This window comes from Phyllobates terribilis, unplaced genomic scaffold (genome assembly GCF_046119375.1).
Source record: "Phyllobates terribilis strain yellow unplaced genomic scaffold, ASM4611937v1 Scaffold_1__5_contigs__length_1240528914, whole genome shotgun sequence".
NCBI lineage: Eukaryota > Metazoa > Chordata > Amphibia > Anura > Dendrobatidae > Phyllobates > Phyllobates terribilis.
The window spans coordinates 454,137,040-454,281,218 of record NW_027362761.1 but is presented as its reverse complement, the minus strand read 5'-3'; positions in this window follow the sequence as shown (position 1 = coordinate 454,281,218).

The following is a 144,179-nucleotide window of genomic DNA, read 5'->3' as shown; positions in this document are numbered from 1 at the left end:
TCACAAAAGGCACGAACTGAGGTCCCCTATCAGAAACAATGTCAGTAGGAACACCATGGAGTCTGACAATTTCCTTGACAAAGGCCTTAGCGAGTGTCTTAGTGCAGGGCAGTTTGATGAAGGGAACCAAGTGACACATCTTGCTAAAACGGTCCACGACCACCCAGATGACCGTGAAACCCTCAGAGGAGGGAAGGTCAGTAATAAAGTCCATAGCCAGATGTGTCCAAGGTGCACTAGGAACCTCCAGAGGGCAAAGCAACCCCGCAGCAGGAGTATGAGAAGACTTAGATCTAGCACACACAGTACATTGACGCACCCACTTAATGACTTCCTTCTGCCATCCAGGCCACCAAAAACTGCGACCCACAAGTCTCTTGGTCTCAGAAATTCCTGGATGACCTGCCAACCGAGACTCATGACACTCAACAAACAAATCTCTCCTAAAGGTCCTAGGCACAAACAACCTCCCATGGGGAGTGTTAGATGGGGCATTCTCCTGTGCTTTAAGAATCTCTGTAACGGGTCTGGGAGGCGGAACCTCTGAGCAACTATACAAGGGGGCGGTCCTTGTAAGGAAGCGGGTGGCTCCCAGGGAAGACGGGCAGGTAGTCACGGCAAGTGACAGGGACAGTCTCTGGGTAGAAGGGCAGGTAGTCACGGCAAGTGACAGGGACAGTCTCTGGGTAGAAGGATGGGTACTCACGGCAAGTGACAGGGACAGTTTCTGGGTAGAAGGGCAGGTAGTCACGGCAAGTGACAGGGACAGTCTCTGGGTAGAAGGACGGGTACTCACGGCAAGTGACAGGGACAGTCTCTGGGTAGAAGGACAGCAGGCAGATGACTGGTGAGCGCTCCCAGGTGAGCGGGCGAGAGTCTCTGGACAGGCAGGTGGTCACGGCTAGTGACGGCAGAGCCTCCAGGTAGGCTAGCAGGCAGGTAGCAGGTGAGCGCTCCTAGGTGAGCTGGCGAGAGTCTCTGGACAGGCAGGTGGTCACGGCAAGTGACGGCGGAGCCTCCAGGTAGGCTAGCAGGCAGGTAGCAGATGAGCGCTCCCAGGTGAGCAGACAAGAGTCTCTGGACAGGCAGGTGGTCACGGCAAGTGACGGCAGAGCCTCCAGGTAGGCTAGCAGGCAGGTAGCAGATGAGCGCTCCCAGGTGAGCAGACAAGAGTCTCTGGACAGGCAGGTGGTCACGGCAAGTGACGGAGGAGCCTCCAGGTAGGCTAGCAGGCAGGTAGCAGATGAGCGCTCCCAGGTGAGCGGGCAGGCTGGTCCATAGGCAGACTGACAGGTGTCGGAAGGCAGACCGTTGGACCGCAGGCTTGCAAGCAGGTAAACGGATATCTGGCAGGTATCAAGCAGGAATCTGGCAGGTGACTGGCAGGCAACAGGCAGGAATCTGGCAGATGACTAGCAGGTAACTGGAAATGGGACCTGAGGGCTGAAGCAGAGTGAAGGCTTTGCAACAACATTGCTCGGGCACCTCCATTTTGGAGGAGGTGCCTTATATATGGTGAAGTCCTCCGGCCATTGGCCGGGGACTCCTTAGGACGGCGCGAGCGGCCCCTTTAAGAGAGGGGGAGCGTGCGCGCGCGCGCCCTAAGCACCGTGGCCGGGAAACAGCACGCGCTGCCAGCAGAGCGGGAGGAAGACGCCGGGCACAGAGCGGAGAGGTGAGGGGAACAGCATCCCTGCCTAGCAGGAGGCAGGGACGCCGACGCTACAATCTCATCTTCCAAAACGGAGTCCAATGCAGCAATCACAACACCTTCTTGTAAAATGCTCTCCTCCTCCTCAGCACCGACCATGGGAGAAAAGCTGCGAGACAACGCATCAGCTTTAACATTCTTGGTACCCGGGATGTAAGTAACGGAAAAATTAAACCGCGAAAAAAAAAGTGCCCACCTAGCCTGACGGGCATTCAAGCGCTTGGCAGCCTCAAGATAGATCAGATTTTTATGATCAGTGAAAACCTTCCAAGAGATGACGCCAGTGTTCAAATGCGAGTTTAACAGCAATTCCCGATTACCAATATCGTAATTAAGTTCAGTCTCAGAAAAAATTTTTTGAAAAAAAGGCACAGGGATGTACTCCATCCTTGTTTTCCTGAGACAACACCACACCGACCCCCACAGAAGAAGCATCAACCTCAAAAACGGCTTAGTCACATCAGGCTGCATAAGGATGGGGGCAGAGCTGAACCTCTCCTTTAGAAACACAAACGCTTCAATGGCCTCAGTAGTCCACTGAACCGTATTAGCACCTTTCCTGGTGAGATAGGTCAGTGGTTTAACAATAATAGAAAAATTTTTAATGAATTTTCTGTAATATTTGGCGAAACCCAAAAACCTCTGTATCGATTTCAAACCAATAGGCCTAGGCCATTCCTGCACAGCTTGAACTTTCACCGGGTCCATCTCAAAGCCCTCGCTGGAGATAATGTAGCCCAAAAAACTAATTCTCTGTACAGCGAACTTACATTTCTCTAGCTTAGCAAAAAGCGAATTGTCAATTAATAACTGTAATACCTCACGTACGCTCCGCCAATGAGACTCCAGATCAGGCGAATAAATCAAAATGTCATCCAAATACATAACCACATTTTTGCCGATCAAAGGTCTAAGGATGTCATTAATAAGATTCTGAAAAAATGCTGGTGCATTGGTAAGACCAAAAGGCATAACCAGATTCTCAAAATGACCCACAGGAGTCTTAAAAGCAGTCTTCCATTCATCACCCTCCTTCATGCGCAACAAATTGTATGCCCCCCGGAGATCAATTTTAGAGAACCACTTGGCCTCCACTAACTGGTTAAACAAATCAGGAATCAATGGCAGTGGGTAGGGATTACGTACAGTAATTTTATTAATCTCGCGAAAGTCCAGACAAGGACGTAAACCGCCGTCCTTTTTTTAAAAAAAAAAATCCAACAGCCACAGGTGACTTAGAGGGTCTGATATGACCGGCGGCCAAGCTCGTCTGTGTGTATTCCTCCAAAGCCTTTCTCTCAGGAATAGTAAAATTAAATAAACGACTTTTAGGAAGAGTCGCTCCAGGGACAAATTCAATGGTACAATCATAGTCTCTATGGGGAGGCAAAATTTGCGACTCCTCCTCAGAAAAAACTTTCCAAAAATCCTGAATAGGTACAGGTAATTCCCCTTTATCCACAGCAGCAATGCGCCCGTTACAACACTTGTCATAACACTTAGGGCTCCAGGACTTAATTTCATTAGTAGACCAATCGAGTACAGGATTGTGCAATTTTAACTAGAGATGAGCGTTGTTCGACTCGAACTGTTCGCCAATCTCAAATTCGAGCTGTTTTGGGCGGTGTTCGAGACGTTCGGCGAACACGAACGATTTGAGAAAAATTCGGCTGTTCGAGGTTATGTTCGATAACTGTTCGTGCACCAAAATCATAACTGGATTTTTTCTCAGTAATGATGAAAATTAATGTTAATACGCAGTTTGAGTGTACAGCGGGGTGGGGGGAGGGGCAGGGGATGGATCTCTGCAGGAATAATGAAGATCTCCATTTTTTTTTCTCTTTCCCGCATTTACAGTGGGGAGGTGCAATCTGTCAGCCTATCAGCAGCGCACACACGGAGCGAAGTGCTTTTTTTCACACAAGCAAGGGCATGTGTCATTGGCAGTGTATGTCACATGTCCTTGCCCTATAAGACCAAGCCATTTTCCCCGTCGCCACCATTTTCTCACTGCAGCAGCTGCGTGTTAGACGGCACCGCTGTTGCTGTGTGCGCTATACCTTGTTAATTTCAAGCCAATTTTCGCACAAATCTACAGATAGCTTGGGAGTAGGGAATAGTTGTGATTGCAGTCCTTTTAAGGACTAGGTTACAGCATTTCCTACGACTTTTATCAGGCAGGTCTGTGCTCTTAAATAGATAGATTGTGGGAGTAAAGACTAATTGTAATTGCAGTCCTTTTCAGGACTAGGTTACATCAGTTCCTATCAGTTTTTGCCAGGCAGGTCTGTGCCAGTGCTGCGCAAGTTTTTTTCACAGCATTTGGCTGAATCTAGCAAAGCTAATCCTTTTTGGCCTATTGCAGAGTGTGTTAGTCAGTGGAGTAGCCTATCTGTGTTGCAAGATATACCACCTGTGTATAGAATACCAATTTTTTTACTGCACCTAGTGAAGTAAAATCTTTTGGGCATAGCATCATTCTATTAGTCCATCTATACTGACCTCCATCAGGTTGCAAATTGAATATAATTTTTTTCTGCATCTAGCTCTGAAAGAATATTTGGGCTTCTAGCAGTGTGTGGGACTTGTTCTATTAGTCCATCTATACTGACCTCCATCAGGTTGCAAACTGAATATAATTTTTTTCTGCATCTAGCTCTGAAAAAATATTTGGCCTTCTAGCAGTGTGTGGGACTTTCTCTATTAGTCCATCTACACTGACCTCCATCAGGTTGCAAATTAAAAATAATTTTTTGTCTGCATCTATCTCTGAAAAAATATTTGGCCTTCTAGCAGTGTGTGGGACTTTCTCTATTAGTCCATCTATACTGACCTCCATCAGGTTGCAAATTAAAAATAATTTATATCTGCATCTAGCTCTGAAAAAATATTTGGTCTTCTAGCAGTGTGTGGGACTTTCTCTATTAGTCCATCTATACTGACCTCCATCAGGTTGCAAATTAAAAATAATTTTTTGTCTGCATCTAGCTCTGAAAAAAGATTTGGCCTTCTGGCAGTGTGTGGGACTTTCTCTATTAGTCCATCTATACTGACCTCCATCAGGTTGCAAACTGAATATATTTTTTTTCTGCATCTACCTCTGAAAAAATATTTGGGCTTCTAGCTGTGTGTAGGACTTGTTCTATTAGTCCATCTATACTGACCTCCATCAGGTTGCAAACCGAATACAATTTTTTTCTGCATCTACCTCTGAAAAAATATTTGGGCTTCTAGCTGTGTGTGGGACTTGTTCTATTAGTCCATCTATACTGACCTCCATCAGGTTGCAAATTGAATATAATTTTTTTCTGCATCTAACCCAGCCAATAGTTTTGGTCTAATACCACAGTTTGGCCACTCCGCTCTGCTCGGTTCCCATCCATTGTTTTTTTGTGCAAACAACTCCAGAGTTGTGAATTAGTTAACCACCAAAATGAGTGGAAAAAAGCCTGCTGCTGGTGGAAAGGGGAATAGGCGTGTTGGGAAGGGGAAAAAAGGTTGTGTCCGTGGGGTAGGTGTTAAAGCAACAGTAACATCTGCAGAAGAAAGACCATCTTCCAGCCAAACTAAAATGTCTACTTCTTTTAGCGGACAATGTGATAAGATCCCTTTCTTACGGCCACGCCAATCGCTACAAATTCCAGATGAGGCACAAAAACAGCAGGTGCTTCAACGGATATCAAGTGCTCCTTTAAGTGGGCTCTCCTCCACATCAACTTCAACATCACAAATACTCCAGTCCTCAAAGGTGTCACCCCAATCGCACTTGCTTCCTCACAGCTCCCAAATCTCCAGCTGCCCGTCTGAGTATGAGGTAGAACAGATGGTTGAGTCTGCAGAGCTGTTTACTCATACTATAGCCTGGGAATCAGAGGTCAACTCCAGCGCTTCTGTGAATCCAGACGAGGAAATGATCTGCACTGATGCCCAGAATCTTTATGAGTCGGATCCAGGACCAGACGCAGAAGGTTCTGACCATAATGTAGACCCTCATTCCCAAACTGTAACTCCTGTTGGTGGAGACAATGAGGAAGACGATGATGAGACTCAAATACCTGATTGGAGCGACAACTTTAGTTTTTTGTCAGGGCAGGAACAGGTTGGCTCTGAGGACGACGGGTGTGATAACGCACAGGGTGATGATGATGAGGTTGGAGATCCCACTTACTGTCAACCCACAGTCAGCCAAGAGATGAGGTCAGCAGAGGAGGTGGAGGAAGATGCTAGTGACGACGAGGTCAGCTTGCGCCTTCCTGGACAGAGACGTAGTACTGGAAGCACGTCAACAACTGCATCCTCAAACACAACTCTGCCTCTCACCACAAGTCGTGGTGGCTCTTCAAGTCACATGGGTGCTAAGCCTTGCATAGCCTGGGCATTTTTTCAGATCGATAAAGATGACCCAACTCGTGTTATCTGTAACATTTGTCAGCAAAAGCTAAGTAGAGGCCAAAAAATACATAGTTTGAGTACTTCATGCATGAACCGGCACATGGACATGAAGCATAAGTTGCAGTGGGAAGCTCAGTGTGCTACAATGCGGCCTAGCCGGCCGGGCCAACCACCATCTGCCATATCTTGTCCATCCGCGGCCTCTTAATCCTCTGTGACTGGGGGGACAGCAGTCACACCTGTTTTGGGGCGCAGACCTGCCACCTCTTTACCCGCAACAGCCAGCGTGATTGGCAGGTCATCATTTTCTTTGGAGGTGGTAACACCAGCTGGTGTTGAGCGCTGTCCGACATCGATAGCACCACCTTTGGATCAAGGCAACCTAACATGTCCGCCTGCATCTTCCTCACAGACCGGCAGTTTGCCGGGGACACCCTTATCAACCCCGTCTAAGCACAATAGCCAGCCCTCGGTCCCTCAGATGTGGACAAGTAAAAGACCATTTCCTCCTAGCCATGAGAAAGCTAAGAGGTTGAATTTCACCATCTGCAAGCTCTTGGCTACAGAAATGCTGCCTTTCCGCCTGGTGGACAGAGAGGATTTTCGAGACCTTATGTCCGTCGCAGTGCCCCAGTACCAGATGCCCAGTCGGCACTACTTCTCAAAGAAAGGTGTGCCTGCGCTCCACCAGCATGTCGCACACAACATCACCGCTTCTTTGAGAAACTCTGTGTGTGACAGGGTGCATTTCACCACAGACACTTGGACGAGTAGGCATGGACAGGGGCGTTACATGTCGCTGACTGGGCACTGGGTAACTATGGTGACAGCAGGACAAGGGGCTGCTGTCCAAGTCTTGCCGTCCCCACGAGTTGTGCGTCAATCCTCTTTATGTCAAAGTTCCTCCACTGCTTCTGCCTCCTCAACCTCCTCTCGGTATTCCACCTGCACCCAAAGCCTGTCTGGTCATGCCACAAGCTTTCTAACTGCGCAGAAGGGATCCTGCACACCTCCTTACTATGCTGGCAGTAGGGCTCAACGTCATCAGACGGTTTTTACTTTGAAATGTCTGGGAAATGTGAGTCACACAGCTGAGGAGTTGTGGTCAGCTCTGGAGAACCAATTTCATGAATGGTTGTCTCCACTGGACCTGAAACCAGGGAAGGCCGTGTGCGACAATGCTGCAAACCTGGGTGCGGCCCTTCGCCGGGGCAATGTCACACACGTGCCTTGTATGGCTCACGTGTTGAACCTGGTTGTCCAGCAATTTTTAGCCCACTATCCCAGACTAGATGGCCTTCTGCCGAGGGCACGGTCGCTGTGTGCTCACTTCCGCCGTTCGCATCCCACAGCTCAGCGACTTACATCTCTACAGAAGTCGTTGGGCCTGCCACTTCACCGGCTAAAATGCGATGTGCCTACCCGGTGGAATTCAACTCTGCACATGTTGCAGCGACTGTGGCAGCACCGACAAGCCCTGGTGCAATACGTTCTGACGTATAGCCTGGGCCAACGAGATCCAGAGGTGGGGCAAATCACTCTGGAGGAGTGGTCTCAGATCAGGGACCTATGCACCCTTCTGCACTGTTTTGAAATGGCGACGAAGATGTTTAGTGCTGACGATGCCATTATCAGCATGACTATTCCGGTGATTTACATGCTGGAGCACATGTTAAACAGAATTCGGAGTCAGGTGGTGGTACAAGAGGAGGTGGAGGAAGTAGAGGAGGAGGAGTTGTATTCGGAAGGGCTAACATCTGCAAGGTCCAGACGGTCGGCAGCACCAAGGCGGCAGGCATGTGAGGGTGGGGGAGATGGTTTTACCAGGGCGCATGGTAGCAGCCAAACTAGTGAGGAAGGTGCAGGAGCCCAGGAAGGAGTGGAGGACGAACTGATGGAAGACTCATCAGATGAGGGAGACCTTGATCACATTTCTGTTGTGCGAGGTTGGGGGGAGAGGACAGAGGAAGGAAGCATGATTGTTACCTCGCCACCAACACAACAGGGACTTGGTGCTCCTGGATGCGCAACACACATGAGTGCCTTCTTGCTGCACTACCTGCAACATGACCCTCGAATTGTGAGAATTAGAAATAATCCTGACTACTGGGTTGCTACACTGTTAGATCCCCGGTACAAAAGTAAATTTGCAGAAATTATTCCTGCCATAGAAAGGGATGCACGCATGCAGGAGTATCAGCAGAGACTGTTGCAGAATCTTACATGTGCTTTTCCACAAAACACCAGTGGTGCACGTAGTGAATCTCACAGTTCCAACTTGCCAACCGTGGGACCGTCAAGTGTTCAGCACTCAAACCGTAATAGAACCACAGTATCTGCTGGTAACATCAATTTTGCGGAATCATTTCACCACTTTTTTAGCCCATCCTTTGCAAGGCCACAGGAGACAAGAAGTCTGACACATAGTCAACGCCTAGAGACGATGGTACAGGAGTATCTCCAAGTAAACATTGAAGCCATGACTGTGTCACTGGACCCTTGCTCTTTTTGGGCTTCCAATCTGGATAAATGGCCGGAGCTAGCCACTTACGCCTTGGAGATCTTGTCATGCCCCGCAGCCAGCGTTCTGTCTGAACGTGTGTTCAGCGCTGCTGGTGGTGTGCTGAAAGATAAGCGCACGCGGCTCTCCACTGATAATGTAGACAGACTCACGTTCATAAAGATGAACAAATCATGGATCCGAAATGACTTTTCTACCCCTGTGTCATCCTGGGGAGAGTAAAAGCTTGATGATTGGTTAAAATCACCCTACCAACCGTTTTAAGCTTTCAAATTACTAATCATGTTTATCTGTATCTTGGCTGGAAAATAATTTGGGCTTTGTAGCAGTGTGCAGCACTGATTCTATTAGGCCATCTATAATAAGCTCCACCAGATTTAAAATTACTAATCTTGTTTATCTGTATCTTGACTGGAAAATAATTTGGGCTTTGTAGCAGTGTGCAGCACTGATCCTATTAGGCCATCTATACTAAACTCCACCAGATTTAAAATTAATAATAATTTTTAGCTGCATCTAGCCCGGAAAATAATTTTGGGGCTCCGAGATGCGCAAGACACATAAGTGCCTTCTTGCTGCACTACCTGCAACATGACCCTCATATTGTCAGAATTCGAAGTAATCATGACTACTGGGTTGCCACACTCTTAGATCCCCCAAACTTTTCGATCAACCTTTTCATTTTAATAAAGACCAAAAAAATGGTCATTTTTGAAATTATAAGCATTAGCAGGTTATTAGAAACTGAAATCAAACAGTTTTCAACTCAAAACTTTATTCTAGGTGATTTTACATTTTCACATAGGACCCCTTGTTTGAAAGGAGCTTCTGAACTCTCTCGTCCATTGAATTTGTCAGGTTTTGGATGGTTTCTGCTTCAATTGTTTTGCATGAGGACAGAATACCCTCCCAGAGCTGTTGCTTAGATGTGAACTGCCTCCCGCCATCATAGACACTCCTTTTGATGATGCTCCAGAGGTTCTGAATGGGGTAGAGGTCAGGGGAGCATGGGGGTCACACCATAAGTTTGTCCCCTTTTATGCCCATATCAGCCAGATATGCAGATGTTTTATGTGCAGCATGAGATGGTGCATTATCATGCAAAAAAATGATCTTGCTGTGAAATACACGGTTCTTCTTCTTGAACCATGGCAGGAAGTGCTGTTTGAGAAAATCCACATACATTATGGAGTTCATCTTTAGCGCCTTCAGGGATCCTAAAGGGGCCGACAATCTCTCTCCCCATGATTCCAGCCCAAAACATTACTCCACCTCCTCCTTGTTGGCGCTGTAGCCGTGTTTGCGTGGGGTGTCCATCAACCAGCCATCCTCCACTCCATCCATCTGGACCATCGAGCGCTGCACGGCACTCATCCGTGAACAAAACAGTTTTGAAATCAGTCTTCATGTAATGTTTGGCCCACTGGAGCCGTTTCTGCTTGTGTGAAGTGGATAGAGGAGGTCGACAGGATGGCGTATGCACAGCTGCAAACCTCTGAAGGACCCTGCATCTTGTTGTTCGAGGGACGTTGGAGGCACCAGCAGCTTCAAAAACTTGTCTGCTGCTATGACAAGACTTTTTTGCCGCTGCTCTTTTAACCTGACGTAATTGTCTGTAGGAAAGAGTCCTCAATTTGCCCTTATCAGCACGCACACGTGTGTACTGTGAATCAGCTACATACTTCTTGATTGCCAAGACACTTCATCCTGATCATCGCACAATGTTGATTGTAGTCATGCCTTGACCTAAACACTCCACAATTTGTTGCTTCTCAGCAGCCGACACATCCTTTTTCTTTCCCATTTTGGCAGAAAATGTAGGCTGCTTAATAATGTGAGACAGCCTTCTTAAGTAGTCTTGCCTTTCATTGGACACACCAGCCAAACTAATTAGCACAGGTGTCTGCAATTGCTTACAGTGATATAAAGAGCCCTGACACACATCACCATCAATGAGTTTAACTGACAAACAAACAAATTCTTCCCTTATCACTCCTAAACACTTTTTGCATAATAATTTGGAACACAGTGTACATGTGCTTTTCCACAAAACACCAGTGGTTCACGTAGTGAATCTTACAGTTCTAACTTGCCAACCGTGGTCTGTATGGAGTTGTTCAATAAAGGGCCCAAAATTAAGATAACATAGATGGGAGAGGTCTCTATGAATAGGATTTCCTAAGTATTTGATACCCTGTGAGGGCCAGGCAAAGGGAAAGTTGGACTGGATGGAATCCTATATGGATTTGGGGAGGGAGACATCGAGGGCCTCAGACTTCGCTGCATTGATTTTAAAATTTGACCATGTAACAAAGTGATCTATTTCAGCCATAACAGCATGGATGGATATATGTGATTGAGTGATATATACTAGGACATCATCAGCAAATAGAGAGCACTTGTACTCGGTGCCTCCCACCTCAATCCACCTAATATTGGGGTTATGGCGAATTGATGAGAGCAGGTGCTCCGTCACTAGGATGTATAAGAGAGGGGACAGAGGACATCCCTGCCTTGTCCCATTGGTGATTGTGAAAGGTGATGAAAATGTTCTGATGCACCCCCTGGGCCTTGGGTCACCCAGAGCCGGACCCTTTTTGGTGGATGCTGGTGGTTGTAGTCTTCGTGGCGGCGACCCGGTTCCGTGGCTCAGGGTGGTCAAACCAGTGGCGGAACTATTTATGTGGTTTTGATGTTTAAATGTCCGACTACGCCACCCGTGGATTGCGGTCAGAGTGAACCGCCGCTGCAGGGCAGACCGCTGAGGCTGGTGTTGTGGGTGCAGCAGAGCGTAGCATAACTCCCCACAGGAGGAGTATAGCCTCAGGGCAGTGTATGCGGAGAATGGGGGTGATGGTGCAGGGCAGCAGCAGTAACGACACGGAGTCAGTGATGCAGTCCAGGGCCTTTACTCACAGTTCTTATTATCCAGACCACGTCTGCAGGTAACGGCTGCCCACGTCGTACTGTGCTCACCAGGTGAGGGGCTCAGACAACTCCCAGATAACTTTGGAGCGCTTCACAGGACCCCCTTTGTGTGTCCTTTGTCTGGCCTTTCTTACCAACCCTTCTGTCCGGCTGCCTCGGGCCTCCTCTTGGTAAACTTGGCGCCAGTTTCCCTGACCCTATGTGGTGCCTTCCTAGCGGGTGTAGCGAGGGGCTGCGCCACATAAAATGTCACAGCCTCCGGTTTCTAGCTGAGGGTCGTTTCCTGCCTCCACTAGTTTCGGGGACCGGTCTCCCCCTTTGGCCTGACCCCTCCACGCAGGTGGATTCGGGCGTGCGTTGGCGACTCGCCCGTCCGCACCCCTGGGATCCCTTCATTCCTCGCTCCTAGAGCCTTCTCCGCTCCTCTTCCTTCCTTCTCCCTCTTCCAGGCCTGGGCCTCTGTTACTAGGCCCGCCTCCGGAGCAGAGCTCATGCAGAGCCCCTGCTCCCTGACACTTCTGCTCAGACTTCTCTGCACTGAACTAAGATGGTGTCCACTTTTTATACTCCCTTCTCAATGCACCCAGGAACTGCTTCCTCCCTGCTCCTGCACTAAAGGGTTCCCCTTCTTCAGTGTTCCCTACCCCCTATCCAGCCAGGGACAGGGACTGTCATGCCCATCTCAGAGGCATATTGGTCGCCCTGCCCCACGGCAATGTGGTGTAATGCATGCAGGTGTCGGGTCCTGATCCACACTCCATCCTTACCTGAGAGTGAGATATCACACCTCTGGGTGAGGTGCAATACCTCTGTAGCAACCGAGCCCTCAGGGTGCTACAGTTCCATTTATCTTCAGCCTAGGTGACGTATTGTGATACAGGGCCGTGATTTGGGCTATAAAAGGGTCCCCTAGACCCCTACCCCAAGCTTTTTAAGAGAATCATATATGGCGTGCCAGGAGACTCTATGGAATGCTTTCTCAGCATCCAACGAGAGTATCTAATTACAAATTTTTAACTGCATCTAGCCCAGGAAATACTTTGTGCCTAGTAGCAGTGTCTGCTAGTCAGCGGATTATCCCAGCTGTTAAGCAAGCTACACCACCTGTAGTTTGGACACTTAATTTTTTTAAAGGAAATGCTTCGGGACCACGGGATACTCAGTGAAGAGCATCAGGAGACACCCCAAGGCATAGGGGCTGGGACTGGCAGTAGGATGCCTTGCGGTGGACAGCTGAGCTCGATCCTTATAAAAGCTTTTTAACTGCAGCAGCTTTAGTGGACGCTACTGGAGCTGGAATTACGCGGCTGCTGGCATGAGACTTGCCCTCCAATAGATCCTTGTAAATGGATTTAAAGTGTATTTATTCAAATTAGAGAGACAATTTAAATTAAAAAGCTTAGAGCTGCCTCCACCACAGGGGGGCTCGCTCGACCCACCAGCGGACAGGCACCAGTATTGGGAGAGGGGGGCTGGCCGTCAGGGTTCACCGCGGCTCTGGCACAAACCCGGCGACACGGAGGTGGCACGGGCAGGAGCGGACTGAACGTGTCGGCTTCTCACTTTTTGGATTTTAGAAGGGCATGACATGCCTATATCTGTGTCTCCCCCTCCTTTTACTCCTCCACCTCTTTTCTTTTCGCATGACTATATGTACTTGTCACTTTTCCATGTGTTAGTTGTGTCTTCTGAGCAGTTTGTCAGCTTTTGGACACCTTTGAAGGTGTTTTCTATGTGTTTCTATGTGTTTTTGTTTGCCTGCCATTGGTTTTAACGGTGTTCGAAGGTGTTCGACGAACAGTTCGACGAACAGTTCGGCGAACACACGGGTGTTCGACGAACCGAACCGAACTCGAACACTACGGGGGTAGCTCAACACTAATTTTAACCAGGGTAACCCCAAAATTACTGGAGAAGGCAAATTATTTAATACTACCAAATCCAAATTTTCTTGGTGAATACCATTAATAGTGAGGGGAAATTCATAAACCTTGTGAGTAACACATTTCAAGGGAGAGCTATCGACAGAAACCACGGCAATAGGGGATGACAAAGGTTTGGGTTTTAATTTAAGTTTTTCCAAGAATCCCCCATCAATCACATTCAGAGCAGAACCACAATCCACAAATACCCAAAATTCAATTAATTCTTCCTGAGCTGCAGCAGTAGCAGAAAGAAATTCCCCCTTAGTGTTTAAACAGGCTATACGGGCGTAACTGACCTTTTTTTTTTCTTTGTTCATACGAAGCACACAGTTCTTAATGAAATGGTCAGATTTTCCGCAATAAAAGCACAAACCTTCAGAAAACCTGCGGTCTTTTTCCTGAGAGCGGGGTTACATCGCCCCAATCTCCATCGGGTCTCCAATGTCAGTACAGACCCTCTCAAGACTAGGAGCTGACATGGCAAAGGATTTACTCTCATTAACCCTTGCACGCAGTCTCCTGTCCACCCGTATAGCTAATTGCATTGCCTCCTGCAAGTTTCCAGGTGTAGGATAAGCAATAAGCAGATCCTTAACCCTTTCACCTAGCCCAGCAAGAAAAAAACTTTTCAGAGCTGAATCGTTCCACCCCACCTGAGCAGACCACCGACGGAAGTGAGCACATTAATTTTCCACATTACCTGATCCCTGTCTCAAAAGTCTCAATTCCGTCTCAGCTGATGAGACGCGATCAGGATCATCATACAAAACCCCAAAGCAGAAAAAAAGCTATCCACTGATCTAAAGCACGGATCAGTAGGTTGGAGAGAAAAGGCCCATCCCTGAGGTTCTTTGCGCAAAAGTGACATTATGAACCTTATGCGCTGTGATTCATCACCAGAGGATCTGGGTCTCAAATGAAAATACAATAAACAAGCATTTTTAAAGGAAAAAAAATCTTGTTGTTCACCAAAAAATAAATCAGGCAATCGTACCTTTGGCTCCACAAAATGCGCTCCAGAACAGCTACTCACGTGTTGTTGGAGCTCGGCCACCTCCAGAGAGAGTCCCTGCAGGCGTTGAGCCAAATCCTGAACCGACACCATGATGGAAACTGGAGGTCTTTCCTTAGAGATATTTTTGGGCTGGACTTACTGTTATGATAGGCTGCAAGCACTAAGGAAAGACAGGAGATCTGTCCCTACAATAGAACTAAGCTAGATCCCTACGATGTAACGGGGAACCTGATCCTGCTATCAGACCCGCTAAAGTCCTCAGCTAGTCTGAACGAAGACCTATAGATGTGAGGGAGGGATCCCTACAAGAACTAGGGACTGGGATAAAGATGGACACCTCCTAGCAGAAATTGTAGCAGTAAAAAGACAAACAAACAACATAGAACATAAAGGTCAAAACACCTAGCTAAACTGACTGAGAAAGGTTACAAAGCACCTGGCTAGCTTAAGAGTAGAAATTACAATGAAGACCAGCATGGCCAGAAGGGTGGAGCAGGATTAAATAGGCAAAAAGGTCATGTGACCAGCAAAATAGAAAAAACCTAACAGGAGAGTTCTAACACTCCTGACCTGAATATCATTGAGCCACTCTGGGGAGATCTCAAGCGCGCAGTTCATGCTAGACAGCCCAGGAATTTACAGGAACTAGAGACTTTCTGCCGAGAAGAATGGGCAGCTTTACCATCTTTGAAAATAAAGAACCTCATCCACTACTACCACAAAAGACTTCAAGCGGTCATTGATGTTAGAGGGGGTAATACACGGTATTAAGAACTGGGGTATGTGAACTTTTGATCAGGGTCAATTGGATGTTTTTGGTTGTCATTAAGTTTTAAAAAGAGAAAACACAGTAGTTTGACAATAAATGACTTCACCCAACCAATAACCATGAGTGGAGAAAAAGTTTTTTGGCTATCATTCATATTCTCTGAAACAAGGCTAAAAAAGGAAAAATTCTGCCAGGGTATGTAAACTTTTGAGCACAATGGTATCTATTACTGAATTTAGCTGATTTCTGAACACATAGAAGAGTTACAAAATCTGTCGATATGAGCTGATGGATTCTAAGACCACATTTACACTGGTTAACTGTGACCTATAAACAAGACATACCGATCATTGGTTGTTTAATAGCTTGTTTAGACAGGAGAACCGCATTTCCAGATGCACAGAATGAGAGTCAATACAATCATTCTATGCACATAGAGCGTTATGTACACAGGGCAATGCGCTGCCGAGAACAATGATTTTTTGCTTAAAAATTATTTCACCGAACAAGTTTAGACAGTCCGATAATCATGAAACAATTCTACCCCAGTTATCTGCCCGTGAAAATAGGTCCTCTGTTAAAGGGGTTTTCCTACCCCCATCTCAATCTTTTTTTATGCTAACCTATGCTGTATTGTAATGAGAAAGACCCCCACAATTTGTTTTGCTTTGTTTTATTTTGTTTTCACTTCCAGATTTTTGGTTCATTTTGGTTGTTTACATGCTCCTTTTCCTGCTAAAGCAGCTTCCCATGAATTTTCCTTATCAAACCCATGATGCTTTGCACTGACCCTCATATTATCCTGCACACCTCTCTGCCCACCCACTCCGCTCGCCATCACCAGGACTCTGCGCCCTCACTCTTCATCTACTACTTTAGTTCTGGAACAGAGAAGCCATCATTCTTGACCTTCTCATATTTAGCAGTGCAGCATGATTCATATACATTTGCCTATTACACCCATTAAGCTACTAAAGGTTTTACACGTCCCCCTATATTATCCTCTATTATATTAGCTGATCTGCTCCCTCTCTGCCTGACCATCCCCCTGCATGTCTACTATCCTCATGTATATTAGGGGTGGGCCATTTATATGGATACACCTAAATAAAATGGGAATGGTTGGTGATATCAACTTCCTGTTTGTGGCACATTAGTATATGGGAGGGGGAAAACTTTTCTAGATGGGTGGTGACCATGGCAGCCATTTTAAAGTTGGTCATTTTGGATCCAACTTTATTTTTTTTAATGGGAAGAGGGTCATGTGGCACATCAAACTTATTGAGAATTTCATAAGAAAAACAATGGTGTGCTTGGTTTTCACATAACTTTATTCTTTCATGAGTTATTTACAAGTTTCTCTTTGTTTACAACCATTTACATGGCAGAGGTTAATACGTGAGGAGCAGATAGAAATTGTGCTGATGTCTGGTGAACGCAGTACCCGGGTCATTGCAGCAGATTTCAATACAAGACACCCTATGAGACAACCCATTTCCCATGCTACAGTTGCCAAAATGTGGACGCAAGAAAACTGTCAGTAATGCAGAAACATGAGTGGCTGTCCTAGCTTCATTCAGCAAGAGCCCACAGCACTCACCGCATGTCACTGTAGAGTGGCATCAGTCGAAGATCCCTTCGGCGGATATTAGCTACTCACAAATAGCACCCTTACAAAATCCAGCTGCTGCAGCATCTCAACGAGGATGACCCAGATCGGCGCACTGAATTTGCAGAATGGGTAAAGCAAAAATTCGAACAGGACCCTCAGTTTACACAGAACATTATGTTCAGTGATGAGGGAAACTTTTTTGTGAATGGTGAAGTTAGCAAACAAAACCACCGCTATTGGTCTGACACTAACCAACAGTGGATAGATCCCTCCAAGACTGTTGGAATGCAAAAATTGATGGTATGGGGAACAAAGATAGTGGGGCCATTCTTCATCAATGGAAACCTCAATGCCACTGGATTTCTGAAATTGCTACATGATCATGTGTTGCCCTCTTTATGCACTGAAGATGGCACGTTCCCTGAGTTTTTCCAAGATGGGGCACCACCACATTATGGGTGTCAGGTCCAAGCATTCCTACATGAACAGTTTCCTGGAAAGTGGATTGGTCGTCGTGGGCCATTTGAATGGCCACCAAGGTCTCCCGATCTGACCTCCTTAGACTTTTATCTCTGGGGTCATCTGAAGGCAATTGTCTATGCTGTGAAGATACGAGATGTGCAGCATCTGAAACAACGAATACTGGAAGCCTGTGCTAGCATTTCTTCTGCAGTGTTGCTATCAGTGTGTCAAGAATGGGAGAAGAGGGTTGCATTGACAATCCAACACAATGGGCAGCACTTTGAACACATTTTATAAGTGGTCATAAACTTTTAAATAACTCATGAAAGAATAAAGTTACGTTAAAACCAAGCACACTATTGTTTTTCTTATGAAATTCTCAATAAGTTTGATGTGTCACATGACACTCTTCCCATTGAAAACAATAAGGTTGGATCCAAAATGGCCAACTTCAAAATGGCCGCCATGGTCACCACCCATCTGGAAAAGTTTTCCCCCTCCCATATACTAATGTTCCACAAACAGGAAGTTGATATCACCAACCATTCCCATTTTATTTAGGTGTATCCATATAAATGGCCCACCCTGTACAACTCTTATCCCCATATATTATAATACTGCTCCTATCCCCATGTATTATAGTACTGTTCCTATCCCCATTTATTATAGTACTGTTCCTATCTCCATGTATTATAGCACTGCTCCTATCTCCAAGTATTATAATACCCCTCCTATCCCCCTGTATGGGGATGGTTCACTCTGACATGCAGTGTATTTTAAGTGAAACAAATCAAATAAAGCACGCTCCCGTCAAGATGAAAAAAACAAATGGATCCAATAAGTGCAGATAAAAAAATATACTGTATTTTTTGGACCATAAGACGCACTTTTTTTCCCCTCGGGGAAAAAAAGTGCGTCTTATGGTCCAAAAAACACAGTATATGTTTTTATGTAATACTTTTTTTTTATCCACACTTATTGGATCCATTTGCTTTTTTCATCTTGACGGGAGCACGCTTTATTTGATTTGTTTCATTTAAAATGCACTACAGGTCAGAGTGAACCATCCCCCTGGGTCACCCACAACCTTCTTGAACCCTCTGATTCACTTCTCCTCCTCGCCATCAGGAAAATCACCCTGATCTAGAAGCCAATTCTTAGTGGATATATATTATTATTCACTTCAGCTTCCTATTACCTGCATGCCCATGTAGACAGCTTAGGAGGGATAATAATAATAATAATAATTTTTATTTTTATAGCGCCAACATTTTCTGCAGCACTTTACAAATTTTAGGAGGGACTTATACAGACAATACAGAATAAGCATATCTCATATCGAAAGGAGTGAGGGCCCTGCTCGCAAGCTTACAGTCTATGAGGAAATGGGGGAGACACAAAAGGTAGAATGTACATATATTGTATAATGAAAAACCAAAGACAACCAAAATACCCAAGTAACTGGAAGTAAATGGGTAAATCGCACAGTGCAAAAATAATGATAAATAATAAAGGGTATTTAGTTAACATAATTTTAATCAAAATAATGTAAAAGCTATCCCGCCACGTCACGGCAACCCTTATGGGACAGTCCTAACTCTAATATTAAAACCTTACCATTTGTCAAGTGACGTACATATGGATAAGGGCAGAGAGACTGACCCCCTTGTAGAAGCATAGACCTCAGGCAGAATGAACCTTTCAGCTCAGACAAAGGGCGGCCACACCCTTATATGTGCTAAAGCACACTGAACTACAAAGAAAAAATCTAGAAGTCTGAACTGAAACATAGATTGATGTGCATGCAAAATGTAAGCGCATGTTCACACAAGGCCACTAGACAAAGAAAAAACAAAGACAAGCAAAATACCCAAGTAACTGGAAGTAAATGGGTAAATTGCACAGTGCAAAAATAATGATAAATAATAAAGGGTATTTAGTTAGGACTATCCCATAAGGGTTGCCGTGACATTGCGGGATAGCTGTTAGGCGTCGGTCTGGTGCTGGATTTGAAATGGGTCCAGAAACTTCTGTGGTCTCCCATTTTGGTCCAGCCAGGGCTGATGCTGCTCAGCATCACCATCAGCCTCAATGCCTAGCTGGTCCGCGAGCAGTGTTTATCTCCCAGGTAGTTGTGCCTAGCAATGTTAAGCCTGGGTTGCAGAGGGAGACAGGGCTTGTGGGATCTAAGTCCAGGATTTGCCGTACTGAGCATGTCCGTGACCTGGCGGATCATGATTGGTGGGTTGGCACCCACCTGACCCGGTGACCTGGCACCGCCTGATTGGTCCACGGGTAACGTCACCAATGGTGCGTCGGTGGGCAGGGCTTAGTTTTTAAAAGGACCGCCCACAAACATGGCCACGCGCTCTGATCATTTGAGCAAGTGATGCCGTTGTGTGGACAACTCTGTTCCACTTGCTCCCTAGCTGTTCACTCGGTGACCTGCCGATGCCAGAGTTCGCTCGGCTAATTAGCACAGGTCGCTTAGGCAGGTTAGCTCCATAGAGGCAGGTTAGGTCTATAGAGGGAGGTAGCTTCGTCTAGCAGCCTGGCTCAGCCAAAGGGGTCGTCTATCACTCCGAGCAGCCTGCAGACGTCCTGTGCACGGCTAACGCCTGTCCGTCACGTGGAGTTGAATCCTTCAGTCCGGTAGCATGCCGGCTGGGAGCACGTGTACCCGTTGGCATAGTCAGACACGCATCCTAGCGCCGCCACTGTAGTCCCTGTGCTGTAACAGGACTACAGATAGTTTTTCTCTGCCTATCTCTCGTGCAGCTAACGGAGATATAGCGTTCTGCTATACCCGATTCTGTGTGGAGAAACACGGAAGGGTTTAATATTTAAGTTGGTTACTTTACTTTCCACCCGGAAAGTGTTCGGCAGCAGTCCTCTAGGCTGCATCGCGGACCCCGGGGTCGGTTGCGTTCCATTTTAATAAAGTTGTCTGCAACCGCCCTCCTAACAATAGCTTTTACATTATTTTGATCAAAATTATTTTAACTAAATACCCTTTATTATTTATCATTATTTTTGCACTGTGCGATTTACCCATTTACTTCCAGTTACTTGGGTATTTTACTTGTCTTTGGTTTTTCTTTGTCTAGTGGCCTTGTGTGAACATGCATTTACATTTTGCATGCACATCAATTTATGATTCAGTTCAGACTTCTAGGTTTTTTCCATATATTGTATAATGCAGACTTGATATACTAAATAGGATAAATAATACATGGACTGGTCGCCTGCCAGTATGTGTACAGTCCTGACCGAGGCTATTATGTGCATGGTTGGTATGAACCTGAAATTGAAGATTTTAATATAGGGGAAAACTGGGATGGACAACTGGGACGGACAGATAGTGTGTGGAGGCGATACACCAGTCTAAAGAAATGGGTTTTTAAGGTTCGCTTGAAACCGTGGGTATTGGGAATTAATCGAACTGTCCTAGGTAGTGCATTCCAAAGAATTGGCGCAGCATGCGAGAAATCTTTGAGACGGGAGTGGGAAGTTCGGATTATGGAGGATTTTAGTTTTAAGTCACTGGCAGAACGGAGGGCACGTGTAGGGTGGTAGACTGAGACAAGGGAGGAGATGTAGGGGGGTACTGAAGCATGGAGCGCTTTGTGGGTAAGCGTGATAAGTTTAAATTGAACTCTTTATTGGATGGGTAACCAATGCAATGACTGGCACAGGGAAGAGGCATCAGTGTAGCGGTTGGCGAGGAATATGATCCTGGCTGCTGCGTTAAGGACGGATTGGAGAGGGGAGAGTTTAGTAAGAGGGAGCCCGATAAGTAGAGAGTTGCAGTAGTCCAGACGAGAATGAATAAGAGCTACAGTAAAAGTTTTTGCCGAGTTAAAGGGGACAAAAGTTCTGATTCTTGAGATGTTTTTGAGGTGTAGATGACATGAATGAGCGAGTGATTTGATGTGAGGAGTGAAGGAATGATCTGAATCAAAAATGACCCCAAGACAGTGGGCTTGTTGCTGGGGAGTAATGGTTGAGCCACAAACGGAAATGGCAATATCGGGCACAGGTAGGTTAGTGGAGGGAGGAAATATGAGTAGTTCAGTTTTTGACAGATTCAGTTTTAGACAGAGGGAGGACATAATGTTAGACACAGTAGAAAGACAATCACTAGTCTTTTGTAGTAATGCAGGGGTGATGTCCGGAGCAGGGGTGTATAATTGGGTGTCATCAGCATAGAGATGGTACTGAAAATCAAATCTGCTGATTGCTTGTCCAATGGGAGCGGTGTATAAGGAGAAAAGAAGTGGGCCTAGGACTGATCCTTGAGGAACCCCGACTGTAAGGGGAAGGAGAGAGGCGGAGGAGACAGCGAAAGACACAGAGAAGGAGCGGTCAGAGAGATAGAAGGAGAACAAGGAGAGAACAGCATCCTTGAGGCCAATAGTGCAGAGCATAGTGAGGAGGAGCTGGTGATCCACAGTGTCGAATACTGCAGAGAGATCCAGGAGAATCAGCAGGGAGTAGTGACCATTAGATTTAGCTGTTAGTAGATCATTAGAGACTTTAGTGAGGGCAGTTTCAGTAGAATGTAAAGAGCGGAAACCAGATTGTAAAGGGTCAAGAAGAGAGTTGTCTGAGAGATAGCGAATTAGACGGGAATGGACCAGGCGTTCCAGGAGTTTATAGATAAAGGGAATATTGGAAACAGGTCTGTAGTTGGCCATGCAGTTCTGGTCAAGGGATGGTTTTTTAAGTAATGGATGTATGCTGGCATGTTTAAAAGAAGAGGGAAAGATACCAGATGAGAGGGAGAGGTTGAAAATTTTAGTTAGGTGAGTGGTGACAGCTGGAGAAAGGGACTGAAGGAGATGTGAGGGAATAGGGTCACTGGTGCAGGTGGCAGGGCGAGAAGATGCAAGGAGCCTGATCACTTCATCTTCCGTGACTGGTTCGAAGTCAGAAAGTGAGCAAGATACAATGTGGCGGGGGAGAGCATGCATAACGTTTGGGGATTGGTCAATTTTTTCTTTGAAATAATTGGCCAGATCGTCAGTGCTGAGGTCGGTGATCAGGGCCTGTGCTGTTTGATTGAGGATAGAATGAAATGTGTCAAGGAGTTGTTTAGGATTATTGGAAAGTGAGATTATGAGGTTGTTAAAGTAGGTTTGTTTGGAGAGGTGAAGCGCAGAGTTATATGTTTTCAGCATAAATTTATAATGGAAGATATCTTCGGGCAGATTAGATTTTCTCCACAGCCTTTCAGCGCACCTGGAGCACCGCTGGAGAAGACGTGTTTGAGGTGTGTGCCAGGGTTGTCGCCGTCTATGCCGAATTGTTCTTTGTGTAGGAGGTGCGGCTTCAACCAGGGCGCATAGCATTATTTCATTATAATGCTTCAATGCAACGTCAGGACATGAGAGGGAGGAGATTGAGGCCAATAATGATTGCAACTTTTTCATAAATTTCTGGGTGTTAATGGTGCGTATATTTCTATAAGTGTGGAAAGTGGGGGTGTCTTGAGTAGAGTCACAGTTCTTGACAGAGAATGAAAGAAGATTATGGTCAGAGAGTGGAAGGGGAAATAGGTAAAGTCATGTACTGAGCAAAGCCGGGAGAAGATCAGGTCCAATGTGTTCCCGTCTTCATGTGTAGGAGAATTAGCAAGCTGTGAAAGGCCGAAGGAGGAGTTTAGTGATAAAAGGTGAGTGGCAGATGGGGAAAGAGAATCGCCAATTGGGATGTTAAAATCTCCCATGATTATCGTGGGAATGTCGCAGGATAGAAAATTTGGAAGCCAGGCAGCAAAGTGATCCAGAAACTGACGGGAGGGACCTGGAGGGTGATAGACAACGGCCACTCGCAGGGAGAAGGGCTGGTAGAGTCTGACTGTGTGGGCCTCAAAAGAAGGGAAGATAAGGGAGGGTACTGGGGGGATAACCTGAAAAGTACATTTTGTTGAAAGAAGCAGACCAACACCTCCACCTGATCTGTTGTCATGTCTCAGAGTATGAGAGAAGTGTAGGCCATATGAGAGAGCTGCAGTGGCGGTGGTGTCTGACTGCTGGATCCAGGTTTCAGTGAGAGCCAGAAGGTTGAGGGAATTAGAGAGGAAAAAGTCATGGATGTAAGAGAGTTTATTACATGCTGAGCGCGCATTCCAAAGGGCACAATTGAATGAGACAGAAGATATGCAGGGAATATTGATAAGATTAGCAGGGTTACTGAATGTAACAGGGAAAAGGTTAGTGTTATTACTGGAGGGTCCCGGATTAGGAGAAATATCACTTGCGACTAAGAGAAGGAAGATACAGAGAGTGAGCAGATGGTTGAGTGATTTGTGAGAGCGTTTCCTGTGTTGTATGGTGGGAATGAATGGATCTGTGGTATAACATTGTGAAGAGAGCATGACAGCTGTACATAGGAGAAGAGAGGAGTGAGGGGTTAATATGGATGAAGTGTGCAGAATTTGTGGGAGAACGGTGAATGTGGATTATTGTAGCAACCAGAACGTAAATGGCACAAATACAAATGGTGAATACTGTTTGCAAAACAGATGACCTGGAAGCAAGTTTGTTTAATTGTCTTGCATGTCTTACCTGTCTCCTGACAAAATAGGTAATGAATAACATTTACCACATGTCTGCTTTACATCAGCGTCATTTTTGAAACATATTTTTTGTTAGGAAGCTAGAAAGGTTAAAAGTTTATCAGAAATTTCTAATTTTTCCAACAAAATTTACAAAACCAATATTTTTAGGACCATATCTGTTATGCACACGCCCGGGCTAAGCGGCGTGTGCGTGTGATTGGTAGTGATTCCACTGGACCGTGCCGGAGAGTGAATGCCTGGAGGGGCGTGACTAGGTATTCACCCGATCCGACCAGGGTCGCACGACGGCATACGACGCCAGTGCACCAAGGAGGAACCGAGCAGAGGGACCAGGTGCTACTCCAGGACAGACCCCGGACACGGCTGTTGACCCACACAGGGGAATACAGGAACAGGCTGGTAGGCTGGCACACAGACTGGTGGGTATAGGCAGGCACGACTGGTATGCAGGCAGGCGGGTATGCAGGCAGGGGGGTAAAGGCAAGCACAGCTAGAGTGCAGACAGGGAGGCACTAGCAGGTAGGAACACAGGCGGGATAGGACCCAGTACACACCGGGACTCAGGAACAATACAGGCAGAGGGTTACAGGCAAGCACAGCTAGAGTGCAGACAAGGCTGAGCAGGGAGGACAGGGCTCTGTTCACACGGAACAGACAGGAAGGGAAAGACAGAGCCAGATACTCACACAGTACTTGCAGAGACAACAAGCAGGAGTTAGGTACGAGTTCAGACTCTGCAGAAAAAGGAAGGGAACGGACATAGAGGCAAAACAGGTAAAGGACAGGAGAGAGTTCAGACTGGAACTGAGTGTACGGAGGAGACCGACACTGAAGAGGGATACAGGAGCGGGTCTGGGAATACGGCCCCCAGAGAGGCGGAACGAACAGGCAAGGAGCGTGTTCAGACAGGACAGACCAGACACAGGAGCGGGTCTAGGAAATCAGCCACTAGAAGGCGAGAGGAACAGGCTAGGAGCGTGTTCAGACAGGTCAGACAAGATACAGGAACGGGTCTAGGTAATCGGCCCCTAGAAGGCAGGAGGAACAGGCTAGGAGCGTGTTCAGACAGGACAAACAAGAGAACACAGAAAGAACTCAGTTCAGACACGGGAACTAATACCGAAAAGCAGGAGACATACAGGACTCAGTTCAGACACGGGAGCTGATACCGCAAAGCAGGAGACATACAGGACTCAGTTCAGACACGGGAGCTGATACCGCAAAGCAGAAGACATACAGGACTCAGTTCAGACAGGCCTGGAAATACAGCCTCCAGGAAAGGCAGACAAGGAAACAAAGAACGGGACCTGGCACCTTCAGAGTGCAAGCACACACTGAAGGAAACACTATGCTCAGGCAGGGAAAGAAGGGAGCTGCTGAGCTATATACCAAGTGACAGACAGCAATAGGCTGAGGACGCACAAGGGGTGTGACCCACAGCAGGTACAAAAGGCAGGAAGTGATCGGGCGCCGCCCTTAAGCAGCAGAAACAGACACAAACAGACAGCATGGAGGGAAGCCAGAGAGACATTCTGGACAGGAGATCAAGTGCGCCCTCTTGCACAGTGGGAGATGGACCACCATGCAAGGACGCCGCCAGGTATGTTACAATATCACATTTGAAGTGACTTTGAGGGACCTATATGACAGAAAATATCCAAAAATGACACAATTTTAAAAACTGCACCCCTCAAACTGCTCAAAACCAGATTCAAGAAGTTTATTAAACCTTTAGGTGAAACAGGAATTAAAGCAATATGGAAGAAAAAAATGAAAATTTTACTTTTTCCCACAAAAATGTTGCTTTAACCCCAAATTTTGCATTTTCACAATGGTAACAGGAGAAAATAGACAGTACAATTTGTTGTGCAATTTCTCCTGAGTATGGCTTAGAAGGGAAGAAGCACCAAAATTAGCTGCAATAGATAGCGGACGCCATGTCGTGTTTGCAGAGCCCCTGATATGTCTAAACGATGGAAAGTCCCCCAAAAGTGACTCAATTTTCTAAACTACACCCCTCAAAGAACTTATCTAGATATGTAGTGAGCACCTTGAACCCGCGGGTGCTTCACAGAATTTTATAATGTTGAACCGTGAAAATAAAAATAAAAATTTTTCCCACAAAAATGTTGCTTTAACCCCAAATTTTTCATTTTCACAAGGGCAAAAGGAGAAAATAGAGAACAGAATTTGTTGTGCAATTATTCCTGACTATGTCAACAACCCAAATGTGGTGAAAAACTACTGTTTGGGCACACAGCAGGGCTCGGAAAGGAAGGAGCGCCAGTTGAATTCTGGAGCACATGTTTGACAGGAATAGATTACGGATGACTTGTCACATTTGAAGATCCCCTGCCATGCCAAAACAGCAGAAAACCCCCCATAAGTGACCCCATTTTTAAAACTACACCTCTTGAGGAATTCGTCTACGGGTATAGTGAGCATTTTTAACCTTCAGGTGATTCACAAAATTGTATAACATTGGGCTGGATCAATGGAAAATTACCATTTTTTTCACTAAAATGTTGCTTTGGCCCTAAGTTTTTAATTCTCAAAAAAGATGATAGGAGAGAATGAACTGTTCAATTTCTTACGCAATTTCTCCTAAGTACGCCAATACCCCATATGTGGTCGAAAACTACTTTTGAGGCACAGTGCAAAGCCCAGAAGGGAAGAAGAGCCATATTGTAGTTCAGATTTTGCTGGACTATTTTGAGGGTGTCATGTCACATTGGCAGAGCCCCAGAAGTGCCTGAACAGCAGAATCCTCCATAAGTCACCCCATTTTACAAACTACACCCCCCAAGGAATTCATCTAGGGGTACAGCGAACATGTTGACAACAGATGTGACTCACAGAATTTTATACCATTGTGTTCTAAATTTTTATAAGGGCTAATATGAAAAAGTGGACCTCACAGTTTGTTGTGAAATTTCTTCTGAGTGCACCAATACTCTTCATGTAATCGGGAAATTCTTTTCAGGTACAGTGCAAAGCTCAGAAGGGAAGGAGTGCCATATTATAGTGCAGATTTTTCTGTTTTTGTTTGCAGGTGCCATTACCCACTACAAGTTCCCCTGAGGTGCCAAAACAGCAGAAACCCCCCATAAGGGATCCCATTATACAAACTACACCTCTCAATGAATTCATACAATCATACAATTTCTGCGGAAAATGAAAATACCCCATGTGTAGCTGTACAGTACTGCTTAGCCACACAGCGAGACTCGGGAGGGACAAAGCGCTATTTGACTCTTGGAGCACAGATTCTCCTAGAATAATTTACAGACTTCATATACAGAGCCTCTAAGTACCAGAAGAGCAGAATCCCCCCTCTAATGACCCCATTTTGGAAATTACACCCCTCTTAAAATGTATCTACAGATGTAGTAATGATTTTGACTCCATTGATGTATGCCAGAAACAAGCAACTGTGAATGTTGGTAAGTGAAAATTGAAAATCTGTCATTGTAGTGCCAGTACATTGCAGTGCCCGGTACATTCTAGTGCCCAATACATTATGCCCTGCTCACGCTTCTGGAGACATTCACCCGTAAATTAATCACTACACTAATGACAAACATGTGGACGATAAATGTGTTTTACGCACACTGGGGCTCAAAAGGGAGGGGGGCATTTGGATTTGGGAAAGAAATGTACGACTAGATCATAGGCCAGCCAGAGTCCACAATGTGAGGGCCGGTTTTAGACAAAGGGGCCCTGGGCAAAAGTTTAAAGTGGAGCCCCAGATGCTAACATATTGCAACATCACAAAGAAACATTTTGGTTGTATTTATATGTGCTTCAGGACATTCAGGACGTAAAATGAGCATGATCGACAATATTCAGGTAGTTGTTTACTGGACTCATTACACCGGCTGCATAATAATGATAGGCACAGAATGATCACTAATAGATCAATCTGTCCCCATACAGCATCCTATTATCAGCAGCACATCTGCAGTTTACACCTGGTGATATGCTGCTGATATTTGTTCCGGCATAAACAATGCAATCACCTGATGAATGAGCAGCATTTCACTTATTCGTTGGGCGATTGCTGACATGTTTACACCCTTGAACTCTTATCTGCACTGCTGGGATTTATAAATGCGGATGCTAAACACACAGTATGTGACACAAACATTGTATGCTACACACACTCATTTGTATATAGATTTAGAACACACATGTATACACCGATCACATACACACATATATGTACACAAAGAGCAGATACATGCATCCACAGAGCACATACATACAGAATTATGCATGCATGGAGCACATACAGACACACTGTATGCATACAGTTACATGCACACACTCAGCACATACAGTACATACAGAGACATGCATGCACATACATGCAGAGACATGCATGCACATACATACAGACACATGCACATACTTATAGTACATATATATACAGTACAGACCAAAAGTTTGGACACACCTCATTTAGAGATTTTTCTGTATTTTCATGACTTTGAAAATTGTACATTCACACTGAAGGCATCAAAACTATGAATTAACACATGTGGAATTATATACTTAACAAAAAAGTGTGAAACAACTGAAAATATGTCTTATATTCTTGGTTCTTCAAAGTAGCCACCTTTTGCTTTGATGACTGCTTTGCACACTCTTGGCATTCTCTTGATGAGCTTCAAGAGGTAGTCACCGGAAATGGTTTTCACTTCACAGGTGTGCCCTGTCAGGTTTAATAAGTGGGATTTCTTGCCTTATAAATGGGGTTGGGACCATCAGTTGTGTTGTGCAGAAGTCAGGTGGATACACAGCTGATAGTCCTATTGAATAGACTGTTAGAATTTGTATTATGGTAAGAAAAAAGCAGCTAAGTAAAGAAAAACGAGTGGCCATCATTACTTTAAGAAATGAAGGTCAGTCAGTCCGAAAAATTGGGCAAACTTTGAAAGTGTCCCCAAGTGCAGTTGCAAAAACCATCAAGCGCTACAAAGAAACTGGCTCACATGAGGACCACCCCAGGATAGGAAGACCAAGAGTCACCTCTGCTTCTGAGGATAAGTTTATCCAAGTCACCAGCCTCAGAAATCGCAGGTTAACAGGAGCTCAGATTAGAGACCAGGTCAATGCCACACAGAGTTCTAGCAGCAGACACATCTCTGCAACAACTGTTAAGAGGAGACTTTGTGCAGCAGGCCTTCATGGTAAAAATAGCTGCTAGGAAACCACTGCTAAGGACAGGCAACAAGCAGAAGAGACTTGTTTGGGCTAAAGAACACAAGGAATGGACATTAGTCCAGTGGAAATCTGTGCTTTGGTCTGATTAGTCCAAATTTGACATCTTTGGTTCCAACCACCATGTCTTTGTGCGACGCAGAAAAGGTGAACGGATGGACTCTACATGCCTGGTTCCCACCGTGAAGCATGGAGGAGGAGGAGTGATGGTTGGGGGTGCTTTGCTGGTGACACTGTTGGGGATTTATTCAAAATTGAAGGCATACTGAACCAGCATGGCTACCACAGCATCTTGCAGCGGCATGCTATTCCATCCGGTTTCCATTTAGTTGGACCATCATTTATTTTTCAACAGGACAATGACCCCAAACACACCTCCAGGCTGTGTAAGGGCTATTTGACCAAGAAGGAGAGTGATTGGGTGCTACGCCAGATGACCTTGCCTCCACAGTCACCAGACCTGAACCCAATCAAGATGGTTTGGGGTGAGCTGGACCTCAGAGGGCCCTTTTCCTTCACTCTGCGGTCCAGCTCACCCCAAACCATCTCGATTGGGTTCAGGTCTAGTGACTGTGGAGGCCAGGTCATCTGGCGTAGCACCCCATCACTCTCCTTTTTGGTCAAATAGCCCTTACACAGCCTGGAGGTGTGTTTGGGGTCATTGTCCTGTTGAAAAATAAATGATGGTCCAACTAAACGGAAACCGGATGGAATAGCATGCCGCTGCAAGTTGCTGTGGTAGCCATGCTTGGTTCAGTATGCCTTCAATTTTGAATAAATCCCCAACAGTGTCACCAGCAAAGCACCCCCAACCATCACACCTCCTCCTCCATGCTTCACGGTGGGAACCAGGCATGTAGAGTCCATCCGTTCACCTTTTCTGCGTCGCACAAAGACATGGTGGTTGGAACCAAAGATGTCAAATTTGGACTAATCAGACCAAAGCACAGATTTCCACTGGACTAATGTCCATTCCTTGTGTTCTTTAGCTGAAACAAGTCTCTTCTGCTTGTTGCCTGTCCTTAGCAGTGGTTTCCTAGCAGCTATTTTTACCATGAAGGCCTGCTGCACAAAGTCTCCTCTTAACAGTTGTTGTAGAGATGTGTCTGCTGCTAGAACTCTGTGTGGCATTGACCTGGTCTCTAATCTGAGCTGCTGTTAACCTGCGATTTCTGAGGCTGGTGACTCGGATAAACTTATCCTCAGAAGCTGAGGTGACTCTTGGTCTTCCTTTCCTGGGGCGTTCCTCGTGTGAGCCAGTTTCTTTGTAGCGCTTAATGGTTTTTGCAACCGCACTTGGGGAAACTTTCAAAGTTTGCCCAATTTTTCGGACTGACTGACCTTCATTTCTTAAAGTAATGATGGCCACTCGTTTTTCTTTACTTAACTGCTTTTTTCTTGCCATAATACAAATTCTAACAGTCTATTCAGTAGGACTATCAGCTGTGTATCCACCTGACTTCTGCACAACACAACTGATGGTCCCAACCCCATTTATAAGGCAAGAAATCCCACTTATTTAACCTGACAGGGCACACCTATGAAGTGAAAACCATTTCTGGTGACTACCTCTTGAAGCTCATTAAGAGAGTGCCAAGAGTGTGCAAAGCAGTCATCAAAGCAAAAGGTGGCTACTTTGAAGAACCAAGAATATAAGACATATTTTCAGTTGTTTCACACTTTTTTGTTAAGTATATAATTCCACATGTGTTAATTCATAGTTTTGATGCCTTCAGTGTGAATGCACAATTTCCAAAGTCATGAAAATACAGAAAAATCTCTAAATGAGAAGGTGTGTCCAAACTTTTGGTCTGTACTGCATATATATATATATATATATATATATATATATATATATGCAGGGTGGTCCAAAAGTAGGTGGACAGAAAATAATAACATTTATTTTGATTTATATATAAAATTATATTTACTAACACAAGCATAACATTGACAATTAAATTTTATTCTGAACAATAATACAAAAGCCCATAAATTTTATCAACGCAGGTGCTCAAACTGTTTTCCATTACAATTTGCACAGCTTTGAAGTCTGCCTCTTATGCTTCGACAAACTTTTTTGCACAAGTCTCTTTGGGTATTACGGTAATTTCTTGAAATGCATCTCTTATGTAATTTTTCAAATCACTGACACTTTTTGGTTTTCGACTATAAACTTTGTCCTTGAGTACTCCCCAAAAGAAAAAATCCATTTATGTCAAGTCTGGTGAATGTGCCGGCCAATCAAGTGGGCCTCTTCGGCCAATCCATTTATTAGGAAGTGTTTCATCAAGATACTCGTGGACTACTCTTGAATAATGTGGAGGGGCCCCATCTTGTTGGAAATAAAGGTCATTTGAATTAGGCTGTTGCTGTAACTGGGGAACAACTTGATTCATTAGAATTTCGAGATACTTATCTCCTGTGACTGTTCCATCAAAAAGTATTGGTCCTAAAACACCAAAACTTGAAATACCACCCCAAACATTGACACCAGGCTCATTTAGTTGTTGCTGTAATGTTAAATGCATGTTCTCATTATACAAGTAAATACAATTATTAGTGTTGAGCAAGCACTAAAATGCTTGGGTGCTCTAAGCTCGGGCCGAGCTCGCCGTGATACTCGGGTGCTCGACCTGAGCAACGAGCCCCTATGTTAGTCTATGGGAGACCCGAGCATTTTTGCGGCGGCACACCCGGCAGTCTGTAGAAAGCCTAAAAAGTGCCCAAAACGATAGTGACAGTGCTCAAAAGACATGGGGACAGCATGGGCATCGCCCCAGTAAGCATTTCTGACCCCCAGGTCACTGCTGTCAACAGCGTGGTCAGAGGTATTAAGCCACTTTTATGGGCTCACAATCAATAAAACGTTCAAAAACTAAACTGAAACGGTTTTCCTGTGAAATATGTTAAGGAACTTCCTTTCCAGGGTAAAGACTTGTGTATAAGGTAAAATAAATAACCAAAAACAAAAATAGTCCTTCACACCTTGGGCTATGTTCACAGGTAGCATTTTTTATGCGTTTTTGCACTTTTGTATTGCTTTCAACCATGACAAATGCATTCACCGGGAAATGTCATTTTAACATTTTACAATCTTGTCTGGCCATGTGCTGTGTGACACATGCATACAGTGCTGAAAAGACATGGGAACAGCATGGGGAAGACCCTTGGAAGCATCTCTGACACCCAGGTCACTGCCTAAAAGTGTGCCCATCAGAAGTGATCCTTGCTGCATCAGAAGATGCAGACTTGCAACTATCCCCAAGCAAGTCCTTGTCCCAGGGCAGTGTTCAATTGTACCTCCCCCATTCCTTGCAATGCAAGCGCAAGTATGCAGCCTGCTACCCACCCACCCCAAGGCTGCAATACCATACTGCTAGCTTGCTTGCACTTCAAATTGGGCCTTTTAGGCATGTGGAGGCGGAATTTGGCCACCACGTCATGGCTGCGTCAGCTGCCTGGTATCCATACTCAGTCCCCAGCCTCCCGGTGGCCACGTGTCCATGCTCGGTCCCGAGCCGCCTGGGGGCTGCTGGGTGTCCATAGATGGTCCCCAGCCGCCCCGCGGCCGGATGTCCACACATGGTCCCCAGCCACCTAGGGGCGGCCGGGTGTCCATAAACGGTCCCCAGCCACCCCTATTTCTCCTGTCAACTTCCCCCCACACACTTTTCTTAGCCCGGACTGCTTTAGGGCAGCATTGGTCGAGCCCACCAGAGAACCAGACTCCTCCGGTGGTCCCTGGCTTCTCCATCAGGGGAGTTTAGAGTGCCAAGGTGAGGAGCATGATGATGATAGAAGTTAGCATCTGCTTTGTTTTCTTGGAATGCAAGCGTAAGTGTGCTGCCTGCCACCCACCCACCCCCAGGCTGCAATACCATACTGCTAGCTTGCATGCACTTCAAATTGGGCCTTTTAGGCATGTGGAGGCGGAATCTGGCCACCACGTCATGGCTGCGTCGGCCGCCTGGTTTCCATACTCACTCCCCAGCTGCCCGGCAGCCGGGTGTCCACGCTCGGTCCCCAGCCGCCTGGGGGCGGCCGGGTGTCCATAAACGGTCCCCAGCCGCCCTTATTTGAAGGACAGCCTAACTACAAACACGTGGACAAGTGAATGTGGCAAGGGATGGTCCATCTCACGCCTTCACACTGGGTTAATATTGTGAAAGCTGGGACACAGTTGGACACTGGGATGCTACACATCCTCCAGACATAGAGGATTGCAGGTCCTGGGTCAATCAGGCTTCAACACAATGTTCAAAAGGTAGACAGCAGCAGTGGTCGGCCTCCTACACAACGAGTAAACTATTCATGATCATGAGGCCATCCATTTCCTTAGCTTTCTGTTCCTTGGAATGCAAGCGCATGTATGTAGTAGCGGCTAGGCCTGAGGTCATCAGCATTTTGGCTCATATCCTACCTCCAGGATTGCTGGATGTTTTGCTGCTACTATCCCAGTTCTATGACTCCCGTTAAAACAAAGCTTCAGGTGATGAATGATGGATGAGGTGGTGGCAAAGGAGAAAGAGCAGGAGGAACAGGGACCATTCACATCAATATCAGGCCAGTCAACCACACATGTCTTGTAGGATATGTTTCTGTACCAAAAGGAGCGGTTCGGCTATACAGTTATAGGGCATACAGTGAGTGCAATGCCTACCAAAAATTTTGAGGCACTCCAATGCCCCTTGGAAGTGACATGGAGGTCAGAGGGCCTTAACTAAACCTTTTTTTCCATTTATAGCAACTGGGTCTCCTGTGCACTGTTGGCCTAAGCAGCGAATGGAAGGCATTCCAAAAATTATGAGGAACTGCAATGGCCCTTGAAACAGACGTGGATTACAGCATACTAAAAAACTTCTACCCATTATTGGGGAGTGGGTCTCCCTTAGTGTTCGCCTATGCAGTGAAAAGCAAAAGCTGACTAAAATTAGGAGGAAATGCAATGCCCATTGGAAGAGTCATGGAGGTTAGAGTTAATTAAAAACAACATTTCAATGCCCTTTGGAAGAGCTGTGGAGTTCAGAATGGGTTAACAAGACAGTTTTAATGCCACTTGGAAGAAACAAGGAGGTCACAGTAGCTTAAGAAGACAGTTTTAATGCCCCTTGGAAGAGACGTGGAGGTCGCAGTAGCTTAACAAGACAGTTTTAATGCCCCTTGGAAGAGACGTGGAGGGCGTAGTAGCTTAACAAGATGGTTTTAATGCCCCTTGGAAGAGACGTGGAGGTTGCAGTAGCTTAACAAGATGGTTTTAATGCCCCTTGGAAGAGACGTGGAGGTTGCAGAAGCTTAACTAGACGGTTTTAATGTCCCTTGGAAGAGACGTGGAGGTCGCAGTAGCTCAACAAGAACGTTTTAATGCCCCTTGGAAAAGTGGTGGAGGTCACAGTAGCTTAACAAGACGGTTTTAATGCCCCTTGGAAAAGTGGTGGAGTTCGCAGTAGCTTAACAAGATGGTTTTAATGCCCCATGGAGGTTACGTGGAGGTCGCAGTAGCTTAACAAGACGGTTTAAATGCCCCTTGGAAGAGATGTGGAGGTCACAGTAGCTTAACAAGACAGTTTTAATGCCCCTTGGAAGAATGGTGGAGGTCGCAGTAGCTTAACAAGATGGTTTTAATACCCCTTGGAAGAGACGTGGAGGTGGCAGTAGCTTAGCAAGACGGTTTTAATGCCCCTTGGAAGAGTCGTGGAGGTCACTGTAGCTTAACAAGATGGTTTTAATGCCCCTTGGAGAAGTCATGGAGGTCGCAGTAGCTTAACAAGACGGTTTTAATGCCCCTTGGAAGAATGGTGGAGGTCGCAGTAGCTTAACAAGAAGTTTTTAATGCCCCTTGGAAGAGGCGTGGAGGTCACAGTAGCTTAGCAAGATGGTTTTAATGCCTCTTGGAAGAGACGTGGAGGTCGCAGTAGCTTAACAAGATGGTTTTAATGCCCCTTGGAAAAGTGGTGGAGGTCGCAGTAGCTTAACAAGACGGTTTTAATACCCCTTGGAAAAGTGGTGGAGGTCGCAGTAGCTTAAGAAGACAGTTTTAATGACCCTTGGAAGAGACGTGGAGGTCGCAGTAGCTTAACAAGATGGTTTTAATGCCCCTTGGAAGAGACGTGGAGGTCGCAGTAGCTTAAAAAGATGGTTTTAATGCCCCTTAGAAGAGACGTGGAGGTTGCAGTAGCTTAACAAGACGGTTTTAATGCCCCTTTGACGAGACGTGGAGGTTGCAGTAGCTAAACAAGACCGTTTTAATGCCCCTTGGAAAAGACGTGGAGGTCGCAGTAGCTTAACAAGACGGTTTTAATTCCCCTTGGAAGAGACGTGGAGGTCGCAGTAGCTTAACAAGATGGTTTTAATGCCACTTGGAAGAGAAGTGGCGGTCGCAATAGCTTAACAAGATGGTTTTAATGCCCCTTGGAGAAGTGGTGGAGGTCGCAGTAGCTTAACAAGACGGTTTTAATGCCCCTTGGAAGAGTGGTGGAGGTCACAGTAGCTTAACAAGACAGTTTTAATGCCCCTTGGAAGAATGGTGGAGGTTGCAGTAGCTTAACAAGATGGTATTAATGCCCCTTGGAAGAAACGTGGAGGTTGCAGTAGCTTAACAAGACGGTTTTAATGCCCCTTGGAAAAGTGGTGGAGGTCGCAGTAGCTTAACAAGATGGTTTTAATGCCCCTTGGAAGAGACGTGGAGGTCGCAGTAGCTTAACAAGACGGTTTTAATGTCCCTTGGAAGAGACGTGGAGGTCGCAGTAGCTTAACAAGACGGTTTTAATGCCCCTTGGAAGAGAAGTGGAGGTCGCAATAGCTTAACAAGACGGTTTTAATGCCCCTTGGAGAAGTGGTGGAGGTCGCAGTAGCTTAACAAGATGGTTTTAATGCCCCTGGTAAAAATGGTGGAGGTCGCAGTAGCTTAGCAAGATGGTTTTAATGACCTCCAAGGCGTACAGAGCGAGTTCATTACAAGTGTCCAGCTTGGATACCCAATAATTAAAAGGCACAGAGGAATCACGGAGGACGCTGGTACGGTCAGCAAGGTACTCCCTCACCATCTTTTGAAACTTTCCACTCCTTGTGAGAGTACCCCGCGCCTCAGGGCCTGTAAGCTGGGCGGGTCTCACAAAACTATCCCAGAATGTTGACAGCGTTCCCCTGCCTCAGCTGCATTGGAGTTGCGTCTCTCTCACCTGTACGCCTTGGTTTGTCAACGAACTGTGACCTCTGCCGCTAGCGTGTTCAGATGGGAATTTTTTTAACAGTTCTACAGCAAGGGCCTTCTGGTACTGCCCCATTTTTGTAGACCTCTCCACCTCAGAAATAAAAGAGTGAAAGTTCTCCTTGTAGAGGGGGGTCTAAAAGTGTCACCAACCAGTAATGACTGTCACCCAACATTTTTACAACGCGATGGTCACGGTTAAGGCAGCGTAACATAAAGTCAGCCATGCGTGCCAGACTGGTAACGGGCAAGACTTCCGTGTCCTCACCAAGATGACGACTGACCATGCTCTCCTCCTCCTCCTCCTCCCCCCTGTCCTCAGGCCACCCACGCTGAACTGAGGGTGTGACAGTTGTACAGGTACTACCGTCTACAGCGCATGATACCAGCTCCTGTTCTTCCTCCTCCTCCTCCTCCTCTTCCTCATTGTCCCCCAATGCACGTTGGGATGAGATGAGGCTGGGCTGTGTGTAATCGCCCGCTACGGCTTCTTGATCCATCTCATCATACTCTGGCTGCAATGCCTCCTCTTTAATTCTCTGCAGAGAACGTTGCAAAAGACAGACAAGTGGGGTGCTGACGCTAATGATGGCGTCATCGCCATTCACCATCTTGGTGGACTCCTCAAAGTTTGTCAAGATGGTACATATGTTGTTAAAATAAATAACATTTATTGAATAGATATAATAAAATACATGGCAAAATAAAATAAGGGAAAGGATAACACAGAAAGGAGGTTACTGGGTAGGACAATACTTGATATATGATAAATACATGATATGTTCAGTTTCTATACATCAGGTAAAGCAATATATATAGACAACCAGTGTTTTAAATAGGGTCCACAGTAAGGTGCATATTGCCAGAGATGGACCAAAATAATAGTAATGTGCTACATTATAAATAAATCAATAAGGCGTACAGAAACAGAAGATGCATAAGTAATGAAGTATGTACTAACCCAGACAGCCAGATCCGACGCGCGTTTCGCCAAGGGGGGGGCTTTGACGAGGCAGAAAGCTGCCATCCAGCCTGTCATCCCGCAGACACTGAGAAGCGCAGGCTTGCTTGCGCTCCTCAGTGTCTGGCTGTGACGGCATCCAGATGAGCCAACAATGAACTCAGCTCACCTCATGCACGTCACTGACAGCGTGGGAGAATTCTCCTGCGCATGCGGTGAGCGTGAGAGAATTCTCCTGCTGAAGCGCTGAGCGCAGGAGAATTTTCCCACGCTGTCAGTGACGTGCGCGAGGTGAGCTGAGTTCATTGGACATGACCTCGGCTCATCTGGATGCCGTCACAGCCTGACACTGAGGAGCGCAAGCATGCCTGCGCTTCTCAGTGTCTGCGGCATGGCAAGCTGGATGGCAGCTTTCTGCTGCGGTCCAGCCTGTCATCTCGATGTAGCAGAGCTGAAGCTGTCGTGGGAACCATGGAAAGGTAAGGATGATGTTGCTTTATTATTTTACTTTTATTGCAGGAGATCGTTGGCTTCAGCTGGAATGGGTGTGATGGTAAGTATGGTTTAATTTAGAACAATAAAGAATTGTGTCTTTATTTCAATTAAAGGACTTTATTCTGGGTGTTTGTGTTTTTTTTTAACTTTGACTATGGGGTTAGTAATGGGGGTGTCTTATAGACGCCTCTCCATTACTAACCTGGGCTTGATGTCAGCTGGCATTATAAGCTGACATCAACCCCAGCCCTATTACCCCACTGCCACCGCTACAGGGCAGTGGGAAGAGCGAGGCTAAGTGCCAGAATTGGCGCATCCTATGGATGCGCCATTTCTGGGGCGGCTGATGGCTGGTGTTTCTAGCCTGGGAGGGGGCCAATATTCATGGTACCCTTCCTGGGCTATTAATATCAGCCCCCAGCTATCTGCCTAGCCTTTGCTAGCTACTAAAATAGGGGGGACCCCACGTCATTTTTTGGGGGGGTCCTCCATTTTAATAGCTAGTAAAGGCTAGGTATTCAGCTGGAGGCTGATATTAGTAGCCTGGGAAGCTCCGTGGGTATTACGCCCTTCCCAGGCTTCAAACATCTGCCCCAGCCATCTGCTTAACCTCTGCTAGAGACTAAAATGAGGGGGAACCCCATGCCAATATTTTTTTAAATAAATCCTTTATTTTAACACTAAATGACAAGTACAGTAATCAACACTATCACTGTACTTCATATATATGTGACTGAAATGTTTCTATCTATCTAATCTATGTGTGATGCTCTATTCTTTTTGTTGTAAATTGTAGGGTACCGCTGCTGAATTGCCGGCCGGCTTTTTTAAAGAGACGGTGCATGAAAACACTATTATTTTTTTTAATAAATCCTTTACACTAAATGACAAGTACAGTAAGCTGAGCGCTGCCATACAGCTTGTCATCCTTCAGAGACACTGCAGAGCGCAGGCATTTTGGGAACTTCCGATTCTGGTATTCGATATTCTAAAAGTATCGGAACTCAGTATCGGAACTCCGATACCGCGAATATCGGTCGATACCCGATATTTCAGTATCGGAAAGCTCAAAACTACTTATGAGTTTCAGCACAGCCTGTTGCCGCTTGGCTGAGGCAGTACTGCAGTGCTTCCAGCTTGTAACTGATGTGATGATATCTGAGATGGAGGCTGAACATGAGGAGGAGGAGGAGGATGAGGTGCAGGAGCTGTATACTGTGGGGGCAACTCTGACTGACATAGGGCCCGCAATCCTCGGTGTGGGGAGGATGTGTTCCGTCCCAAGGTCCAACTGGGTTCCGGCTTCCACTATGTTTACCCAGTGTGCCGTCAGGGAGATGTACCGTCCCTGGCCACAAGCACTTGTCCACGTGTCCGTTGTCAGGTGGACTCTCCCAGTAACTGCGTTGTTGAGGGCACAGCAGATGTTTTGGGACACGTGCTTGTGTAGTGCGGGGATGGCACACCGGGCAAAATAGTGTCGGCTGGGGACCGAGTACCGAGGGACGGCCACCGCCATAAGGTTGCGGAAGGATTCCGTCTCCACCAGCCTAAAAGGCAGCATTTCCAACGCAACCAGTCGTGAAATGTGCGAATTTAGGACTGTGGCCTGTGGGGCGTTGGCTGCGAATTTGCGCTTTCGTTCAAAGGTCTGGGATATGGACAATTGAACGCTGCGGTGGGACGTGTACGTGGACGTTGATGCTGTTTCTTGAGAAACTGCCATAACAAGTGAAGACTGAGAGGAGGGGGCATCTTTGCATGCAGTATGGACAGGGGATTGCCTTGCTCGCACAACAGGGGGTTCTATTACACGCACAACAGTGGAAGAAGCAGTGGTGACACCCGCTGACACTGGTCATGGACCCTGGGGTTCGCCCCACAAAGTCGGGTGCTTTGCTGCCATGTGCCTGATCACGCTGGTGGTGGTCAGGCTGGTAGTTTTGTCACCCCTGCTGATGCTGGCATGGCAGGTGGTACAAATGGCCCTTTTGGGGTTATCAGCAGAGTCTTTAAAAAAATTCCAGACTCTGGAAGGCCTACCTGTTGTACTGGCAACGTCCCTCATGTTGGTGTCACGGGGAACTGTTGCCCGCCTTCTGTGTGCGGCCACCACACTGCTTCTTCCTGCCTGTTGGGGTACTCTGCCTCCCTCCCCCTGTGTGCTGCTGGCCTCACTCTGCGTGTCCTCCTGCCACGTTGGGTCAGTTACTAGATCATCCACCACCTCCTCTTCTTCCACTTGAGCATCACGATCCTCCTCCTCACTTCGTGGCAATTGTGTCTCGTCATCGTCCACCTTTTGTGACAAATTGCCAGCGTCGACTTCCTCTGGCCGTGGCTGTTCAAATATTTGGGCATCGCTACATGGGATCTCCTCTTCCACCACTTCAAGCGGAGCAGGCGAGGGGCACAAATATGGAAATGGACCAATGAACAGCTCTTCAGAGTGTCCAAATGTGGGATCAGTTGCTGTCTGACGACACTCGGCATGGTGGGAGCAAGGAGCATCAGGGTGAGGAGGAGTATGTGGTCAAGACTCACGGCTACTAAAACTTGAAGACAGACCGGAGGTGGTGGTGCCCAGGTAACTGGAAGTATTATCTGCTATCCAATTAATAACCTGTTCACACTGATCAGTTCGCAATACTGGTGTTGTAGTGTGCTTCCCTAGTAATTCGGTCAAGAAGTGGGAGCGAGAAGATGTGGCTGTTGGTTGTGGCACATTTTCACCTTGGCCACGGCCCCGTCCTCTACATGCACCATCATCAGAACGTCCAGTTCCACGTCCCTTGCCACGCTCCTTGTCCATTGTTAATTAAGTAAAATAGATTACACTCCCACTATCAATGGAAAAAGGGTAATAAAAAGGAGATTAGAACCGTGGAAGAGGAAAACCACAGTTCTAATTCTCTGGCCTACACCAGAATCTTTTAAACAGATATATTTATGACTGAACAGACAGGGAGACACTATTTTATTTTATTTTACGTAAAACAGGCAAAAAGCAGGATAATACAGAGATTTGAACCGTGGAACTGCAAAACCACAGTTCTAATTTACTGGCGTATACCAGACATTTTTTTAATAGATACATTTGGGGCTGAACAGTCAGCGACAGACTCAAACTGTTTTTTTATGTAAAAAAGGCCCAAAAGTGGATAATACAGTGATTTGAACAGTGGACCTGCAAAACCACAGTTATATTTTTCTGGCCTACAACAGAATCTTTCAAACATATATATTTGTGTCTGAACAATCAGGGAGACACTATTACTGTTTTTCTTTAGGGAAAAAATACCAAAAGCTGGATAATACAGAGACTTGAACGGTCGAACTGCAAAACCACAGTTATATTTTTCTGGCCTACACCAGAATCTTTCAAACAGATATATTTGTGTCTGAACAATCAGGGATACACTATTACTGTTTTTCTTTACGGAAAAAATACCAAAAGCTGGATAGTACAGAGATTTGAACCATGGAACTGCAAAACCACAGTTATATTTTACTGGCCTACACCAGACTCTTTTAAACAGATATATTGGTGTCTGACCAGTCAGGGAGACACTGTTACGGTTTTTTTTACGGCAAAAAATGCCAAAAACAGGATAATACAGAGATTTGACCCGTGGAACTGCAAACCACAGTTATATTTTTCTGACCTACACCAGAATCTTTCAAACAGATATATTTGTGTCTGAACAATCAGGGAGACACTATTACTGTTTTTCTTTATGGAAAATATATCAAAAGCTGGATGATACAGAGATTTGAAACGTGGAACTGCAAAACCACAGTTATATTTTTCTGGCCTACACGAGAATCTTTCAAACAGATATATTTGTGTCTGAACAATCAGGGATACACTATTACTGTTTTTCTTTACGGAAAAAATACCAAAAGCTGGATAGTACAGAGATTTGAACCATGGAACTGAAAAACCACAGTTATGTTTTACTGGCCTACACCAGACTCTTTTAAACAGATATATTGGTGTCTGACCAGTCAGGGAGACACTGTTACGGTTTTTTTTTACGGCAAAAAATGCCAAAAACAGGATAATACAGAGATTTGACCCGTGGAACTGCAAAACCACAGTTATATTTTTCTGGCCTACACCAGAATCTTTCAAACAGATATATTTGTGTCTGAACAATCAGGGAGACACTATTACTGTTTTTCTTTATGGAAAATATACCAAAAGCTGGATGATACAGAGATTTGAAACGTGGAACTGCAAAACCACAGTTATATTTTTCTGGCCTACACGAGAATCTTTCAAACAGATATATTTGTGTCTGAACAATCAGGGAGACACTATTACTGTTTTTCTTTATGGAAAAAATACCAAAAGCTGGATAATACAGAGATTTGAAACGTGGAACTGCAAAACCACAGTTATATTTTTCAGGCCTACACCAGAATCTTTCAAACAGATATATTTGTGTCTGAACAATCAAGGAGACACTATTACTGTTTTTCTTTACGGAAAAAATACCAAAAGCTGGATAATACAGAGATTTGAAACGTGGAACTGCAAAACCACAGTTATATTTTTCTGGCCTACACCAGAATCTTTCAAACAGATATATTTGTGTCTGAACAATCAGGGAGACACTATTACTGTTTTTCTTTAGGGAAAAAATACCAAAAGCTGGATAATACAGAGATTTGAACCGTAGAACTGCAGAACCACAGTTATATTTTTCTGGCCTACACCAGACTCTTTTAAACAGATATATTGGTGTCTGACCAGTCAAGGAGACACTATTACGGGTTTTTTTTTACGGCAAAAAATGCCAAAAACAGGATAATACAGAGATTTGACTCGTTGAACTGCAAAACCACAGTTATATTTTTCTGGCCTACACCAGACTCTTTTAAACAGATATATTGGTGTCTGACCAGTCAAGGAGACACTACTACGGGTTTTTTTTACGGCAAAAAATGTCAAAAACAGGATAATACAGAGATTTGACCCGTGGAACTGCAAAACCACAGTTATATTTTTCTGGCCTACACCAGAATCTTTCAAACTGATATATTTGTGTCTGAGCAATTACTGAGACACTATTACTGTTTTTCTTTGCGGAAAATATACCAAAAGCTGGATAATACAGAGATTTGAACCGTGGAATTGCAAAACCACAGTTATATTTTTCTGGCCTACACGAGAATCTTTCAAACCGATATATTTGTGTCTGAGCAATTAGGGAGACACTATTACTGTTTTTCTTTACGGAAAATATACCAAAAGCTGGATAATACAGAGATTTGAACCATGGAACTGCAAAACCACTGTTATATTTTTCTGGCCTACACCAGAATCTTTCAAACAGATATATTTGTGTCTGAACAATCAGGGAGACACTATTACAGTTTTTTTTCTACTGCAAAAAATGCCAAAAACAGGATAATACAGAGATTTCACCGGTGGAACTGCAAAATTTATACATACCTGTATGGCCCATGGTAGAGGTCTGAATGCAGAGAAATGTAGTTTTATCTACATGGTTTTTCACAGGCTTGGCGTCCCCCGGAAGCCAAGCTATCTCCGCCCATCTGCTTATTATTCCACCAATTTCCCATCTCTGTCCACATTTGCCATATTTCCCCCCCTCCCCGCACGTCACAGGGCCCTGTGACGTGAGCTTTCTTCCCTCACCTCCCAGCACATGTGCAAAGCGCGGCTCACAGTGAGCGTGCTTTGTTTCCTCCCGGGAAACAAAGCACGCCTACACCAGACTCTTTTAAACAGATATATTGGTGTCTGAACAGTCACAGACACACTCAATTTTTTGTGAGGCCTACACCAGACTCTTTTAAACAGATATATTGGTGTCTGAACAGTCACAGACACACTCAATTTTTTTGGGAGGGGGGAAAAAATACCAAAAGGTTAATAAGACACGTATTTGGACAGTCTGACTGAGGAAAAAAAAATACAGGATTTAGATGAAAAAAAAAAAAAAATTCCTGGCCCCTGAGACCGGGGTGATAAGTCTAGCAATTTGACCAACAGGAGCACACAGGACTGTAATGCAGCGTTTGCTGGTATAACCACTGCGTCTACTATACAGCCTGCCTGCCTGCATGCCTGCCTGATATCTGGGATGGATATTAGTCCTGAGAAGGACTGTTTGTTTGATTTGGCAGGCTTTACAGACCCTACACTAACTATTTCAGAGTATAAATCTCTCCCTAGCTCAGCAGCACTGACCCTACACTGTCTGATCCAGGGCGACTGTGCACAAGATGGCGGCGCCCGGTTTTAAATACTCGAGGTGACGCTGTGCGGCCAGTCAATCACTGTAATGCCCACAAACAATATGGCTGCGGCATTACAGTGACTGGCTGGCAATTCCTGCATGTTCATTGGCTCTGTAAAGAGCGCCAAACGTGCAGGGCGGAGACAAGAGCTCCCGCCCGAGTAACCCAGAAATGCTCGATGCTCGCCGAACATCCCGAGTAGTGAGATGCTCAGGCGAGTACCGAGCAGTGTCGAGCATGCTCGCTCAACACTAACAATTATGTCTGTTAGTATGGCCGGATAATTTGAAAGAAGCTTCATCACTCCTCATAATGTTATCTAAAATTACTGGATTTTCTTCAATTTCGTTAAGCATAATCTCACTAAATTGCGGCCGCCTGTCTGGATCATCCTCCAATAAACCATGAATTAGACGTGGACGATAACCTTTCCACCCAATAGATTTCAGGATTCGCATGATAGAAGCTCGTGAAATTCCCAATTCCAAAGAAGCTCTTCTGGTGGACTTTTTTGGACTCTGAACAAATGTTTGAGCAACAAGTTGTTTATTATCTTCTGTACAGACTGTTTTGGGTCGACCAGTTTTTGGAGCATTAAGGATTGAGCAAGTGGCATTGAATTTGTCACGAATGCGGTAAATGGTTTGTCTCTTTGGGGCTTGAGTACCAAATGTTTCAACCCAATTTGCTCTAACGGTTTCAGCATTTTGAGATTTCCAATACTCTGTTAAAATCCATTTTCTTTGATCTATATTTAAATTATTTGCCATTATGTGTTATCTGAATTATCTGAAAAGAAAACAGATTTGGGGGAGATCTATCTGTGAAACTGGCTCAGTTGCCATTAGCAACCAATCAGATTCCACCTTTAATTTTCCAAAGAGTCTTTGAGGAATGAAAAGTGGAATCTGATTGGTTGCTAAGGGTAACTGAGCCAGTTTCACTTTACACCATGTTTGATAAATCTCCCCCTTCATAACTTTATTACACTTTCTGTCCACCTACTTTTGGACCACCCTGTATAAATATACACACAATAGAATACTTACCAGTCCCCTCTTCTTCAGTTCTTCTAAACTCCCGCATGTTACAGGACCAGTGGTGACATCACTAACATATGAACAGTCACCTGATCATGATGTCACAAAGGTCCGGAAGTCCCTCAGAGTACAAGACCTGTGGTGACATCACGGTCACATGACTGTGATGTCACGGAATGTCCTTAAGCTGGGGGCCATGGGCAAATTTCCAGTTTGGCTATCCCTAATGCCAGCCCTTCACAGTGTCTCCATCTGCCTCATTATAGGGAATCTCTATTGGGGGTTCCATCTGAATCATGTATTTCAGAGATTTGCACGGAAACCCCGGTGTGAGCGCTCAGTGTAGAGCACAGGATAAATGTGTGCCGAGCCTTACTGTGATCTTTGGGAGGCAGAATGAACAAATCAGATCAAGAATTTGTTCTATTATTTTTTACGCCGTTCCTCATGCGGTATAAGTGATTAGACTACTTTATTCATCCAGTCGATACCAGATTTATATTGATTTTTATTTTAATTGTAAAATGCTGCAGAATATGTTGGCGTTATATAAATACAATTATTATTATTATTTATGTTTGGCTGCGATCACTCACTAAATAACGCTTTGTTTTGCTAAAACAAGTTTTTTCATGGCCATGATTTGAGAGCTATAATTTTTCTATATTTCTGCCAACAGAGTCATGTGAGGTCTTGTTTTTTGCAAGATGTGTTCACGTTTTTAATGGTGCCATTTTCTGGTACATAACATTTGTTAATCGCTTTCTATTCTGATTTTTGGGAGGCAGACTGAACAAAAACCAGCAATTCAGGAATAGTCACTGTTGACTCTCCGGCGCCTGCACAATAGAGCACTGTGGCACTGTGCTCAGCCAAACGGGCCCAGGAGGAAACAAAGCACGCTCCCTGTGCACATGTGCTGGGAGGTGAGGGAAGAAAGCTCATGTCACAGGGCCCTGTGACGTGCGAAGAGGGGGGGAAATATGGTAAACGTGGACAGAGACGGGGAATTGGTGGAATAATAAGCAGATGGGCGGGGATAGCTTGGCTTCCGGGGGACGCCAAGCCTGTGAAAAACCATGTAGATAAAACTACATTTCTCTGCATTCAGATCTCTACCATGGGCCATACAGGTATGTATAAATTTATTTTTCTACACCCTGTATGTCCATAGTAGAGGTCTGATAACTCCAAACTGGCGACAGATTCTCTTTAAAAGTATAATTTTTTAAGTTTTTTTTTTCTTTTCTTAACATTATTCGCATTCCCCCTTGATAAAAGACTATAGAAAAAAATACTATACTGGTAGGTACATGCCCAAATTGCAAAAAGCGGCAAAAGCCCATAGTATTGTTGCGGTGTGTACAGTTGGTAAATTGGACTAGAAAAAAGGGTATGCAAAATGATTCATGTGTATTTTCTTTTTTTTACAAAATCTAATTTTATAACAGCATTCCCTCCCATGCAAAAAGACCACAGCAAAATTTTTTACATGGGTAGGTACATGTTTGAAATGTAACATACAGCAATAGCACACAGTATTTTTTTCGCATGAACAGTTGCCAAATTAGACAGATCAAATAGTTTGTGCAAAAAGTTAAACATGTTGTTTAATGGTGTTTTTTGGCAAAATTCAACCCCACTTTCCCAAAAGGATATACCAAGTAATTCTAGGTAGATACATGAACCAAAATCGAGCATCTGCAACTAGGCACACTCTTTGACAGTAGACAGACAGTTGCATTTAAATGTCTGGATTATTGGGTTTTTTCTTTCGTATTTTTTAAAAAAGAAATATTCATCCTCCTTCACAAAAAAGGGGATATTTAGCTGATGCAATAACCACCAATGTGTAAAATGGCATTTTTTGGCAATTTGCTCCAATCGAAATGCAAATTGTTTGACTTTGCCGAGACCTATGAATTTCAGGAAATTCGAGACAAAGTCTATTCAAATCATTTAGCTCATCTCTATTATTTGTTTTCTTCTTTTCAATAAAAAAAATCAAACATTTCCGCTCTTGAGATGGTGTTTTCTTGGAATTTGTGTTGTACTTACTATTATTTATTGTTAGTGTTTCCTTATTAATGATCATAAAAATATTTTAAACATCGTATTTTCAGCCGCTTCTGGACACTTTGTCAGACACCTGCAGGACTGATCAGAATTTGTTTTTGAATATAGTCAGCCTATGTGCAAAATTCTCAGCTTCATAGGTCACCTTTCTAGGAGAATAAAAGAGAATGGAGTATTAAAACAGCTTGAACGTACTCTGGTTAATCAGTAATTGCATGTTGCATACAGTTTTTTGTGATCAGAAGGAAATCTCTGAACTATATACTATTGTTGGCCCAATATAAGCTAAACTCCCTATTTTACCTTACTTTACTCCTCTAAGTAATTTAACTTGATCTTTTTAAAATTACAGGTCTTTCAAGAACTGCCAACAAACCTTCCATTAACGGGAGGAAAAGGATTACAGTGCTCACGTAGGTCAAAGAAGAACGCCATCATATGCAGCAAAGGATTATTTTAACACGTAAGTGTAGATTAAAGTAAGTCTTTTAACATGTTAACTATTTATATTTTACTTCAGTGACAGCATCTAATCTCTAGTTCAATTGTGAGCAGTTAGTTACAGACAAAAGTTAATTCTAGGCGTGGTCACAGGCTATCGAAAAAGGAAAAAGGTTGTTCAGGAGTTTATAGCTCATGCACATGTCAGAGTTGGGTATATGGAACCTTTATGATGACAGATGGTATAATCACAACACTACAGTTGTAGCCAATCCATAAAAATCCAACCCTTGCTTCAGTGTATTACAGAGATGTTCCTTATTTTAGGCTATGTTCCCACGAGGAGTACCTGGTGAGTTTTTGATGTTGCAGATTTTTTACAGCTTTTTGCACCTATTAGTTAAATTAAGTTACTTGTTTTTTTTTCACTGACTTTTTGAGTGCGTTTTTTTTTACTTGCATTCTCATCAAATTTTTGACACTTCACTTTTTGTCTCTTTTTGGTATGTCATGTTTGAAATACAGTAAATCTGCTCTCTTTTTGATACATCCCTGATATTTGGCTTTGACACAAGTTTATTGATACAGTCATGTGCAGATTACATTCATTTTTAGTGCATTTTCACAGCAGGATATTAATATCCCTTATTGAATGTCTCTTATTATGCTCTGGGGTCTTTCCAGACCACAAAGCTAATAAATGTAAGATGAAAAAACAAACGTATACTTACCACACCGCTCACCTGTCATGCTCCTCTGCTGCTCATTGCTGACGTCTGGTCCTCAGAAATGACGCTTCTGGTCAGTTCACTCTAGGTCAGACTTATAGCCGCAACCAGGCCTCGGACATCTTGGTCATGGATGTGCACGCTCAGTGATTTCTGAGGCCTGTTGGACACAAGTGAACAGGCCAGAGCTCTATCATTAGAAAGAATAAGCCTGAGGACCGGATGAGGCCAGTCTAGTGTGAGCAGGCAGGGATATGTAGCTCATGATGGGAAGATAAGGAGAGGGAGCTCTCAGAACTGGGCTGCAGGCAACAAGCAGGGGAGGAACCAGACAGCTGAGCAGTGCACTGAGTATAACTTTTTTTTTTTACTTTTTCTGACCATTTATTGTACAGCAAAATGGCAGACTATCCATCCATCATTTTGCTGAATGAAGCGAATTTACAAAAATCTGTATTTCAAAAATACAGATTTTTTTGGTATATTTGAATACAATTCAATTCCACTCTAAATAAATACATACATTTCTAGCCAGTGAATATCAGTATAAAATTAAAAAGCTATTAAATAATGTAGTAAGCTATGCTATTTCAAACAACACTATGAAGTAAAAAAAAGTATGCATTTAACCAATGTGGTAATAACCTAAGGGTGACAGACGCCATGTATGGCCTTCATCACAACATCCATTAAAGCTCGACTGATAAAACTGTCCATGTAAGGACAGTGACCACTGAAGCATCTATAGACCCATCCCCAGTCAATAGTTCTTACTGATAGTGGTTTAACTCTGTGTGGGGTAGTTAGGAAACAGTTGCTTCCACACGTTGATCTTATTTCTAGCAATGGGATGCACTTCAGCTCTTGGTACTACAGATGAGTGGATCGATCCAAGGGCTATCTATCAGTGGTTAGCACTGCAGCCTTGCAGCACTGAGGTCTTGGGTACAAATCCCACCAAGGACAACATCTGCAAGGAGTTTGTATGTTCTCCCCGTGTTTGTGTGGGTTTCCTGCGGGTTCTCTAGTTTCCTCCCACACTCCAAAGGCATACTGATAGGGAATATAGATTGTGAGCCCCAATGGGGACCGTGCTTATAATGTCTGTGAAGCGCTGTGGAATTAATGGCGCTATATAAGTGAGTAAAATAAAAAAATAAAGTCAAGTTCGATTTCACATGGAATTAACCATTTTGATATTCTATTTGTTGTTTGCAAAAAAACCCGTCAGACATCATTTCCCACACTGCTGAAGCACCAGAGAATTGGCTAACATCATTTTGCTTTGACATGTGGTCTAACAACATTTTGTGTTGACACGTGGACCATCCCATACTGTAGCTATGACATCTTATGGATTATCATAAAAAAGAAAATTTGTCTGCAGAATCCAGAGTAAATGAAAAATATATTTTTATTTAATATCCATTAAAATTCAAAGGACATTGTGGCAATACATATTTGTTGACGCATTTCAACCGTAAGGTCTTAATTAGTGTTGAGCGAAAATGCTCGACACTGCTCGGTACTCGCCCGAGCATCACGCTACTCGGGATGTACAGCGAGCACCAAGCATTTCCGGGTTACTCGGGCGGGAGCTCGGGTCTCCGCCCTACATGTTTGGTGCTCTTTACAGAGCCAATGAACATGCAGGGATTGCCAGCCAGTCACTGTAATGCCGCAGTCATGTTGGTTGTGGGCATTACAGTGATTGACTGGCCGCACAGCGTCACCTCGAGTATTTAAAACCGGGCGCCGCCATCTTGGACACAGTCGCTCCGGATCAGACAGTGTAGGGACAGCGCTGCTGATTTAGGGAGAGATATAAACTGCGAAATAGTTAGTGTAGGGTCTGTAAAGGCTGCCGGATCAAACAAACAGTCCTTCTCAGGACTAATATCCATCCCAGATATCAGGCAGGCAGGCTGTATAGGAGACGCAGTGGTTATACCAGCAAACGCTGCATTACAGTCCTGTGTGCTGCTCCTGTTGCTGAAATTGCTGGACTTAGCTCCAGGTCTCAGGGGACAGGAAAAATCCTTTTTTTTTTCATCTAATTCCTCTTTTTTTTTTCCTCCTTCACACTGTACAAATACCCGTCTTATTAACCTTTTGGTGCCCCCCCCCCCAAAAAAAAGCGTGTCTCTGATTTTTCAGACACAAATATATCTGTTGAAAATAGTCAGGTGTAGGCTAGAGAAACAGAAGTGTTGTTTTGCACTTCCACGGTTCAAACCTCTGTATTATCCACTTTTGGGCCATTTGGTATCTAAAAAAACACAGTTTGATTGTGTCGCTCACTGTTCAGCCGCAATTATATCTATTTTAAAAAGTCTGGTATACCCCAGTAAACAATAACTGTGGTTTTGCCATCCCACGGTAAAAAATCTCTATTATTCAGGTTTTGGTATATTTTCCGTAAAGAAAAACAGTAGTGTCTCCTGACTGTTGTGACACAAAAATATATCTGTTGAAAATAGTCTGCTGTAGGCCCGACAAATCCCAGTGTGGTTTTGCAGTTCAACGGGTCAAATCTCTGTACTATCCAGTTTTGGGCCTTTGGTATCAAAAAAAACACAGTTTGAGTGTGTCGCTCACTGTTCAGCCGCAATTATATCTATTTAAAAAAGTCTGGTATACCCCAGTAAACAATAACTGTGGTTTTGCCATCCCACGGTAAAAAATCTCTATTATTCAGATTTTGGTATATTTTCCGTAAAGAACAACAGTAGTGTCTCCTGACTGCTGTGACACAAAAATATATCTGTTGAAAATAGTCTGGTGTAGGCCCGACAAATCCCAGTGTGGTTTTGCAGTTCAACGGGTCAAATCTCTGTACTATCCACTTTTGGGCCATTTGGTATCTAAAAAAACACAGTTTGATTGTGTCGCTCACTGTTCAGCCGCAATTATATCTATTTTAAAAAGTCTGGTATACCCCAGTAAACAATAACTGTGGTTTTGCCATCCCACGGTAAAAAATCTCTATTATTCAGGTTTTGGTATATTTTCCGTAAAGAAAAACAGTAGTGTCTCCTGACTGTTGTGACACAAAAATATATCTGTTGAAAATAGTCTGGTGTAGGCCCGACAAATCCCAGTGTGGTTTTGCAGTTCAACGGGTCAAATCTCTGTACTATCCAGTTTTGGGCCTTTGGTATCTAGAAAAACACAGTTTGAGTGTGTCGCTCACTGTTCAGCCGCAATTATATCTATTTTAAAAAGTCTGGTATACCCCAGTAAACAATAACTGTGGTTTTGCCATCCCACAGTAAAAAATCTCTATTATTCAGGTTTTGGTATATTTTCCGCAAAGAAAAACAGTAGTGTCTCCTGACTGTTGTGACACAAAAATATATCTGTTGAAAATAGTCTGGTGTAGGCCCGACAAATCCCAGTGTGGTTTTTCAGTTCAACGGGTCAAATCTCTGTACTATCCAGTTTTGGGCCTTTGGTATCTAAAAAAACACAGTTTGAGTGTGTCGCTCACTGTTCAGCCGCAATTATATCTATTTTAAAAAGTCTGGTATACCCCAGTAAACAATAACTGTGGTTTTGCCATCCCACGGTAAAAAAATCTCTATTATTCAGGTTTTGGTATATTTTCCGTAAAGAAAAACAGTAGTGTCTCCTGACTGTTGTCACACTAAAATATATCTGTTGAAAATAGTCTGGTGTAGGCCCGACATATCCCAGTGTGGTTTTGCAGTTCAACGGGTGAAATCTCTGTACTATCCAGTTTTGGGCCTTTGGTATCTAAAAAAACACAGTTTGAGTGTGTCGCTCACTGTTCAGCCGCAATTATATCTATTTAAAAAAGTCTGGTATACCCCAGTAAACAATAACTGTGGTTTTGCCATCCCACGGTAAAAAATCTCTATTATTCAGGTTTTGGTATTTTTACGTAAAGAAAAACAGTAATAGTTTCTCCCTGATTGTTCAGATTGTTTAAAAGAGTTGGGTGTAGGCCAGAGAAATAGAACTGTGGTTTTCCTCTTGCACGGTTCTAATCTACTTTCTATTACCCTTTTTCCATTGATAGTGCAAGTGTAAGCTATTTTACTTCCTTTACAATGGGGAAGGCGCATGGCAAGGGATGTGGAAGTGGACGTTCTGATGATGGTTCGTGCAGAGGACGGGACCGTGGCCAAGGTGAAAATGTGCCACAACCAACAGCCACATCTTCTCGCTCCCACTTCTTGACCGAATTACTAGGGAAGCACAGAACAACACCAGTATTGAGAACTGATCAGTGTGAACAGGTTATTAATTGGATAGCAGATAATACTTCCAGTTACCTGGGCACCACCACCTCCGGTCTGTCTTCCACACGGTCAACTCTTAGTAGCCGTGAGTCTCGACCGCATACTCCTCCTCACCCTGATGCTCCTTCCTTCCACCATGCCGAGTGTCGTCAGACAGCAATTGATCCCACACTTGGACACTCTGAAGAGCTGTTCACTGGTCCATTTCCAGATTTGTGCCCCTCGCCTGATACGCTTGAAGTGGTGGAAGAGGAGATCCCATGTAGCGATGCCCAAATATTTGAACAGCCACGGCCACAGGAAGTCGACGCTGGCAATTTGTCACAAGAGGTGGACGATGACGAGACACAATTGCCAGCAAGTGAGGAGGAGCATCGTGGTGCGCAAGTGGAAGAGGAGGAGGTGGTGGATGATCTAGTAACTGACCCAACGTGGCAGGAGGACATGCAGAGTGAGGCCAGCAGCACACAGGGGGAGGGAGGCAGAGTACCCCAACAGGCAGGAAGAAGCAGTGTGGTGGCCGCAGACAGAAGGCGGGCAACCGTTCCCCGTAACACCAACACGAGGGACGTTGCCAGTACAAGCGGTAGGTCTTCCAGAGTCTGGAATTTTTTTAAAGACTCTGCTGATAACCCCAAAAAGGCCATATGTTCCACCTGCCATGCCAGTATCAGCAGGGGTGACAAAACTACCAGCCTGACCACCACCAGCATGATCAGGCACATGGCAGCAAAGCACCCGACTTTGTGGGGCGAAACCCAGGGTCCACGACCAGTGTCAGCGGGTGTCACCACTGCTTCTTCCACTGTTGTGCGTGCAATAGAACCCCCTGTTGTGTGTGCAAGGCAATCCCCTGTCCATACTGCATGTAAAGATGCCCCCTCCTCTCAGTCTTCACTTGTTATGGCAGTTTCTCAAGAAACAGCATCAACGTCCACGTCCCACCACAGCGTTCAATTGTCCATATCCCAGACCTTTGAACGAAAGCGGAAATTCGCAGCAAACACCCCACAGGCCACAGTCCTAAATTCGCACATTTCACGACTGCTTGCGTTGGAAATGCTGCCTTTTAGGCTGGTGGAGACGGAATCCTTCCGCAATCTTATGGTGGTGGCCGTCCCTCGGTACTCGGTCCCCAGCCGACACTATTTTGCCCCGTGTGCCATCCCCGCATTACACAAGCACGTGTCCCAAAGCATCTGCCGTGCCCTCAACAACGCAGTTACTGGGAGAGTCCACCTGACAACGGACACGTGGACAAGTGCTTGTGGCCAGGGATGGTACATCTCTCTGACGGCACACTGGGTAAACATAGTGGAAGCCGGGACCCAGTCGGACCTTGGGACGGAACGCGTCCTCCCCACACCGAGGATTGCGGGCCCTATGTCAGTCATAGTTGCCCCCACAGTGTATAGCTCCTGCGCATCATCCTCCTCCTCCTCCTCATGTTCAGCCTCCATCTCAGATATCATCACATCAGTTACAAGCTGGAAGCACTGCAGTACTGCCTCTGCCAAGCGGCAACAGGCTGTGCTGAAACTCATAAGCTTAGGTGATAAACATCACACTGCTTGTGAGTTGTGGACAGCTGTGAAAGAGCAGGCAGATCTGTGGCTGAGACCGCTGAACCTACATCCCGGCATGGTCGTGTGTGACAATGGCCGTAACCTGGTGGCGGCTCTGAGGCGAGGTGAGATCACACATGTACCATGCCTGGCTCATGTGCTTAACCTCGTGGTTCAGCGGTTTCTTAAATCGTACCCCGAGTTGCCAGATCTGCTCATGAAAGTACGCCGCCTGTCAGCTCATTTTCGCAAGTCGGCTACAGCTTCCGCCGCCCTTGCTGTGTTGCAGCAGCGTTTGCAGCTTCTGGTACACCGACTGGTGTGTGATGTCCCCACACGTTGGAACTCTACCCCCCACATGTTGCAAAGGATTTGTGAGCAGAAGAGAGCAGTTGGGGAGTACCAGATGCAACAAGGCCGTCGATATTCAGGTCAGACTCCACGCATAAGACCTCAGGAGTGGACCTGGATGTCTGACATATGTACCATCCTGACAAACTTTGAGGAGGCCACCAAGATGGTGAGTGACGATGACGCCATCATTAGGGTCAGCATCCCACTTGTCTGTCTTTTGCAACGCTCTCTGCAGAGAATTAAAGAGGAGGCATTGCAGCCAGAGTATGATGAGATGGATCAAGAAGCCGTAGTGGGCGATTACACACAGCCCAGCCTCATCTCATCCCAATGTGCATTGGGGGACAAAGAGGGAGAGGTGAAAGAGGATGAGGAGGAGGAAGAACAGGAGCTGCTATCATGCGCTGTAGATGGTAGTACCTGTACAAGTGTCATACCGTCGGTTCAGCGTGCTTGGCCTGAGGACAGGGGGGAGGAGGAGGAGGAGGAGAGCATGGTCAGTCGTCATCTTGGTGAGGACACGGAAATCTTACCCGTTACCAGTCTGGCACGCATGGCTGACTTTATGTTACGCTGCCTTAACCGTGACCCTCGCGTTGTTAAAATGTTGGGTGACAGTCATTACTGGTTGGTGACACTTTTAGACCCCTGCTACAAGGAGAACTTTCACTCTCTTATTCCCGAGGTGGAGAGGTCTACAAAAATGGGGCAGTACCAGAAGGCCCTTGCTGCAGAACTCTTAAAAAAATTCCCATCTGAACACGCTAGCGGCAGAGGTCACAGTTCGTTGCCCAACCAAGGCGTACAGGCGAGAGAGATGCAACTCCAATCCAGCAGAGGCAGGCGAACACTGTCAACGTTCTGGGACAGATTTCTGACACCCGCCCAGCTTACAGGCCCTGAGGCGTGGGGTACTCTCACAAGGAGTGGAAAGTTTCAAAAGATGGTGAGGGAGTACCTTGCCGACCGTACCAGCGTCCTCCGTGATTCCTCTGTGCCTTTTAATTATTGGGTATCCAAGCTGGACACTTGGAATGAACTCGCTCTGTACGCCTTGGGGGTCCTGGCCTGCCCTGCCGCTAGCGTGTTATCGGAGCGTGTTTTTAGTGCCGCTGGGGGAATTATAACTGATAAGCGCACTCGCCTGTCAACTGACAATGCTGACAAGCTGACCCTTATCAAAATGAACAAGGGCTGGATTGGGCCAGACTACTCATCACCACTAAATGACAGCAGAGTAACATAAAGTCAAATCCACTGTGTTATTTTGGGAGGTGTATTCACATGCACCGCTTCAAACCCACACATGGGTATATGCTTCCTCATTTTGGCTGTTTTATGTTCTTCTCCTTATCCTCAGCCTCCACCACCACTATACCACCAGGGTGCCAGCATTGCAATTTCCTCCGTCCTTATTTTTGTCAGCTTTTGCTTGGAAGGCATAAGCAAATCCTATGGCAGACCCACTCCGCAATAATGGCACTTATGTTTGTAATATGCTGTACTGCATGGTTCTTGTAAGGGGCATTGCAAGTTGCTCCATCCTAATTTTTGGAAGCTTTTGCTTGGAAGGCATAAGCAAATCCTATGGGAGACCCACTCCGCAATAATGGGACTTATGTTTGTAAAATGCTGTACTGCATGGTTCTTGTAAGGGGCATTGCAAGTTGCTCCGTCCTAATTTTTGGAAGCTTTTGCTTGGAAGGCATAAGCAAATACTATGGCAGACCCACTCCCCAATAATGGGACTTATGTTTGTAATATGCTGTACTGCATGGTTCTTGTAAGGGGCATTGCAAGTTGCTCCGTCCTAATTTTTGGAAGCTTTTGCTTGGAAGGCATAAGCAAATCCTATGGGAGACCCACTCCGCAATAATGGGACTTATGTTTGTAATATGCTGTACTGCATGGTTCTTGTAAGGGGCATTGCAAGTTGCTCCATCCTAATTTTTGGAAGCTTTTGCTTGGAAGGCATAAGCAAATCCTATGGGAGACCCACTCCGCAATAATGGGACTTATGTTTGTAATATGCTGTACTGCATGGTTCTTGTAAGGGGCATTGCAAGTTGCTCCGTTCTAATTTTTGGAAGCTTTTGCTTGGAAGGCATAAGCAAATCCTATGGGAGACCCACTCCGCAATAATGGGACTTATGTTTGTAATATGCTGTACTGCATGGTTCTTGTAAGAGGCATTGCAAGTTGCTCCGTCCTAATTTTTGGAAGCTTTTGCTTGGAAGGCATAAGCAAATACTATGGGAGACCCACTCCCCAATAATGGGACTTATGTTTGTAATATGCTGTACTGCATGGTTCTTCTAAGGGGCATTGCAAGTTGCTCCATCCTAATTTTTGGAAGCTTTTGCTTGGAAGGCATAAGCAAATCCTATGGGAGACCCACTCCGCAATAATGGGACTTATGTTTGTAATATGCTGTACTGCATGGTTCTTGTAAGGGGCATTGCAAGTTGCTCCATCCTAATTTTTGGAAGCTTTTGCTTGGAAGGCATAAGCAAATACTATGGGAGACCCACTCCCCAATAATGGGACTAATGTTTGCAATATGCTGTACTGCATGGCTCTTGTAAGGGGCATTGCAGTTCCTCATAATTTTTGGAAAGCCTTCCATTCACTGCTTAGGCCAACAGTGCACAGGAGAACCAGTTGCTATAAATAGAAAAAAAGGTTTAGTTAAGGCCCTCTGACCTCCATGTCATTTCCAAGGGGCATTAGAGTGCCTCGAAATTTTTGGAAGGCATTGCACTCACTGTATGCCCTATAACTGTGTAGCCGAACCGCTCCTTTTCTTACAGAAACATATCCTACAAGACATATCTGGTTGACTGGCCTGATATTGATGTGAATGGTCCCTGTTCCTCCTGTTCTTTCTCCTTTGCCTCCACCTCATCCCTCATTTATCACCTGAAGCTTTGTTTTAACGGGAGTCATAGAACTTGGATAGTAGCAGGAAAACATCCAGCAATCCTCAGAGGAGGTAGGATATGCGCCAAAACGCTGACCACCTCAGGCCTAGCCGCTACTACATACATGCGCTTGCATTCCAACAAAACAAAACAGATGCTAACTTCTATCATCCTCATCATGCTCCTCACCTTGGCACTCTCAACTCCCCTGATGGAGAAGCCAGGGCCCCCCGGAGGAGTCTGGTTGTCTGGTGGGCTCGGCCAATGCTGCCCTAAAGCAGGCCAGGCTAAGAAAAGTGTGGGAAAGTTTACCGGGACAAATAGGGGTGGCTGGGGACCGAGTATGGATACCAGGCCGCCGACGCAGCCATGGTGTGGTGGCCAGATTCCGCCTCCACATGCCTAAAAGGCCCAATTTAAAGTGCAAGCAAGCAAGCAGTATGGTTTTGCAGCCTGGGGGTGGGTGGGTGGCAGGCTGCATACTTGCGCTTGCATTGCAAGGAATGGGAGAGGTACAATTGAACACTGCCCTGGGACAAGGACTTGAATGGGGATAGTTGCAAGTCTGCAACGACAGGTGCAGGGTGGGAGGCATCTTCGCATGTACCATGAACAGGGGTTTGGCATGCACACACTACAGTGGAATAGGCTCTCCTTCCCACTAAATGCACTGGGGAGGGCACAGGTAATGTTTTGGTATACGCGCTTAATCTTATGTATAAGGCACACCAGGACAAATAGGGGTGGCTGGGGACTGAGTATGGATACCTCGCTGCCGAAGCAGCCATGAGGTAGTGGCCAGCTTCGGCCTCCTCCAAACTAAAAGGCCCCATTTCAAGTGCAAGCTAGCAGTATGGCATTGCAATCTGGGGTGGGTGGGTGGCAGGCTGCACAATTACACTTGCATTAAAAGAAAACAAAGCAGATGCTAACTTCTGTCATCATCATCATGCTACTCACCTTGGCACTCTCAACTCCCTTGATGGAGAAGCCAGGGCCCACCGGAGGAGTCTGGTTGTCTGGTGGGCTCGTCCAATGCTGCCCTAAAGCAGGCCAGGCTAAGAAATGTGTGTGGGGGGATGTTCTAAGGAGAAATAGGGGCGGCTGGGGACCGTTTATGGACGCCCGGCTGCCCCCAGGCGGCTGGGAACCGTGTATGGACACCCCGCCGCGGGGCGGCTGGGGACCGAGCATGGACACCCGGCCACCAGGCGGCTGGGGACTGAGTATGGATTCCAGGCCACCAACGCAGCCATGACGTGGTGGCCAGATTCCGCCTCCATGTGCCTAAAAGGCCCAATTTCAAGTGCAAGCAAGCAGTATAGTATTGCAGCCTGAGGGTGGGTGGGTGGCAGGCTGCATACTTGCGCTTGTATTGCAAGGAATGGGAGAGGTACAATTGAACAGTGCCCTGGGACTACAACTTGCACGGGGATAGTTGCAAGTCTGCATCTTCTGATGCGGCAAGGATCACTTATGATGGGCACACTTTTAGACAGTGACCTGTGTGTCAGAGATGCTTCCAGGGGTCTTCCCCATGCTGTTCCCATGTCTTTTCAGCACTTTATGCATGTGTCACACAGCACATGGCCAGATAAGGTTGTAAAATGTTAAAATGACATTTCCCGGTGAATGCATTTGTCACAGTTGAAAGCAATACAAAAGTGCAAAAACGCATAAAAAATGCTACTTGTGAACATAGCCCAAGGTGTGGAGGAGTATTTTTGTTTTTGGTTATTTATTTTACCTTATACACAAGTCTTTTCCCTGGAAAAGAAATTCCTTAACATATTTCACAGGAAAAAAGTTTCAGTTTAGTTTTTGAACGTTTTATTGTGAGCCCGTAAAAGTGGCTTAATACCTCTGACCACGTTGTTGACAGCAGTGACCTAGGGGTCAGAAATGCTTCCTGGGGAGATCCCCATGCTGTCCCCATGTCATTTGAGCATTGTCACTATCGTTTTGGGCACTTATTAGGCTTTTAAAAGACTGACGGGGGTGCCACCGCAAAAATGCTCGGGTGTCCCATAGACTAACATTGGGCTTGTTGCTCGGGTCGAGCACCCGAGTATCACGGCGAGCTCGGCCCGAGCTTCGTGCACCCGAGCATTTTAGTGCTCGATCAACACTAGTCTTAATCATAACATATATCGTATGTGCCAGCATGCTGGTTTAAAAACACTAAGCAACTCCCCACTTTTTTTTAATAGAAATAGTTAACAAGTCTATACGTGAAGAAGACTGGAAGAAAATTCTTTTTTAAAAAGGAGGCATCATGGATTATGAAATTGAATACCAGATGTCCGCATGGAATGAATTATAGTAATGATTTTATGTACATTTATTAATGTTATTTAATGCTTTTTGTACTGCTTTATTTAATTCTTTGTTTTTCACAAATGTGTTGCCTAAGTAATTGTGTGATGTCATTGTTTCAGGAGTTGCTTTGTGTTTTTAAACCATGATGCTGGCACATGCATTATATGTTAAGATTAGCACCTTAGTGTCGAAAAGGCGTCAACAAATATGTATCACCACAATGCCCTTTGAATTTTAATGGATATTAAATGAAAGGATATTTTTCATTTACACCGGATTTTGCAGCCACATTTTTTTGTATTAGATACATTGCCTCGAGAAGCTAATGGGCCGGTCGAAATCCCCGTTCTATGTGGTTGTGAAAAAAACTGAAGTGGTGAGCTAATATCCCTTTAATTTTTTCTCTTAAGGGATAATGGTTGGTAACCAGTGGCAAATAACAGTCTGTTTAAAGGGAAACTGTCACATCATTTATCCCTACTAAACTGCCCTCAGTGTCTTACAGATCATGAAATGTGCATTACTAACATGTTTTTCTCAAGCTAAATGTCCCAGTATACGATTAAAAAAACACTTTTTATCTTTATTCAATTCCCTACCAGACCTTGGCTTTCTGTCATATGGGTGACATTACAGATCATTTTAGTCACAGTCTTCTGGACAGTATTCACGCCCAACGCAGTGTGATGAATGGGCTGGACCACCCCGACATCCCGCAAATCATGCAGGAAATCCCGCAATTGCTGCTGACAACCAGCTCCCGAGGCATGCACATTGAAGCTGGGTGTACGCTTATGTCATGGTACATCGTTTTCCCTGTCCTGCATTTCTGTATAAAATGTCATGATGTGATGTAAATACCCATGCTCCTTCCCAGATCTTTGTTCCTCAACCATAATTTAACTTGGGCTTGTGTCAACACCGCTAGAGGACTCCCCACTGTTCTCTTAAGCAGGGGGAGAACTCACAGTACACATCTTTATAGACACATCGGAGCCATGCCATGGACTAAATCATCGACTAGAAGGGGGGAAACCTCTCCTCCCTACCCTTGGGCTGTTCCCGGTAGCCCAAGACAATGGACTTATGCATGACCAGTGTTGTGTTGGGAGATCTCTGGAGGAAGAAGTGTGGGGGCTCTTGGCTGCAGCAAGACCTCACGCCCGTCGGTGATTGTGGACTTATTATGAACCTTAGGAATAACATGGATTTTTGATTTGGTATGCTGCCTGCCTTAATAAATCCCGTTGGAGCGTTCTTAGTCCAGTGGTCTCTTCTTGCCCTGCCGCATACCCCGTCACAAACTGGTTGGCAGCGGTGGGATCAGAGCAGAAGGAATGGAGGACAACGGCCCATCAACTGCTGGAACCAGAGCCTCAGAGTACAAGAACTGGACTGCGGTGAGCTTACAAACAAAGGACCGTGAACTGGGGGTCAGCTACAAGGGACTCTCAAAGGAGCAGCTAACTGAGGCTTTGGAAGGAGTTCACCTGCAAGAGGACGCTGAGGAAGCACCTCCACGGCCAATGGAGGAAAGGCGACAGGCAGAGATAAATACCCAAAAAAGTCAGTGGGCTGTGTGGTATGAGGAGGAGATGGCAATGATGGGAGAGGAGGTCTCCATAGACTATAAGATGGAAGTCATGCGAGGAGCTAAGGAGATGGCATTGCTGGAGAGGCAGATAGCTTTGGAAGCAGCTAGAAGTGCCAGACAGACTGTAACCCCAGCACCCACCATGAGGGAACTCCCCAGAGTGTCCCACAAAGATTTCAAGCCGTTCCAGGAGGCTGCAGGTGACATTGAGGGCTTCTTCCAGTACTTTGAGCTTCAGTGTCGATTAATGGAAGTCCCAGAAAGGGAGCGAGTCCGACATCTGGTGGGGCTCTTAGAGGGTGGAGCTGCCGCAGCCTATAGAGCTATGGACCCTCAGGGGGACTGTGAGTATGCAGACATTAAACGGACTATTCTGGAACACTACGTTGTGACCCCAGACACTTATAGGACCCAGTTTCGTACTTTGGCCTGTGATGAGGAGGTGTCCTTCAAGATGTATGCCCACAGACTCAAACAAATATGTCATCGCTGGCTGGAGGGAGAGGAGGCCTTAACTTGGGGGGCCTTCCTCCAGGTCATCTTGAAAGAGCAGTTTTACTTCAAGTGTCCCTCTGAGATCCGAGAATGGGTGCGTGAAAGGAGACCAGCCACGGTGGAGGAAGCTGCAGCTCTAGCGGATGAGGCTCTCACCATCAAGCCTCAATGGAAAAAATTACTACTCAGTGAGAAAAGAACTACCAGCCCCCTGATGATGGCGGCCCCTGGTCCTTCGGCCTCCCATACTCACCATCCCAATAGACCATCCACTCATGGTGACTTTCGTGTGACTGTGCCTCGCATTACTCCTGCTCCGCCTTCAGGACTACGACGTGGAGGAAGAGTCCCAGAGCGCAGATGTTATAGATGTGGGCAGCCTGGGCATCTGCAATTCCAATGTCCAGGTGTTCGGAGGCAGGACAGCTACAGACCGCCTTTGTCAGTTCATTATCTACAGACACCCTCACCAGGAGAAGAGCTGGATTCAGTCCCTGACGACTTGCCAAGTGACTCCGATACCCTGGCTCCCATACCAGGAGTCTATGTGGTGCGAGCCCCAGCCACCTGTTCTTCTGACCGTCAGCACTAACATCTACAGGAGGTCGTGCTGGATGGCCAAAAGGTTGTCGGCTTCCGTGACACTGGGGCTTTTCTCACCATAGCCGATCCCCGCGTACTTCAGCCAGAAGCAATTCAAAAGGGACCAGGAATTGCAATTGAATTGGCTGGAGGCACCCAGAGATATATTCCAAGAGCGAGGGTGACCCTGGATTATGGCTTTGGGGCCAAACAATGCGTGGTCGGTGTGATGAGCGGCCTCCCCGCAGACGTTCTTTTAGGAAATGATGTGGGACATCTGCATTGCCACTTCGTCGGTGCGGTAACCAGAAGTCAAGCCAAGAGAGCAGCAGATGGGGACGCATACAACTCATCCATGGAAATGAGGCCACCAGAACCGCCGACACCGCCGGTGAGTGATTCTTCTTGTGGGGACAATGTGAGTGATACCTGGGATAGAGTTCAGTTTCGACAAGAGGTCGATACTGACCCCACCCTAGCTAGTTTTAGAGCACGAGCTGAGACAGGGCAGTTAGGGGAGAACAGGGAAAGGATTATCCGAGAAAATGGACTTTTGTATAGGGCTACCAATGCTGCCTCCCCAGATAAGCCCTGTACTTGTAACAAACAGATGATTGTTCCTCAGAAATACAGGATTCCCCTACTACACCTTGCTCATGATATCCCTACTGCTGGCCATCAAGGCAAAACCCGCACCAAGAGACGATTGACTCAAACCTTCTATTGGCCAGGGATTTCTCAGGCAGTGGCGCATTTCTGCCGAACTTGCGATATATGTCAGCGTAGAGGGCGACCCGGAGATCACCCAAAGGCCCCTCTGCAACCACTCCCTATCATAGAAGAGCCATTTCAAAGAGTAGCTGTTGATATCATTGGGCATCTAGCTAAGCCAAGTAGATCAGGAAAGCAGTACATTCTCACTGTTGTGGACTACGCCACCCGATATCCGGAAGCTGTGGCCTTGTCCAGTATTTCTACAGCCAAGGTGGCCGAGGCCCTGGTTACCATTTTCACCAGAGTAGGATTTCCCAGTGAGATCTTGTCGGACCAAGGCTCCCAGTTCATGTCAGAACTAGTCCAGTGTCTGTGGCGCACCTGTGGAGTACGAGCGATTCGAATGATTTAACGGCACTCTGAAGAATATGCTGAGGGCCTTCACGGACAGAGATTCAGTCTGGGAGAAATACCTACCCCATCTCTTGTTTGCCTATCGGGAAGTTCCTCAGGAGTCCACCGGGTTTTCCTCCTTTGAACTCCTCTATGGAAGAAAGGTCCAAGGACCCTTAACTCTGCTCAATGAATACTGGGCGGGGCAAGTTGAAGATACAGGAGCCCCTGTTGTCCCTTATGTCCTAAAGCTGCGAGAAAACCTGGCTCAACTTGCTAGTTTCGCCCAGAGTCATGTGCATATGGCTCAAACCCGACAGAAGACCTGGTATGACCGTAAAGCACGCTATCGGGAGTTTGTAGAAGGACAACCGGTCTTAATGATTATTCCCCATCCACAAAATAAACTGCAGACCACGTGGGAGGGTCCCTTCCGGGTTCTCAAGAAACTAAATGACACTAATTACCTTCTTGCTCTAGATGATAAGGGACTAAGACAAAAGACTGTCCATGTGAATATGATTAAGGAATACCACGACTGGAACCTTCCAATGATAGCAAGCTGTAGGAAGAGGACTCCCTACCGGATCTCGTGGAGGCCACAATAGCCCCGTCCACTGTGGAACAGGTTCCTCTGGGAGATCACCTGGACCCCTTACAGAAAGACCAGATACTGGGAGTGCTTCAACAGAGACAGGCTGCTTTCTCATCTCAACCAGGTCGAACCACTGTCACCCAACATCATGTAGACACTCAGGGTATCCGTCCCATACAACAGGCTCCTTACCGGGTACCTGAATCAGTTCGAAACACCATGCAGCACGAACTAGAGGAGATGTTACAGCTGGGGGTAATCCAGGCCTCTCATAGCCCTTGGGCCTCTCCTGTGGTGTAAGTACCAAAGAAGGATGGGAGTACTCGATTTTGTGTGGACTACAGACGACTTAATGAACATACTGTCAGTGATCCTTACCCAATGCCCCGTATTAACAAACTTCTAGACCGAATGGCTGGATCCCGATATGTCACTACCTTAGATCTCAGTAAGGGATACTGGCAAATTCCTCTGACGGAGGAAGGGAGAGGACGGTCCGCTTTTATAACCCCCTTTGGTCTGTATGAATTTCTAAGCATGCCTTTTGGAATGAAAAATGCCCCGGCAACCTTCCAGAGAATGGTAGATCAGATCCTCCGGGGATGTGGGGACTTTGCTTGTGCCTACTTAGATGATATTGCCGTCTTCAGCCAGACTTGGGAGGAACATCTGAATCAAGTAGTCATTATTCTTGACCTGATTCTTGCAGCGGGCCTAACCATTCGACCCGATAAATGTCAATTGGGGATGGGTGAAGTCCAGTACCTAGGGCATAGAGTAGGGGGAGGGAAGATCCGTCCAGAACCTTCAAAAATCCAGGCTATTAGAGACTGGCCTGTACCCCAAAATAAGAAACAAGTTATGGCTTTTTTGGGCACTGCTAGCTACTACCGAAAATTTGTTTCTCATTTTAGCACTGTGCCCAAGCCTCTTACCGACCTGACCAAGAAAACGATGCCCAGGCTGGTAATCTGGACTCCAGTCTGTGAGGAGGCTTTTAACCGGCTGAAGGACGCCCTGGTCTGTGACCCTGTTCTGGCTGCTCCGGACTACAAGAGGCGATTCATTGTGCAGACAGACGCCTCTGCTTATGGATTGGGAGCTGTACTCAGCCAGGTGAATGCAGTGGGGGACGAGCACCCCGTCGCCTACCTCAGCAGGAAACTGCTGGACCGAGAAGTGGCCTATGCAACTGTAGAAAAAGAATGTCTTGCTATAGTGTGGGCCCTCCGGAAACTAAAGCCGTATCTGTATGGACGAGAATTCAGTGTGGTTACTGATCACAATCCCCTCACTTGGCTGAACAGAGCCTCTGGGGACAATGGACGCTTACTACGATGGAGCCTGGCTCTGCAACCCTATAACTTTACAGTACAGTATAGAAGAGGCAGCCAACACCAAAATGCAGATGGACTGTCCAGGCAGGAGGAGCCCTGAGTCCGGTCAGCCCTGCCTGTGTGTACTTAACAAGCGACCTGTAGAGGTCCCTCGTACGTACACAAAATTGGAGGGGAAGGAATTGTCATGGTACATCGTTTTCCCTGTCCTGCATTTCTGTATAAAATGTCATGATGTGATGTAAATACCCATGCTCCTTCCCAGATCTTTGCTCCTCAACCATAATTTAACTTGGGCTTGTGTCAACACCGCTAGAGGACTCCCCACTGTTCTCTTAAGCAGGGGGAGAACTCACAGTACACATCTTTATAGACACATCGGAGCCATGCCATGGACTAAACCATCGACTAGGAGGGGGGAAACCTCTCCTCTCCTACCCTTGGGCTGTTCCCGGTAGCCCAAGACAATGGACTTATGCGTGACCAGTGTTGTGTTGGGAGATCTCTGGAGGAAGAAGTGTGGGGGCTCTTAGCTGCAGCAAGACCTCACGCCCGTCGGTGATTGTAGACTTATTATGAACCTTAGGAATAACATGGATTTTTGATTTGGTATGCTGCCTGCCTTAATAAATCCCGTTAGAGCGTTCTTAGTCCAGTGGTCTCTTCTTGCTCTGCCGCATACCCCGTCACAGCTTACCCTCTTCTTCACCTTTTGGAAGCGGCGAGAGTATAGCAGTGAAAATCGCACACATGCACAACATGCACAAAGCCTTTGACTTGCAGAAGCTTCTAGAGCATGAGAATATAGCAAATGACTCTTGGGACATACATCCAGCTTCAATGTGCATGCACTGGTTCCTCGGCAATTCGAGTGACATTGGGGCAGTCCAGCCCATCAATCACACTGCATTGGGCTTGACTACTATCCAGAAGACCTTGACTGAAACAATGTGCAGAGCTACTCATATGGCTGAAAGCCAGGATCTGGTAGCAATTGAGTAAATATTGAAAGTGTTTTTTACTTGTATACTGGGACATTTAGCTTAAAAGCAACATGTTAGTGATGCACATTGCATGACCTATAAGACATTGGGTGCAGTTTTGAAGAGATAAATGACAGGTTCCCTTTAACAACACACTGCACTAACAGACTTTTTAGACTAATTAAATGGTAAAAATGGTTGAAAAATAGCTCTTTTTTCACAAACCATTTATCTCTTTATTTAAGGAGCAAAAACATGTGTGCTATTATGAAAGTGATGTCTTGTCAACTACGAGTAAAACATTATCCATTTTTTTGGATCCGCAACAGTTTTACTATTTTCAAAATTATTAAACAATTACAAAGACTTTTTATAAAGCCATTCAAAAATTATGCCTTTTTACAGAGTAGCGGTTGGTTAGCTGTTTTCAAAGTGGAGAATCAATGACTTGTCAACAAGCCATGAAAACATTAGCCATATTTTAGGTTTTATGCTGGGCTGTGGAGTCGGTAAGCCAAACCTCCGACTCCGACTCCAACTCTGACTCCTCAAATTTAGTGATGAGCGAGCTTGCTCGGTGCTCGCCCGAGCATCTCACTGTTCCAGATGCTCGGTGCTCGCCGAGTATTTCTGGGGTTGCTCGGCAGGAACTCGGGTCTCCTCTCTGATTGTCTGCCACACACTGTAATGCTTCAGCCATGTTGGTTGTGGCATTACAGTGATTGGCTGGCCGCACAGCGTCATCAGGTCTATATCAGACCTGGCGCCGCCGTGCTTTTCACAGTCTACTCCACAATCAGGCAGTGTAGGGAGAGGCGCTGCTGAGCTAGAGAGAGATTTGCTTGTTTATTAGTTAGCGTAGGTTTTCTACAAGATTCTCTACATATCCATCTCAACTAACAGTCCTTCTGAGGACTAATCCAGCTGCAGAGATATCAGTGCTAGGCAGGCAGGGTATATAGCAGACTGCAGTGCACATAGCAAGAGGGTTCATTCCAGTTCTGTCTGCTGGTGCTTTTTTGTAGAAATAGCCCAAAATATCAGGGGCCAGGAATAATTTTTTTTTTTATCTTAATCCTGATTATTTGCTTAAAAAGCAATCCAGAGAACACCATTTTTCTGCGCCATATGCTTGTTGGCACTGCAGAATACAGCCAGGTCCTTTCCATATTACAGCGCTAAAAATTCAGCTATTTAAAACTGTGGTTTGTCCCTCACACGGATCACATATAATTGCTGAAAATATTGCCATTTCTGGCCTCTATTGAAATTTTGTTGCAGTGTGTCAGCGGACTTATTGACACGAGGTGGGCGCTGTTAAAAATAGTTACCTACAGGCCAGCTATTTAAAAGTGTGGTTTGTCCGTCACACGATTCACATATAAGATTGCTGAAAATTCTGCCATTTCTAGCCTCCATTGAAATTTTGTTGCAGTGTGTCAGCAAACTTATTGACACAGGGTCGGTGCTGTTAAAAATAGTTACCTACAGGCCAGCTATTTAAAACTGTGGTTTGTCCCTCACACGGATTACATATAAGTTCTCTCTAAATTCTGCCATTTCTGGCCTCCATTGAAATTTTGTTTCAGTGTGTCAGCGAACTTATTGACATGAGGTTGCTGTTAAAAATAGTTACCAACAGGCCAGCTATTTAAAACTGTGGTTTGTCCATCACACGGATCACATTTAAGTTTGCTCTAAATTCTGCCATTTCTGGCCTCCTTTAAAATTCTGTTTCAGTGTGTCAGCAAACTTATTGACACAAGGTCCACATCCATGTCCCAGCGCAGCGTTCAGTTGTCCCTACCCCAGTCCTTGGAACGCAAGCGCAAATACGCTGTAACACACCACAGACCACACTACTAAATTCCCACATTTCGCGACTGCTTGCGCTCGAAATATTACCTTTTAGGTTCGTGGAGACGGAAGCTTTCTGCAACCTGATGGTGGCAGCCGTCTCTTGGTACTCTTTCCCCAGCCGCCACTATTTCTCACGGTGTGCCGTCCCCGCATTACACAAGCACGTGTCCCACAACATTAGTCATGCCCTCAACAATGCAGTTGCTGGGAAAGTTCACCTAACCAAGGACACGTGGACAAGTGCTTGTGGGCAGGGATGGTACATCTTGCTGGCTGTACACTGCCTTAACATAGTGGAAGCCGGGACCCAGTCGGACCTTAGGCAGAACACATCCTCCCGACGTGGAGGATTGCGGGCCCTAGGTCAATCAGGGTTGCCCCCACAGTCTACAGCTCCTGCACCTCATCCTCCTCAGCCTCCTCCTCCTCTTCAGCCTCCATCTCCGAAATGACCACATAAGTCACAAGCTGGAAGCACTGCAGCACTGCCTCATCCAAGCTGCAACAGGCTGTGCTGAAGCTAATATGCTTAGGTGACAAACAGCACAATGCTGAAGAGTTGTGGACAGCTCTGAAAGAGCAGGCAGATCTGTGGCTGACACCGCTGAACCTACAGCCAGGCATGGTCGTGTGTGACAATGGCCAAAACCTTGTGGCAGCTCTGAGGTAAGGCAAGCTCACACAAGTACCATGCTTGGCCCATGTGCTTAACCTCGTGGTTCAGCGTTTTCTCAAAACCTACCCAGAGCTGCCGGATATGCTTGTCAAAGTACGCCGCCTGTGTGCCCATTTTAGAAAGTCAGCTACAGCTTCCGCCGCCCTTGCCATGACTTAGCAGCGTTTGCAGCTTCCGGCTCACCGATTGGTGTGTGATGTCCCCATGCGTTGGAACTCTACACTGCAGATGTTAGGAAGGATTTGTGAGCAGAAGGGCAGTTTTTGACTACCAGCATCAACAAGGCCGTTGGTATTCAGTTCAGACTACACACATAAGACCTGGGGAGTGGACATGGATGTCAGACATTTGTACTATCCTCCAAAACTTTGAGGACTCCACCAAGATGGTGAGAGGCGATGACGCCATAATTAGCGTCACCATCCTGCTTCTCTGTCTTCTGAAACTCTCTCTGCTCACAATCAAAGAGGATGCATTGCAGGCAGAGCACGATGAGATGGAGCAAGGAACCATAAAGGGTGATTACACACAGCCAAGCCTCATCTCATCCCAACGTGGATTGGGTGACAATGAGGAAGAGGAGGAGGAGGAGGAAGGACAGGAGCTAGTTTCATGCACTATAGACGGTACTACCTGCACAACTGTCATATCGTCTGTTCAGCATGGATGGCCTGAGGACTGGGAGGAGGAGGAGGAGAGCATGGTCAGTCATCCTCTTGGTGAGGACACGGAAGTCTTGCCTGTTAGCAGTCTGGCACGCAAGGCTGAGTTTATGTTACGCTGCCTTTCCCGTGACCTTCAAAATTTTAGGTGACAGTCATTACTGGTTGGTGACACTTCTAGACCCACGCTACAAGGAAAACTTTATATCTCTTATTCCTGAGGCGGACAGGTCTACAAAAATTGGCCAGTACCAGAAGGCCCTTGTTGCGGAACTATTAAAAAAATTCCCATCTGAAAACGCTGGTGGCAGAGGTCACAGTTCAGTGGACAACCAAGGAGTACAGGCGAGAGAGACACAACTCCAATCCAGCAGAGGCAGGGGAACACTGTCAAAGTTCTGGGAGAGTTTTCTCAGCCCCTCCCATCGCACAGGCTGAGGTGCAGGGTACTCTTACAAGGACTGCAAAGTTTGGGAAGATGCTGAAGGAGTACCTTGCCAACCGTACCAGCGTCCTCCGTGATTCCTGTGTGCCTTATAATTATTGGGTATGCAAGCTGGACACGTGGAATGAACTGGCTCTCTACGCCTTGGAGGTCCTGGCCTGTCCTGACGTTAGCATCTTATCAGAGCGGGTTTTTATTGCCGCTGGTGGAATTATAACTGATAAGCGCATGCGCCTGTCAACTGAAAATGCTGATAGGCTGACTCTTTTAAAAATGTACAAGGGCTGGATTGGGCCAGACTTCTCAACACCACCGAATGATAGCAGCATAACATAAACTCAAATCCAGTGTCTTTTTTTGGGAGGTGCATTCCCATGCACCTTTTCACACCCACAAATGGGTATACGCTTCCTGATTTTGGCTATTTGCTCTTGTCCTCCTCCTTATCCTCCACCACCATATCATCATATCACTGTGGTCCGTGATGCAACACCCACATAATTTTTTTAAAGGGTGTTTATGATACCCATAAAAAAAAAATGATACAGTATGTTCATGTATACTCCCCAGGGGTAAATGTTTGTCAGCCCATACACTTAGTGCATGGGCATTACAAGTATAGGAGGCCCGCTCCTTTCTAATGGGAACATTTTTTTAGGAGGCCCTCCTCCACGTCTTTTCCTAGGTGCATTGGAGTGCCTCCCAATTTTTGGCAGCTCTTGCATTCACTGCATAGGCCAACACTATGGGAGACCCACTTCCTAATAATGGGAAGATTTTTTCATGAGGCCCTCTACGTCTCTTCCAAAGGGCATTGGAGTGCCTCACAATTTTTGGCAGCCCTTGCATTCACTGCATAGGCCAACGCTATGGGAGACCCACTTCCTAATAATGGGAACATTGTTTTCAGGAGGCCCCCTGACCTCCATGTCTCTTCCAAGGGGCATTGGAGTGCCTCACAATTTTTGGCAACTCTTGCATTCACTGCATAGGCAAACACAATGGGAGACCCACTTCCTTATAATGGGAACATTGTTTTCAGGAGGCCCTCCTCTAAGTCTCTTCAAAGGGGTATTGGGGTGCATCCAAATTTTCAAAGGGGTATTGGAGTGCGTCCAAATTTTGGGCAGCCCTGCTACTCACTGCATACGCAATAACAGTGTTCAGTATTCTCTGACCCACTCTTTAGTAATGGGAACAGCAAAGCATAGCCGACTGATGGCTCTCTAAGACTAGCGAGGGCCGACAGCTGGCTCTTTAAGAATAGTAAAGGCTGCCTGATGGCCCTATAAAAATAGGCTTTGTGACTTTCAGCGTCCCTCCTTCATAAATGAAACAGGATGTGTCTGATCATGTCTCACACACCACATGGCCGATAAGGTTGTAAAATGTTAAAATGACATCTCCCGGTGAACGCATTTGTCACAGTTGAAAGCAATGCAAAAGTGCAAAAACGCATCAAAAAACGCTACATGTGAACATAGCCCATGGTGTGGATGAGTATTTTTGTTTTTGGTTATTTATTTAACCTTATATACCAGTCATTACCCTGGAAAGGATATTCCTTAACATATTTCCCAGGAAAATCCATTTTGGTTTCGTTTTTGTATGTTTTATTGTGAGTCCGTAAAAGTGGCACTGCAGGGCCAACAACAGTACTCCAACAGCAGCAGTATAGTATACAACTTTAAAGCACAGTGTGCAGCCAGCAGATATGTGGGTGGCGTGGTTGTTCAGTGGTAGTGAAAGAAGCTATATTGTACAAAAATTTGATGGGGCAGGCAAGGAGATGTCTAGCAGTGTAGAGCTAGCAAAGACAGCACTTTCAACAGCAGTACTATATATTGCTATAAAATAGAGTGGGAAGCCAGAAGAAGTGTGGCTGGTGTGGTGGCAGTGGCAATGGCACAAGCCGCATCGTATAAAAATATGACATGTTAAGCTCACGCCCGGACTAACTGGCGTGAGCATGATTAGTGATCCCACTGTACCATGAACCGGGAAGTGCCTGGAGGAGCGTAACTAAGTATCTACCCGATCCGACCAAGGTCGCACGGTGGCTAACGACTCCGTGAACCAAGGAGGAACCGAGCAGAGGGACCAGGTGCGACTCCAGGTCAGACCCCGGTCAGACCCCAGGAAGAGGCAGGTAGGCTGGCACACAGGCAAGTGGGTATTGGCAAGTACAGCTGGTATGCTGGCAGGTGGGCACTGGCAAGCACGGATGGTATGTAGGCAGGAGGGAGTACTGGCCGTCACGGCTGGAGTGCCAACAGGGAGGCACTAGCAGGTTGGAGCGCAGACTGGATAGAGGCCAGTACAGACTGGGAGACAGGAACAAAGCCGCATTAGCGGTAGACAGGCAAAGCAGAAAGGAACCTCCGGAGCGGTGGACTAGACAGAGCAAAGGGGAACCGCCGAAGCGGTGAGCAAGCAGAGCAGAACTAAACCGCAGATGCGGCAAACAAGGCAGAGCAGAAAGGAACCACCGGAGCGGTAACAAGTTGAGCAAAGCAAAACCCGCAGATGCGGTAGACAAGCTAAGCAGAGCAAAGCCTGCAGATGCGGTAGACAAGCTTGAGCAGAGCAAAACCCGCAGATGCGGTAGATAAGCTGAGCAGAGCAAAACCCGCAGACGCGGTAGACAAGTTGAGCAGAGCAAAACTGCAGATGCGGTAGACTAGCTGAGCAGAGCAAAACCGCAGGTGCGGAGAACAAGCAGAGCGGAGCAAAACCGCAAGCGCGGAGAACAAGCAGAGCAGAGCAAAACCGCAAGCACGGTGAACAAGCAGAGCGAAGCAAAACCACAGGTGTGGAGAACAAGCAGAGCGGAGCAAAAACCGCAAGCGCGGTGAACAGACAAAGCGGAGCAGAACCGCAAGCGCTGTGGACAAAATAGAGCAGAACGGGACTGACAGTGCAAGCAGAAAGGACAGGGCTCTGTTCACATGGAACAGATAAGAAAATACAGAAAAATGGCTAGAACACAGAAGGGAGATACGGAGGAAGGGAAAAGAGACAAACAGAACCAGATACAAACAAGATACTTACAATGAAGTAGCGAGTGGACACAAAACTCACAAACAGAAGTACAGAGACAGCGAATTGGAGCTAGGTGCAGGTTCAGACAATGCAGGAAAGGGAGGGTACAGACATAGAAACAAAACAGGTAACAGGCTAAGGTACAGTTCAGACAGGAACTGCTACTGCAAGAAATACAGGAGCGAGTCTGGGTATACGGCCTCCAGAAGGCGGACTGACAGACTAGGATACAGTTCAGACAGGAACTGCTACTGCAAGGGATAAATGAACCAGTCTGGGAATACAGTCCCCAGAGTGGCAGAAACAGATTAGAAGACAGTGGTAACAGGACAGGACCTGGCAATACAGAATGCAAAGACAAACTGAGTGAAGGTGATGCTCAGGCGCCTCCTACTGGGTGGAGGGGGTTTAAATATCCAGGGACTCACAGCAATAGGCTGGAGACGCATTAGGGGTGCGCCCACAGCAGCTATAAGAAGCAGGAAGTAACCGGGCCACCGCCCTAAGCAGTCAGACCAGAGCATGAACACAGTAAGAACAGGAGCACGGCTTACAAACTGGACTGAAGGCTAAGATTGCGATCTTGCATAGTGGGAGATGGTGCACTATGCAAGTACGCCGCCGGGTATGTTACATCACATATCAGACAAAGAGATGTCTAACAGTGTAGAGTCAACAACGGCAGCCCCAGCAGCAGTAATACAGTATAGTTGACAAGCAATGGATGTTCAGCTGAGTGTGAGCCATCGGCACTGGTGGGAGCAGAACAGTTTAGGCGACAATGGACAGGCAAATAGGTGGTACAACCAATGTACAGTAATCAATGGCATCAGCCATAGGTGAATGAATGTTGACAATTATCCATGCCTGGTACATTTGGGTGGGACATAGCCACTGACTGAGCTGAATTTCATCTCTGACAGTAAACTAGAGGCTGAACATGACATTTCATAGCAAACTGAGCTAGTTCTTGCCACTGGTCCAGTCTGCTGACCTAGAAGTTCATGGGTTCAGGGTAGCTTTTGGAGGGAGGATACAGTGGAGGTACAAACTAACCTGGGTGTTTAGCCGGTGAGATTCTATTTGCTTATGTGCATCAGATATGAAAAACTCCACAATAAAGTGCAACTGTGCATAGATCTATGAAAAAACATAGATGTAAAGACCAAGTGAATTAGCCAAAAGATATAATTGTATAAGGTAAATAATATATATGACTGTATGGCTGTGAGTAACTTATTATGGTCAATAAGGTGCAGGTGCATGGATACCTAAAGTCCACATAGTAGCTGTGTTAGTATGACATATGGGGAACAGTTATGGCAGCATAATAATCACTGGGCTGTGCCAGATAGCATTTTATATGAAACACATCATGAGACTATACCTGGAGCAAAAGGTAAATGGTGATCTGTCACTCAGAAGCGTCCACCCCGACGCGCGTTTCCAAAGTTTAAGAACGCACATCTGGTTGTCTTCATATTTCCTCTACCAATGTCCCCCCATCACCATTAATGTTGTGAGGTTTTTCTCTCCGCGTGCACCTATTTTTTGTTATTATCTGCGTTATTATCTGTTATTTTTAAACAGTTAAATCTTGGATTTCAAGCTGAATCAATTTCTCTTCTCCTTTGCATTGACTGATGCCCTGTGGTAGCGTGGATCATGAGGTTCTCTGCAAATCATATTGCATCGAAAGGTGACCTTATATTTCTTTTTCACCAAAACCACACGCATTCCAACATATAGTTTGCCATGCTAGTCAGAACAACCAAGGGCAGGGCTGGATCTATTTACGTACCATTCTGCAAAGGTTTGTCATCATGGCCAGCGTCGCCATTGTCGTTATCATTTTCACTCTGACTGTCAGCCTCAACCACTGCCTGTGCCAACTCAATGTTCACATAAACCCGCTGCTTCTCCTCTTCCACATCCTGTTGCATGTAAGATAGATCTTGAGGCTCTATACTGTGGTCCAATCCTGCATAACTTTCTACTAGTGAGCTTCCACCAACCCCAAAAATCATGAAAAAGTTGCAAAAAATTGAGAACCAAGTTACAACATGTGAAGTGTGGGAATTTCAAAACGACAGTCTTTGATGGATGCAAAAAATTCCAAAGGAGTTTATTTTAAGCAGTCCTTTTCCTCAGCAAAAGAAAATAACATTAAGTAAAACATCCATATTTTGCTCAACATAAACCTTGTACATTAGGCTGTTGCAGCTCCACATAGCATGATCACAAAACAAGACCTGACAACTATCCACACTGATTGCTGTTAACTGTGACATTTTATACCCATGGAAACTCCCACAATTCTTTGCAGTAGTCACTATATAACACCAGAAGCCTTCTGGCCTGTCTCTTATAAGGTCAGAGCAGACAGACCCTGCTGCAACTGGACTAGTGCAGGCAAGTGAATTTGTAACATACAAACACTATTATTTAAACAGGTTGTTATATATATTTATTTTCCTTGGTATTGGTACATTGTTCCTAGATGGCAACACAGAAAGAATTAGGTGGCCAGCCTAAAAGTAGGAATAAAGAAGCATTCACATACATTCACACAGAAGCTGCCAGACTAGAAAAAGTCATGTACCACTACAAGGGTTACAAACATCAAAAAGAACATTTTACTTCTTCACACAACAATTTTGTGTACTAGAAAAAGTCATGTACCACTACAAGGGTTACAAACATCAAAAAGAACATTTTACTTCTTCACACAACAATTTTGTGCCGTGCCCTGCACAATGTCCCAATCCTGCACAGCATCTTCCAGGAGAAAGTCAACCCAGTAGATGGCCACAACTAAACTTTTATATAAAGTTTTTATATAAACTTTTATAAAAAAAAAATGTGATGGTGATGCAGAGACCTTATAAATATTGGGAGTAATCAAAGCCAAACAATTGTTTTTTTGGGTTGTTTTTTTTTTTGCACATTGTGACCAGATCTGCACAGGGGCCCAATCCTGCATAGGGTGCTACAAAGGAAAGTTACCTGAGATTCAGGTACAAAAAAAAGTTATGTCACCAAATATGTTAAAGAGGGTAAGACGCCGTAAAAACTTTATGCACCAAACATGAAAAATTTTGTTTAAAAAAAAAAAATTTCATTTTTGCATTGACCTGCGCAGGGGTCCAATCCTGCCCAGGTGTTACCAGGGAGTCTCCTCTGATGCAGACACAAAAAAATATAACTTTAATAACAATGACAAAGAAGGTGAGGGTGATGCAAACTTTACATTTTGTGCCAAGATCTTGCAGGAATGGCTTTTTTAAAAACAATACTGGTGCTTTTTGGGGCACACAAAGTCTAACTTATGATGCAATGGAGGGAAAGGAGGAGGAGTATGGAAAGCAGTCGATGACAATGATGAAAGACTTATGACAATGACAAAGCACTACTTGCAGGTTCATGCTGGTTACCAGAAAGATGATCACAAGGAGGACAGCTTGAGCCTTGCGCATCTTGCTGGTCAGTTTGCTTTCAACCTTGAGCAGATGATGCTTTTCATATGCCCACGGAGTTACGTAGTTCTTAGTCGGTGTGCCAGGATGTACATGGCTTTTTTCCAACAGCACAGACTGCATACTGCAATACATTAACCCTCCGAAAACATGGAAAAGAATTTCTACACCCGAGATGCCCACACATAGGAATCACTACAAACACAACCCCACCGTCACAACTTGCAGGCACTGTTAAGCCTTCTACATCAACGTCAGTTGTGCAATCACCTGCTCCCAAGCTTAGCACAGAAGTAGATCTTCGCACAAGAAGATCTTTTAGCCAGACATTGGCTCCACTCTTTAATGTCCACTTCATCACCTTTCCTTTCTGATGAGATTACCTCCTTGGCACTTGAATTTGGTTCCCAGTCATCAGCAGCATTATCTATAATAGAGCACAGTTTCCTCTGCGTGGAAAATGGCCCAAGCTTCTCGCCTGCCACCAGTGTCTCATGTCAAGAGTTGCTCTGGTTCAGAGTGCAACTACTACCGACAGAGTCCTTAGCACCACAGCTCACAGAACAAGGAACACAACTTTGAGTTATAATTGTGTCCTACATCTCCTCTGGTCTCATGTGATCCAAGTACAAAGGGTGACTGATTATCTCTTCCAATAAGTCAAAATGGCAAAACAGACCTGCACAGTTAAATGTCTCAATAACAAAGGCAGTTGATTCAGCACTTCCAATAAAACGTACATTTTTATTTAGAAAAATTCATCCATAAAAGGTATATAGTTCTATAAAAAATCCACATAAATTTCCGGAAAAGCACATCATCTGATGAAATAGTCCCAAGGGAGATGCATTCAAGATGTTGGTTGACGCGTTTCGAAGTGATACTTCTTATTCATAACCTAGGTTATGCCTTTGTTATACAGTATGCCTTTGTTATATGGACTGTTTCCTTTGGAATTTGGATCTGTGCACACCTGCATGTGTGAATAGGTGAGCTGATCATCTATATTTTTTCTTTGTTAAATGTCTCAATGTAGTATAATAATTTGTTTGCAGATTTTTGCTTAAAGCAGATAAATTCTACCTGCCCAAAAAGGACAAATACCAAGAGGTGAGAACACGGCATGAAATGCTGCAACTGCCAACAGTATAGTTGTGGGATGTGTGGTTGCCACATTGGAATATTAAAACAGGTATGCAAAGTAAAATGTGTGTTCAATTTTTTTTTTTACAAACACTATTATCCACCCCTGACAAAAAAAAACGTTTACAAAGAATGATAGGTTTGTTGGTAAGTACCCGTATGAAAAGGAACTTGCTACAAAAGACATTAGAATTTTTTAGGTGTGTTCGCTTTAAAGATTTTTTTTATTTAAATTCTCCACCCCCTAACAAAAATGTTGTAGCCCCTAAAAAACTTTCTCGCTTCCTGAATAAATGCATGGAAAGTAATTTCTGGCAACAGTCAGCAGTATTGTTTCTGAGCATATAGTTGTTAACTTAGACTTATAAAATGCTCTTGCAAAAACTTAACCTTTTTCTGGTATTTTTTTATAAATATTTTGTGTTTAATTCCCCCCTCCTCAGCAAAAATTCCGTGACCTTAAATAACTGTGTTTATAGGTAGGTACATGCATGGAAAGGAAGTTGCCACAACAGCAAGCAGTTTTGATGTGGCGCAGACAGTTGTTAAATTGAGCTAGTAAAACAGTTGCTAAACCTTAACCTTTATTGTATGTTCTTTCTTTCAATTTCTTTTATTTTTTCTGTTTTATTTTTCTTTATCTTTCTTTCTTTCTTTCTCTCTTTCTCTCTTTTTTCTCTTTCTTTTTCTTTCTTTCTTTCTTTCGCTATTTTTCCTTTTTTCTTTCTTTTGCTTCCTTTTCCCCCAAAAAATGCAATGTAATGCTAAAATGCACTTTGTTTTTGCTTTTTTCGTTTTGTCACTAGAGAAGGCCTAGAAAAGCCAGCGTTAAACGAAACAATAGAGAATGTACTCTGTAGAACCCAACTATCAGGTGACTGGCAGAAAAGACTCTATTCGGCCTGTATACAGAAAACAATTTGTGAGGAAACTCCTGACTTTGCCTCGAATCTTAAGTCTGTCATCAAGGCGGAGATTGAAGGCTCCCTTAAGTCTCTGAGAAAAGGGAAGAATAGATCTAGGAAAGTTTCCTCCATGTCTGATAATTCCCTGGTATCAGAGGGAGAATTTCAGTACGGGTCTTCCTCATCTTCTTCTTCAGATAGTGATAGAGGGAGAAGGCCATGTTTTCCCGTAGAGGATACGGATGAATTAATTAAAGCTGTTGAAGCAACTATGAGCCTTAAAGAAGAAAAGATTGCTAGATCCCTAGAAGACGTAATGATGGCGGGTTTGGAATAAAGGAAAAGGTGTACCTTTCCGGTTAATGAGAAAATACATATGCTTATTAACAAGGAGTGGAGGAAGCCAGAGAAGAGCGGGGCCTTACCCTCATCTTCAAAAAGGAGATATCCTTTTGAAGAAAAGGATATGGAGCCGTGGGACAAGATCCCCAAAATAGACGTAGCAGTGTCAAAAACTTCAAAAAAATCTGGTCTACTCTTTGAGGATACTGGTATTTTGAGGGACCCTCTTAATAAAAAGGCAGAGGGTTACCTGAGGCACTTTGGAAAGTTGCAGCAGGCACTTTGAAACCAGCAATTGCAGGGACCTTCCTTAATAATCTGGTTGCAGCAATTAGTAGAAAAATTAAAGGATAAGACCCAGGGGGATAAAATTCTGGCTAAAAAGGAGCTGCAGCCTTTTTAGAGAATGCCTCGACAGATTCAGTGGGGCTGGTAGCAAGATCTTCAGGTCTGTCCAATGCAGCTAGGCGAGCCTTGTTGCTAAAGGGCAGCTCAGGGGACTTTCATTAAAAAAAAATAAGCTATGTTCTATCTCTTGCGATGGTCAATTTTTGTTCGGCAAAAAATTAGACTACATACTAGAAAAGGCTGGGGTGGGGATAAATATAAGGACTTTCCCAGTTTTTTTAATCCAGATCTGAGGAGGGTGTCTGTTAGGAGGAGGAAATATAGTAGAGCATGTTCCCCTGAAGAAAGAAGGAAATGTGAGGATGAGAACAGGGAAAATCCCGGGTTTATGTTCGGTGGCCCCATCTTTCCAATGACACCAATCCACAAGTAGGGTGAAGGCCTTCCCTCTTCATCCAGGCCTGGGAAAACATCTCTTTCAGCAGCTTGATTTTGTAAATAATAAGGACAGGCCTGAAGTTAGAATTTTGTCAGATTCCCCAATGAACCTTCATGAGGATACCCTCCAAAAGGTCATCAGCCGAACAGCCTTAGAGTCAGAAGTTCTTGGTCTAGTCAGAAAACAGGTTTTGAGAGAAGTACCAGTAGAAGAGAAAGGAAGGGGATTTTATTTCCCCCCCCCCCCTTTTTGGTAAAAAAATCTGACGGTACGTTCAGGACCATTATCAATTTAAAAAACCTAAACAGCTTTTTAAAGTATCTTGTCTTCAAGATGGAATCAATAAGCATGGCTATAAGGCTTCTATTTCAGAATTGCTACATAGAGGTCATAGACAAAGGATGCATACTACCATATCCCGATACATCCTGGTCATCGAAAATTTCTGAGAGTTGCCTTATTTATACAAGGGGAGTTAAAACACTATTCAATTCAATCCCCTGCCATTCAGCATATCTATGGCTCTGAGAGATAGCCAAAATGACAGCCTATCTTTGAGTTCAGAATACTCTGATTGTACCACAACTAGAAGGCTTCCTAATCATGGGGAAATCATAGGATCATTTTGCAGCACAACTGGAAGGAGCCAGGGTCATCTTAGAAAAGCTGGGCAGGATTGTGAATAAACACAAATCAAGACTAAGACTGGTAAAAATCCAGTCATTTTGAGGTCTCATACTAGACTCCGAGATCCAGGCTTGCCTGCTATATGAAGAAAAGAAGGACAAAGTAGTATCCCTGGTTTCAACAGCAGTGCACAATTCGGAAATGACATTGAGGAAAGCAATGTCTTTGTTTTGGATCCTGACTTCCTGTATCCCAGCAGTGCTATGGGCCTAGTTGTTTACGAGGCAATGGGAAATATTGTCAGCGCAAAAACAATTAAGAGGGCAGTTGGAAGGAAGGGTGAATATTTCTTCTGTAACCAGAAGTTCCCTCTTATGGTGGATAGACAGGAGAAATATTTCATCAGGTATTCTACGGATGACCCCGATAAGCGTTATCATTACCACAGATGCAAGCAAGTCCGATTAGGGGATTACATCTGAGAGATCAGGCGATACAGGGTTCTCAGTCGGTTTACGAGAGGGGGAATTCTTCTAACCTAAAGGAGCTGTGGATAGTAGAGGGAACTGTGGGTAGTAGAGAAAACGCAGAAGGGGTTCATTACTTCCCTCCACGGCCGCCACATTCATATTATATCAGACAATCGTGCTACAGTGGTGTATATCAATCACCAGGGGGAACGAAATCTCACTACCTAATGGAAGCAATAAAACTTTATTGCCAACCGGCAGATCAACACCTTCTCTCCCTGATAGTGCTACACATAAAGGGGATTGAGAACAACAAGGCAGACTTCCTAAGACGCAACAGACTGAGGCAGGGGGAATGTGCCCTAAATTTCAAGGTGTTTCAGCAGATAGTAGACTTGTGAGGGCTTCCAGAGATAGATCTGTTCGCCAACAAGCAGAACAGGAAAGTGGAGAGTTTCTGTTTGTTGAATCCAAGAGAAAGCCCTCATGCAGTAGCAATCCTTCAGGTGCCTTGAGATTTCAGGAGAGCATATGCATTTCCTCCAATAGCTATGATTCCAGCGGTTTTGAGAAAGATCAGGGAGGATTAGGCAAGGGTGATTCTGATAGCCCCATTTTGGCCAAAAAGACCATGGTTTTACTGCATGAAGCGAATGTCAGTGTCCAATCTATGTATCTTGCCAGAGATCCCGGACCTTCTCACTCAGAGTCCAATCTGTCACTCTCAGGTGAAAGGTTTCCATCTGACAGCATTGAATTTGAAAGGGCACTGTTGAGTCAAAAAGGTTTTTCCCCAGGGTTAGTCTCCACTTTATTAAATAGTAGAAGACAAGTAACAACAAAAATTTATGGCTGAACTTGGAAAAAGTTTTTAGACTTTTCGGGAGAAAGATTAGGGGGGAGGTCCAAATTACAACCATTTTAGAATTTCTCCAGAAAAGGTTACATAGTTACATAGGTTGAATAAAGACTTAGGTCCATCAAGTTCAACCTTCCTCCACCAATTGTACATTTTGTCACTAATTTAACTATAGCTCACAATGTTATGTGTAGTGAGGAAATCATCCAGCCCTTTTTTTAAAAACTGCTAGTGTTTGCCATTACTACCTCTTGTGGTAGGGCATTCCACATTCTGACTGCTCTAACTGTAAAAAACCCTTTCCTATTTAGATGACAAAATCGCCTTTCTTCCACCCGTAATAAGTGCCCCCTTGTCCTTAGCATGGTCTTTGGAAAGAATAAGTCATGTGCCAGTACTTTGTACTGACCACACATATAGTTGTACATGTAAATGACATCTCCTCTGAGGCGTCTTTTTTTCTAAGCTAAACAAGCCCAACTTTTTCAACATCTCATCATATGAGAGGCCTTCCATCCATTGTAACAATCTAGCTGCACACCTTTGAACTAACTCAAACTTCTTAATAAAATGTGGAGCCCAAAACTGGATCCCAAATTCTAGATGTGACCTCACCAGCCACATCAGAGCTAAAATTTAGCTACTAATATCCTTAAGGTTCAGATATCAGCCTCTGGGAGCATTATATGATTATAATCTGGCAGCTAACATGTAAATATCCAGGTCTATTAGCTCCTGTGACAGATCTAGACCAGTCCCTAATTCAAGAATTCCTTATTGGGAACTAAACTTTGGTTCTTGAAGAGTTAACCAAGGGTCCATTTGAACCATTGCAAGAATCATCTGATAAGAATCATCTGTCATCTGTTAATCTTACCCTAAAAACTATAATATTGGTAGCACTGACCTCTGCTCATAGGATTAGTGATATTCAAGCCCTATTGGTGAGCCCTCCTTATACTCAGGTTTATGATGATAGAATTGTGTTGAGCCCTTATCCGGACTATCTCCCCAAGAGGTTCCTTAGGAGTCAGGAGATCATACTACCTTACTTTTGAAATAATCCTAGAAATCCAGGAGAGAAGTTTCAGTCTAGATGTCAGGAGAACATTGATACAATATACACTGCTCAAAAAAATAAAGGGAACACTTAAACAACAGAATATAACTCCAAGTAAATCAAACTTCTGTGAAATCAAACTGTCCACTTAGGAAGCAACACTGATTGACAATCAATTTCACACGCTGTTGTCCAAATGGAATAGACAATAGATGGAAATTATTGGCGATTATCAAGACGCCCTCAATAAAGGAGTGGTTCTGCAGGTGGGGACCACAGACCACATCTCAGTACCAATGCTTTCTGGCTGATGTTTTGGTCACTTTTGAATGTTAGTTGTGCTTTCACACTCATGGTAGCATGAGACGGACTCTACAACCCACAGAAGTTCCTCAGGTAGTGCAGCTCATCCAGGATGGCACATCAATGCGAGCTGTGGCAAGAAGGTTTGCTGTGTCTGTCAGTGTAGTGTCCAGATGCTGGAGGCGCTACAAGGAGACAGGCCAGTACACCAGGAGACGTGGAGGGGGCCGTAGGAGGGCAACAACCCAGCAGCAGGACCGCTACCTCTGCCTTTGTGCAAGGAGGAACAGGAGGAGCACTGCCAGAGCCCTGCCAAATGACCTCCAGCAGGCCACAAATGTGCATGTGTCTGCACAAACGGTTAGAAACCGACTCCATGACCTGAATCCGATTGAGCACATCTGGGACATCATGTCTCGCTCCATCCACCAACGTCACATTGCACCACAGACTGTCCAGGAGTTGGCGGATGCTTTAGTCCAGGTCTGGGAGGAGATCCCACAGGAGACCATCCGCAACCTCACCAGAAGCATGCCCAGGCATTGTAGGGAGGTCATACAGGCACGTGGAGGCCACATACAATACTGGGCCTCATTTTGACTTGTTTTAAGGACATTACATCAAAGTTGGATCAGCCTGTAGTGTGTTTTTCCACTTTAATTTTGGGGGTGACTCCAAATTCAGGCCTCCATTGGTTAATAAATTTGATTTCCATTGATGATTTTTGTGTGATTTTGTTGTCAGCACATTCAATTTTGTACAGAACAAAGTATTCAATGAGAATATTTCATTCATTCAGATCTAGGATGTGTTATTTGAGTACTATAGCAAGATGGATTAGGGATGCTATTAGGTTAGGCTACTCTACTAGTGATGTTCCGGTTCCATAGGACATTAAGACTCATTTCACCAGAGCTGTCGCTGCCTCCTGGGTGGAAAAGGCATAGGTATCCATTGACCAGATTTGTAAGACCGCAACTTGGTCCTCACATTCAACATTCTTTAAGCACTATAGACTGGATCTATCCTCCTCTACTGACTTAACCTTTGGTAGAATGGTGCTGCAAGCAGTGGTCCCTCCCTAAGGTGATTTGTTTCTTTATAAATCACTCAGGTGTGTTGTTATGGGTGAAATGAAAATACCAAAATTACTTACTCGGTTTTTTCAGAGCTCATGACAGCACACTTATATTTCCCCCTTCTCACACTGTTTGGTGTTCACTATAGAAATTAAGTAGTGTTGGGTGAAATTATGAATTGGTGTTGATTGAATATATAATTATTTGGAGGTCCCCTCATACTCTATAACCCAACTGATGCGGGGGGGAGGTACCTCCCTTTTATTTCAGTGGGTTTCCTGTCTTTGGTGGGCGGATCCCTCTCTCTCAGGTGTTCTGTCATGGGCTCTGGAAAAACTGATTACTGGTAAGTAATTTTGATATTTTTGATCCAAGGGCCACATTGTCATGCTGAACCAATCCGAAGGGCCACAAAAAAAAATTAATGGGGTATTTACATGACTACATCTGCAGAACCGAGAGTTTCTGCTCCAAAAAATCAATGTGAACACACCCAAACTTAAACTGAGTTTTTGGAGCAGAAGCTCAATTAAATCCTCCTTATAATCTCAAAACTAGATTTTGAGGATTTTTCAGTTTTAACATTAAGCACATTATGGATTGCTAGATGATGAGAACCACCGTCAGTACATGAATATATCACGAAGCTTAGTATAGTGATCGATTGCAGTTTCAGGTTAGTTCCATATACTCTTGTATCACGTAAACCTGCAACTCCCAGTATGTCATTAACAATAGTAAGAAGATACTTGAAGTTGTTGTTACTAGTGTTGAGCCACCCCCGTAGTGTTCGAGTTCGGTTCGGTTCGTCGAACACCCGTGTGTTCGCCGAACTGTTCGTCGAACTGTTCGTCGAACACCTTCGAACACCGTTAAAACCAATGGCAGGCAAACAAAAACACATAGAAACACATAGAAAACACCTTCAAAGGTGTCCAAAAGCTGACAAACTGCTCAGAAGACACAACTAACACATGGAAAAGTGACAAGTACATATAGTCATGAGAAAAGAAAAGAGGTGGAGGAGTAAAAGGAGGGGGAGACACAGATATAGGCATGTCATGCCCTTCTAAGATCCAAAAAGTGAGAAGCCGACACGTTCAGTCCGCTCCTGCCCGTGCCACCTCCGTGTCGCCGGGTTTGTGCCAGAGCCGCGGTGAACGCTGATGGCCAGCCCCCCTCTCCCAATACTGGTGCCTGTCTGCTGGTGGGTCGAGCGAGCCCCCCTGTGGTGGAGGCAGCTCTAAGCTTTTTAATTTAAATTGTCTCTCTAATTTGAATGAATACACTTTAAATCCATTTACAAGGATCTATTGGAGGGCAAGTCTCATGCCAGCAGCCACGTAATTCCAGCTCCAGTAGCGTCCACTAAAGCTGCTGCAGTTAAAAAGCTTTTATAAGGATCGAGCTCGGCTGTCCACCGCAAGGCATCCTACTGCCAGTCCCAGCCCCTATGCCTTGGGGTGCCTCCTGATGCTCTTCACTGAGTATCCCGTGGTCCCGAAGCATTTCCTTTGAAAAAATTAAGTGTCCAAACTACAGGTGGTGTAGCTTGCTTAACAGCCGGGATAATCCGCTGACTAGCAGACACTGCTACTAGGCACAAAGTATTTCCTGGGCTAGATGCAGTTAAAAATTTGTAATTAGATACTCTCGTTGGATGCTGAGAAAGCATTCCATAGAGTCTCCTGGCACGCCATATATGATTCTCTTAAAAAGCTTGGGGTAGGGGTCTAGGGGACCCTTTTATAGACAAAATCACGGCCCTGTATCGCAATACGTCACCTAGGCTGAAGATAAATGGAACTGTAGCACCCTGAGGGCTCGGTTGCTACAGAGGTATTTCACCTCACCCAGAGGTGTGATATCTCACTCTCAGGTAAGGATGTAGTGTGGATCAGGACCCGACACCTGCATGCATTACACCACATTGCCGTGGGGCATGGGGCAGGGCGACCAATATGCCCCTGAGATGGGCACGACAGTCCCTGTCCCTGGCTGGAGTGGGGGGAGGGAACACTGAGGAAGGGGAACCCTGTAGTGCAGGAGCAGGGAGGAAGCAGTTCCTGGGTGCATTGAGAAGGGAGTATAAAAGGTGGGCACCATCTTAGTTCATTGCAGAGAAGTCTGAGCAGAAGTGGCAGGGAGCAGGGGCTCTGCATGAGCTCTGCTCCGGAGGCGGGCCTAGTAACAGAGGCCCAGGCCTGGAAGAGGGAGAAGGAAGGAAGAGGAGCGGAGAAGGCTCCAGGAACGAGGAACGAAGGGATCCCAGGGGTGCGGACGGGCGAGTCGCCACCGCACGCCCGAATCCACCTGCATGGAGGGGTCAGGCCAAAGGGGGAGACCGGTCCCCGAAACTAGTGGAGGCAGGAAATGACCCTCAGCTAGAAACCGGAGGCTGTGACATTTTATGTGGCGCAGCCCCTCGCTACACCCGCTAGGAGGGCAGCACATAGGGTCAGGGAAACTGGCACCAAGTTTACCAAGAGGAGGCCCGAGGCAGCCGGACAGAAGGGTTGGTAAGAAAGGCCAGACAAAGGACACACAAAGGGGGTCCTGTGAAGCGCTCCAAAGTTATCTGGGAGTTGTCTGAGCCCCTCACCTGGTGAGCACAGTACGACGTGGGCAGCCGTTACCTGCAGACGTGGTCTGGATAATAAGAACTGTGAGTAAAGGCCCTGGACTGCATCACTGACTCCGTGTCGTTACTGCTGCTGCCCTGCACCATCACCCCCATCCTCCGCATACACTGCCCTGAGGCTATACTCCTCCCGTGGGGAGTTATGCTACGCTCTGCTGCACCCACAACACCAGCCTCAGTGGTCTGCCCTGCAGCGGCGGTTCACTCTGACCGCAATCCACGGGTGGCGTAGTCGGACATTTAAACATCAAAACCACATAAATAGTTCCGCCACTGGTTTGACCACCCTGAGCCACGGAACCGGGTCGCCGCCACGAAGACTACAACCACCAGCATCCACCAAAAAGGGTCCGGCTCCTGGTGTCCCAAGGCCCAGGGGGTGCATCAGAACATTTTCATCACCTTTCACAATCACCAATGGGACAAGGCAGGGATGTCCTCTGTCCCCTCTCTTATACATCCTAGTGACGGAGCACCTGCTCTCATCAATTCGCCATAACCCCAATATTAGGTGGATTGAGGTGGGAGGCACCGAGTACAAGTGCTCTCTATTTGCTGATGATGTACTAGTATATATCACTCAATCACATATATCCATCCATGCTGTTATGGCTGAAATAGATCACTTTGTTACATGGTCAAATTTTAAAATCAATGCAGCGAAGTCTGAGGCCCTCGATGTCTCCCTCCCCAAATCCATATAGGATTCCATCCAGTCCAACTTTCCCTTTGCCTGGCCCTCACAGGGTATCAAATACTTAGGAATTCCTATTCATAGAGACCTCTCCCATCTATGTTATCTTAATTTTGGGCCCTTTATTGAACAACTCCATACAGACCACGGTTGGCAAGTTAGAACTGTAAGATTCACTACGTGAACCACTGGTGTTTTGTGGAAAAGCACATGTACACTGTGTTCCAAATTATTATGCAAAAAGTGTTTAGGAGTGATAAGGGAAGAATTTGTTTGTTTGTCAGTTAAACTCATTGATGGTGATGTGTGTCAGGGCTCTTTATATCACTGTAAGCAATTGCAGACACCTGTGCTAATTAGTTTGGCAGGTGTGTCCAATGAAAGGCAAGACTACTTAAGAAGGCTGTCTCACATTATTAAGCAGCCTACATTTTCTGCCAAAATGGGAAAGAAAAAGGATGTGTCGGCTGCTGAGAAGCAACAAATTGTGGAGTGTTTAGGTCAAGGCATGACTACAATCAACATTGTGCGATGATCAGGATGAAGTGTCTTGGCAATCAAGAAGTATGTAGCTGATTCACAGTACACACGTGTGCGTGCTGATAAGGGCAAATTGAGGACTCTTTCCTACAGGCAATTACGTCAGGTTAAAAGAGCAGCGGCAAAAAAGCCTTGTCATAGCAGCAGACAAGTTTTTGAAGCTGCTGGTGCCTCCAACGTCCCCCGAACAACAAGATGCAGGGTCCTTCAGAGGTTTGCAGCTGTGCATATGCCATCCTGTCGACCTCCTCTATCCACTTCACACAAGCAGAAACGGCTCCAGTGGGCCAAACATTACATGAAGACTGATTTCAAAACTGTTTGTTCACGGATGAGTGCCGTGCAGCGCTCGATGGTCCAGATGGATGGAGTGGAGGATGGCTGGTTGATGGACACCCCACGCAAACACGGCTACAGCGCCAACAAGGAGGAGGTGGAGTAATGTTTTGGGCTGGAATCATGGGGAGAGAGATTGTCGGCCCCTTTAGGATCCCTGAAGGCGCTAAAGATGAACTCCATAATGTATGTGGATTTTCTCAAACAGCACTTCCTGCCATGGTTCAAGAAGAAGAACCATGTATTTCACAGCAAGATCATTTTTTTGCATGATAATGCACCATCTCATGCTGCACATAAAACATCTGCATCTCTGGCTGATATGGGCATAAAAGGGGACAAACTTATGTTGTGACCCCCATGCTCCCCTGACCTCTACCCCATTCAGAACCTCTGGAGCATCATCAAAAGGAGTGTCTATGATGGCGGGAGGCAGTTCACATCTAAGCAACAGCTCTGGGAGGGTATTCTGTCCTCATGCAAAACAATTGAAGCAGAAACCATCCAAAACCTGACAAATTCAATGGACGAGAGAGTTCAGAAGCTCCTTTCGAACAAGGGGTCCTATGTGAAAATGTAACATCACCTAGAATAAAGTTTTGAGTTGAAAACTGTTTGATTTCAGTTTCTAATAACCTGCTAATGCTTATAATTTCAAAAATGACCATTTTTTTGGTCTTTATTAAAATGAAAAGGTTGATCGAAAAGTTTGGGGGATCTAAGAGTGTGGCAACCCTGTAGTCATGATTACTTCGAATTCTGACAATATGAGGGTCATGTTGCAGGTAGTGCAGCAAGAAGGCACTTATGTGTCTTGCGCATCTCGGAGCCCCAAAATTATTTTCCGGGCTAGATGCAGCTAAAAATTATTAATAATTTTAAATCTGGTGGAGCTTAGTATAGATGGGCTAATAGGATCAGTGCTGCACACTGCTACAAAGCCCAAATTATTTTCCAGTCAAGATACAGATAAACATGATTAGTAATATGAAAGCTTAAAACGGTTGGAAGGGTGATTTTAACCAATCATCAAGCTTTTACTCTCCCCAGGATGACACAGGGGTAGAAAAGTCGTTTCGGATCCATGATTTGTTCATCTTTATGAACGTGAGTCTGTCTACATTATCAGTGGAGAGCCGCGTGCGCTTATCTGTCAGCACACCACCAGCAGCGCTGAACACACGTTCAGACAGAACGCTGGCTGCGGGGCATGACAAGATCTCCAAGGCGTAAGTGGCTAGCTCCGGCCATTTATCCAGATTGGAAGCCCAAAAAGAGCAAGGGTCCAGTGACACAGTCATGGCTTCAATGTTTACTTGGAGATACTCCTGTACCATCGTCTCTAGGCGTTGACTATGTGTCAGACTTCTTGTCTCCTGTGGCCTTGCAAAGGATGGGCTAAAAAAGTGGTGAAATGATTCCGCAAAATTGATGTTACCAGCAGATACTGTGCTTCTGTTACGGTTTGAGTGCTGAACACTTGACGGTCCCACGGTTGGCAAGTTGGAACTGTGAGATTCACTACGTGCACCACTGGTGTTTTGTGGAAAAGCACATGTAAGATTCTGCAACAGTCTCTGCTGATACTCCTGCATGCGTGCATCCCTTTCTATGGCAGGAATAATTTTGGCAAATTTACTTTTGTACCGGGGATCTAACAGTGTGGCAACCCAGTAGTCAGGATTATTTCTAATTCTCACAATTCGAGGGTCATGTTGCAGGTAGTGCAGCAAGAAGGCACTCGTGTGTTGCGCATCCAGGAGCACCAAGTCCCTGTTGTGTTGGTGGCGAGGTAACAATCATGCTTCCTTCCTCTGTCCTCTCCCCCCAACCTCGCACAACAGAAATATGATCAAGGTCTCCCTCATCTGATGAGTCTTCCATCAGTTCGTCCTCCACTTCTTCCTGGGCTCCTGCACCTTCCTCACTAGTTTGGCTGCTACCATGTGCCCTGGTAAAACCATCTCCCCCACCCTCACATGCCTGCCGCCTTGGTGCTGCCGACTGTCTGGACCTTGCAGATGTTAGCCCTTCCGCATACAACTCCTCCTCCTCTACTTCCTCCACCTCCTCTTGTGCCACCACCTGACTCCGAATTCTGTTTAACATGTGCTCCAGCATGTAAATCACCGGAATAGTCATGCTGATAATGGCATCGTCAGCACTAAACATCTTCGTCGCCATTTCAAAACTGTGCAGAAGGGTGCATAGGTCCCTGATCTGAGACCACTCCTGCAGCGTGATTTGCCCCACCTCCAGATCTCGTTGGCCCAGGCTATACGTCAGAACGTATTGCACCAGGGCTTGTCGGTGCTGCCACAGTCGCTGCAACATGTGCAGAGTTGAATTCCACCGGGTAGGCACATCGCATTTTAGCCGGTGAAGTGGCAGGCCCAACGACTTCTGTAGAGATGTAAGTCGCTGAGCTGCGGGATGCGAACGGCGGAAGTGAGCACACAGCGACCGTGCCCTCTGCAGAAGGCCATCTAGTCTGGGATAGTGGGCTAAAAATTGCTGGACAACCAGGTTCAACACGTGAGCCATACAAGGCACGTGTGTGACATTGCCCCGGCGAAGGGCCGCACCCAGGTTTGCAGCATTGTCGCACACGGCCTTCCCTGGTTTCAGGTCCAGTGGAGACAACCATTCATGAAATTGGTTCTCCAGAGCTGACCACAACTCCTCACCTGTGTGACTCACATTTCCCAGACATTTCAAAGTAAAAACCGCCTGATGACGTTGAGCCCTACTGCCAGCATACTAAGGAGGTGTGCAGGATCCCTTCTGCGCAGTTAGAAAGCTTGTGGCATGACCAGACAGGCTTTGGGTGCAGGTGGAAGACCGAGAGGAGGTTGAGGAGGCAGAAGCAGTGGAGGAACTTTGACATAAAGAGGATTGACGCACAACTCGTGGGGACGGCAAGACTTGGACAGCAGCCCCTTGTCCTGCTGTCACCATAGTTACCCAGTGCCCAGTCAGCGACATGTAACGCCCCTGTCCATGCCTACTCGTCCAAGTGTCTGTGGTGAAATGCACCCTGTCACACACAGAGTTTCTCAAAGAAGCGGTGATGTTGTGTGCGACATGCTGGTGGAGCGCAGGCACACCTTTCTTTGAGAAGTAGTGCCGACTGGGCATCTGGTACTGGGGCACTGCGACGGACATAAGGTCTCGAAAATCCTCTGTGTTCACCAGGCGGAAAGGCAGCATTTCTGTAGCCAAGAGCTTGCAGATGGTGAAATTCAACCTCTTAGCTTTCTCATGGCTAGGAGGAAATGGTCTTTTACTTGTCCACATCTGAGGGACCGAGGGCTGGCTATTGTGCTTAGACGGGGTTGATAGGGTGTCCCCGGCAAACTGCCGGTCTGTGAGGAAGATGCAGGCGGACATGTTAGGTTGCCTTGATCCAAAGGTGGTGCTATCGATGTCGGACAGTGCTCAACACCAGCTGGTGTTACCACCTCCAAAGAAAATGATGACCTGCCAATCACGCTGGCTGTTGCGGGTAAAGAGGTGGCAGGTCTGCGCCCCAAAACAGGTGTGACTGCTGTCCCCCCAGTCACAGAGGATGAAGAGGCCGTGGATGCACAAGATATGGCAGACGGTGGTTGGCCCGGCCGGCTAGGCCGCATTGTAGCACACTGAGCTTCCCACTGCAACTTATGCTTCATGTCCATGTGCCGGTTCATGCATGAAGTACTCAAACTATGTATTTTTTGGCCTCTACTTAGCTTTTGCTGACAAATGTTACAGATAACACGAGTTGGGTCATCTTTATCGATCTGAAAAAATGCCCAGGCTATGCAAGGCTTAGCACCCATGCGACCTGAAGAGCCACCACGACTTGTGGTGAGAGGCAGAGTTGTGTTTGAGGATGCAGTTGTTGACGTGCTTCCAGTACTACGTCTATGTCCAGGAAGGCGCAACCTGACCTCGTCGTCACTAGCATCTTCCTCCACCTCCTCTGCTGACCTCATCTCTTGGCTGACTGTGGGTTGACAGTAAGTGGGATCTCCAACCTCATCATCATCACCCTGTGCGTTATCACACCCGTTGTCCTCAGAGCCAACCTGTTCCTGCCCTGACAAAAAACTAAAGTTGTCGCTCCAATCAGGTATTTGAGTCTCATCATCGTCTTCCTCATTGTCTCCACCAACAGGAGTTACAGTTTGGGAATGAGGGTCTACATTATGGTCAGAACCTTCTGTGTCTGGTCCTGGATCCGATTCATAAAGATTCTGGGCATCAGTGCAGATCATTTCCTCGTCTGGATTCACAGAAGTGCTGGAGTCGACCTCTGATTCCCAGGCTATAGTATGAGTAAACAGCTCTGCAGACTCAACCATCTGTTCTACCTCATACTCAGACGGGCAGCTGGAGATTTGGGAGCTGTGAGGAAGCAAGTGCGATTGGGGTGACACATTTTAGGACTGGAGTATTTGTGATGTTGAAGTTGATGTGGAGGAGAGCCCACTTAAAGGAGCACTTGATATCCGTTGAAGCACCTGCTGTTTTTGTGCCTCATCTGAAATTTGTAGCGATTGGCGTGGCCGTAAGAAAGGGATCTTATCACATTGTCCACTAAAAGAAGTAGACATTTTAGTTTGGCTGGAAGATGGTCTTTCTTCTGCAGATGTTACTGTTGCTTTAACACCTACCCCACGGACACAACCTTTTTTCCCCTTCCCAACACGCCTATTCCCCTTTCCACCAGCAGCAGGCCTTTTTCCACTCATTTTGGTGGTTAACTAATTCACAACTCTGGAGTTGTTTGCACAAAAAAACAATGGATGGGAACCGAGCAGAGCTGAGTGGCCAAACTGTGGTATTAGGCCAAAACTATTGGCTGGGTTAGATGCAGAAAAAAATTATATTCAATTTGCAACCTGATGGACGTCAGTATAGATGGACTAATAGAGAAAGTCCCACACACAGCTAGAAGCCCAAATATTTTTTCAGAGGTAGATGCAGAAAAAAAATATATTCAGTTTGCAACCAGATGGAGGTCAGTATAGATGGACTAATAGAGAAAGTCCCACACACTGCTAGAAGGCCAAATATTTTTTCAGAGCTAGATGCAGACAAAAAATTATTTTTAATTTGCAACCTGATGGAGGTCAGTATAGATGGACTAATAGAGAAAGTCCCACACACTGCTAGAAGGCCAAATATTTTTTCAGAGCTGGATGCAGATAAAAATTATTTTTAATTTGCAACCTGATGGAGGTCAGTATAGATTGACTAATAGAGAAAGTCCCACACACTGCTAGAAGGCCAAATATTTTTTCAGAGCTGGATGCAGATAAAAATTATTTTTAATTTGCAACCTGATGGAGGTCAGTATAGATGGACTAATAGAGAAAGTCCCACACACTGCTAGAAGGCCAAATATTTTTTCAGAGCTAGATGCAGACAAAAAATTATTTTCAGTTTGCAACCTGATGGAGGTCAGTATAGATGGACTAATAGAACAAGTCCCACACACAGCTAGAAGCCCAAATATTTTTTCAGAGGTAGATGCAGAAAAAAATTATATTCAGTTTGCAACCTGATGGAGGTCTGTATAGATGGATTAATAGAACAAGTCCCACACACAGCTAGAAGCCCAATATTTTTTCATAGGTAGATGCAGAAAAAAAATATATTCAGTTTGCAACCTGATGGAGGTCAGTATAGATGGACTAATAGAACAAGTCCCACACACTGCTAGAAGCCCAAATATTTTTTCAGAGGTAGATGCAGAAAAAAATTATATTCAGTTTGCAACCTGATGGAGGTCTGTATAGATGGATTAATAGAACAAGTCCCACACACAGCTAGAAGCCCAATATTTTTTCAGAGGTAGATGCAGAAAAAAAATATATTCAGTTTGCAACCTGATGGAGGTCAGTATAGATGGACTAATAGAGAAAGTCCCACACACTGCTAGAAGGCCAAATATTTTTTCAGAGCTAGATGCAGAAAAAAATTATATTCAGTTTGCAACCTGATGGAGGTCAGTATAGATGGACTAATAGAACAAGTCCCACACACTGCTAGAAGCCCAAATATTTTTTCAGAGCTAGATGCAGAAAAAAATTATATTCAGTTTGCAACCTGATGGAGGTCTGTATAGATGGATTAATAGAACAAGTCCCACACACAGCTAGAAGCCCAATATTTTTTCAGAGGTAGATGCAGAAAAAAAATATATTCAGTTTGCAACCTGATGGAGGTCAGTATAGATGGACTAATAGAGAAAGTCCCACACACTGCTAGAAGGCCAAATATTTTTTCAGAGCTAGATGCAGAAAAAAATTATATTCAGTTTGCAACCTGATGGAGGTCAGTATAGATGGACTAATAGAACAAGTCCCACACACTGCTAGAAGCCCAAATATTTTTTCAGAGCTAGATGCAGAAAAAAATTATATTCAATTTGCAACCTGATGGAGGTCAGTATAGATGGACTAATAGAATGATGCTATGCCCAAAAGATTTTACTTCACTAGGTGCAGTAAAAAATTGGTATTCTATACACAGGTGGTATATCTTGCAACACAGATAGGCTACTCCACTGACTAACACACTCTGCAATAGGCCAAAAAGGATTAGCTTTGCTAGATTCAGCCAAATGCTGTGATAAAAACTTGCACAGCACTGGCACAGACCTGCCTGGCAAAAACTGATAGGAACTGATGTAACCTAGTCCTGAAAAGGACTGCAATTACAATTAGTCTTTACTCCCACAATCTATCTATTTAAGAGCACAGACCTGCCTGATAAAAGTCGTAGGAAATGCTGTAACCTAGTCCTTAAAAGGACTGCAATCACAACTATTCCCTACTCCCAAGCTATCTGTAGATTTGTGCGAAAATTGGCTTGAAATTAACAAGGTATAGCGCACACAGCAACAGCGGTGCCGTCTAACACGCAGCTGCAAAGCTAATCCTTTTTGGCCTATTGCAGAGTGTGTTAGTCAGTGGAGTAGCCTATCTGTGTTGCAAGATATACCACCTGTGTATAGAATACCAATTTTTTTACTGCACCTAGTGAAGTAAAATCTTTTGGGCATAGCATCATTCTATTAGTCCATCTATACTGACCTCCATCAGGTTGCAAATTGAATATAATTTTTTTCTGCATCTAGCTCTGAAAAAATATTGGGCTTCTAGCTGTGTGTGGGACTTGTTGTATTAGTCCATCTATACTGACCTCCATCAGGTTGCAAACTGCATATATTTTTTTCTTCCTCTACCTCTGAAAAAATATTGGGCTTCTAGCTGTGTGTGGGACTTGTTCTATTAATCCATCTATACAGACCTCCATCAGGTTGCAAACTGAATATATTTTTTTCTGCATCTACCTCTGAAAAAATATTGGGCTTCTAGCTGTGTGTGGGACTTGTTGTATTAGTCCATCTATACTGACCTCCATCAGGTTGCAAACTGAATATATTTTTTTCTGCATCTACCTCTGAAAAAATATTGGGCTTCTAGCTGTGTGTGGGACTTGTTGTATTAGTCCATCTATACAGACCTCCATCAGGTTGCAAACTGGATATATTTTTTTCTGCATCTACCTCTGAAAAAATATTGGGCTTCTAGCTGTGTGTGGGACTTGTTGTATTAGTCCATCTATACTGACCTCCATCAGGTTGCAAACTGAATATATTTTTTTCTGCATCTACCTCTGAAAAAATATTGGGCTTCTAGCTGTGTGTGGGACTTGTTCTATTAAGCCATCTATACAGACCTCCATCAGGTTGCAAACTGAATATATTTTTTTCTGCATCTACCTCTGAAAAAATATTGGGCTTCTAGCTGTGTGTGGGACTTGTTGTATTAGTCCATCTATACTGACCTCCATCAGGTTGCAAGCTGAATATATTTTTTTATGCATCTACCTCTGAAAAAATATTGGGCTTCTAGCTGTGTGTGGGACTTGTTCTATTAATCCATCTATACAGACCTCCATCAGGTTGCAAACTGAATATATATTTTTCTGCATCTACCTCTGAAAAAATATTGGGCTTCTAGCTGTGTGTGGGACTTGTTGTATTAGTCCATCTATACTGACCTCCATCAGGTTGCAAACTGAATATATTTTTTTCTGCATCTACCTCTGAAAAAATATTGGGCTTCTAGCTGTGTGTGGGACTTGTTCTATTAATCCATCTATACAGACCTCCATCAGGTTGCAAACTGAATATATTTTTTTCTGCATCTACCTCTGAAAAAATATTGGGCTTCTAGCTGTGTGTGGGACTTGTTGTATTAGTCCATCTATACTGACCTCCATCAGGTTGCAAACTGAATATATTTCTTTCTGCATCTACCTCTGAAAACATATTGGGCTTCTAGCTGTGTGTGGGACTTGTTCTATTAATCCATCTATACAGACCTCCATCAGGTTGCAAACTGAATATATTTTTTTCTGCATCTACCTCTGAAAAAATATTGGGCTTTTAGCTGTGTGTGGGACTTGTTGTATTAGTCCATCTATACTGACCTCCATCAGGTTGCAAACTGAATATATTTTTTTCTGCATCTACCTCTGAAAAAATATTGGGCTTCTAGCTGTGTGTGGGACTTGTTCTATTAATCCATCTATACAGACCTCCATCAGGTTGCAAACTGAATAGATTTTTTTCTGCATCTACCTCTGAAAAAATATTAGGCTTCTAGCTGTGTGTGGGACTTGTTGTATTAGTCCATCTATACTGACCTCCATCAGGTTGCAAACTGAATATATTTTTTTCTGCATCTACCTCTGAAAACATATTGGGCTTCTAGCTGTGTGTGGGACTTGTTCTATTAATCCATCTATACAGACCTCCATCAGGTTGCAAACTGAATATATTTTTTTCTGCATCTACCGCTGAAAAAATATTGGGCTTCTAGCTGTGTGTGGGACTTGTTGTATGAGTCCATCTATACTGACCTCCATCAGGTTGCAAACTGAATATATTTTTTTCTGCATCTACCTCTGAAAAAATATTGGGCTTCTAGCTGTGTGTGGGACTTGTTCTATTAATCCATCTATACAGACCTCCATCAGGTTGCAAACTGAATATATTTTTTTCTGCATCTACCTCTGAAAAAATATTTGGCCTTCTAGCAGTGTGTGGGACTTTCTCTATTAGTCCATCTATACTGACCTCCATCAGGTTGCAAATTAAAAATAATTTTTATCTGCATCTAGCTCTGAAAAAATATTTGGCCTTCTAGCAGTGTGTGGGATTTTCTTTATTAGTCCATCTATACTGACCTCCATCAGGTTTCAAATTGAATATAATTTTTTTCTGCATCTAACCCAGCCAATAGTTTTGGCCTAATACCACAGTTTGGCCACTCAGCTCTGCTCGGTTCCCATCCATTGTTTTTTTGTGCAAACAACTCCAGAGTTGTTAATTAGTTAACCACCAAAATGAGTGGAAAAAGGCCTGCTGCTGGTGGAAAGGGGAATAGGCGTGTTGGGAAGGGGAAAAAAGGTTGTGTCCGTGGGGTAGGTGTTAAAGCAACAGTAACATCTGCAGAAGAAAGACCATCTTCCAGCCAAACTAAAATGTCTACTTCTTTTAGCGGACAATGTGATAAGATCCCTTTCTTACGGCCACGCCAATCGCTACAAATTCCAGATGAGGCACAAAAACAGCAGGTGCTTCAACGGATATCAAGTGCTCCTTTAAGTGGGCTCTCCTCCACATCAACTTCAACATCACAAATACTCCAGTCCTCAAAGGTGTCACCCCAATCGCACTTGCTTCCTCACAGCTCCCAAATCTCCAGCTGCCCGTCTGAGTATGAGGTAGAACAGATGGTTGAGTCTGCAGAGCTGTTTACTCATACTATAGCCTGGGAATCAGAGGTCGACTCCAGCGCTTCTGTGAATCCAGACGAGGAAATGATCTGCACTGATGCCCAGAATCTTTATGAGTCGGATCCAGGACCAGACGCAGAAGGTTCTGACCATAATGTAGACCCTCATTCCCAAACTGTAACTCCTGTTGGTGGAGACAATGAGGAAGACGATGATAAGACTCAAATACCTGATTGGAGCGACAACTTTAGTTTTTTGTCAGGGCAGGAACAGGTTGGCTCTGAGGACGACGGGTGTGATAACGCACAGGGTGATGATGATGAGGTTGGAGATCCCACTTACTGTCAACCCACAGTCAGCCAAGAGATGAGGTCAGCAGAGGAGGTGGAGGAAGATTCTAGTGACGACGAGGTCAGGTTTGCGCCTTCCTGGACAGAGACGTAGTACTGGAAGCACGTCAACAACTGCATCCTCAAACACAACTCTGCCTCTCACCACAAGTCGTGGTGGCTCTTCAGGTCGCATGGGTGCTAAACCTTGCATAACCTGGGCATTTTTTCAGATCGATAAAGATGACCCAACTCGTGTTATCTGTAACATTTGTCAGCAAAAGCTAAGTAGAGGCCAAAAAATACATAGTTTGAGTAATTCATGCATGAACCGGCACATGGACATGAAGCATAAGTTGCAGTGGGAAGCTCAGTGTGCTACAATGCGGCCTAGCCGGCCGGGCCAACCACCGTCTGCCATATCTTGTGCATCCGCAGCCTCTTCATCCTCTGTGACTGGGGGGACAGCAGTCACACCTGTTTTGGGGCGCAGACCTGCCACCTCTTTACCCGCAACAGCCAGCGTGATTGGCAGGTCATCATTTTCTTTGGAGGTGGTAACACCAGCTGGTGTTGAGCGCTGTCCGACATCGATAGCACCACCTTTGGATCAAGGTAACCTAACATGTCCGCCTGCATCTTCCTCACAGACCGGCAGTTTGCCGGGGACACCCTTATCAACCCCGTCTAAGCACAATAGCCAGCCCTCGGTCCCTCAGATGTGGACAAGTAAAAGACCATTTCCTCCTAGCCATGAGAAAGCTAAGAGGTTGAATTTCACCATCTGCAAGTTCTTGGCTACAGAAATGCTGCCTTTCCGCCTGGTGGACACAGAGGATTTTCGAGACCTTATGTCCGTCGCAGTGCCCCAGTACCAGATGCCCAGTGGGCACTACTTCTCAAAGAAAGGTGTGCCTGCACTCCACCAGCATGTCGCACACAACATCACCGCTTCTTTGAGAAACTCTGTGTGTGACAGGGTGCATTTCACCACAGACACTTGGACGAGTAGGCATGGACAGGGGCGTTACATGTCGCTGACTGGGCACTGGGTAACTATGGTGACAGCAGGACAAGGGGCTGCTGTCCAAGTCTTGCCGTCCCCACGAGTTGTGCGTCAATCCTCTTTATGTCAAAGTTCCTCCACTGCTTCTGCCTCCTCAACCTCCTCTCGGTCTTCCACCTGCACCCAAAGCCTGTCTGGTCATGCCACAAGCTTTCTAACTGCGCAGAAGGGATCCTGCACACCTCCTTACTATGCTGGCAGTAGGGCTCAACGTTATCAGGCGGTTTTTACATTGAAATGTCTGGGAAATGTGAGTCACACAGCTGAGGAGTTGTGGTCAGCTCTGGAGAACCAATTTCATGAATGGTTGTCTCCACTGGACCTGAAACCAGGGAAGGCCGTGTGCGACAATGCTGCAAACCTGGGTGCGGCCCTTCGCCGGGGCAATGTCACACACGTGCCTTGCATGGCTCACGTGTTGAACCTGGTTCTCCAGCAATTTTTAGCCCACTATCCCAGACTAGATGGCCTTCTGCAGAGGGCACGGTCGCTGTGTGCTCACTTCCGCCGTTCGCATCCCGCAGCTCAGCGACTTACATCTCTACAGAAGTCGTTGGGCCTGCCACTTCACCGGCTAAAATGCGATGTGCCTACCCGGTGGAATTCAACTCTGCACATGTTGCAGCGACTGTGGCAGCACCGACAAGCCCTGGTGCAATACGTTCTGACATATAGCCTGGGCCAACGAGATCCAGAGGTGGGGCAAATCACGCTGGAGGAGTGGTCTCAGATCAGGGACCTATGCACCCTTCTGCACAGTTTTGAAATGGCGACGAAGATGTTTAGTGCTGACGATGCCATTATCAGCATGACTATTCCGGTGATTTACATGCTGGAGCACATGTTAAACAGAATTCGGAGTCAGGTGGTGGCACAAGAGGAGGTGGAGGAAGTAGAGGAGGAGGAGTTGTATGCGGAAGGGCTAACATCTGCAAGGTCCAGACGGTCGGCAGCACCAAGGCGGCAGGCATGTGAGGGTGGGGGAGATGGTTTTACCAGGGCGCATGGTAGCAGCCAAACTAGTGAGGAAGGTGCAGGAGCCCAGGAAGAAGTGGAGGACGAACTGATGGAAGACTCATCAGATGAGGGAGACCTTGATCACATTTCTGTTGTGCGAGGTTGAGGGGAGAGGACAGAGGAAGGAAGCATGATTGTTACCTCGCCACCAACACAACAGGGACTTGGTGCTCCTGGATGCGCAACACACATGAGTGCCTTCTTGCTGCACTACCTGCAACATGACCCTCGAATTGTGAGAATTAGAAATAATCCTGACTACTGGGTTGCCACACTGTTAGATCCCCGGTACAAAAGTAAATTTGCAGAAATTATTCCTGCCATAGAAAGGGATGCACGCATGCAGGAGTATCAGCAGAGACTGTTGCAGAATCTTACATGTGCTTTTCCACAAAATACCAGTGGTGCACGTAGTGAATCTCACAGTTCCAACTTGCCAACCGTGGGACCGTCAAGTGTTCAGCACTCAAACCGTAACAGAACCACAGTATCTGCTGGTAACATCAATTTTGCGGAATCATTTCTCCACTTTTTTAGCCCATCCTTTGCAAGGCCACAGGAGACAAGAAGTCTGACACATAGTCAACGCCTTGAGACGATGGTACAGGAGTATCTCCAAGTAAACATTGAAGCCACGACTGTGTCACTGGACCCTTGCTCTTTTTGGGCTTCCAATCTGGATAAATGGCCGGAGCTAGCCACTTACGCCTTGGAGATCTTGTCATGCCCCGCAGCCAGCGTTCTGTCTGAACGTGTGTTCAGCGCTGCTGGTGGTGTGCTGACAGATAAGCGCACGCGGCTCTCCACTGATAATGTAGACAGACTCACGTTCATAAAGATGAACAAATCATGGATCCAAAACGACTTTTCTACCCCTGTGTCATCCTGGGGAGAGTAAAAGCTTGATGATTGGTTAAAATCACCCTACCAACCGTTTTAAGCTTTCAAATTACTAATCATGTTTATCTGTATCTTGGCTGGAAAATAATTTGGGCTTTGTAGCAGTGTGCAGCACTGATTCTATTAGGCCATCTATAATAAGCTCCACCAGATTTAAAATTACTAATCATGTTTATCTGTATCTTGACTGGAAAATAATTTGGGCTTTGTAGCAGTGTGCAGCACTGATCCTATTAGGCCATCTATACTAAAGCTTCACCAGATTTAAAATTAATAATAATTTTTAGCTGCATCTAGCCCGGAAAATAATTTTGGGGCTCCGAGATGCGCAAGACACATAAGTGCCTTCTTGCTGCACTACCTGCAGCATGACCCTCACATTGTCAGAATTCGAAGTAATCATGACTACTGGGTTGCCACACTCTTAGATCCCCCAAACTTTTTGATCAACCTTTTCATTTTAATAAAGACCAAAAAAATGGTCATTTTTGAAATTATAAGCATTAGCAGGTTATTAGAAACTGAAATCAAACAGTTTTCAACTCAAAACTTTATTCTAGGTGATGTTACATTTTCACATAGGACCCCTTGTTCGAAAGGAGCTTCTGAACTCTCTCGTCCATTGAATTTGTCAGGTTTTGGATGGTTTCTGCTTCAATTGTTTTGCATGAGGACAGAATACCCTCCCAGAGCTGTTGCTTAGATGTGAACTGCCTCCCGCCATCATAGACACTCCTTTTAATGATGCTCCAAAGGTTCTGAATGGGGTAGAGGTCAGGGGAGCATGGGGGTCACACCATAAGTTTGTCCCCTTTTATGCCCATATCAGCCAGAGATGCAGATGTTTTATGTGCAGCATGAGATGGTGCATTATCATGCAGAAAAATGATCTTGCTGTGAAATACACAGTTCTTCTTCTTGAACCATGGCAGGAAGTGCTGTTTGAGAAAATCCACATACATTATGGAGTTCATCTTTAGCGCCTTCAGGGATCCTAAAGGGGCCGACAATCTCTCTCCCCATGATTCCAGCCCAAAACATTACTCCACCTCCTCCTTGTTGGCGCTGTAGCCGTATTTGCGTGGGGTGTCCATCAACCAGCCATCCTCCACTCCATCCATCTGGAACATCGAGCGCTGCATGGCACTCATCCGTGAACAAAACAGTTTTGAAATCAGTCTTCATGTAATGTTTGGCCCACTGCTTGTGTGAAGTGGATAGAGGAGGTCGACAGGATGGCGTATGCACAGCTGCAAACCTCTGAAGGACCCTGCATCTTGTTGTTCGGGGGACGTTGGAGGCACAAGCAGCTTCAAAAACTTGTCTGCTGCTATGACAAGGCTTTTTTGCCGCTGCTCTTTCAACCTGACGTAATTGCCTGTAGGAAAGAGTCCTCAATTTGCCCTTATCAGCACGCACACGTGTGTACTGTGAATCAGCTACATACTTCTTGATTGCCAAGACACTTCATCCTGATCATCGCACAATGTTGATTGTAGTCATGCCTTGACCTAAACACGCCACAATTTGTTGCTTCTCAGCAGCCGACACATCCTTTTTCTTTCCCATTTTGGCAGAAAATGTAGGCTGCTTAATAATGTGAGACAGCCTTCTTAAGTAGTCTTGCCTTTCATTGGACACACCTGCCAAACTAATTAGCACAGGTGTCTGCAATTGCTTACAGTGATATAAAGAGCCCTGACACACATCACCATCAATGAGTTTAACTGACAAACAAACAAATTCTTCCCTTATCACTCCTAAACACTTTTTGCATAATAATTTGGAACACAGTGTACATGTGCTTTTCCACAAAACACCAGTGGTTCACGTAGTGAATCTTACAGTTCTAACTTGCCAACCGTGGTCTGTATGGAGTTGTTCAATAAAGGGCCCAAAATTAAGATAACATAGATGGGAGAGGTCTCTATGAATAGGAATTCCTAAGTATTTGATACCCTGTGAGGACCAGGCAAAGGGAAAGTTGGACTGGATGGAATCCTATATGGATTTGGGGAGGGAGACATCGAGGGCCTCAGACTTCGCTGCATTGATTTTAAAATTTGACCATGTAACAAAGTGATCTATTTCAGCCATAACAGCATGGATGGATATATGTGATTGAGTGATATATACTAGGACATCATCAGCAAATAGAGAGCACTTGTACTCGGTGCCTCCCACCTCAATCCACCTAATATTGGGGTTATGGCGAATTGATGAGAGCAGGTGCTCCGTCACTAGGATCTATAAGAGAGGGGACAGAGAACATCCCTGCCTTGTCCCATTGGTGATTGTGAAAGGTGATGAAAATGTTCTGACGCGCCCCCTGGGCCTTGTGACACCCGGAGCCGGACCCTTTTTGGTGGATGCTGGTGGTTGTAGTCTCCGTGGCGGCAACCCGGTTCCGTGGCTCAGGGTGGTCAAACCAGTGGCGGAACTATTTATGTGGTTTTGATGTTTAAATGTCCGACTACGCCACCCGTGGATTGCGGTCAGAGTGAACCGCCGCTCCAGGGCAGACCGCTGAGGCTGGTGTTGTGGGTGCAGCAGAGCGTAGCATAACTCCCCACGGGAGGAGTATAGCCTCAGGGCAGTGTATGCGGAGGATGGGGGTGATGGTGCAGGGCAGCAGCAGTAATGACACGGAGTCAGTGATGCAGTCCAGGGCCTTTACTCACAGTTCTTATTATCCAGACCACGTCTGCAGGTAACGGCTGCCCACGTCGTACTGTGCTCACCAGGTGAGGGGCTCAGACAACTCCCAGATAACTTTGGAGTGCTTCACAGGACCCCCTTTGTGTGTCCTTTGTCTGGCCTTTCTTACCAACCCTTCTGTCCGGCTGCCTCGGGCCTCCTCTTGGTAAACTTGGCGCCAGTTTCCCTGACCCTATGTGGTGCCTTCCTAGCGGGTGTAGCGAGGGGCTGCGCCACATAAAATGTCACAGCCTCCTGTTTCTAGCTGAGGGTCGTTTCCTGCCTCCACTAGTTTCGGGGACCGGTCTCCCCCTTTGGCCTGACCCCTCCACGCAGGTGGATTCGGGCGTGCGGTGGCGACTCGCCCGTCCGCACCCCTGAGATCCCTTCGTTCCTCGTTCCTGGAGCCTTCTTCACTCCTCTTCCTTCCTTCTCCCTCTTCCAGGCCTGGGCCTCTGTTACTAGGCCCGCCTCCGGAGCAGAGCTCATGCAGAGCCCCTGCTCCCTGCCACTTCTGCTCAGACTTCTCTGCACTGAACTAAGATGGTGCCCACCTTTTATACTCCCTTCTCAATGCACCCAGGAACTGCTTCCTCCCTGCTCCTGCACTACAGGGTTCCCCTTCCTCAGTGTTCCCTCCCCCCACTCCAGCCAGGTACAGGGACTGTCGTGCCCATCTCAGGGGCATATTGGTCGCCCTGCCCCACGGCAATGTGGTGTAATGCATGCAGGTGTCGGGTCCTGATCCACACTACATCCTTACCTGAGAGTGAGATATCACACCTCTGGGTGAGGTGCAATACCTCTGTAGCAACCGAGCCCTCAGGGTGCTACAGTTCCATTTATCTTCAGCCTAGGTGACGTATTGCGATACAGGGCCGTGATTTTGGCTATAAAAGGGTCCCCTAGACCCCTACCCCAAGCTTTTTAAGAGAATCATATATGGCGTGCCAGGAGACTCTATGGAATGCTTTCTCAGCATCCAATGAGAGTATCTAATTACAAATTTTTTACTGCATCTAGCCCAGGAAATACTTTGTGCCTAGTAGCAGGGTCTGCTAGTCAGCGGATTATCCCGGCTGTTAAGCAAGCTACACCACCTGTAGTTTGGACACTTCATTTTTTCAAAGGAAATGCTTCGGGACCACGGGATACTCAGTGAAGAGCATCAGGAGGCACCCCAAGGCATAGGGGCTCGGACTGGCAGTAGGATGCCTTGCGGTGGACAGCCGAGCTCGATCCTTATAAAAGCTTTTCAACTGCAGCAGCTTTAGTGGACGCTACTGGAGCTGGAATTACGCGGCTGCTGGCATGAGACTTGCCCTCCAATAGATCCTTGTAAATGGATTTAAAGTGTATTTATTCAAATTAGAGAGACAATTTAAATTAAAAAGCTTAGAGCTGCCTCCACCACAGGGGGGCTCGCTCGACCCACCAGCGGACAGGCACCAGTATTGGGAGAGGGGGGCTGGCCGTCATTGTTCACCGCGGCTCTGGCACAAACCCGGCGACACGGAGGTGGCACGGGCAGGAGCGGACTGAGCGTGTCGGCTTCTCACTTTTTGGATTTTAGAAGGGCATGACATGCCTATATCTGTGTCTCCCCCTCCTTTTACTCCTCCACCTCTTTTCTTTTCGCATGACTATATGTACTTGTCACTTTTCCATGTGTTAGTTGTGTCTTCTGAGCAGTTTGTCAGCTTTTGGACACCTTTGAAGGTGTTTTCTATGTGTTTCTATGTGTTTTTGTTTGCCTGCCATTGGTTTTAACGGTGTTCGAAGGTGTTCGACGAACAGTTCGACGAACAGTTCGGCGAACACACGGGTGTTCGACGAACCGAACCGAACTCGAACACTACGGGGGTGGCTCAACACTAGTGCTTATGTCCTTTTCCTCTGCCTTCCACCCTCAGTCGAATGGACAGACCGAGCGTGTCAATCAGAATTTGGAGACCTACCTCAGGTGTTTCATGTCTGAAAATCAGGAGGATTGGGCATCCTACTTACCGCTGGCAGAATTTGCCATTAATAATCATTGTCAAGAATCCACTGGCAGGTCACCGTTCTTCGGTGCATACGGTTATCACCCACAGTTTGGTACCTTTAGTGGGGTAGGAGCTTCAGGAGGAACGGTTGGCTTCGTCACTCTCCTCGGTATGGCAGGGTGTTCTGAGTAATTTAAGGATCATGGGAGACAGGTATAAACCTAAAGCTGACAGAAAACCCATGCCAGGTCCGGACCTGAATGTGAATGACTTTGTGTGATTTTCTACCAGGAATATAAGATTGAAAGTTCCTTCTTGGAAACTGGGCCCTAGGTTTATTGGTCCCTATAAAATAACCACCGTCATTAACCCAGCAGCGTTTCATCTTGAACTTCCTCAGGCCCTTAAGGTCCACAACATGCTCCATAAGTCCTTGCTCAAGACGTATGTGGAACCTCTTGAGCCCTCACCTCTACCACCGCCTCCAGTAATGGTTGATGGCAATCTGGAGTTCCAGATTTTGAGGATTGTAGATTCTAATCTTCAACATCGTTCTCTACAATACTTGGTCACTGGAAAGGCTATTGTCCAGAGCAGAGGATGCGGGTTTCAGCATCAGAGGTGAACGCTCCCAGGTTGGCTCGTTCATTCCACACATCTTATCCTGAAAAACCTGGTCCTTAATGTCCGGAGACCATTTGTAGAGGGGAGGTACTGTCACGGGTGTGTCAGAAGTGACAGACAGTCGCCCTGTAGTGGGTTGCAGGAGATCTCTACGTTTGGCATTGCAGACACCTTGTTAGAGGCTGTTTCTAGGACCCAGCGGCTACCTTCCTCTGGCTAATTGACACCCTGGCCTGGGTGTATAAATACCTGCTGTGCTCCTAAGGGAGGTGCCGGCAATATTCATTACTCCTTGTGAAGGCTTTAGCAAGAGCAGTACTTCTTCCTCTCTGGTGCTGAGGACATGTGCGCATTTGTCTAGAGTCGTCTAAAGCTAAGCAATTTCCCCCTGTTTGTCCTCCCTTGTTGTCTTTAGTGTTCAGTGGGGATTGACTAGTGCTCATCTCCTCCCTTCCCTAGCCTTAGCCAAATGCCAGGGAAAGACATGGTGAGGAACGCGTGCGGCAATTGGTGAGGAGGCAATATAGGGACGTTAGGGGAGACAGGGTGATATTCTATCAGCCAGGAGGTCTCCATTTCCCCCCTTTCCCTAGAGTCTGGGCTTCCTTTCCTCTTCCCTATATGTTGCACTGTCTTTTCCACACCTTGCGTGACAGTATCACACTGTGACTTGATTCTTATAGGATATTTCCTTCCAGTATTGACCACTCATGTGCTTTATAAAATTTCCCTACATTGGTGTGCATTAGTAAGGGTGTAGAATCTATTACTAGATGTATGCAAGCTAACCAACCCTATATTATTTTTATGCTAGCACACATTAAGATCTGATACCCTGCTGAGAAATACCACAAATTCTGAAAAAAATAGTTTTCTTTATGTAAATATTACCTGCCAAATAAATTAAGACATAGCAACGCGTCACATAAAAATGAATACAAAAAAGCCATAAGTTATCATATCAAGCCGTTTCTATCTCAACAATGCCATAGCTGATTTTTATGTTTGTGATTTGTATATCATTATACTTTTTTTACCCCAGAATTCCATTTTAGAATATTAGAGATTTTCTGTGTCAGGCAATTGAGAACAATGTATTTTTTTTATTCACAGCATTCACTAACAACAATTCTCGAAATTTCATAGTGACAGAATGTAGTATAACATTTCTCCTGGTAAAAGAAAAAAATACTGAATGTATTCCGTATCTGCTCATGCAATACACATCACTTTGTCTGAATATCTTAATCAGTGATAGAAAAGCGTACCCTTATCTGTGACTTATTCAGGAAAGATTGCCTGTCTTTGCTTTAAATTTTTGGCAGAGGACCAGGGACACAGAAAGAATTAAAATGTTAAAAGGCTCCCACAAAAACTGTGTGTTAGCGGTCCATTCATTTGAAGAAAGTTGCTCTCAGCCGTGTTATCCCCCCCATTTAACTAACTAATAAACAAACCAGTAGGATGTCAGATTTTGTATTGCTTATCGTGTGGTATATATCTATTTCAGGTTTTCTGCTTTATGAAGATTGTGTCTCATGCAGAGTTTAACGCTTTTCTGTTTTGACAATTTAAACACCGTCTCAACAATGTTTAACTGAATCAAGAGAGGTCCCTGGCAATTAATTTCTGCAGTCAATGGTATTCTCAAACCGGGCGACTCCCCTTGGAACTGCTGGGAGCCACAACAGGAAAAAAAAATGTGCTTGTGAAAGAGTGAGACAATTCATTAGACGATTCTGCAGCAGCAAAAGTGGCGGGGGATGTCAGTTCTTGCTCCTGCGTTTCAATACTAATGAGAGTCATTGCATATTCATAACCCCCAAATGCAGTCAGCTTCTTGTATGGAGGGGAAAAAAAAAACTTTTGTCACCGAGACTTCATGGCAAGAGCAAAGGATTGCACTCTTCTTGTCGTGGCACTTCCGCCAAGTTAGTGCGAGAACATGATTGATTGTTTCGCAACGTAGCTTGACAGGGAGCTGAGAGATGCTGCCCCAAGGGTCCTGAAACTAAGCTTAGTTTGATTACAAGGCCTGAAGTAATCAAAGAAACAAAAGAGAGAAGGAGAGGGGAAAAAACTTCCTTATTTGAAAAGATAAAGGAATACTCCAAAGATATATTCTTTCCTTAGTGAGTCTTCTGGGTAATTATATGTAAGTCATTTGAAACAGTTTATATCAATTTTTATTATTGAGGGAGAAGAATAGCATGCCCTAGTGAACTTGTTTCTCAGGTTGTAGGAACTCGCAGCATCTCCTAATAGATACAACTCTGAAGCCGTGTGAAGTTTTCTATCAGTATCAATAGCAAATCTTGCTGAACTGAACCTGTCACATATTAAAATTAGCCCTGTCAAGTGTTACGCTACCCACAATTCATTCTGCCTTTACATTCCTTTTCATATTTCTAATGTCATTTTCTCTTTCGCGTTTATTTTAAGAAGCTTCCACTGAAATGGACTTGAGAAAGAAATCCTCAGGGTACCCTGTATAGCTATCAATTGACCCAACAATACCCTTCTACGAGGGCTCCTATTAGCAACCCCCGGAGTCAAAAAAAAAAAAGAAAATGTCTGTTTCAGCACCCACTTTGAAAAAGCCTTGAGCATTTTTACATAATGATGTCTTCAGCTGGGATGCCAGCACATTTCCACATCTCCTTGACAGGCAAGCAGGCTATAAAATATACATAAAATTAAATAAAACACAACATTAAAACAAAGGTTTAAATGTGACAGCATATGGTTTTTAACTATCTCCAAATGCACACAAATAAAATACGTCTGAACTCATGAATTTTTTTAAACAAAACTATTAAAAATCTTAGACTAATCTGCATTGGCGTTAAATAAAAGAAGGAAAAAAAAAAAACCTAGCCATGGATATGATTGATTGAGGTAATTTTGATTATCCACAGATATTTTATGTGTTTAGGCATTAAATTGTCAGCCATATCAATTTGATTATAGTAAAACATGAAAACATTGACTTTTGTCTAGTTAGGGAAATTTATTTTCCCCAGAATGACAATCTTTTAAGAATAAACTAGGCAGCCTGCCAGCCCTGCATGTCATATATTGCAGCTTGCAAATGCATCCTATATATTTTTTTTTTTTTTCAAATGCTTCCTTTAAGGTTCGGCGAAATGCTTAGCGAGAGCTACTTGGGATAAATACTTTGAGAAGCTGATAGCGACTTTTCTTTAGGATGTTAAACATTGGACTGAGTTGGTTTCAGTAAATGATGAGCATTTAGCAGAGTGCGGGGAAGGCATTCACTTAGTCACAGTCACTCATGGTGGAACGTGTGTCTTTCCGCAAAAACAAAAAACGGCAAAGGCAAAATAAACTCCTCAAACTACAAGTTTTTGAAAATGTTTGATTAATGTGTTTTACAAGGAGAAATAAATGTTGATCAAAACTGTCAGAAAGTTGACAGCTTTAAAAAAAAAAAGTCTCCTTGTTGAATGCGTAATGTTTGTGATCTCCTTGAAAATGAAGCACTTTCATTTAAATTGTATTTTACATAGGCTTTGAGGAAAGTTGTGCAGGTTACATACCACAGGCTGTACAATACAAGTGATACATTGGTTTACTAAACTCCATGTCCTAACTCTAAAACAGGCCGCTAGCTGTATAGAAACAAATGTAGGAGGAGAAACTAGCTACTTCATGCTTCCTTTCATGTATTTACATGCACTATTGATTTTCAGAAAAGGAATGATAATGTTATGATGTATGTAGTTATGAAGGACTGGAATATAGTTGGGGCAAAAGTTACATATACAGTAGTTTGCTTCTCCACCACTTGGGGCCTTCGGAGCTGCTCTGCTGATTATAACCAATTGAAGTTTCCAGGAGACCGAAGATTTTTCTGTGCAGTTTATTATCAACGCATTTCGAAGTCATCCGGCTTCTTCATCAGTCACAGTGAAATCATACAAAAATGTAGGGTTTTATTGAAGCATTCATTACATATAATTGAATTTCAACACTGTGTTTTGCATGCAACCATAAGTTAATTGACATTTTGAGTCTTTCTAAAACCACCACTAGGAGAATAAAAAATAGTTAATTGTCAAAACTAAAGCATGTATCGTGAAGTGAAGCCAGCGCTGATTGGCCACAGGGATCACATGACATAACTATGTAACGCGATCCCCAGGAGAGGCAGTGCAAACATCACTGGAAAGGCGCCAGCACACTGGAGGTGAGTATAGGTATTATTATTTAACTGGGGGAAAACATAAGGATTCCGAAAGGGTTGTCCAAGTAGTGGTCAACTCAACACCTTTAATGGATCATCCTTCCACTGAAAATCAGGCATAGTGGCTGGATACTGGAAGAGATGACATTATGGAAACAGCAAAACTCAATGGATCAGCCATTTTCTTAAAGCAAGTCTGTTAACATAAAAGCTGCCTTATATAAGGGCAGTGACGCGCCCCTGGGCCTGCTGTGTCGCGCAGCGTCTCGTGCACGGGGGCTTACCCGGAACCGGATCAGATGAGGGTTGTAGTCTCCGAGTGGCGGGGACCCGGTCCGTGCCCAGGGAGTCAACTCAGTGTGTGGCAGTCTTGATAGATGTTATTTGAGTGTCGACTACGCCACCCGTTGATTTGCAGCTATGGAGCTGCCGCTGCAGGGCAGACCGCTGAGGCCGGTGTAGAATTGTGCAGCGTGATAGTATAACCCCCAACGGGAGGGGTATGGCCTCAGGGCAGCCGACGTGGAAGATGAGGGTAGCAGGAACCACTCAGAGACGGTGCGGTGTAATTCAGGGTCTTTACTGGTAACAACGATAGACCCTCCCGGAGTACTTGCTAGCGAACGGGGCCTGGTCAGTCCTTGAGCAGATGGGATCTCCCCTGGCCAGGCGGAGTTGTAGGCCTCCCAAACTGACTGTACTCTTCTGGCTACCTTGCTAGAAGCGGATATAAGTAGCCCACGTCCCTGAGTGTACCGTGTGGTGCTCACCCGTATGGCCGGTGACTCGGGGCCTTCTAATGGCTTCCGCTCCACGATGGCGGCGCTGGTCCCACGCGTGTGACCGTGCCTTCGGGTTTCTGGGCCTGAGGACCTGAAATCCCCTGCCGGTCGGCTTCTGCTGCTGGGTAAGAGTTAGTCCCCACAGCCTCGGACGCCGGGTCCGGTAAGAAAGCTTCTCAGTCAGGGCGAGCTCTGCAGCTGCCAGCCCCTGACTTGTAGTAGTATTGCTCCCACTGAGCTTCTGCTGTTTCTTCCTGTGACTGTTTCTTGTCTCTACTCTCCTTGACTGACTAACCCTGCTTCAGCCCCGGGTTTTTATAGGGGAAGTTCTTCCCCTCCCAAGACTGGGCAGGAGGTGTGGCATGCACAGGATCCCTGACCAAAGGACCTCCCACCTGCTCTCAGACATAACATTACATTACTGTGGGAAACCAGACCCCTGGGGTGCCACATTCCCCCCTAGTAAAATTTAGTACTCCGGGACTAAACACATTTTAGAAAAACATAACAAGATATAACAACAATAACAGTACAATAAGAGGAAACACATAAAGGTGGTCACGGCATGTCCGTAACCGGGTGCAGTCTTTGAAGAAAAGCAAGGTGTCCATTTCACCAAAACAGGGAGACGTAACCAGGTAGGGGTTTGTCCTGCCCCGAGTCCTTAACAGTCTTTAGTCCATCCTGGGTTACGCTCCAACTATGTACAAGGGATTCCCGGTAAATCCACCAAGGACTCCTACAAATAACTAGAAACACAAAATTATACACAAGCAACAATACACAGGTAAACATAAATAAAACAATTTATACACTTCAAATCCTCCAACGTGCGGGTAACTGGCCTCTAGTGGCCCTAGTGGACCTACGGAGCTGACTGTCTAGCCCTGAACTACAGGGTGTAGGAGCTGTCAAGGGTAAACTGGGCAGCTGTCTACCGGCTCTTTGGCTCACTAGGGATATGGCAGGCTCACTGCAAGCAGAGGGTTGATCCTCCTGGTCTGCGGGTGTGGGGTCTTCTGCCTCCTGGACCGGCTGTTCTTCCAGCTCTACCTGTTGCTCCGTAGGTGCTTGGGATGTTGGTTGGAGGAAGGTGAGTACGGGTACCACAACTGCACCATTGACTTGAGTCCAAGACCGAGGGAAGTCCCCGAGCACAGTACTAACCATATCTTCCCTTTCCTCTACGGGTCGATGGTCTTCTTGTTCCTCTTCAGGGTTCCTCAGTTGTTCGGGACACTTTTTCAGGTGGTCCCGGGATACAATGGCTGTAGTTTCCCCTCCGTCTTTACTGATGGTACAAACCTTCGGGTTCTCGTGGCTTGAGGGCAGTACGGTGTACGGGTCCTTCTCCCACTGGTCGTCCAACTTGTGGAGCCGTCTCTTCCTCTTCAAGACCTGCTCTCGGGGTACCAGGGGAACAGCGGGAGCATACTGGTTGTAAGTTTTCTCTTGTCTTTCCCTAGCCTGACAGAGACTTCGCTCCACGCTCTCCTGTACTCTCCGGTACTGCTGCTGCCTCTCTGTGTCCCAGTCTGCTTCTGGTGAAGTGTCCTCGGGTGTCAGGACTCCCATTTCCAGGTCAACAGGTAACTTACCAGGTCTTGCCCTCATTAGGTAAGCCGGGGTACAGTTGGTGGAACCTACCGGGATGTGGTTGTATAGGTCCACCAGATCGGGCAGCTTCTCAGGCCACAGACTGCGTTCTTCCAGGGGCAACGTTTTCAGAAGATCCATTACCACCTGGTTCATTTTCTCACAAAGTCCATTAGTTTGCGGATGATAGGGTGTCGTCCTTATCTTCCGGCAGCCATATAGAGTGCAGAATTCTTGGAAGACCTCCGCTTCAAAGGCAGGTCCCTGGTCTGTCAACACTTGGTCCGGGTACCCGTGTGGACGGTAGAAATGCTGCTGGAAGGCTCTCGCTGCTGTTCGAGCTGTTAAGTCCTTGACGGGGACGACAACCAAGAACCGGGAGTAGTGATCCACGATGGTTAGTGCGTAGACGTAGCCACTTCTGCTTGGGGTCAGTTTTACATGATCCAAGGCTACCAGTTCCAACGGCTGCCGGGTGACGATGGACTGCAGGGGAGTCTTCTGGCTGGCACGATCCTTCCTTCTTAGGTTGCACGGGCCACAGTCTCTGCACCACTTCTCAATGGTTCCCCTCATGCCTACCCAGTGGAATCGCTCGCGCAGCAGGAACTCCAGCTTCTTCCACCCGAAGTGTCCAGCTCCGTCGTGGTATGCCTCCATCACCATGGCTGCGTCTCTTCGTGGCACCACTACTTGCCAGAGTAGTTCATGCGTCCGGGAGTTAACCATTCTGCGGCACAACTTCCCCTTGTAAAGGAACAGTCGACTCCTCTCTGCCCATAGTTGTTTGGCTTCCTCCGGAGCGTCTGGTTCAAGGCAAGCCTCCGGGCGAGTCAGCATCTCCTTCACCAGTCGGACGGCAGGGTCGCTGTCTTGCGTTTCCGCCCAGTTGTAGTGAGGTAAGGGGTTCAACGTAGCAGCCTGCTTACTCCTTACCCGGTGGGAGTACTGGATAGTCCCATGACGGTGGAACGCAGGGAGTTCAACTTCTTCCAGTCCCTCCGGATCTTCTCCTTCGTCCGGCAGGTTGGGCATCCTGGACAGGGCGTCCGCGTTGGTATTGGAGCGTCCGGCCCGGTATTTGATTGTGAACTCGTAGTAGGACAGACGGGCCATCCACCTCTGCTCCAGGGCACCGAGTCTTGCCGTGTCCAGGTGTGTCAACGGGTTGTTATCCGTGTACACGGTGAACCGGGAAGAAGCGAGGTAATGCTTAAAGCGCTCGGTGACTGCCCATACTACGGCCAGGAACTCTAGCTTAAATGAGCTGTAATTCTCGGGATTCCTTTCGGTGGGTCGCAGCTTTCGGCTGGCGTAGGCGATTACTCGTTCCTTCCCCTGCTGGATCTGAGACAGTACGGCTCCTAGCCCGATGTTACTGGCGTCGGTGTAGAGGATAAAGGGCTGGCTATAATCCGGGCACGCCAGGATTTCGTCCCCCGTGAGGGCCATCTTCAGCTGGCGGAAGGACTCTTCTTCCAGCTCCTCCCATTTGAAGGGCGGCTTCTGGTTCTTGGCCTTCCGGGACTGGCCTATCAGGAGGTCCTGCATAGGTGCTGCCTTTTTGGTGAAACCGGGAATAAACCTTCGGTAGTAGCCTACCAACCCGAGGAACTGCCGCACTTCTTTTACGCTGGAGGGGCTTGGCCATTCCTTAATTGCGGTGATCTTATCAGGGTCGGGAGCCACTCCGTCAGCGCTCACCACGTGTCCCAGGTACTGCACCTTTGGTTTCAGGAGGTGACACTTGGAGGGTTTCACCTTTAGGCCGTAACTCACCAGAGCTTCGAACACTTCCGCCAGGTGTTTCAGGTGGTCCTCATACGTCTTGGAATATACGATGACATCGTCCAGGTACAACAGGACCGTCTCGAAGTTTCTGTGGCCCAGACAACACTCCATTAGTCGTTGGAAGGTTCCTGGTGCGTTGCAGAGTCCGAACGGCATGCAGGTGAACTCGCTAAGTCCCATAGGGGTGGTGAATGCGGTCTTCTCCCGGTCCGCCTCTGCTACAGGAACCTGCCAGTACCCGCTAGTGAGATCCAAGGTAGAGAAGAAGTTAGCAGATCTTAAAGCAGCCAATGACTCCTCTATCCTTGGTAAGGGGTACGCATCCTTGTGTGTGATACGGTTGATTTTCCGGTAATCTACACACATCCTCATGGTGTTGTCTTTTTTTCTGACTAAGACTAGTGGAGCTGCCCAGGCGCTACAGCTATCCCTGATCACCCCAGCCTCCTTCATGTCTCTAAGCATCCCCTTGGCGTGTTGGTAGTGTGCAGGGGGTACGGGTCGATACCTCTCTTTTATGGGAGGATGGTCTCCCGTGGGGATGTGATGTTCTACCCCCTTGACTCGCCCGAAGTCTAACGGGTGTTTACTAAACACTCTCTCGTACTCTTGAACCACCCGATAGACTCCCTGTTTCTGATGTGAGGGAGTGGAGTCAGTACCCAAATGTAGTTGCTGACACCAGTCCTCCTTTGTTTTCTTAGAGCCGTTACCTTCCTCTGGGTGAGATGGAGGCAAGGGTTCCACAGATTGTATAGCATTTTGGTTAATGGTATATAATTTGGCTAGCGTGGCATACCGGGGCAGGTACACTTCCCTCTTCCCGATATTAATTATGCGAACGGGCACCCTCCCATGGCGTACATTAACCACCCCCCGTGCTGTCAAGATGGTGGGCCTACTGTCTGAGTAAACTGGTTCTACCATTGACTGGTAATCTCTACCTCTCAGACCAATAGCTGCCCGGCACCAAATCATCATTTCACTTTTTGGGGGCATGGCAATAGGAAAAGGGTCACACATTCTTACGCTACCAATCTCACCGCCGGAGAGTTCCACCTGTTGCCGTCGCATCAGTGCCCGGATCTCTTTCTGGAGCACCCGCTGCTCGCCGGAGCTGGCGTTCTTGGCAACCTGCTGTAAAAGGAAAATCACCTCTGCAAGACAATTTTCAATTACATTGGTTCCTAGAGTTATTTTTGGGTGACTCTCATGTTTGTCAATATCTACAATGATCAGTCCCTGTGCTGCCAGTTCGACTCTACCGATTTTGATGGTCACCTCTTTAAATCCGATCTGTGGCACGGGCTGGCCATTGCTGGCGATGATACTCAAGTCGTCGTCAGGGTAGCGGGTAATATCCGAGTCATTCCAGTACTGCTTAAAGAGCACGTACGGGATGGTGGTGACCTGTGACCCGGTGTCCAGTAGGGCACTCATGGGAATGCCATCCAGTACCACAGGCAAGACTGGACGTCCTCCCACATATCTGTCGCGCCAGTTCGATGGGCCTGGTGATCTTTTTCCTGGGGGTTGGCCCTCTACCCCAGGTTGTGCCCGTTTAAAGAACAGTACCTTGCCATATGTCCGGGTTGATTGCAGCGGCGGCAGATGGGTCGTCCGTCTTCGCTGTATCGGTCACTGGGTCTTCCTCTGGCCGGTGGGGTCCTCCTTGGTCGACACCACGGGATGTCCTCCGGTCCGGATGCCAGCTGGATCTTCCCTGGGGTGGAAACCTGTAAAGGCTGCACAGTTCGGGTTAGCGCAGCAACGCTCTTAGCTAGCTCTTGGACCTGATGGTGTAGGTCTGGAGCCGGGTCATTGTCCAAAGCCTGCGCATCAGCTCCCACAGGCCCTGCCGACAAGGGCGCCGCCTCCTGGTGGTAAGTGCTAGCTGGGCGCCTGTGGGTCACAACGCCACCCGGTGCCGGTTCTCGGAGCACCCGGATGGCTCTGTCCTTGAACTGTGCAAAGCCCAGATGGGGATCCTGTAAGGCCATCGCCCGCAACTGGGTTCGGTGGGCATTACAATATAGTCCCTCTATAAATTGTTCGGTCAACAGCCTGTCCTCGTTTCCCACTCCATCAGGGTCGGTCTGCTTAATGGCCCTCAGGGCCTCTTGTAGGTTTAGTGCATAGTCCCTTATACTCTCATGCGCTCGCTGCTTGCACCCGTAGAATCTAAGCTTAATCTCGGCTGAGGTGCGGGTATCAAAGGTATCCTTCAGCCGGGTTAGTATCCCTGCGACAGTCTTCCTCCCAGGTGGCCAGGATTTTACTTCCCTTTTGGCTGCCCCGGTTAGTTGGGCCACCAGGATGCTCACTTTTTGCTCTTCTGTGAGGGGGTACACCTGGAAGAGGCTATCCAGCTTTTCTCTAAAGTCATGCAGGGTATGTGACTCCCCTGAGTACTGGGGTAGTCAAGCTGCTCCCGGGATATAGGGCATGGTGAAGGGCATAACTGCAGCAGCGGTGGCGCTGGCGGGGGTTGAGGCAATGAAGCTCTCCTCCGCATCCAACATCTTCCTCCCCCCTAGTGGACCGTGGCCTACCTTGCGATGATCCTGTTCCGTAGGCCGCGGCTCCGCAGTAGATCGTCAGGGTTGAGGACCTTCCGTCGCGCTCCGGTGACGTCGGCGTCTGCTGGGCTCCTTCCAGGACCTTACGCAACGTCCGGACGTGAGGCGGGGCTTCAGTTCTCGCGCGCTTTCGGAGTCCACGCCCCTCTTCTTCCCGCGCGGCGTCCTCAAGATGGCGTCCAACGGCGGGAAAACTCCACGGATGGCGGGAAGAAGGCTGAAGATGGCGCCGGATGGCGGGAATCTTCACCGATGGCGGGAAAACTTCACGGATGGTAAGTTTTAAAAGTCTCTTTTTCAGGCACGCAGTACCCGGTGGTTGCGGGCACGAAATCCTGCCGACTACGCCAAAGTTGACGCGCCCCTGGGCCTGCTGTGTCGCGCAGCGTCTCGCGCACGGGGGCTTACCCGGAACCGGATCAGATGAGGGTTGTAGTCTCCGAGTGGCGGGGACCCGGTCCGTGCCCAGGGAGTCAACTCAGTGTGTGGCAGTCTTGATAGATGTTATTTGAGTGTCGACTACGCCACCCGTTGATTTGCAGCTATGGAGCTGCCGCTGCAGGGCAGACCGCTGAGGCCGGTGTAGAATTGTGCAGCGTGATAGTATAACCCCCAACGGGAGGGGTATGGCCTCAGGGCAGCCGACGTGGAAGATGAGGGTAGCAGGAACCACTCAGAGACGGTGCGGTGTAATTCAGGGTCTTTACTGGTAACAACGATAAACCCTCCCGGAGTACTTGCTAGCGAACGGGGCCTGGTCAGTCCTTGAGCAGATGGGATCTCCCCTGGCCAGGCGGAGTTGTAGGCCTCCCAAACTGACTGTACTCTTCTGGCTACCTTGCTAGAAGCGGATATAAGTAGCCCACGTCCCTGAGTGTACCGTGTGGTGCTCACCCGTATGGCCGGTGACTCTGGGCCTTCTAATGGCTTCTGCTCCACGATGGCGGCGCTGGTCCCACGCGTGTGACCGTGCCTTCGGGTTTCTGGGCCTGAGGACCTGAAATCCCCTGCCGGTCGGCTTCTGCTGCTGGGTAAGAGTTAGTCCCCACAGCCTCGGACGCCGGGTCCTTTAAGAAAGCTTCTCAGTCAGGGCGAGCTCTGCAGCTGCCAGCCCCTGACTTGTAGTAGTATTGCTCCCACTGAGCTTCTGCTGTTTCTTCCTGTGACTGTTTCTTGTCTCTACTCTCCTTGACTGACTAACCCTGCTTCAGCCCCGGGTTTTTATAGGGGAAGTTCTTCCCCTCCCAAGACTGGGCAGGAGGTGTGGCATGCACAGGATCCCTGACCAAAGGACCTCCCACCTGCTCTCAGACATAACATTACATTACTGTGGGAAACCAGACCCCTGGGGTGCCACAGCAGCATACTACAGTTACCAGCCTGTACTCCTAAAAACCAAAATATCATAAAAATTCTCAGCCATTTACTAGGAGTGCCTAAAAAGTACACTAGACATATAGTTTGAGTCAAATGTATTCAAAAGGAAAGTAAACCTGTATCTCTGTAATTTGCTACAAATTCAGTTATTTAACCCCTTTACCACCTTGGGTTTTTCCGTTTATGTTTTTTGCTCGCCTTCTTCTCAGAGCCATAACTTTTTTATTTTTCCGTCAATATGGCCATGTGAAGGCTTGTTTTTTGCGTGACCAGTTGTACTTTTGAATAACACCATTGAGTTTACCATATAGTGTACTGCAAAGCAGGAAAAAATTTAGCGCGGTGAAATTGCAAAAAAAGTGCAATCCACAATTGTTTTTTGTTTGTTTTTTATCATGTTCACTAAATGCTAAAACTGACCTGCCATTATGATTCTCCAGGTCATTACAAGTTCATAGATATAAAACATATATAGGTTATTTTTTGTTTAAGTGGGGAAAAAAAATCCAAAGTTTGTAAAAAAACAATGGTGCCATTTTCCGAGACCCATAGCATTTCTATTTTTCAGGATCTAGGGCTAAGTGAGGGCTTATTTTTTGCGCACTGAGCTGACATTTTTATTGATTCCATTTTGGGATAGTTTTGATCACCCATTATTGCATTTTACTGCAATGTTGTGGCGACTAAAAAAAACATAATTCTGGCGTTTTGATTGTCTTTCTCGTTACACCGTTTACTGATCGGATTAATTCTTTTTATATATTGATAGTTCGGACGATTCTGAACGCGGTGATACGAAACATGTATTTTTGATTTTTTTTAAATTGTTTTATTTTGCATGGGGCGATAGGGGGGTGATTTGAACTTTTATATTTTTAAAAAAATAATAATATTTTTAAAAACTTTGTTTTTTTTTACCTTTCACTGGCTTTAATAGTCTCCATGGGAGGTTAGAAGCTGTGATCATCCAATCGCTCCAGCCCTGCTAAGTGTAGCAAAAATGTTCATCTGCTATAAGCGGGGGTCTCCTGTAGACCCCGGGTTGTCATGCAAACCCATCAGCGCCCCGCGATCATGTAACATGAGCACCGATGGGCGGAGCTAGTGATGCGCTTCCGGCACGGACATGTTAAATGATGCTGTTGGAGTTTAACAGCGGCATTTAACATGTTAAGAGCCGCAAGTAGATCGTGATTCAACCTGCGGCTGTTAAGGGCACATTATGAAATCAGTTGTCATGTGCTGGAAAAGATGCGGGCTCATTGCCGGAGCCCACATCAAACAGAGGGAGGTGATCTATGACGTACCTACATGTCATAGGTCATTAAGGGGTTAACTCTAGTAACATTTGTGCCCTTTATTAAGGCTTTTGTTCCAGTTTTCTGGCATCAAAAAGTTGCACATTTTGGCACAAGCCATTTTTACCTAAAGATTTGTGACTTTTGTTCCCATTTGTGCCACCACTGACACTATTAAAATGTGGATGAGGCTTAGCAAAAGGCGCCTAGACCTATCACAGCACCACAACAAATTGGTCCAGAGCCAAAATGAAAGAAATATAGTGTTAGACACTTCAACATCAATATAACCTCACAATCTATACTAGTCTATCTACCGATCAGATAAGAAGAGATTCTAACAGCAAAAGTTTACAATATAGTACTTTATTGATCATAGTCATAGAAAATAAAAAAAAAGACAAATTAAAAAATAAGGGTTAAAATCAGACAGGACAGGAATTAACCTCCAAAAAGAATGGAGGTAACACAATACAATGTACAGATAACAAATTGACCTATAATATTCATAAGAAAACTGTCATGTAATGTACAGTACCTGACATCTACGTCATCTCAAGGCTGTCATAAATTTACTTTTCTTGCTCATGGGCAGCCCAAATCCAAATGTATTAATAAATTTAAGGCACCTTACTCTAGTGGGGTATAGGTCCAAGACTGGTGTACAAAGCGTCAGTCTTGATAAACTACATTATTTTAGTGATTCACCTATTTATAGCTTAGTAAAATGAAAGCCGTTTTCAAACAATCCGTTATTTATGAGTTATTCATATATTTCTATGAGATACTTTGAAGCGTTGTTCTTCATGTCACCTCTTTTATATTTAAATCTTTCTAAATAATCCATTAACGTCAAGAACATATTCTATGAAACATTATCTTGACCTAAATATAAACTATGAATTAAATTGTAAGTGTAAATGAATATATCAACATGTTAATCATGCCGAGGAAAATCCTTTACAAACAACATAAAGAAAAGGATTTTATGTAACAAGCACTTTATCAAGATTTTCTTGGCATCCCACAGGGACTTTCATCATGATGGTGTGATTCCTTTTATAAGTTTATCCATGGCTTCCTTCTCATTTGAAATTCTGCATTTCATCACTCCATGTACAAAACATAGTCGGCTGTAGTTTCTAGGTAATTATTTGGTGTGAATTAAACAGAATCAAATCAATGTATTCCATTAAAGTGTTTTCATTCTATTTGTGAATTGAATTAGTAACATAAAAGGAACAAGTACCAATATTAGCTTCATTATTAGGCTGTAGATATTGTAATATTGGAAAAAAAAACAATGTTGAACAGCAGGTAAAATGTTGTGTTTTAAGAGGATTTCATGAAAACAGTGATCTTTTTAGAGGCAAGTAGCAAAATATACATAAAGAAAATGGAATAGACTCTGTAATGAGATATGTTGTGTCAGGGACTTAGGAGCAGGCTCAGAAGCCGAGCCCGCGCTTTAAGCTATGTGCCCACGATGCAGAAATGAAACAGAAAATTTCTGCAGCATTTCTGCATCTCCCTGGCAGAAAAATGCATGCAGATTGTGCATGCGTTTTTCCTGCCAAATACATGCGGATTTGAAGCGTTATATACATGCGTTTCTGCATGCGGGTTGACAAGCGCTTTCCAGGCGATTTTAGCATCACTTGGAAAGTGCTTGACAACTAGGTCACACTATATAAATCCATGCAAACTGCATGGATTTATATAGTGTGACCGTAAGAATGTTTAAAAATAAAAAAATAAACCTATACTTACCCTCGGATGGCCCGGCATGTGTAGCTGCGCTCGCTCCTGTCTGCCAGCTGATCGCGGGACACTGCACTGATGGGCCTGCGGTCACATGACTGTGACGTCACCGAAGGCCCTTCAGTCCTGCCCGCAAGCCCAGGGAAGGAGACCGGGGGCTATCAGAAGGTGAATATAAACTTTATTTTTTATTTTATTCTATTTTTTACAGGTATAATGGTACCCAGGTCTGGATGAGAGTCTCCTCTCCTCCAGGACTGGGTACCATCCGCACATTGAAACGCATATAATCCGTGAGTACAAATGTACTGACACGGATTATATGCGTCTCAATGCAAGTTAATGGCGGCGATTACGCCGCGCTTCCGCAAAATTAATGGACATGCTGCGGATTTTTGAGCGCAGCATAAACGCTGCGGAAAAATCCGCAGCATGGGAATAGAACTTGCGGAATCCCCTTGGGGACCATGGGGGGCGGATTACCTAGCGTTTAACAAGCGTTTACGCTGTGGAAATTCCACAGCATATACTCTTGAAAAACGCTACGTGGGCACTTAGCCTTAGAGAACAGATGCCAGCTATAGCAAATAGCTGACATTTTATTTTTATTGTATGGAGGCCTGTGGCAGTAAAAGGGAGGGGGGTGAGGTGGGGATGTGTGACATCCTGCATGGGGCATTATATGGGAGGGGAGGTGTGTGACATCCTGCATGGGGAATTATATGGGAGGGGAGGTGTGTGACATCCTGCATGGGGCATTATATGGAGGGGGAGGTGTGTGACATCCTGAATGGGGCAGTATAAGGGAGGGGGGTGTCTGACATCCTGCATGGGGCATTATATGAGAGGGGAGGTGTGTGTAATCATGCATGGGGCAGTATAAGGGAGGGGGGTGACATCCTGCATGGGGCATTATATGGAGTGGTTGTGTGATATAATGCATGGAGCATTATATGGGGGGGTGACATCCTGCATGGGGCATTATAATGGGGGGGTGACATCCTGCATGGGGCATTATAAGGGAGGGGGTGTGTGTGACTTCCTGCATGGGGCATTATAAGGGAGGGGGCTGTGTGTGACATCCTGCATGGGACATTATAAGGGAGGGGGGGTGTGACATCCTGCATGGGGCATTATAAGGGAGGGGGTGTGACATCCTGCATGGGGCATTATAAGGAGGGGGTGTCATCCTGCATGGGGCATTATAAGGGGGGGTGACATCCTACATGGGGCATTATATGGGGGGAAACAGCCTGCATGGGGCATTATGTGGGGGGAACAGCCTGCGTGAGGCATTATGTGTGGGGAACAGCCTGCATGGAGCGTTATATGGGGGCCAGTATTCTGCATGGAGCATTATATGGGGGCCAGTATCCTGCATGGAGCGTTATATGGGGGCCAGTATCCTGTATAGAGCATTATATGGGGGCCAGTATTCTGTATGGAGCATTATATGGGGGCCAGTATCCTGTATGGAGCATTATATGGGGGCCAGTATTCTGTATGGAGCGTTATATGGGGGCCAGTATTCTGTATGGAGCGTTATATGGGGGCCAGTATCCTGTATGGAGCGTTATATGGGGACCAGTATCCTGTATGGAGCATTTTATGGGTGCCAGTATACTGTGTGGAGCGATTTGCTGGTTTCTGAGCTATTGTGGAATTTACAATAGATATCACTCAAGTAATGTAAGAAGTGAAATCTTTGCATTGTACTATATATATATTTCTCTTCGGTACCTGTGCATCATGAATCATGGTATGTGTTAAAGGGGCCCACTGAGACTCTTTCGCCCAGGGTCCACAAAAACCTGGAGCCGGCCCTGCCGCACAAACACTTAGATCACCGGCGGTCGTGGCCAGCGAAAGTTCCCTCTGCGGCCGGCCGCAGGTGACTGCTCTGCTCTGCACCCGGCGGCCGGAACTGCGCAGTGTCACTGCATGGGGTCCGGCCGGGATTACCTTTAACGTACGCTGAGTGACACAGCACGCCGCATGTCACCTGATCAGGGTCCTGACTCCTGAGGCATGCTGACTTAGCACGCTGCCTGCCTCCCCTGTTTCCTGTCTCTGAGATTCCCGCCGGAGCGGAGCGCTTGTCCTGTTACTGTGGGCCAGCTGCCAGTGACTGTGGCAGCCAGCCAGTGTAAATTACACAATACACTCACTCACTGTGTAATTATTGAAATTTGGATGGCCTGGGCCTTGGGAGTAGGAACCGGTCCGGACCTGGAGAAAGGACAGGTGGTTAAAGACATTGAAGTGGCTGCACTTTTTGAGGAGGCTAATATTTTTTTCCCTGCAACAAGGCACGCACTCTTCATTTTAAGTGCTTTCCCGTCCACCACAGCTATTGTTGAACGATCTTTCAGTACCCTTCGAAGGGTAAAGACCTGGCTCAGAAGTACAATGGGAGAGGACAGACTGACTGGATTGTGTTTGATGAGCGTCCATCGTAAATTCTACAAGGAAAATCAGGACTGGATTGAAATTAAAGTTTTGAACAAGTTTTCTTCAAACCCAAGAAAAATGATATTAGTATAAGACATGTAATTAGAATAAAAATCAATTTTTTTTGCAAGCAAATAATTGTAATAACTAATAAAGCACTTCTATAATTACATATAATTTTCTTAAAATTTTCATTTCATTCACCTTTTTCGTTTTAAAATTTTACAACCTGAACGACCATGGCTTGCCCCCCCCCCCCCCCTAGTTTTGATCCTGGGTACGCCCATGAACTCATATATTATATAGAGTCATTACAGAGTGATCTATTTTAAGTGTTTATTTCTGTTAATGTTGATGATTATGGCTTACAGCCAATGAAAACACAAAAGTCATTATCTCAGTAAATTAGAATACTTTATAACAACAGCTTGAAAAATGTTTTTAAAATCTGAAATGTTGGCCTACTGAAATGTATGTTCAGTAAATGCACTCAATACTTGGCCGGGGCTCCTTTGGCATCAATTACTGCATCAATGCGGCATGGCATGGAGGCGATCAGGACTTAATTTTTTTTGCCATTTTTCCTTGAATGATGATATTCAAAACTACATCTTGTCCCACAAAAAAAAAATTCCTATGCTTATGTCAATTTAAAAAATTAAAACACAAACATGGATATTGGCTGAGGGAAGGGGTTAAATGTAGCCCCATACGGCAATTTTCTGTATGAAAAAATAAAAATATACTGGGTATAAGTCAAACAGCCTGCCACAATATCACTGCATATTCTAATAATTGCAATAGGTATAAAAACTATCATTTACCATATCTACATCCTTTTTACCATCTATTTGGTGGCCAAATCAATAAAAACTTGCCCTATTTTCTTCCTATGATGTAGGCTGTCAAAACCACATTATTTTAGGGTTTGGGCTTAAAGAGAACCTGACAGCTTATACATGCTGCTCTATCAAAGCGCAGATTATTTTATCAAACACTGCCTCCATGACCACAGCCATGTATGTTTGACTCTGAAACGCTGAGGTGTTTCAGAGAAAAACATGCTTTGAAGTCTGCCGGGGACCACGTCGCACAGGAGACTAGTCGGATAGGTGGGTCCTCGGTGGCTTCTCCCTGCCTGCTTCCCTAGAGTGACAGAATTCTCCCTATACATGAAGGAGGGACACCTGATTAATCATTTGTAAAATGCGCATCGGGTGTGTTTGGTGGGTGAGACATTTTAATACACCTGCTACTACTCCATGTTTCTCACCTTCCCTCAGGATATTATGACCAGTCTTTACACTCCAATCTGAATTGATTTACTTACTATGAATTCCTGGCTTTGCACATGCTAATTTATTCTATGGGTATTTTCTTATATATTATATGTCTCTTCTATTTCTGTATCAATCCAACTGTAGGAGTTTCCCTGTCAGTTCACCCACTAATACATCTCTGTGTTTGTTGTGTTAGTTATATTATTTATATTTTTTAATTCACATATAATAAAAGTTATTTCTTATTCATTTCAATATTCATTGGTCCTTGCACATTTTACATTATGGTTTTTGTTTCTCTTTTGTGCTAGGAGATACTTTATGTTACACAAGGTTACATTTTTGGGTTTTCAGTTTTGTAGTATGAAAAAGTCTCAAATTAGGATTTATGCCTTATTTGTATACTAATTTGCAACATTTTTTTTTTCTTGCAACTTTTGAAAAATGTCAGGAATAGCAGTTTGGACCACCATCAGTTCAACAGATTTACCCATCCATAAAACAAAAAAAATTACAGTAAACTACTCCTGCGCCAAAATTTATTCAATTACATTTTTTAAAGAGAACCTGTCAAGCGAAAAAAACGCTATTAGCCTACAGATATGGAGTTAACCTGCAGGTTAATATGGCATAGTATAAAATGTACAACTTTTAAAAACCAAATCTGGCACAAAGCTGTTAATTTATTTCCCCATTTTTTTAAGTCTAAAAAACATTGCAATTTATATTACATTATATTTTTTGTTTTCTTTTTTCACTTGTGGACATATTCTTTCCTGTTTCTCTAATGCAATATTACAAAAGTTAACAATGAATGGAAAAATGACATAAAAATTCATGAAATTCTACATGATTTTGAAAAAGATGGCATTATTCAGTTAATCAGGTTCATGATATGATAAGCAAAGCCTGATGAGCATACACAGAATAAAATATTTTTATCGAATAATCCCCTTCACAATCCTCTTTAAAAGCAAGAGGTCAGATATTAAGTATCCATTTTGCTAATCTCCATAATCCTTTATCTGATATAGGTCAACATAACACTTTTTCAGGCTCAGAAAATAACTAGTATATGGTTTTTGAACTTCAGCTGTAAAGTGAAGGACAGAAAAAAATCAAAACAAATCCTCAGACGCTCTGTGTCCAAGAATTCACCTTTAACTTGATAATTAAAAGCAAAAATGTAATGCATGTTTTCAAATAGAGGCCAAATAGATAGGTGACTTGGTATTTAACTGGCACCCAATTAAAGTGTGACTATCGTCTTGTTTCTTTTTTATTATTATTATGAATAGATCCACAATTCTGTGAATAATTTGATAATGTAAATTTTATGGGGTCATTTTACTACAGACTCCAATTTCCCCATCAATACTTTACACACCTATGAAGTCATTTGGTACAATTCCTCAAGACAGTGCAATAGTGATTGTCCTCTGCACCTCTTTGCATTGCGTGACGCTCCTGTTTTTCAGGTCTATTCTCAATATGCCCGACTGTTTCCACTCTCTATTTGTGCAGAGTTGATAGAGGGACTAAGATAGCTAACGTTATTACTGAAGAGTGAAGACCCATAACTTAGAGGTGGAATCAGGCAGACATAGCTGAACAATTTATGGCATGTGATCTACTTTAAAGGGAATCTGGCATGTAAATAATGCTATTAACCTGCAGATATGGGGTTAATCTGCAGGTCAATAGAGTTCTGACACCATGTGATGTTTCCACTGAATGCCCCGCTGCCAGGAGGAAATGATCTTTATCCCACCCGCTGCTTTGCTAGTCACATGGGTGGCTCCGGCACCGTTTCAGTCAGCAACTGTAACCACGCCCCGACACTGACTGACAGCCGGCCCTAATGCTGAGCCTGCTGTCAGTCAGTGCCGGGGGTGGTTACAGCCACCACTCTCTATACACTGAGCATTGACTGAAACCATGCCTACGCAACCCCTTTGGCTGAAAGGCTGCTGGGAGGAATAAAGTTAATTTCCTCCCTCATTTCCGTTCTAAGTGCGGGGGCGCCGCATGGTGTCAGAACGCTATTAACCTGCAGATTAATCCCATAACTGTAGTGTTATTTTTGTGATAGGTTCTCTTCAATACAGGAAGCGACTAGATTACGTCCAATGAGAAAACTCCAAACAAATAATCAGTAGGATTTTTTTTGAGCAAAGATTATGGTATAAAACTGTCTAAGATTGCTAGAAGAGACTGATCAATTGTTTACCCTGGAAAATCCTTCCTTTAAAGTCACTAGCATTTCAACTACAGTGAATGACTTTGGATTAGTTTGTACCATGACTGATAAGGGACATAATTATGGTTCGTTTATATACCTAAAAAATATAGAATGTCTTTCTTACCAACATTTTAATTGTAGGCTGTTCCAGGGCCAATTCTAGCCTTTTGTTGCCTGAAGCAAAAATTTAAATGGTGCCCCATCTCACAGTACGATGTAAACCTGCAGTAAATAAATGAAAGTCCATAATTGTTTTTTGCTTTTACATAATTTATTCTATGGTTAAAATTACCTGTGAACATGATTCTCCAGGCCAGTATGATTGCAGCTGGCACAGATTTTATTTATTTTCCCCAAATAAATTTTGGTTTATTACGTCATTTTTTATGAGACCTGAAACATTTTTATTTTTATGTCCATGGAGCTATGTGAGGGCTTGTTTCTTTGTTGCCTAGAGAGATGATGTTTTTTAAATATACCAATTTGGGGTACGTATGACTTTTGATGACTTTATATTGCATTGTCTTTGGGGGGGGTGTGGTGAAAAAGAATACAATTCTTAATTTTAATGGACTAGACTTTTACAAAGCAACAATAATAAATATGGTTCCTCAGACTCATCATTTAAAACAACAAAGAAGCAAGTGATTTGAATTTTTATTTTTTGTAATATTTTTAAAAACTTTTTTTTTATTTTTTACTTCATTTTTAGTCCCCCCGGGGACTTGAAACAGCATTTGTCTTATCGCTTATACAATTTAATGAAATACTACAGTTTTGCAGTATGTAATGCAAATTAGTCTCCTATGAAGCTCATCACTTGGCAGAGGAGAGTCAAAATGGCAGTGATTTGGCCTTTCAGCAGGCAATGACAGCCTATCGATACCCCACTTTAATGTAATGGACCAACAGCAGCTGGTACACCTGAGCTCACAATTGGCCGTGACATCTAAATGATCAACAGCAACATTCGGAGCTTACTTCTGGCTAATATTAGTGACACATGTCGGCTGTGGGGCATAGCTAGCATCTACTACGCATGGAGCCAACTCAGAATCTTGAGCTTTCTCCACACACTCCGATCTGCACTACAGCTTTATCAAGGATGAGTTTTTAGGGGAGTGACTCAGGGCAGCAGGAGTGGGATTCTGATTTTTAAATGCAACTTACCTGTTTGCAAGAGGAAAACCATGCTCCATTTGAGACAACAATGCTTTCTGCAAATCACATCCAGTTATACCTCCCTTCTTCACCAATAAAATGGTAATGGTAGCTAAAATGGTAATGGTAATGGTAATGGTAACTAAAATTAAAGACACATTCTCCTGCAGTCCTATCTAACATCACAATACACACAGTGATCTCTCTAAGTACTAATAACGTATTAAGTGTTACATAAGTATTTGACAAGACTACATAATATACATAAATTGTATTTGACAAGACTACATAATATACATAAATTACAAATCAATCCAAGTTAGGACTCTCTTCTTTCTACACTGCACCCAATACAAAGATTAAATGCTTCTAACATAAATGCAGATGTAGTAATCCTTAACTTCTTAGATTGCACATTACTTTATTAATATAACCATTATGTAACCATAACAACAGTGATATTTGGCATAACCTAAAATGTGTCATGTGATAAATTATGGATTGCTGCATGTGGACAGGATCAGAACCAATAACAGTACAAGAATACAGAACCACCATCAGTACATGATTACAACACCAGAATCATCATTAGTACATAAATACAGAACCAGAACGAACATCAGTAAATGACTATAGAACCAGTGCCAAGATTAGTACAGAAATACAGAACCAAACCCAAGTGTGTGTACAGGCACAGTGGAATAGCAGAGCCAAATATGAAGACAAATGGGCACAAATAATAGTCTATGTGGACACTCCCAAACAATGAATTCCTACAAAAAAATCATGGAGCCAAGCTATTGCATATAGTATAAAAAAAATATTTTATTGAATATAGAAAAATAGGCTAACATAAATCGACATACATATTAACGAGGTCAGCAATCAAGAACACAGATGTTTGAAACACATCCACATTTCATAAGCAGGTCATGGTATCAGTAGACTCTATGACAGTCAGATAGTTTATATATTGATATTTCCATATCCCATTCAAATGAACCCATGTGCTATCTATAGATCAAAGGCTATATAAAGTGCTAGTGCAAATTCAACATTCCAAAATGTTGGAAATTGTTATTGTGTTCAGTGAGATATTGATTAAAATCTTACTTTACAAAGAGGGTGTACTCATTTATACTGAGCACTGCATTATATATTAATATACATTATAAAGTTTGACTACACTATATTAGATTATATTCACACACAGGTTATCTATAACAGAAAACCAAGTAGCAATTTACTGTCAATAATTAATTGTCCATATGACTAATGAATCAACCTTGTTTTATGCTGAAATTGCTAACACTTAAATTTCCTTTCATAATACAAGCTCAAAATGACATTTCTAATGGCACTGTAAAATGACACAGATATTTAGAAGTGACAGACACAAAGAATATTTCAGGAACATTCATATACTTGGCCTACGCATCAGCTTATGTCAGGTTTATTAAGCTGCGTGAATATATACCTATCAAACTCTACACTGCAGTCAAAATCAGTTTTAAGTACTTGCTGTAGAGATGATGTTACAATAAAGCGCACAGCAAAGAATTTTCAAAGAATATAATTCACATACAGTATTCACAGAAATACCAAAAATAGTTCCTAGGCACAAAGCAATTTTAGATAAAAGTACTGAGCCAAGTTATATTTGCTTAAAAATGATCTTTCAATTAATCTGCTTCTTAAATATATCATCAATTATTATACCTAGGGAGCCATTATATGAGAACTGCTGAAAGCATGGACATAATAAACATAATTTTCAATAGGTAGAAATGCAGTAGCTCCTATGGCTTTGAAAGGTGTGACTGAGAATGATGTTATATACTGTATAAGTTAATATGCATGGCAAGTCTTGGCCATAAGATGTTATATCAACCCATTAATAATCATTTTAATAATTATTTTATTTATATAGTGCCAACATATTCCACAGCACTTTACTTACACTTACATCAGATATGTAATGTGGCATTTCACAAGTTAAATTTTTTTTGCTCGCTTTATGTAAATCAAATGGAAAAAAACTTTTATATGCCCCCAAAGGAAGTCGAAGACATATGGAAATATAGTATGAGCCAGTAGATGTGTAAGCATGGCATGTGTGGTATGATAGACTCTTGCACAGAGGTAGAATACGGTATATATGTCCATGAGTCCATTATCACTAATTCCAAACCTCTTAACCTTGGGGGATCTCAGCTCATTTTTTTTTCACCTAAATAATTGAAATTTTTGTACTATAAAAAAAGCTCCTGCTGTTTTCTGGGGAACCCTAATGTATGTACACACATTAAGTATTTGTTGCAGAAATTTCTGCAACATTTCTGTATCTCTTGGCAGAAACATTTCAGTGTAAAATATGCGTCTTTTTGTTGCATTTTTTACATGCATTTTTGTTGCCGATTTTTCCCCAGTCATTAAAACACTGCTGACATTCTGCAGATTTAAATCTGCTGCAAATCTGCAACTGAAAAATAAGCAACTTGTGAATGAGACTTCAGGAATCTCATTCACTTTGCTGGGACTAGGAAATCCTTCAAAAATGCAACGTGTTCACAGATATATAATTGTTTTGCATTAACCCCTTATCGACATTCGCCGTACATGTACGGCGCAGCGGGAAGTGCGTTTCCGCAAACCACCGTAAATGTATGGCACAACAATCACGCTGACTCACTAGCAGAGCCGGCAACATAATCAGCCATAAAGCCCATGATCGGTGCTAGTGCCAATCGCGGGTGTTTATCTCATGTGATATCGCTGTCAATAGCGCAGCAGCATGAATCTGCTCATAGAGGGAGTGGGCTTCCTCTCTGCTTTGATTGGCACAACATGATTGCGATTGTGCTGATGGTCTCCAAGATGACCCCAGTCCAAAAAATGCAGAGTGCAAGATCCGACACACCTCTTTCTTGTGTCTGACTGAGAGCTCTAATGCCCTGTAATGCAAAATCATTGCAGAGTATTAGATCAACAATCAAACCAGGGAAAGTTGACTAAGTAAAAAATGTAATATACTAAAAGTAAAAGTACAAGAAAAAATGGAAAAATGTTTTGCACGTAAAAATGCTGTTTTTTCTGTAAAAAAATAAAGTAAAAAAGTACTTTTGGTATCTCCGCAACCAATCTATAAAACAGTCCCTTTATTTAACCCATTTAGCGAACACCATTAAAAAAAAGACAAAAATATAGCTATTTCATCATACTGTCACTCAAAACATTGAATAAAAAGTCATAAAAAAAGTCACATACAAAAAAAAGGTATCAATAAAAACATAATTTTGTCCCACAAAAAACAAGCCCTTATATAGCTCTGTCGACAAAAAAAAATAAGTTACAGCTATCAGAGTATGATGATGGAAAATCAAATTATTGTTTGTAAGTAGCAAAACATAAAAAACTTACATAAATGTGGTATCACTGCAATCGTACTGACCAAAAGAATAAAGTTAACTGATCACTTTTACTGCACAGCAAATGGCGTGGAAAAAAAAAACATTTATGAATTTATCTTTTTAGTTCACCCTGCAACCCAAAAATCTAAAAAAAAGCATTCAAAAATGTTATATAGTCCAAAATGGTACAAATAAAAACGTTAACTCATCCCACAGAAAACAAGCCCCCCACACAGCTCATTCAGTGGAAAAATAAAAAAGTTATAGCTCTCAGAACATGGCAATGCAATAACAAATGAACAATTTTTTTTTTGTTAATCAGTGCTTTAGTGTGCAAATTATGAAAATACTTTATAACCCTGGTGTTGCTGTAATTGTGCTGACCCGAAGAATAAAGTCTTCAATTCACTGGGAACAGCATAAAATGGCATAAAAAAATCAAAGACAATTCCTGATTTTTATTTGTTCATTTTGTTGGAATGAACCAATAAAAATTGGAATAAAAAGCAAATAATAAATGTTATGTACCTCCAAATGGCACCAATAAAAACATCATCTCATCCTGCAAAAAATAAGCCCCTACTTAGATCTGTCAACAGAAAAATAGAGATTGTTCATGTTCCTAGTAGTTTAGAGGTGCTGGGAAAGTGACATTGCTCCCAAAAAGCAATCCAGTAAAATCCAAGCTTGGAAAACCAAATGACCCCCTCTTCTGAGTTCCAAAGTGCGCCCAAACCACACCAACATGTATGGTACTGCTGCAGACAGGAGAACACACTTAAAGGGAATCTGTCACCACATTTGACCTCTCTAAACTATTAATATGGACATACAGGTTATAGACTGCTGAAAAAAGTCCTACCTGTATGTCTCATATCAGATGCCTTGTTGTTGATAAATCATCTTTTATCACTTTATAGAAATTACCTCTTCCAGGCTCTGGGGAGGATATAACCTGGAAGATAACTCAGCCTCCTGAGCTTATTTTACATGAAGGGGGAGTTACCAGTGTGATTTGTGATGGCCGCTCTCTGCTCTCCTGATCTCACTGCAGAGCTAAATGTGATTATAAAATCACGTTCACACTATCAGTATTTGGTCAGCATTTCACATCAGTATTTGTAAGCCAAAACCAGGAGTGGGTCAAAAATGCAAAAGTGGTGTTTCTATTATACCTTTCCTCTGAGTGTTCCTCACCTGATTTTGGCTTACAAATACTGACGTAAAATACTGACCAAATACTGAACGTGTGAGCATGGCCTAACTGACACATCTGCAGGTTCCTCTCAGCCTCCATCTAACAGGCAGACAAGGTTGCAATATTGTTGCAGAGCTGTGAGAGTTGCAAAAATGCGTTTACAAGAAGGCAACGTTAATTTCTCCTGTTCTGTGTTAGTTACTTGTCTCACTGGTAACTCCACCTTCATGCAAAACAAAGCTCTGGAGGTAGAGTTATCTTCCAGACAGCTCCTCTCCAGAGCCTTGAAGAGGTCATTTACATATAAGAACAACATGGATTTCTCTAGAATAAGACATCAGATTGCAGATACCAAAGTATCATTTTATTCAGCTTTTTATGACCTGCATGCCCATATAGACGGCTTAGGGTGGTTGATCTTACTGCCAGATTCCCTTTAATGGGGTTCTTCTGGTATAATCATTGATTATCCGCTGGATAGTTCTTTAATATGAGATTGGTGGGGGTCGGACACCCGCACACCCGCTCATCAACTGAAAACTGCACCGGCAAAGGCCAGACTTAAGCTATTTATGGGTGGAACACAGCAGCCCCAGACATTTTTTAGTAGACCAGTGCTGAGCTTTACTGTATCTCCCACTGAAGTATCTCCCACTCCAGTACAGGGTTGCTGTATAAAACCCGTACATCGCTTAGGCTAGGTTTACACTGTGTCAGTGCTCCTAGCCTACAGTATACATGTGGAATCTTCCCAAGATGTATACTGTAACGTCACCCTGGCCGGCTATTCACCAGATGCAAGGCTAAATGGTGGACAGATGCTTCAGGATCCATCCTGAGAGTGCACACTGATGGTCGCATACCTCCCGAGCATATACACACAACAATGTCTACAAGCACAGTGTGAACCTAGTCTTAGTTCGGGCTGCTGCTGGAGCAGTTTCAGCTGATCATGAGAGTGTCTGATCCCCACCAATCTTTTATTGAGATGAGTTGTCAATTGTTTTGTCCTGGGCAACCCTTTTAACAATCTATTGCAGCACATGTCTCCGGAGGACAAGCTTGGCACTATGTATTGGGCACTAAAATTGCATATTTGCAATTTTTTGCGCACTAATTTCTGGACAACGCCAGTTGGGTCAAAATAGTCACTATTTACAAATCGCTCAAAAAGCAACAAAATCCCTTGATTAAAGACTATGCTAAAAAGTAACTATTATTTTGTGCTAATAAAGGAATACTACACTAAAAAACACAAGATGTGATTAGCGATTAGTGTTTAGAGTACTGAATAACAGTGAATTAAATTGTAATTAAATTCCTTTAGAGCTGTATTTTAGCTATATAGTGCGACTGCAGTCTTACATTATATTAAACTGCTAATCGGGTATGCCATCGCTCAAACTACCTAAAATTCATCAGCTATCTGCCTCCCCAACATGTTTTACCATACTGGTGTCATCCAGGGTTTGAGGCTAATAGACTATTAGGCTCATACCCCTGATAAAGCCAGCAATTTGTAATCATTTGTCATCCCTTTGCTGACTGTGGAATAGTTTTACCTTAGAGTTCAAAATAGTCACTGTTACGGATCCGGGTGGTGGAACCTCTGTGCTGCGGTGCAAGGATGGACCAGAGGGGCGTAACTAGGTATCAACTCGGACTGACCAAGGTCGCACGGTGGCTCAATCAACTCCGTGAACCAGGGAAGGACCGAGCAGAGGGACCAGGTGCTACTCTGGACCAGTACTTGTATGAGAGCAGGTGAGTCCCACGGGTCAGAAGGCAGGGACTGACCGGTACAGCAGATGAGCACGTCAGGCAGGCTGACGGGTGATCCGGGTAGACGGACTGGCAGACAACACGGGTAACTGGCAGGAGCCTCCAGGTAGGCTGGCTGGTAGGCACGGCAGGTAACTGGTACGTTCTCCGTGCAGGCAGGCAAGCCTGGCCCATAGACAGACTGGCGGGTTTGGACCATAGGCAGACCTTCGGGCTGGAGTGTACTTGGCTGCCGAAGACAGGTAGCAGGTAAAGGCTCTGGATAAGCGGACTGGCCAAGCCCATAGACGGACTGGCGGGCTGGGCTGTAAGCAGACTGGTAGTCAGGCTGGCGGACTGGACTGGTAGTCAGGCTGGCGGACTGGACTGGTAGTCAGGCTGGCGGACTGGACTGGTAGTCAGACTAGCAGCGGGACCTGAGGGCTGAAGCAGAGTTAGTACACAGAGCTACAACCTTGCATGGGCACCTCCATTTTGGAGGAGGTGCCTTTTATATGAGAAGTCCTCCGGCCATTGGCCGGGGACTCCTTAGGACGGCGCCGGCAGCAGCAGCAGGAGAGCAGGTAAATTAGCCGGAGTAGACACCGGGCCAGGAGCGCGGCGGTAAGGGGGACGGCGTCTCTGACTGTCAAGGGGCAGAGACGCCGATACTACAGTCACTACACCCCTAGATGATTTCCCTGAGTGTAATTTGCAAAATGGGGTTACTTTTTGGTGATTTCTGCTGTTTTGGAAGTTTGGGGGCTTTGCCACTTGTTCCCACTAACTACTCCAGAAAACTCTGCTCTCTCTCTCTTCTGAGCCCTGCTGTTTGCCCAAACAGAAGTGCTAGACCATATATAGGGTATTTCTAAATTCAGAAGAAAATGTTTTAAAAATGTTTGGGTCCATTTCCATCCTTTATTCTTGGTGAAAATTAAAAATTTTAGGCTAAAACAACAATTTTCAAGTCCAAATGTAATAAAGTTCTATGAACCACCTCTGGGTTCAATATGATCACCATATGCCTTGATGAATTCCTTGAGGGGTGTAGTTTCCAAAAGGGGTCATTTGTGGGGGGTAACTGCTCTTTTGGCAGTAGAAGGGCTCTACAAATGCAGCATGGGCATAGATCTCTACTCTACTAGTTCTGCAAAACATATGGAGCATCAGCGTACGCTGGAGAAATTGCACAACATATTGGGTGGTCCATTATCCCTTGTTACCCTTGTGGAAATTAAAAATTTAGGGCCAAAGCCACATTTTTGGGGGAAATTTTTTTTTAATTTTCACGGTACAATGTTTTAAAATTCCTTGAAGCACCTGCGGGTTCAAGATGCTCACAACACATCTAGTTAAATTCCTTGAGTTCTTTAGTTTTCATAATATGCTCTCAAAAAGTCAAATGGCGCTGCTTCCCTTCCGAGCTCTTTCATATGCCCAAGTAGTTTCTGACTACATATGGGGTATCAGCATACTCAGAGGTAATTGCACAACAAATTTTGGGATCCATTTTCTCCTGCTATCCTTAAGAAGAAGAAAAATTTGGAAGTTTGAAAATTGCTAATTTTTTAAATTTTTGGTGAAATGTTCAATATTTTCATAAATAAATACACATCATATCGATCTAAATTTACGACTGTCATGAAGTATAATTTGTTATGAAAAAGCAATCTCAAAATCATTGGGATATGTTGAAGCTTTATAGAGTTGTTACCACATAAAGTGACATTGGTCAGAACTGTAAAATTTGGACTTATCAGGAAGGTGAAAACAGGCTTTGTAGGTAAGGGGTTAAATAATTAAAATATATCAAATAAATTTGATGCAAATAGAGATTGAGTTGAATTATATAAAATCTGCATGTCCCGGCGAATTCAAACAATTTGCAATTTGAATAGCCCAAATTGATAAAAACTGCCGGCTGCCTTTTTACACATTGCAGAAGATTTAATCAGGCAAAAAAAGACTGACATTATCTCAGTCATGACCATGGGGACATCTCCATAATGCTTTGCAGCTATTACATCACATGGGTTAGAGCAACAAATTAAAAAGGACAAAAGCATATGTATAAAAGCTGGAGAAGGGAATGCAGCAGACATTTTAGGGTGAGTTTAGGATTGTAGGAGGACTTCAAAGCTCACAGATCTGCAATAGAGATGGGAAGAGAAAGCCCTAAAACATTGGACAAATACTGCAGACAGTAATGTGTTGTATAACAGCAGCAGTGAAGAATATGAGAGTAGGAGCAGTAGGCCAGACTTAGGGTGATTGATCATTAATATGGTGTAGTTTGCATCTGTCCCACTGTATTTGAATTACAATGACTAATTTTGTTTTTAACTAGAAAGCAGAAGCAAGACAGCAAAAAAAAATTAAATCAGTGTCAGACATTGTGTTTGCTTGTTATAAGTGACCGTACTGAATTTTTGCATTTCGTGTTCAATCGTTTGTTAGTTTGCTTTTAAATACAAAAGAAAATTTCCCAAGACATGTAACTGTGACTTTAACCCCTTTACCCCAAATATAGTTTGCACGTTAATGACCACCAGGCCAATTTTTACAATTCTGACCATGGTCAATTTTGAGGTAATAACTCTGGAATGCTTCAACAGATCCCACTGATTCTGAGATTGCTTTTTCATGACATGTTGTCCTTCATGATAGTGGTAAAATATATTCGATATGACTTGTGTTTATTCGTGAAAAAAACTGAAATTTGGCGAAAATTTTGAAAATGTCACAAATTTCCAACTTTGAATTTTCATGCCCTTAAATCAGAGAGATATGTCACACAAAATAGTTAATAAATAACATTTCCCACATGTATACTTTACATTAGCACAATTTTGGAACCAACATTTTTTTTGTTAGGAAGTTATAAGAGTTAAAAGTTGGCCGGCGATTTCTCATTTTTCCAACAAAATTTACAAAACTATTTTTTTAGGGACCACATCACATTTGAAGTGACTTTGAGGGGCTTTTATGACAGAAAATACCCAAAAGTGACGCCATTCTAAAAACTGCACCCCTCAAGGTGCTCAAAACCACATTCAAGAAGTTTATTAACCCTTTAGGTGCTTCACAGGAATTTTTGGAATGTGGAAGACAAAAATAAACATTTATATTTTTTTCACAAAAATTTTAATTTGGACCCAAAAATTGTTATGCAATTTTTCCTGAGCACACCAATACCTCATATTTGGGGGAAAACCACTGTTTGGGTGCACAGCAGGGTTCAGAATCAAAGGAGTGCCATTTGACTTTTTGAATGTAAAATTTGCTTGAATAATTAGCGGATGCCATGCCTCATTTCGGGAGCCCCTGATGTGCTTAAACAGTAGAAACCCCCCACAAGTGACACCATTTTGGAAACTAGACCCCTCAAGGAACTTATCTAGATTTGTGATGAGCACCTTGAACCCCCAGGTGCTTCACAGAAGTTTAAAACATTGAGCCCTAAAAATAAAATTTTCTAATTTTTCCTACAAAAATGTTTTTCACGGCAGGGTTCAGAAGGGAAGGGATGGAGCACTGTGTGACTTTTTGAACGCAATATTGGCTGGAATCAAGAGCAGACACCATGTCGCGTTTGAGGAGCCCCTGATGTGCCTAAATAGTGGAAAACCCCCACAAGTGGCCCCATTTTGGAAACTACACCTCTCAAGGATTTTATCAAGAGGTATAATGAACATTTTGAATCCAGAGGTACGACACAAAAGTTGATAACGTTAGATCATCATATTGAATATGTTGTCATTAGTCTTGAGCATAAATGCTCGCTATTTGAGTTTGCATCAGGTACTCGTGTATGCACCAAGTATCATGGGTGCTCAAGTGACATGCTGGAGTCCACACCTCGCATGTTTCACAGTTGTTAGACACCCAAAAAAAAAATATGTGGGGATTGCTCGTTTAACATATGGGGCATGTCACTCAAGCACCCGTGATACTCGGTGCATACCCGAGCACCCGATGCAAACTCAAGTAGCGAGCACTTGCGCTCAACACTAGTCTCCATATCATCATCTTTTTTTTTCTTTACTTTCAAAAAAATCACAACCCCAACACAACCCTAACCCCAACCCTATACAACCCCAACCCCAAACCTAATACAACCCCAATCCTAACCCTAACACAAACCTAACCCCAACCCTAAGACAACCCTAACCCTAAGACAACCCAAACCCTAACACTACAGTGGGTACGGAAAGTATTCAGACCCCTTTAAATTTTTCACTCTTTGTTTCATTGCAGCCATTTGGTAAATTCTAAAAAGTTCATTTTTTTCTCAATAAAGTACACTGTGCACCCCATCTTGACTGAAAAAAACAGAAATGTAGAAATTTTTGCAAATTTATTAAAAAAGAAAAACTGAAATATCTCATGGTCATAAGTATTCAGACCCTTTGCTCAGACACTCATATTTAAGTCACATGCTGTCTATTTCCTTGTGATCCTCCTTGAGATGGTTCTAGTCCTTCATTGGAATCCAGCTGTGTTTAACTAAACTGATAGGACTTGATTTGGAAAGGCACACACCTGTCTATATAAGACCTCACAGCTCACAGTGCATGTCAGACCAAATGAGAATCATGAGCTCAAAGGAACTGCCCAAGGAGCTCAGAGACAGAATTGTGACAAAGCACAGATCTGGCCAAGGTTACAAAATAATTTCTGCATTACTCAAGGTTCCTAAGTGCACAGTGGCCTCCATAATCCTTAAATGGAAGAAGTTTGGGACCACCAGAAGTCTTCCTAGACCTGGCTGTCCAGTCAAACTGAGCAATCGTGGGAGAAGAGCCTTGGTGACAGAGGTAAAGAAGAACCCCAAGATCACTGTGGCTGAGCTCCAGAGATGCAGTAGGGAGATGGGAGAAAGTTCCACAAAGTCAACTATCACTGCAGCCCTCCACCAGTTAGACGTTTATGGCAGAGTGGGCAGATGGAAGCCTCTCCTCAGTGCAAGACATATGAAAGCCCGCATAGAGTTTGCTCAAAAACACATGAAGGACTCCCAGAGTATGAGAAATAAGATTCTCTGGTCTGATGAGACAAAGATAGAACTTTTTGGCGATAATTCTAAGCAGTGTGTGTGGAGAAAACCAGGCACTGCTCATCACCTGCCCAATACAATCCCAACAGTGAAACATGGTGGTGGCAGCATCATGTTATGGGGGTGTTTTTCAGCTGCAGGGACAGGACAACTGGTTGCAATTGAGGGAAACATGAATGCAGCCAAGTAGAGATATCCTGGATGAAAACCTCTTCCAGAGTGCTCTGGACTTCAGACTGTGCCAAAGGTTCACCTTTGAACCTAAGCACATAGCTAAAATAACAAAGGAGTGGCTTCAGAACAACTCTGTGACCATTCTTGACTGGCACAGCCAGAGCCCTAACCTAAACCCAATTGAGCATCTCTGGAAAGACCTGAAAATGGCTGTCCACCAACGTTCACCATCCAACCTGACAGAATTGGAGAGGATCTGCAAGGAAGAATGGCAGAGGATCCCCAAATCCAGGTGTGAAAAAACTTGTTGCATCATTCCCAAGAAGACTCATAGCTATACTAGCTCAAAAGGGTGCTTCTACTGAATACTGAGCAAAGGGTCTGAATACTTATGACTATGTGATATTTAAGTTTTTCTTTTTTAATAAATTTGCAAAAATTTCTAAATTTCTGTTCTTTTTCAAGATGAGGTTCAGAGTGTACGTAAATGAACTTTTTAAAATTTACCAAATGGCTGCAATGAAACAAAGAGTGAAAAATTTAAAGGGGTCTGAAAACTTTACGTACCCACTATAACACAACCCTAACCCTAACACAACCCTAACCTTAACACAACCCTAACACAACCCTAACTCTAACCCTAACACAACCCTAACCCTAACACAACCCTAATCCTAACACAATCCCTAATAAAACCCTAACCCTAACACAAGTCTAACACAACCCTAATCCTAACACAACCCTAACCCTATCCCGAGGGATCCATTCACTATAATGAGGCAGCAGAGTTACTCTGGACTCCGTCTGGCCTCTGTTTAGCAGTGTCCTTTTTTTCAGAAGTGCACAATACTGTGGCCAACGGCACTTTTATGCATGCCTAATAAAAAGATGGACACCATGGGATCACAGGCCAGACGGCGTCCATGGTGCCTCCATCTGCCTCGTTATATGGAATCTTTCGCTAGGGGTTCCATCTGAATCACGTATTTCAGAGATTTACCCAGAGTCCCCGGTGTAAGCGCTCAGCGCAAAGTCCAGGATAAATGTGAGCCGAGCCATACTGCGATCTTTGGGAGGCTGAATGAACAAATCAGCAGCAGGTGAAAGATTGGTTTTATTTATTTTTCACGCCGTTCCTCATGCGGTATAAGTGATTAGATGACTTTATTCTTCGGGTCAGTGCGATTACAGCGATGCCAGATTTAAATTGGGTTTTTATGTTTGGCAGGTGTCACACACTAAAAGATGCTTTTCTTTGCAAAGACAGGTTTTTGCAGAGCCATATTTTAAGAGCTATAATTTTTCCCTATTTTGGCCCACAGAGTCTTGTAAGGGCTTGTTTTTTGCGGGACCATTGATGTTGATGTTGATGTTTTTATTGGTACCATTTTCGGCCATGTGACATTTTTTGATCACTTTCTATTCCAATTTTTGGGAAGCAGAATAAACAAAAACCAACAATTCAGGAATTGTTTTTTGGGGTTTTTTTCATGCCGTTCCGCGTGTGTTAAAATTGATAAGGCAGCTTTATTCTTCGGGTCAGTACGGTTACAGCGGTACCGCATTTATATTTTTTTTATGTTTTGGCGCTTTTACACAATAAAAATTATTTCATAGAAAAAATATTTTTTTTGCATCGCTTTATTCTGAGAGCTTTAACTTTTTTATTTTTCGGCTGATAAAGCTGTATGGCATCTTGTTTTTTGTGGGACAAGATGACGTTTTCAGCGGCACCATTTTTATTTACATTCGTCTTTTTGATCACTTTTTCTTCGGCGGTTTAATGATAAAGCCACGTTTTTTGCTTCTTGTTTTTTAACTGTGTTCATTAAAGGAGTTAACTAGTGGGACAGTTTTATAGGTCAGGTCGTTCTGGACACGGCGATATCAAATATGTGTACTTTAATTGCTTGTTTTTTTTCCATAATAATATTTATTTATGGGTACTATATACTGTATATGTATATATATATACATATATATACAGTACAGACCAAAAGTTTGGACACACCTTCTCATTTAAAGATTTTTCTGTATTTTCATGACTATGAAAATTGTACATTCACACTGAAGGCATCAAAACTATGAATTAACACATGTGGAATTATATACTTAACTAAAAAGTGTGAAACAACTGAAAATATGTCTTATATTCTTGGTTCTTCAAAGTAGCCACCTTTTGCTTTAATGACTGCTTTGCACACTCTTGGCATTCTCTTGATGAGCTTCAAGAGGTAGTCACCGGAAATGGTCTTCCAACAATCTTGAAGGAGTTCCCAGAGATGCTTAGCACTTATTGGCCCTTTTGCCTTCACTCTGCGGTCCAGCTCACCCCAGACTATCTTGATTGGGTTCAAGTCTGGTGACTGTGGAGGCCAGGTCATCTGGCGTAGCACCCCATCACTCTCCTTCTTGGTCAAATAGCCCTTAAACAGCCTGGAGGTGTGTTTGGGGTCATTGTCCTGTTGAAAAATAAATGATGGTCCAACTAAACGCAAACTGGATGGAATAGCATGCCCCTGCAAGATGCTGTGGTAGCCATGCTGGTTCAGTATGCCTTCAATTTTGAATAAATCCCCAACAGTGTCACCAGCAAAGCACCCCACACCATCACACCTCCTCCTCCATGCTTCACGGTGGGAACCAGGCATGTAGAGTCCATCCGTTCACCTTTTCTGCGTCGCACAAAGACACGGTGGTTGGAACCAAAGATCTCAAATTTGGACTCATCAGACCAAAGCACAGATTTCCACTGGTCTAATGTCCATTTCTTGTGTTCTTTAGCCCACACAAGTCTCTTTTGCTTGTTGCCTGTCCTTAGCAGTGGTTTCCAAGCAGCTATTTTACCATGAAGGCCTGCTGCATAAAGTCTCCTCTTAACAGTTGTTGAAGAGATGTGTCTGCTGCTAGAACTCTGAGTGGCATTGACCTGGTCTCTAATCTGAGCTGCAGTTAACCCGCGATTTCTGAGGCTGGTGACTCGGATAAATTTATCCTCAGAAGCAGAGATGACTCTTGGTCTTCCTTTCCTGGGGTGGTCGTCATGTGAGCCAGTTTCTTTGTAGCGCTTGATGGTTTTTGCAACTGCACTTGGGGACACTTTCAAAGTTTGCCCAATTTTTCGCACTGACTGACCTTCATTTCTTAAAGTAATGATGACCACTCATTTTTCTTTACTTAGCTGCTTTTTTCTTGCCATAATACAAA